Below are 128300 nucleotides of genomic sequence, written 5' to 3'. Positions count from 1 at the left end.
ATAGATTAAAAATATATTAATTAAGAATAAATAAATAAATAATATTTTGATTGAAGTAGCTCTGAATCTAGTAAAAAAAAAAAAAAAAAGAGTATCAGTCAACTCAAATTGTGATGTGAAGAAACGCATAAAGCTGTCGCTTTGAGTCCAGAGAAGAGGGCCGCACATCTGCGATGCTCACCTGTGTGAACTGGCCCCTCCTGACGCCACACTGTCACCTTCAGTAGCAGCAGAAGCCAATGAGAGAGAAGATCCAGAGGGAGCAGAACAGAGACTCACCGCTGGAGAGAGAAAGAGTGGCGTTACCGGCTCAGAATCAAATGCATTATGTATAGATGCATTAAAAGTACAGTTTCTTACGAGCCGAACAGGAAGATTCAGCTCGATGCAGTGATTTAGGGCGTGGCCTCCTGTTTCGTGGGCGTGGTTTGGTGACGCCCTGCTCCTCCAGAAGCTCTTCCTGCTTCCTGCGCAGGTACTCCTGTTTGATCAGCTCCCGACGAAGCTTTTCTTCCTCTTTACGCACGCGGTCTTCCTCAGCTTTTCGTCTGACACAAACAGACATAAACAACATCAAATAGAGAAAAGCTCTCCTATTTACTCTCTAGATCCAGCGTGACTGATACCTGGCTTCATCTCGTTTGAGCTCTGACTCCACCTCCAGCTGCTGCTTGCGTATCCGTGCCTCTTCGGCCTTACGCTGCTGTTTAAGAAGGAACGCCGCCCTCTTCTTAGCCAGCTCGTCCTCTGCTTTCTGATCATCCTACATACAGGAAGTGAAAGCAGAGGCAATGGTTTTCATACAAACAAACAAAAATACTAATCAGGCAACAGGAAACCAGTTTCATCTTTATCCTGCAATCTTTTTATTGATCCTTTTTGGTAACACTTTATTTTAAGGTGACAGTTACACATCATTACATGTACTTACTATAGTAATAACAGTAAATAATGCGTAATAATAAATAAACCTAAACCAAACCCTAACCTTAAAGGAGAACTCCGGTCAATTTTAACATTGAGCTCATTTTTTTGTACATTTGGAGTGCTGTCAATACAGAGAACAACGACACAAATCGGTGTTTCCTACACCGAGTTATTCTATTTTTTAAATTTGCACCCTGTTGACTTCAATGGGGCAAGTTTTAAACCTGCTTTTAGCCTCTTAACATCCTTGATGTGTCCAAAGTAGTCGATTGTCGAGTTCACGCGCATAGGTTTAGTTACCTATGATCACGTGCGTGAACTCGGCAATCGACTACTTTGGACTTCAACCGAAAACAGGATGTAAATACAGGTATGTGCGCTGGCTTAAATAACATCATTTTTATACATATCTTTCACATCTACTGCAGTCAGATTCACTTGTGTTCACTCTGAAGGAATCACTCACATTTTCTGTGCACTTGTAATGACACATCAAGGATGTTAAGAGGCTAAAAGCAGGTTTAAAACTTGCCCCATTGAAGTCAACAGGGTGCAAATTTTAAAAAGAGGATAACACGGTGTAGGCAACACCGATTTTTGTCGTTGTTCTCTGTACTGACAGCACTCCAAATGTACAAAAAAATTAGCTCAATGTTAAAATTGACCGGAGTTCTCCTTTAACTATATAGTAAGTACATGTAGTTAATTAATATTACTCAGTCCTTATTTGAGTACAATGTAACCATGTCACCTTAAAATACATTTTAACCTAACTTTTTTTTATTCTTGATCATTGGTGTCTTTTATCACGTTACTGTTGCTTTTTATAGTCTTACGGCTTATTGCTTTTATGATATGATTGCAATAGCAAGGAGGTAAAATACATCAATATTTAATAAATAAAAAATAAAAAAAAATTTTTATAGAAATTAATTTAAAAAAATAACTTATTAAATAACAATATGAATAAAAATAAATGACATTAAACCACTCTTCAGCCAACTATCTATTTTATAATGCAATAAAATTAAAATAAATTTTAATATGCAATTTAACAATTAGATAAATCATATTATAATAACATTTAAAAATATAAATAATAATAATAAAAATCATAATCATTAAAAATCCACAGTGTAGACAGAATCACTGATTATAATGGGTTCAACTGTCTTTTGTCGTGTCGCACTGCTAGTTTCCGGTGTAGACACAATGTATTATAATAATAATAATAATAATAATGATAACAATAATAATAATAAAACAGTTATGCAAATGCTCTGGTACCTTGAAGAAGAAGCCCAGCCCAGACTTCTGTTCACCATCAGGTTCTGCGCTACCTTCTGACGGGTTAGCCGGGTCATATAGGTCCACTTCAATCAGCTGTGCTTTCGTTCTGTTTTCCTCAGATGAAACTGGAACGTTCTCCTCTCCAGAGCCTCTGGACTCGCTCCGCTCCTGGGTTGGATCGTCAGGCGGCGGCTCTGCGGAGGGGGGTTCGGTTTGGGGAGGGTCAAGGATGTCTGAGTGTCTGTTTGCAGATTCCTGCAGTTTGAATGTAGTATTCCGAATAATTCCTTTCAAGCCACGCCCACTCTCTTTAACCCCACCCTCTTCCTCATTCTCAGCCCGGGGGGTCCTGCCACCCGGCATCGGAGTGCTTGCTTTTGCTGCTGGACGACTGTTGGTATCTTTGCTTAGTTTGGGGTCGCTGGGTTTCGTCCGAGGCGTACGACTCGAGCTGAGTCTGGGAGGACGCTTGGTCGCGGTGGAAAAAGATTCTGTGAACTGCACGGAAAGGCGCGACTTGGTCTCGTGCTGCTCCGGCGGCTGTTCGTTTAAGGTCGGGACTGTGATTGGTTTGGTTTGCGGTTGTTCCTGCGGGGACTGGACGGTCTGTTTCATGAGCAAGTCCTGCTGGAGAGACATTTGCAACATTTGCTGCTGTATCGCTCCGATCGCTTCGTTCAGGAGCTCGATTGAACGGCTACATTCGCTGAGATCTGGCTCTCCGCCCACATCGTCTGAAGCTCCGCCCCCTCCCATGACGCTCAAACGATTGTCCTTATCCTCTAATGGAGTTACTGACGTTTCTTTATGCTCAGGGCCCTTTCCTCGAGCTTTCAGAACCTCAACGCATGCATCGTCCTTCGCAAGCGGTTTCTCCTTAAACACAATTCCCGTTTTGAGTGGGTGTGGCAGTGTGTCGCTCCTCCCTTTTTTAACGACATGCAAGAATGCCGCCTTTCCCAGCTGTTGCCGTTGGCGTGCCGACAAGTTCTCCATCTTCCTTTTCTGCATCTCGATGGCACGACGTTTTTCCTCCAGTTGCATGCGAAGGTGTACAAGTTCGGAAGCGAAACCAGGGCGGCCACCTGGTGTTCCCGGACTCTTGTCCGAAGGGAAGTGCATGCTTTCGGATCCATCGGGAGTGGTTGTCTGCGAGCTTCCTGTGCTGGGACAACCATCCGGAAATCCGACTCTATGCCTGCGGCGTTCTGCGAAACTCGTCATGCGGCCGGTCGATGTGCTGCTGGCCTGCGACAACACGCTGGGGCAGGGACTTGCCCGACCGCTAGTACCTTCCTTATCGTCCCGTTCGTGCACACAAACGTCCTCACGCAATTTCACGGACTCCTCTTCCTCCCCGAAGCCCATGCATTTCCTCCCAGCTTGCATCAGAAGCGCTTTGGAAAGCTCTTGTTCTGGAACCTCTACATCTTCATCTTCCTCAAACTCAGAGTCTGAGACGATGTCCTCCCAGGCTCCGAGCGGACTGTCCCGCACACACTCCGCGTCGTCGTGCAGGAAGAAGCTTCCCGGGGATTGCGCTCGAGAGCTTTCTTGCTCTATGCTATTGATTGGAGTAAACGTCCGGTTGAGTATGCATTCTGTGGGCGTATGCGACCCCCGGCGTCCCTGACCCCGTCCTTCGCCACTCTCCTCCCGTTTACTAATCCCCATTTTCTCCTTATTTGGTCGTAGAACAGCAGGTTGCAACGGTTCCAAGAAGAAACTATCTCTGGATGCAGCAGCGCCCTCAGGACTAATGACAGCCAATAGCTCCTCCTCTTCCTCCTGGTTGTCATGGTTACGTGTCTGGAGCAGGGGCTGGCCATTGATGCGGTGTCGTGGAGTAATGGAGATGACGTTGGAGGCTAAACTGTCCTTGCTAATGGAACGAGCCAGGCTGATATTATCGCCACATATACGTTCCCAATCCGTCTCCATTTGAGAGATGGGTCTGAGAAAAGAGATACAGATGTGTTTATTTGAACGGGTCAGTCATTTATTCCAGGACTGGGCTCTATAAATTGTGCAATGGTAGAAATGTGTCAACCTGTAGAGATTCTGCAAGCTCCAATTTAAAAGGAAAACATTCAAATGAGATAAAGTAGCTGTCATTTGTAAAGTATTTAATTTACTGGATTAAAAAAAAAAAGACTAACACATTTTCATACATTTTCAGCAAAAATAACAGTGATATTTTATGACCATTACCATGTCACAAAATTACTCTTGCCAGGATATATTTTTGGTCAGATTGTCCATGCCTAAATAATTCTATCTAAATGCCATTTAATGTGACATCAGTGTTATTTATTTTTATGTGTAGAGTACATTTTAATTTTAGTAAATTTACTTTTATTTACATTGTAAAAAATTGTGTTAACTTCGTTAAAATTAAGTTTTAGTCATTTTATTACGTGCTTTTGCCATTTTATTTAATTTTTTTAATTTCTTTTCAGCTTTATTTTTATGTCAGTTTTAGCTTCAGTCATTTTAGTGACTACAAGGCAACATTTCATTATTTATTTATCATTATTTCAATTTTATTTTATTTCAATTTTATTTCAATTAAAGAAAACAATTTTAATAGTTTTAACTTCAGTAAACAAAGTTACTGTGTGACATTAGACTTAACCCTAACCTTTGTCTCCGTTCTGTCCAGGCAAGCTGTGATCCAAGCATAAGTCCATCCATACGGGACAAAGAGTTTGACCTGTTCCTGAGCTCTGCTCACAGAATGACAGAGAGAGAGAGAGAGAGAGAGAGAGAGAGAAATTGATCAATTAGAGAATTGAAAATCAATTTAATCAATCTAAATGCAATATTATGCTAAAAGTTTAATTCGAAGATGTAGTTACCTGAACTCTCCTCCCCCTGAGAGGTCTTCTGTTGTCTCTGTCGTAACGGGAGGAGCGGGTGGGAGGGGGACGGGCTTCTATTTCTTCTGAAACAAAATCAGCTCCATTACAAGAAGAGTCAAACGGCTAGTTGCAACAAGCCATATATGTGTGTGTGTGTGTGTGTGTGTATATATATATATGTCTGTCTAACTATCTATATATGCAATTTAATTGTGATAATAGAACAAAATTAGTTAAATATATGTAATTTTACACAATATTTACTCAAAATTCGATAAAGAAAAACTATATTTAAAACACAAAACATACATTAGCCATTGACAAACCAGTCTGTAGATTTTGGGAACTGACACTAGAGAGAGCTAGGGCTATGTTCACACTTTCAGTCCAAATCCGATTATTTGTGCATCCATTTGGAATCTGATCTAAAATTATTGACTGTCCTCATTGTGTATCGCAACTGTTCAGATCCGATTTGTGTGTCCCATGCCGCTCTTTCGTTTTATAGAATATCTTTAAAGATGAACGAGAAACAGCGAGTGCTCTTTGCCATCGCGGCTATTTACCTGCAGCAAAAGGGCAAATGCCGGTCTATCGGAGCTCACAAAACCATTCAGGCTCAGAGTCAGCACGGCGAGTACCACCGTATGTACACAGAGACATAATCATAACTGATAGGACAGTTGCTGACTGCCAAGATGAGCTTCTCCATCTTGCATCGGATCACATGCTACTTCAGACTTCACTTCTATTGGTTGTCTCTCCCAAAAGTCACTCTTCATTTGCATAAAGTTGAACATATAGTTTAATATTCCCTGTAATAGTCTGAGAATTAAGTTTTCCTTGGCATGAGAAAGTCACATAAACCACGATCAGAGCAGTCAGACTGAAACGGATTTTCAGAAATGAACAGGATTTCAAGTCGGATATGCACAAAAATCAGATTTGGACTGACAGTCTGAACAAGGCTTAACACTGTTAACTCATTGTTTTAATCACAACCCAATTGTGATATTGCATAGTTGTAATTTAATGCAATGAAGTGCAATGGTAAAATACGTACTGCAACGTGTAACAGATCATTAGGTACTTCAAATAGACTTACACAGACAAGGAGTCCTCAGGGTGCAAGTAATACCGCATACAACCGTCAGGATTGGCAGCTGTCGCCAACGAGTCGGCTGAAGGAGACGGAGTTAAAAAGCTACGCTTAGTGGCATTGGATATGGGCACATGGGGACGGGAACTCTTTGGCTGAAGAGATGCTCTCACTGTCAGATTGTCAATCACAACACAGCATAATAATAAAGAGTGAATGAGATGGACGTCTTCAGATAGAAACTAAGTGTGCATCTGAAAGCTTTTAAGACTCGGTTCTTACCATCTTTAACCTCTTGTAGGTCTCGGGGCTTTACGAAGTCCGGCTTCACTACTTCAAACCACCAAAAGAGCTCAGCAATGAAAACCATCACGTTGTGCTGGAGGAACAAGAGCAAGTCAAAGTCGCACAGGGAATCTGTTAGCTGTCAGTTAGCACACATAAAGCTCTGGTGGTCTATAATCTAGTGAGCCGTCTACTAAGTAAAGTAAATTAGTTCAAATGAAAAAAATTAATCATGTTAGTAAGTTTAATAGCATAAGTATTTGTATGCACTATATTCTGGGACTGTCTTACCTGTGAAGGATGCATATGATGCTGTCTTAATTTGGCCTTTCTTAAAGGGGTCATATAATGTCATTTTTGTACAAGCTAATATGATTCTTTAGGGTCTAAATTAAAAGTTTGTAATATACTTTAATTAAAAATTCTCATTTGTATTGTAAGAAAACACTCATTTTACCTGGTCAAAAACAGCTCTGTTTTCAGCATGCCGTTTCAGTGCATGTGTCTTTAAATGATAATGAGCTTTGCTCACCCCACCCCTCTGTTCTGTGCGTACACCGTTTAAAATAATAATACAAAAACCATAACGCGTTGTTCATTATAAACGTGGGATTATGAATTATAGAGAACGTTGTACATAGAAAACATGCCATAATGTACCCTGAGTGTAAAAATAGCCAAACATGACAGCATTGACGTTGATCGTGGGGAATATTCCCTTTGAAAACTAACTCAGCCACTGCTGTACGGATTTAGAAACATCATCAATATGACTGCTGTGTTCGTTATTACTCCCAAGAACAGAACACCACAATCGCTTAGACGCCATTCTGCTCAGCACTCCAATTATCAACAATGAATGTGCAACAATTATCAACAATGAATGAACGTGCTATGATTGACAGCTCGCTCACGAGGGCGCGAGGGCGGGTCTGTGTTTGAAACGCTGCTGTCAATCAGCCATCGTGGGAGGGGCGTCGATATTGTGACGTCACAATATCGAACAGCTTGATTTGAGACAGGAGGAAACATATAAGAAGATAAAAAAAAAAACACTGGATGGATTTTTATCATTTTATGATGATTGTGTCCAGGCACTACCAACACACATTTCAGTACAATCAACTTGTAAAAGTGCATGTACCATTATATGACCCCTTTAAAAGGAAACCCTTTACAATACTTTTATAGTGCAGAATGACATATTTGGGTACGGACCTTTAGCACCGGTGGGCCGTAGAGCAGGTCTTCAGTCTGCAGGTAAAAACACCTGTTCAGGTATTCGTTAGAAAACTCCCGCAGCAGATGGATGTTGTACACACTATCCGACAGAGACGTCACTTCCTTCAGACATATGTCTAATGGAGAAAAACAACGTTGAAATTGAAAGAGCTTTACAACTTCTTAAAAAAAAAAAAAAAAACACTGTATGCATAATTTCTAAATCATTCTTGCATTAATTGTCGAGTTCAATTTAACGCAGTTGGAGTTGCATATTACAAATAGTGTTGACTCTTTGACAAATTGCTTTGGTTTCCTTTTTTGTAAGTTGCTTTGGATAAAAGTCTGCTAAATGCATACATGTAAATTAATCTAACAATTTACGAAAGAATGAATTGAGAAAATGATTGCACATTTGTGTGTGTGTGTGTGTGTGTGTGTGTGTGTGTGTGTGTGTGTATGTATATATGAGAGAGAGAGAGAGAGAGAGAGAGAGAGAGAGATTCGGGGTTAGTATGAATATTACAAAAGATATCTATTTCAAAGAACTGCTGTTCTTTTGAACATTCAATCAATGAATCCTTAAAAAAGTAGAATTAAATACCAATTTTAACTTCAAAACTACTTTAAAAATCAGCATAAATAATTCATTGTTGCATACTTTTTTGAGTTGAACTGAAACAGTTGACTTAAGAATTTACAAAATGATTCTGCTCATTTGTGGCCCAGTGTGTGTGTGTGTGTGTGTGTACCATCTAGCCTCATGTATTCGGGGCAGTAGAAGTGTACGACCGCTAGCAGTGCTGCTCCGTCACAAACGTCCTTCATCAGGTCCTCCATCACAGACAGGTGAGGGAAAGAACGACCGGACAGGTGTTCTCTACGGTAACGTACCTGAGAGAGAGCAGGCAGGGACTTATAAAGCATCTAACACATATCAGACACATGAGTAGTATTAACATATACCATGTGTCACTTTTGGGTTTATATTTGATTGATTTATGACCCCTTGTCACTCATGATTGACAGGGAATCCATGTGTCGAAAACAGGGTCTCTGATTTACGGTGTCAAGCTTGGTGAGATTTGCTTCCTGGGTAACTGGCTCCTTCCAGTCTGTTGGGGGGGGGGGGGGTAAACTGTTGCTGATTGTATTTTCCTTTGATTGTTGGGGGTGAAATTCACCCAAGCAAGTATTACGCAATGTTGACACCCTGAGTGTCAAAATCTTTGCTGGTTGATCAATAGGGTAGCCTATATGTTAATTGAGTCAGAAATATTTGAGTCAAGTAATTCAGGAATACCATTACACCTACAAAACACTGGCTATATTCATTAAAATAATATGTCTTGAGATGTTTTAAGAACAACTGTGTGTGTGTGTGTGTGTGTGTGTGTGTGTGTGTGTGTGTGTGTGTGTGTGTGTGTGTGTGTGTGTGTGTGTGTGTGTGTGTGTGTGTGTGTGAGCACCTCAGTAGTACCTGAACTATAGGTTTATGTTAATGCCTAAGACAAAGAATCAGACACGTTCATCAAGCCAAAGAGTCCTATACCCACACACCCGTACTATATTCTTCTCAATAAGAAAAGGTGTAGTTGTTGATGTTTTTTTTCTAGAACATCTGTATCTGTTTCCTGATGCCAATAGGATCAGTGTTAAAAAATACAAAGAATCAAAACATTTATCTAACTCACAGTGAAGGTGTTTACAAGTGGAACTGGCGGGGGAAGAGTGCATCCTAAATGGGTTTGTTAATGGTTTTACGACAGTTGCTTAGGCTAGATGTTTAAAGAATGACACTTCATCAAAAGCTTTCTGGTGATTCTCTGGGCTCGCACACAAAAACATCTTTTTAGTGTATATAAATTTGTTTGGTACTTTTGTTATTTTAGTATTTTTTACAGAAAATGTTTTAGTTTTTAACCCAGCCCATAGTGTGTGTGTGTGTGTGTGTGTGTGTGTGTGTGTGTGTGCCCTTGTTTATATTACATTGTGGGGACCAAATGTCCCCATAAGAATAGTAAAACCTGAGATCACCTACATTGTGGGGATCACAATGCCAGCCAGCGGTCCCCACTTTTCAAAAGGCTTATAAATCACACAGGATGAGTTGTTTTGAGAAAGTAAAAATGCAGAATGTTTCCTGTGATGGGTAGGTTTAGGGGTAGGGTTAGTGTAAGGGGACAGAATATACAGTTTGTACGGTATAAAAACCATTACGTCTATGGAGAGTCCCCACAAAGATAGTGAACCAGACGTGTGTGTGTGTGTGTGTGTGTGTGTGTGTGTGTGTGTGTGTGTGTGTGTGTGTGTGTGTGTGTGTGTGTGTGTGTGTTGCAAAACAACAAATTACATATTTTTACTTAAATTCTGGGTAAAATAAAATGCATAGGGATTTTAAACATTCAAACATTTATATATATATATATATATATATATATATATATATATATATATATTTTTTATTTTTTTTTTTGCCACAAAAAGCAATGAAAGTTGCCCCTTTTCTTTAAATAAAACTTTTACTTTATTTAATTTTTTAAAACAGACTGATGACCAGCATCTTTTATTAGAACTGTAGCCAAACAGTTTCCTCACATGAGTAAAACACAATTTTCACTTAGAAAACTTTTTAAATGTACGACTGAACCTTTTCTCTTATGACAAACCTACATTTCAAATTATAGCTGAGGTGTGTAACAACCACAAGGGATACATGTTGATTCCATGTTTCAGTGCAAACATGCAATATTCAAGAAATCTAATCTTTCAGAACACAATACTTTGTGTTGAGTGATCCAGACAAAGCTTCATGATAGAAAATATCATGGAAGTCACTTGCACTTCACAACATCAAGCACAAAATTAAAGAGAAGAGCTTAAAAAAAAAAAAAAAAAATTGGTAATATCAAGGTTCTATGGTTCTATTAAAGCGACACAATATATAGTTATATATATTTATGTGTGTGTGTGTGTGTGTGTGTGTGTGTCTGTCTGTGTAAATAGTTGTGCTAAACTCTTTGTGTGTATTTTTACACGCCATCATATTTTGTCAGGGCAAAGTTTCACACTCGTGACTAACTTACAAACATAATCTTTATACAGGGTTACTATATGTGTGTCCGAAATACCTGTAAAATTCAAAAGACCAAATCAGTAAGAAAAGAGGGCTCAGCATACATTAAAAAGTAAAATTTATAATAAATACACAAAATCCATTCGTGAGCAATTGTGAAAGTTTGTACATTTTGTTTTGTAAGTGATGTTTTTATCACTCCACTAGTGTTAGTCACTTTATTCAGATAGCACTATTTTGTTTGTTGGACTCTTCTTTGAGAACTGTCAACATTCAGTGTTTATAGGAATAAATGCAAATTAAGAATTTAAGTGAAAGTCTTTCTGTTTGAGAGTGTTTGACTAAATTGATATTTCTTTTAGTGCAACTTTACAGCTACAGTATCTATGATTTCGGATTACACAAAGCATCAACACGAAAAGTAAGTTATGCTGTTTTACACTTAATCTGTACAACTGAATCACATCTGACTATTACACTGAGAACTGCACTTTCATTTAAGAATGAGGCTGGCAAACCCTGCAGATAAAAAAAAAAAATTACATGTGTAGAAATTCACCATGTAAATTCAAGACCCCAAATCACTAAGAAAATAAGTTACGCCATACAAAACATCATTTATGATGCATACAGCATGTAGAAAACTCAAATGATGACCAATTTGTTAGTTTGTTACACGTTTGTAAATATGGTTTTGCAAATGACTCTTTATTACTCCACTAGATTTAGTCATCTTGTTGAGATGACACTGTTCACATTTCTTTGTTTGTTGATCTGTGTTTTGTTTTAGGCGAAGACAAACCGATGTAAGTTCATGCTATTCCACACATGGGAAAACGTGTGTGATGAACGCAGGCCTTTCATTTAAGAGGCTTTTTAAATACATGACTGAACTTTCTCTTTTTGACAAACCAGTATTCCATATTATATTATTTTATACTTAATATTATATTAAGTTGTTTAACGTCCGCAGAATAGTTTGTTCCAACAACCCGCTTAACATTAAAGATTATAGTTTTTCAATTGTTATCAACCTTCTTCTTTGACTCAAATAAAGTTACTACATGCGCTAAAAATCTTTGTAATTTTTATTTTTTTGCTCTTCTGCCAGATTTGTTAGAGGAACTATGCCACACTGTTGTAATGCAAACACATTAAGAACTATAAAGTTACATGTCCTTGTAAAGACTATAGATAACATTCAAACATAGGCTAATCGTTATACAGGAATTATGTTTGCACAAAAGTAAATGCAAGGTCAATTTGTGTAAGGCATATAGGAAAAGAGACAATTAGCCATAAAGAATACAGAATTCCTCTCTCCTGGTCTATTGTGAAAGTTTATGTCGATACAGTATGTAAAATTATATTTTTCCACTAAACGATGTCACGCTTTACATTTAGTTTCTCTGTTTTTGTACAGTCTTTTGTACTACTCTCTGAGCGTGGTCAAATATGTTCATAGGAATAATGAAAACATGAACAAATGCAGCATTTTGAGAATTTAATGTCAGTCCTTCTACATGACACTGGTTGAGACTAAACAAATGACATTTCTTTTAGGACATCTTTCTGGTCTGTCTACTCTGTGGGATCGCAAGACACAACGATCCCAACATGAAAAGTGAGTTATGCCCTTTTTCTGTTACCCATTCAACCATTATACACTTCATACTTTTAGAACTATAAAACTCTGCATTTCACAGCACAGTTATAGATACACAGTTTCTTTTGTCTATGTCTCTAAACAACTGTTAAGTAAATTAATTACAGTTGATAAGTAGCAATTTTAAGTGAAAGGTGAGATGATTCATGCCTTTTTTTATTTTATTATTCTGTACACACCAATACTTTGACACCAGTGTTTTAGGCATCTGTCTTTTAGGTTTGATCCAGAAAACAGAACTTGTGTTTTATGTCTCAACATTTTGTTCTCCTTTTTAATGAAAACATGCAGTTTTAGTTCTCAACAGCAGAACACCAAAATGTTTTAGCATATTGTAAATTTCAATAGTTAGCTAGCAAATGCATGTGAACTGTTTATTACTGTGATAATTTATTATGTGAAACAAGCTCAGTCACATCAGAGTTGAATTGGAACAGTTATTGTCCTGCATGTTTAACAGTGTTAGTGTTCTCACAAGTCACAATGTTTTCATTGTAGTGTGTTTCATTGTTGCAAAGTTCCATTGTTTCAAAGTTTCATTGTAGCATGTAACAGTTTGGAGACATTTGGGGGGATTTTATTTTATTGTATTTTCATGCTACTTTGATTTTATTTATGTGGTTGCACAGTTGTGTGTGTGTGTGTGTGTGTGTGTGTGTGTGTGTGTGTGTGTTCCTTACACTTTGCAAAGCAACTTTGAAAAACAACTGTTTCCTCTAATCTGCTGTAATTTTAGTGAGCTCTAGGTGTTCTCGGCTTCTCCTTGTTCAAATAAGACAATGCTCCCATGAATTTTGGGGTGGTATGTGGATATAGAATGCAGCACAAGGAACTCTTATATATTTAATTTAATAAAACATCCATGTAATGTTTTTAAAATCACAGTAAAACAAAGGTATGAAGACATCTGTCTATCAGAGACCTTCACAAACTATGGTGTAAAACAAAATTCAGTGCATCAGTGAACACCGATTTACCAGCATATTACTTGTATCACTATTGTTTGAAGGAAAAAAAAACAAACAGGTTAATCTCCCTAAGTGTGGTGTTTTATGACTACTGAAGGTGTCACATCCTTAGAGCATTACATCCTTGGATGTTTGACACCTAGAGCCCAGCCTCCTGAATTTGGTATTTAAATAAGATTTAGGATAGTAATTAAATAAATAAAACAAACATTCTACAACTCTAGTGTTACAATGGCTACTCCAAAAAACTCATGAAACATCTAGAGAGATGTGTGTAACGCCGACAAGAACAGCAACAGCTGAACAGGACTGACCAGTTAACAAGCTTAAACAGTTGAAGACCTTCACTGTCTATGCCAGAAAATGAGTTTGACAGAGTTTCTCCATGAAGATGAAGATTTTGTGAAACAGGACTTTCTGATGTCTGATGATCGTGTAGGAAGATTTGTGTTTGAAAAGGGGTCACACACACACAGTCAAACTCTACGCTATGGAACCTTACAAAGATTATACATCGAATGTCCTTATCTGCTTTCGACTGCCATAGACTTGCCATTTTTCTACACCCCAAAAAATGGAGATTTTATTGGTATTGGTGGGGGTGGGGGGAATTGGTCCTTTTTTCAACTGGGATGGCACAACACCCGATGTGTGGTACGTGTCAAAGCAGCGATGAGTCTCACTCTGGAATAGGACAGTAACGGTCATGCTCATCAGAATGCTGCAAAATGAGTCTATATTTTCAGTGGCGCGACATACACACCATTTTCTCAACAATAGACAAAGCTGTTAAAGTTGAGTTGATTTTATTTTGAGCATTGCTAAAAGATCAATTAGTATTTAATTATGGTGATGGGTGTGAATATGTATTGAATAGGGCTGTGTTACAGCAAACCTGAAGATTTGTTCATTGTACTCTATTTGTACAATGATATTGTATTGTATTGTATTGAGTTGCATCTGTTTCCCATCTGTCCCCATCTCTGTGTTCCTTGCAATATGCTGAAGTGTTTTTGTTTAATAAAACTGTGATTGGATCCAATTTCCCTTGCTTCTAAGCACCTCTATGATACAGACATGATAATGTTTTATTCAGATTGTGGAATACTGTTTAAAAGTGTTTGTATATTTTTGAAAAACATTTAAAGTATTATCGATCTGTGCTGTTATATACAACATTGTCATATTAATTTGTCTTGAGTAAAAATAAAACTCAATGTCACCTAAAAGTCTTTAACTGAACCATCATAACATAACTTCATCTTAACATCATCATAGAAGTTGACAAAGTCTGCACAGAATGAAATTCCAACCTACTATCTCAATGCATGTTATGGATCTTTTTGTGGACAATTCACCAGAGCATATGGTTTTTTTTGTTTTTGTTTTTTGTTTTTTTTTACCTCCTAAAGAATCAGGGTCGCAAGTTGTGTAATAGTTACTTTTTTATATGAGCTCAGACATGGTCACAAAAGAATAACAAGTTAAGTGACTCAACCTTTTATTTCATGCACATACAATATTGAATATATATCCATACATTGAAGTAGTAAAGAAAATTATAAAAATGGCATTACATACAAACAATAAAATAATAATACTAGTGCCACGCATAGATCTGTTACAAACATACACATAAACAACATCTATCTCGTCACTACATCCACGCATCACATCCAGAACATTTCTGAGGATTACACAGGTTGTTTGCTGTAAAAACACATGCTTGTCACATCAGGCCATGAATTTGTCAGGCTTCTGACCGCATCCATTTCATTTTTGAGATTTGTTACACGTTTGGTTTCCTCCGCACAACCGTTATTCTAATCACATGCACCATCGATAATGTCGTGCATCAAGCCAACCATCTTGTTTCTAAAATAATCTTTAAACATACAGATCTATGCGTGGCACTAGTATTATTATTTTATTGTTTGTATGTAATGCCATTTTTATAATTTTCTTTACTACTTCAATGTATGGATATATATTCAATATTGTATGTGCATGAAATAAAAGGTTGAGTCACTTAACTTGTTATTCTTTTGTGACCATGTCTGAGCTCATATAAAAAAGTAACTATTACACAACTTGCGACCCTGATTCTTTAGGAGGTAAAAAAAAACAAAAAACAAAAACAAAAAAAACCATATGCTCTGGTGAATTGTCCACAAAAAGATCCATAACATGCATTGAGATAGTAGGTTGGAATTTCATTCTGTGCAGACTTTGTCAACTTCTATGATGATGTTAAGATGAAGTTATGTTATGATGGTTCAGTTAAAGACTTTTAGGTGACATTGAGTTTTATTTTTACTCAAGACAAATTAATATGACAATGTTGTATATAACAGCACAGATCGATAATACTTTAAATGTTTTTCAAAAATATACAAACACTTTTAAACAGTATTCCACAATCTGAATAAAACATTATCATGTCTGTATCATAGAGGTGCTTAGAAGCAAGGGAAATTGGATCCAATCACAGTTTTATTAAACAAAAACACTTCAGCATATTGCAAGGAACACAGAGATGGGGACAGATGGGAAACAGATGCAACTCAATACAATACAATACAATATCATTGTACAAATAGAGTACAATGAACAAATCTTCAGGTTTGCTGTAACACAGCCCTATTCAATACATATTCACACCCATCACCATAATTAAATACTAATTGATCTTTTAGCAATGCTCAAAATAAAATCAACTCAACTTTAACAGCTTTGTCTATTGTTGAGAAAATGGTGTGTATGTCGCGCCACTGAAAATATAGACTCATTTTGCAGCATTCTGATGAGCATGACCGTTACTGTCCTATTCCAGAGTGAGACTCATCGCTGCTTTGACACGTACCACACATCGGGTGTTGTGCCATCCCAGTTGAAAAAAGGACCAATTCCCCCCACCCCCACCAATACCAATAAAATCTCCATTTTTTGGGGTGTAGAAAAATGGCAAGTCTATGGCAGTCGAAAGCAGATAAGGACATTCGATGTATAATCTTTGTAAGGTTCCATAGCGTAGAGTTTGACTGTGTGTGTGTGACCCCTTTTCAAACACAAATCTTCCTACACGATCATCAGACATCAGAAAGTCCTGTTTCACAAAATCTTCATCTTCATGGAGAAACTCTGTCAAACTCATTTTCTGGCATAGACAGTGAAGGTCTTCAACTGTTTAAGCTTGTTAACTGGTCAGTCCTGTTCAGCTGTTGCTGTTCTTGTCGGCGTTACACACATCTCTCTAGATGTTTCATGAGTTTTTTGGAGTAGCCATTGTAACACTAGAGTTGTAGAATGTTTGTTTTATTTATTTAATTACTATCCTAAATCTTATTTAAATACCAAATTCAGGAGGCTGGGCTCTAGGTGTCAAACATCCAAGGATGTAATGCTCTAAGGATGTGACACCTTCAGTAGTCATAAAACACCACACTTAGGGAGATTAACCTGTTTGTTTTTTTTTCCTTCAAACAATAGTGATACAAGTAATATGCTGGTAAATCGGTGTTCACTGATGCACTGAATTTTGTTTTACACCATAGTTTGTGAAGGTCTCTGATAGACAGATGTCTTCATACCTTTGTTTTACTGTGATTTTAAAAACATTACATGGATGTTTTATTAAATTAAATATATAAGAGTTCCTTGTGCTGCATTCTATATCCACATACCACCCCAAAATTCATGGGAGCATTGTCTTATTTGAACAAGGAGAAGCCGAGAACACCTAGAGCTCACTAAAATTACAGCAGATTAGAGGAAACAGTTGTTTTTCAAAGTTGCTTTGCAAAGTGTAAGGAACACACACACACACACACACACACACACACACACACAACTGTGCAACCACATAAATAAAATCAAAGTAGCATGAAAATACAATAAAATAAAATCCCCCCAAATGTCTCCAAACTGTTACATGCTACAATGAAACTTTGAAACAATGGAACTTTGCAACAATGAAACACACTACAATGAAAACATTGTGACTTGTGAGAACACTAACACTGTTAAACATGCAGGACAATAACTGTTCCAATTCAACTCTGATGTGACTGAGCTTGTTTCACATAATAAATTATCACAGTAATAAACAGTTCACATGCATTTGCTAGCTAACTATTGAAATTTACAATATGCTAAAACATTTTGGTGTTCTGCTGTTGAGAACTAAAACTGCATGTTTTCATTAAAAAGGAGAACAAAATGTTGAGACATAAAACACAAGTTCTGTTTTCTGGATCAAACCTAAAAGACAGATGCCTAAAACACTGGTGTCAAAGTATTGGTGTGTACAGAATAATAAAATAAAAAAAGGCATGAATCATCTCACCTTTCACTTAAAATTGCTACTTATCAACTGTAATTAATTTACTTAACAGTTGTTTAGAGACATAGACAAAAGAAACTGTGTATCTATAACTGTGCTGTGAAATGCAGAGTTTTATAGTTCTAAAAGTATGAAGTGTATAATGGTTGAATGGGTAACAGAAAAAGGGCATAACTCACTTTTCATGTTGGGATCGTTGTGTCTTGCGATCCCACAGAGTAGACAGACCAGAAAGATGTCCTAAAAGAAATGTCATTTGTTTAGTCTCAACCAGTGTCATGTAGAAGGACTGACATTAAATTCTCAAAATGCTGCATTTGTTCATGTTTTCATTATTCCTATGAACATATTTGACCACGCTCAGAGAGTAGTACAAAAGACTGTACAAAAACAGAGAAACTAAATGTAAAGCGTGACATCGTTTAGTGGAAAAATATAATTTTACATACTGTATCGACATAAACTTTCACAATAGACCAGGAGAGAGGAATTCTGTATTCTTTATGGCTAATTGTCTCTTTTCCTATATGCCTTACACAAATTGACCTTGCATTTACTTTTGTGCAAACATAATTCCTGTATAACGATTAGCCTATGTTTGAATGTTATCTATAGTCTTTACAAGGACATGTAACTTTATAGTTCTTAATGTGTTTGCATTACAACAGTGTGGCATAGTTCCTCTAACAAATCTGGCAGAAGAGCAAAAAAATAAAAATTACAAAGATTTTTAGCGCATGTAGTAACTTTATTTGAGTCAAAGAAGAAGGTTGATAACAATTGAAAAACTATAATCTTTAATGTTAAGCGGGTTGTTGGAACAAACTATTCTGCGGACGTTAAACAACTTAATATAATATTAAGTATAAAATAATATAATATGGAATACTGGTTTGTCAAAAAGAGAAAGTTCAGTCATGTATTTAAAAAGCCTCTTAAATGAAAGGCCTGCGTTCATCACACACGTTTTCCCATGTGTGGAATAGCATGAACTTACATCGGTTTGTCTTCGCCTAAAACAAAACACAGATCAACAAACAAAGAAATGTGAACAGTGTCATCTCAACAAGATGACTAAATCTAGTGGAGTAATAAAGAGTCATTTGCAAAACCATATTTACAAACGTGTAACAAACTAACAAATTGGTCATCATTTGAGTTTTCTACATGCTGTATGCATCATAAATGATGTTTTGTATGGCGTAACTTATTTTCTTAGTGATTTGGGGTCTTGAATTTACATGGTGAATTTCTACACATGTAATTTTTTTTTTTTATCTGCAGGGTTTGCCAGCCTCATTCTTAAATGAAAGTGCAGTTCTCAGTGTAATAGTCAGATGTGATTCAGTTGTACAGATTAAGTGTAAAACAGCATAACTTACTTTTCGTGTTGATGCTTTGTGTAATCCGAAATCATAGATACTGTAGCTGTAAAGTTGCACTAAAAGAAATATCAATTTAGTCAAACACTCTCAAACAGAAAGACTTTCACTTAAATTCTTAATTTGCATTTATTCCTATAAACACTGAATGTTGACAGTTCTCAAAGAAGAGTCCAACAAACAAAATAGTGCTATCTGAATAAAGTGACTAACACTAGTGGAGTGATAAAAACATCACTTACAAAACAAAATGTACAAACTTTCACAATTGCTCACGAATGGATTTTGTGTATTTATTATAAATTTTACTTTTTAATGTATGCTGAGCCCTCTTTTCTTACTGATTTGGTCTTTTGAATTTTACAGGTATTTCGGACACACATATAGTAACCCTGTATAAAGATTATGTTTGTAAGTTAGTCACGAGTGTGAAACTTTGCCCTGACAAAATATGATGGCGTGTAAAAATACACACAAAGAGTTTAGCACAACTATTTACACAGACAGACACACACACACACACACACACACACACATAAATATATATAACTATATATTGTGTCGCTTTAATAGAACCATAGAACCTTGATATTACCAATTTTTTTTTTTTTTTTTTAAGCTCTTCTCTTTAATTTTGTGCTTGATGTTGTGAAGTGCAAGTGACTTCCATGATATTTTCTATCATGAAGCTTTGTCTGGATCACTCAACACAAAGTATTGTGTTCTGAAAGATTAGATTTCTTGAATATTGCATGTTTGCACTGAAACATGGAATCAACATGTATCCCTTGTGGTTGTTACACACCTCAGCTATAATTTGAAATGTAGGTTTGTCATAAGAGAAAAGGTTCAGTCGTACATTTAAAAAGTTTTCTAAGTGAAAATTGTGTTTTACTCATGTGAGGAAACTGTTTGGCTACAGTTCTAATAAAAGATGCTGGTCATCAGTCTGTTTTAAAAAATTAAATAAAGTAAAAGTTTTATTTAAAGAAAAGGGGCAACTTTCATTGCTTTTTGTGGCAAAAAAAAAAATAAAAAATATATATATATATATATATATATATATATATATATATATATATAAATGTTTGAATGTTTAAAATCCCTATGCATTTTATTTTACCCAGAATTTAAGTAAAAATATGTAATTTGTTGTTTTGCAACACACACACACACACACACACACACACACACACACACACACACACACACACACACACACACACACACACACACACGTCTGGTTCACTATCTTTGTGGGGACTCTCCATAGACGTAATGGTTTTTATACCGTACAAACTGTATATTCTGTCCCCTTACACTAACCCTACCCCTAAACCTACCCATCACAGGAAACATTCTGCATTTTTACTTTCTCAAAACAACTCATCCTGTGTGATTTATAAGCCTTTTGAAAAGTGGGGACCGCTGGCTGGCATTGTGATCCCCACAATGTAGGTGATCTCAGGTTTTACTATTCTTATGGGGACATTTGGTCCCCACAATGTAATATAAACAAGGGCACACACACACACACACACACACACACACACACACACACTATGGGCTGGGTTAAAAACTAAAACATTTTCTGTAAAAAATACTAAAATAACAAAAGTACCAAACAAATTTATATACACTAAAAAGATGTTTTTGTGTGCGAGCCCAGAGAATCACCAGAAAGCTTTTGATGAAGTGTCATTCTTTAAACATCTAGCCTAAGCAACTGTCGTAAAACCATTAACAAACCCATTTAGGATGCACTCTTCCCCCGCCAGTTCCACTTGTAAACACCTTCACTGTGAGTTAGATAAATGTTTTGATTCTTTGTATTTTTTAACACTGATCCTATTGGCATCAGGAAACAGATACAGATGTTCTAGAAAAAAAACATCAACAACTACACCTTTTCTTATTGAGAAGAATATAGTACGGGTGTGTGGGTATAGGACTCTTTGGCTTGATGAACGTGTCTGATTCTTTGTCTTAGGCATTAACATAAACCTATAGTTCAGGTACTACTGAGGTGCTCACACACACACACACACACACACACACACACACACACACACACACACACACACACACACACACACACACACACACACACACACACACACACACACACACACACAGTTGTTCTTAAAACATCTCAAGACATATTATTTTAATGAATATAGCCAGTGTTTTGTAGGTGTAATGGTATTCCTGAATTACTTGACTCAAATATTTCTGACTCAATTAACATATAGGCTACCCTATTGATCAACCAGCAAAGATTTTGACACTCAGGGTGTCAACATTGCGTAATACTTGCTTGGGTGAATTTCACCCCCAACAATCAAAGGAAAATACAATCAGCAACAGTTTACCCCCCCCCCCCCCAACAGACTGGAAGGAGCCAGTTACCCAGGAAGCAAATCTCACCAAGCTTGACACCGTAAATCAGAGACCCTGTTTTCGACACATGGATTCCCTGTCAATCATGAGTGACAAGGGGTCATAAATCAATCAAATATAAACCCAAAAGTGACACATGGTATATGTTAATACTACTCACATGCACAGTCTCTCACATACTAAATGACACGCTCACTTCAAACATGACAGTTCACTCGAAAATGAAAATCCTGTCATTTAACTGACTATAGAAATAAACACAAGTATCTTTTCCATAAAATAAATGTGGATAATAATTCTGTCTGCTGAGCTCCAAAAAGGACGCAACTCAAAAGTAGTCTGTACAAGTTAATAATAATAATTATATTACTTAAAAATAAAGCAATACGGTCAAAGTCTTTGGATTCCACGATAACTGTGTGAGGAACACGCTGAAATGTAATTTTTGTGATTATTTGTTGAAAATCTTGCCTTCTGTCTTAGCTCTGATTTTTTTTTTAATCCTTAGGATACACACGACAGCATTTTCATTATGAGTGGAACAAACCTTGAAAAAAATAAAAATAATTCATGCAATTTTGAAAAAGCCTTCCTAATGTGGAATGTGTTATGTGGCAAAGTGGCTTCTTCTGTGTCAAATAATTTAATATACAATATATATATATATATATAGACCTATTACAATCAATCTAAAAATCCCGAGTTGGCTTTTTTTTTTTTTTACTTAAAATAATGTATGAAAATACTTAATTTAAATAAAATACATAAGACATATATAGATATTTTTGGTGTTTTTTTTTTTTGCAAGATAGAGGGAGAGGATCAGATTGGACCTGGAGCCAGGATCATAAAAGTCGTTTCTCCAAATTCAGTTTAAAAGTAATTTTATTTTGCTTTTTCTTCTATGGTGAGAGTCTGAAGGTCTTTGCCTCTACATCACAGATCCAAACACTCTTCTGGACCTTTACTGTTGAGGTCAAACACCTTCAGCAAACACAAAATAATCCACTGAATGACATTTTGAATGATTGGATGTGTGGATGCATGAAAAGACAGATGGATGAATGAAAGAGTGAAGTATTGTGTGCGTGTTAAAGGTTTGTATATAAATGATTGTCCGAATGTTTGGGATCGGTAAGACTTTTTGATCTTTTTAAAAGAAGTCTCTTCTGCTCACCAAGACTGCATTTATTTGATCAAAAATACAGTGAAAACAGTAATATTGTGAAATGTTATTACAATTTAAAATAACTGTGAATATATTTTAAAAGTTGTATTTATTCCTGTGATCAAATATGTATTTTCAGCATCATTACTCCAGTCTTCAGTGTCACATGATCCTTCAGAAATCATTCTAATATGCTGATTTGCTGCTCAAGAAATATTTCTGATTATTATCAATGTTGAAAACAGTTGAGTGTGAGTACTGTACCACACGAGAGAATTCCACTGGCTCCAGCATGCAATGGGCCAAAGCGTTCATGAGATCAGGCTGAGATAGACAGAGACAAGACAACGAACAACAGAGAAAGAGAGAGAGGTGGACAGAGAGATGAATGCATGCATGAGATGCACAATGACACACACGTTCCCCCTGCCAAACATACACACACACACACACACACACACACACACACTATCTAGTCATTTGCCCGGAGCATGACGTGGCGGACACAGGGGGCGCTGTGGCACTTACAGGCACGAGCTTCCAGTACCATTTTGAGGGAGACTATCCGACAGGAAGGGGCGGGACAAGAGAGACAAACAGGAAGAGCATATAGGTTAAAGGTCGAGCAGAGAAAGAGGTGTAGGGAGAAGAGAACGATCAGATTTAAAAGCAATCGAATCTGATCACAGAACAGGGTTAAACCGTCTAGTAAAATGCACAGTGAGTGATTCAGCCAATCAACGAGGAGGCTTGCATGCTAACGGTCTATCATTGGATGGGTTACGAGACTCGTGATTGGTCAGACCTTCTGATGGCACGGCGAATCCATCAGCGGCTGTTTCATCTTGAGTTCCTTCTCCGAGAGCTCTCTCGTCTTCAAGATCACCTGCAACACAAACACAAACAGTTCAGCGTACTTGACTCCATTTCACACTGTAATAAAGAGTCTGATATACTATAAACACTATTAGAGACCTTAAAGGTACAGTATCAAAAATAGCCAGTTGAAGGGTGAGGGAACATGTTTTGGTTTAAGAAACCTTGACTAACCTTATGTGTGAACTTAAATGGCCAAGTTAAAGAAAAAACAAACTGACCTTGTTGATCCAGAACAGCATGGCGTCCTCCATGTCGAAGGGAAGCTCTTTAGAGGCGCAGAAGGAGGAGAAGCGCTTGACGCTTGCCACGACTCTCTCTACAGCCATCATCTCCACAGTGTACGCCATCATCAGAGCGTCTATCAGCGGAATATGAGAACTCTACACACACACACACACACACACACACACACACACAAATGTAACCGGACAGATGATAGTAGTGTTGTTATTGTTAACTAAAACTACATTGTTTTCAGTAACTGAAACGAAGCTGAAATAAACCTAGATGAAAAAAAAATGTAAAAGAAATGACTATGTTGTATACGATGAAGAACTAAATTTACTACAAATAAAATTAAAGATATTAAATATTTAAAAAACTAAACAAATAAAAATGACAAAAACATAAAAAAAATTTAAACTTAAAAATGAAACCATAAAAATATAAGTCAATTCAAATTATTAATAAATACTATAATAGTATACAAATAATACTAAAATAACACTGCTGGGAAGTTAAAAGTTTGAAAGTCATAACTGATTTGCATTTTTATCAGAGTAAATATACATAAAGGAGTAAATAAAGTTAATAAAAAAAAAAAATAATAAAAAAAAGAGTAATCATATAACAATGATGGCATATCAATACTGATTTATATATTTATAGTAATTGAATATAACAGATATAGTTTAATATATATATTATATTATAATATAATATTATATATATATATATATATATATATATATATATATATATATATTATTTATTTATTTTAACAAAGAAACAATATATTAAAATATTTAACAATATATAACAGATCATAAACTCACTATGTTGCATTTTACATCAGTGATTGGTGTCTGTTATCTCACAAAATAATATGGTTATTTTGCATTGAATCAAATTTTCTGTAAAATATTTTAACTTTTGTCAATCTGATCAAATTTGGAGTAAAAAAGGAGTCAATGTCTTAAATCGATCAATACTGTTATAAACAAACAAATAAATGATTAAAGCAACAAACAAAAAAAGCTATTACCAATATGGTGATGATTTACTGTGCATCCCTAGATTACATTGCACTGACAAATTGCATTATTTATAAATTGCATTGATAATGTTAAAGTGGTCTTAAAAATAGAATCACATTTCATGTGCACAGAAATCTGTGCACAGTATACATACAGCACACCGATGGAAAAATATTGAGAGTAGTATGAGTAGTATGCCATTCCAAACATACTGTAAGAAAGAGAGAGCCGTTTACATAATCTCTCAACAAGATGGAAGACTCAAGAGATTCAGCCGTATAAGGAGAACATCAGTCCTGCTGTACTCAATCTCTGTTTCACACACACACACACACACACCTGACAGAACACAGACTCACGGCGCAAGTGTTTGTCAGGGAACTGGCAGAAAGTCCACTGCCTCGGTTTAATGATGGGAAAAGAGTCGGAGTGTCATTCAGAAACACACTCTACACACACTAACCTCTGATCTGATTCCCTTCAATCGAATGCGTTATTACTCTGATAGCGTCTATAAACATGTTAACATGCTCAGCAAAATTCTCTTCAAACTGACCGTTCAAGAAGAAAGTCTGCAATTTGTTATACAAGCACTAAAAGAAAGAAAGAAATATGAAATTATTTGCTTAATTTATTTTTATCAAAACCACTGGAATGCAGGTCACATTATTTATGTATTATTTATATCCTATTATACTCTTCTAGCAATACTGAGAATGCACAAGTACTTGTAATCATGTTGTGACACCCTTCGGAAGCAATGGCACGTGAAATCAAGCATTCCTGGGAAGCAGTGTTGTTATTGTTAACTAAAACAAAAACAAAAAAATCGGTAATTGAAATGAGGCAATTCTTTTTTAAATAAACGCAAAACATCACCAAAATTGTAAATGTAGTTTCGGCAATGGACTGAAATAAATACATTTAAGTACTAAAATTACTAAAACTATAAAAAAAATATTAAAAAGAAAACATGAAATATTTCAAAATATGAAATAAAAAGTTAAAATTATATACATATATTTCAAAAAATGACAAATGCACATAACAAAATTACTAAGCTTAATCTATAGTTGAAATGAAAACTGAAAATATAAAATAAAAGCCAATTCAAAATATAAATAAATACTATAATAGTATATAAATAGTACATAAATAATGTGACCTGCATTCCAGTGGTTTTGATCAAAATAAATTAAGTAAATAATTTCATATTTCTTTCTTTCTTTTAGTGCTTGTATAACAAATCGAAAAGCAAATGATGTGCTGCCATGACTGTGGTGATGAATATAATCATTCTGAAAGTTAGTGATGGAAAATAAATGAAAGAGACTTTGTGTTTGGGTGCATGTTTGTCCATTAGAGAAACACTATGGATGTTTCCATTGACCTACAAACAAAACACACACACACACACACACACACACACACACACACACACACACGTCTGGCCACTCCATCACCCCAGCAGGTTGAGCAGATGGTCATACTGTGCCTCAGTTCTGTCCTCAAATACACCTCTCCAAATCACTCTCTCACACACACACACACACACACACACACACACGTTGGGTTTCCATGTTTTATGAGGACATTCCACAGACGTAATGATTTTTATACTGTACAAACTGTACAATCTGTCCGCTTACACTAACCCTATCCATCACAGAAAACGTTCTGCTATTTTAGATTTTCAAAAAAGATTATTCTGTATGATTTAGAAGATTGTTTCCTCATGGAGAGCAATAAAATGTCCCCACAAGGTCAACATTTACTGGTATTACTATACTTGTATAACGATGGGAATACCAAGACCACAGACACACACACATGCGCGTACACACACAATCCATAATAGAGCGCAGCAGTGACTGCTCACTTTTCAGCCTTGGATTAGGAAGCATTTTTCCCATCTATTTTCTCTATAGTCATTTCAAACTATTCTGCAATAAATAGTTCCAAGCCATGAACCAAACCAAGTCAGTCTGAGATGAATCACAGCATTAAACTGAACATTAAACTCTGATAAACTCATTTTAAATGAATCACTGCAAAGTAAGTAATCATATATACGGTTTTATAGTCATTGATCATAAAAGTATATAAATACTGTTAATGACTATAATTTTAAAAGATTACTTAATATAAAAATATTAATAAATACTATAAAAGTATATAAACAATGTATATACGTTGTGTATGTGATATGCGTTCCAGTGATTTTGACCAGAATAAATAAAATATACATACATACATACATACATACACACACACACATATATATATATATATATATTAAAAAGGTAATAATTCTATATTTTATTATAATATAATAACTAAACAAAAATTATATTTATATATATAAAAAAAATTGTTATTATAATAAAATATAGAATTATTAGATTTTTTATATAATTCTATATTTTATTATAATATAACTAAAAAAATTTATTTATATACTTTTTTTGTTGTTGTTATATTATAATAAAATATAGAATTATTAGATTTTTTTATATAATTCTATATTTTAGTATAATATAATAACAAAAAAATAGTTATTATATTATAATAAAATATATAATTATTAGATTTTTAATATAATAATTCTATATTTTATTATAATATAATAAAAAAAAAAAAAAAAAAATATATATATATATATATATATATATATATATATATATATATATATATATATATATATATATATATATATATATATATATATAAATAATATTTGTTTTAAAAAAAATTATACATTAAACATTTTTGATAAAAATCAGCTTTGCTATGGGTAAAACTAACGGGATTTGTGCCTCTTAGACACAGACTTTAACACAAGGCCCTAACACTTTTCTATCTTCAGGTAAGAAAAAGTCAAAGGTCAAAATCACACCATCTTAATCGGGGTGGACAAGAGGTCGTCGTGGGAAACGGGCGTGTCATCTGGTTCTCTGACATATATCCCCCGTCGTGCGAGCGTTTGGATGACGGCCTGATGGGAAGTGAGTGCAGACGCTTGCTCTCCTTTCAGGAGGAGTCCGCAAACCCGACAGTAGAGCTCCGAGGACAGCAGCAGCGATAACACCGGAGGCTTGATGTGCTCGACGCAGTACTGATCCGTGTAGAACGGGTCTCGCAGGTCCATCGGGATGTGCTCTGATAGACAAACACACACAGAGAGAAACAGCTCGTTTTATACACACAAACACAGAAGTATGACAACCTGTACACATGTAAACCAGTACAACACTAATGACCTGAAACAACTATATATTTTAATATAATGTTATAATTATAAAAACAACAATTAAACATTTTGGGCCCTATCTTGCACCCAGCGCAATTGACTTTGTATTTGTACACCGACGCATGTATCATTTCTATTCTGCACCCGCGCACAGCGGACTTTTCCCTCCACAGACGCACGTCGGTAAACTAGGAAATACACTTGCGCTCCCCGGGGCGGTTCAGCGCAAAGAGGAGGCGTGTTCCGGCGCAAACGTTCCCTCATGCTATTTTACAGGTTTAGAAAACAATTCCGCCACTGACCAGGAAAAACCTAGTCTAAAGTCAGTGGCACGTTGCACATGTTATTCATATGCTATTTTAAGGGCGCATGCTTGGCCATAATCAATGTAGCGTGTGCACAACGCGCATGCACTTTGATTCTCTCATCTACACAGAAGCAGCAGTTTTCATTTTTGCAAATCATACATTATTACAATAGATAGATAGATAGATAGATAGATAGATAGATAGATAGATAGATAGTTTATTATAAAAGCATACATCTAGCTTACACATTTACCCAAATGATCATACACCTGTTTAACCGAAGTTAATTTGGGTGGGTTTCTCCCATCACCAAACGTCACTTCTCTGTGTTTTACGGCCCTGACGAGAACGTCGGTCTCCTCGGCTGTGAACCGCTCCTGGCGTGCGCCTGGCAAATCCGCCGTTATGATAGCAATCCGCCATAGAACAAACGTGCCTGCTCTTAAAGGGAATGTGAGATGTCGCTCTGATTGGTTTATTTCATGTTACGTCCAAACCACACCTATGAATAATGAAGCTTCTTCAGACCAACCCATTTTAGATTTGCGTCGGGCGCAAGAGTCATTTATCCCGCCGGTATAATAGCAACAGCGCCCAAGACCCGACCACAAAGTTACTTGCGTTTCGCGCTTGATACTTGCGTTTCAGATCGTTAAAATAGGGCCCTCTAAGTACTTGAAATAAAATATTTTTTTATATAAATATAAATGTATTTATTTTTAAATATTTTTATTTTTTTATTTTAGGCAACATTTCTCATTTTCGTTTAAGTTGAAGTACTAAAATTAATTAATGAAAACTATATAGTTATAAAATAAAAACTAATAAAAATGACAAAAACACACAACAAAATTCCTAAAACTTTAAAATGTAAAAAGAAAACAGAAAATAATAAAAAATAAATAAAAATATTTATAAAAAATCGTGACGAGACGACTCGACGCCCGTGAAGAGACGACTCGACGCCCGTGAAGAGACGACTCGACGCCCGTGAAGAGACGACTCGACGCCCGTGAAGAGACGACTCGACGCCCGTGAAGAGACGACTCGACGCCCGTGACGAGACGACTCGACGCCCGTGACGAGACGACTCGACGCCCGTGACGAGACGACTCGACGCCCGTGAAGAGACGACTCGACGCCCGTGAAGAGACGACTCGACGCCCGTGAAGAGACGACTCGACGCCCGTGAAGAGACGACTCGACGCCCGTGAAGAGACGACTCGACGCCCGTGACGAGACGACTCGACGCCCGTGAAGAGACGACTCGACGCCCGTGAAGAGACGACTCGACGCCCGTGACGAGACGACTCGACGCCCGTGACGAGACGACTCGACGCCCGTGACGAGACGACTCGACGCCCGTGAAGAGACGACTCGACGCCCGTGAAGAGACGACTCGACGCCCGTGACGAGACGACTCGACGCCCGTGAAGAGACGACTCGACGCCCGTGACGAGACGACTCGACGCCCGTGAAGAGACGACTCGACGCCCGTGAAGAGACGACTCGACGCCCGTGAAGAGACGACTCGACGCCCGTGAAGAGACGACTCGACGCCCGTGAAGAGACGACTCGACGCCCGTGAAGAGACGACTCGACGCCCGTGAAGAGACGACTCGACGCTGGCGATATGTTTATGCCCTAAATCAATACATGATTAACTAACTGTATTTCTCTATGTACATTTCTGAAATGCACTTTCTGTAAAGCTGCTTTGAAACAATATGTATTGTGAAAAGCGCTATACAAATACATTTGAATTGAATTGAATTGAAAAAATACTAAATATTAACAAGAACTATAGCAGTACAATACTTAAATGAGTAGATAGATAGATAGATAGATAGATAGATAGATAGATAGATAGATAGATAGATAGATAGATAGATAGATAGATAGATAGATAGATAGATAGATAGATAGATAGATAGATAGATAGATAGATAGATAGATAGATAGATAGATAGATAGATAGATAGATAGATAGATAGATAGATAGATAGGAGAAGTGACAAATCATATTGTAAGAACTGTAGAAAGACTGCAAGAAAAAGATGTGAAGATGTCATGTCACACAGCCAGAAAACTAAAGTGTCTGACAGGAGATTTTGAGATTAGCCACTCCTAGCCGCACGTCAAGGCTATCATCTAGCTAGCCGAATCAGACAAGCAAATCACAAACACTTCCACAGAAAGAGACGACATCAGGTGTGTCTCAATGTGATTATACATTCACGGCTTCAGCGCTAGGCTAATTACAACTAACTGCTAGGTTAATGTGGCTAAGCAGCAACACAATGTTTATTTCATTTGTTCATGTGTTTGACCTTGTTTGCTTGCTTTAGCCGTGAGAAGAGCGCGCGGTCAAGATGATAAGCAGCTTTAGGTAATGACGACAATCCTGCAGGTGGAAACGCTCACCATTGATACCAGTCCAAAACGACACTTTTCCCTTTACATTTTCTGTTTCTCTCTAATAGACTTGTTTTTGTATATTTTTTCCCCTCCACCAAGGGTCATTCTGAGGTTTCCTTCAAGTAGGAGGTCAAAGGTCAACCAGTCAGATTAAAGCCTGAGGAAGACTAACAGAAGCGAACTGTCAAATAACCTCTGATGAGATGTGTGTGTGTGTGTGTGTGTGTACGTACGTATGCAAGCGTGCATTTTACAAATCCTACATAGAAACACTGAAGGCCCGTTCACAACAAGAAGGATAACTTTAATGATAACAATAAGATGTCGTTATAAAATCATTATAAATATAAAAGAATAGCAGAATCCACACCACAACGATAACGGCACAGATTGGTATATAAATTGGACGATATAAAATATCGATTGGACGATAAAAACACTGACAGCCAATCATAATCCATCCCGCTTTAAAGAGCTTGGGCATTTAAAGCGACATTGTGATTAGAATAAACAGATATAATCCTGTGGTGCGGACGCTAATATGGTTATCTTGGTGTGAATAGGCCTCAAGACCTCATCCTAATAATGCATTTGATGGATGGGAATGTGTGAGATCTGTTTTGAGGGTGTGAAAAGAGACAGAGGAAAAGATCCGTTAGAAATCAAGCTGGAAAATTGGACTTGCCACTTGAAATTTAAGTCCAGTCAGATTTATTTGCATAGTGCTTTTCACAATACGCATCCTTTCAAAGCAGCTTTCCAGAAAGTCAATAAAGCTTTGGTGTTTTACCATAGACAATAGACATAGAGCAAGTTTTTGGGCTGGGCGATATATAACCATATAGGCCTACTGTATAATAATATATAACCATATATACAAGTGATCCTCTGGGCTTTAGATTAGCTATATTGTATTTATTGTGTGTTGCGTAGCACATATATTAGTACAACACTGATTTAGGCACACGTCTGAGTGTTCAAAGGCAATTAAGAGATGTTTGAATATTGGTCATTTTTGTTCAAAGCAAGAGTAAGCGATTAATGTATTATATATAATATTTGTATATATTAATGTAAATAAGATTGGACACCACAGGAGAGAAGTCTAATGCTCGGGTGCATGCTGGGAGAAAGTAATTAAGAAATGTAGTTTTTTTGCAAGCAAGAGTAAAAACATTCTCAGAAAGCATTGATTGGTTTGGTTGTCTTTGGTTATCGGAGTCTGATGTGTTTAACATTTTCCAAATGTAATTAAAAGTAATTTAAAAGTCAAGCGACAGTGTTGAGAAATATAGGGCGTGGCCTTAAAGGGATAGTTCACCCTAAAATGAAAATTAAAGCAACACCAAATAACTTTTCCTCTTCGGTCCCCCTACAGGTTGGAAGCGGAATTGTCCATTACCGCTGTCGTAAATAATTTAGCCTACCGCAGCCTACTGTCACACACACACACACACACACACTCGCTGTTTATCCAGCACCGGCTTTGGAATGAATGATGTCCACAGACAAGGTAGAGTATGTTGCATGATTTTATGAAAGTATGATGTATTACGACATCAGAAACGAAGAAAAACGAAATAATGACTATTGTAACGCTTGCCGTAAAGCAAGTCAAATTTGTAGTTTCTTATGTCTCATTCGAACTACAGATCCGCTACCCAATCTGGCAAACTTGCATAGTGCGGTTATAGCCGATATAGGGCTGCAAAGCGAATGCAGAAGTGCCGTTCACCCTGTTACGAGTTGATGAACCACTGAAATGATTTTGGAAACATTATTTTAAGGTAAAAGATTATCTTTAGTGTTGCTTTAAGGCATCATTTACTCACCCAGGTGTTGTTCAAATGCCCTTCTTACTTTTTTTTAATAAAATGTCCCGCTAGCATACGTTCATATAAATGGCAGTGAATAGTGACCAGTGTCTTTTTTTTAAAAGAAACAAAAGTATCACAGAATGAGCTTATGCAAAACGTGCCATATATTCTGTTCTGAGGGTATACGAGAGGGTATACGAGAGGGTTTACGAGAGGGTTTGGCGAAAAGCAAATTTAACGCATTATTTAACGAAAATCCTGACCTTCTGTTGGTCTTCTGTGCACAGCTGTGTGTTCATGTGACTCTGTTCATTCCGCCTCGCCCAGAAAAAGCACACAGGTTGTGAGAAATCAAGATTGATAAAAACACAACATAAAAAGAAATCCCCCCCAAAAAAGTATCCATGTACTTTCTTCACCAAGTTGAATCTCCGGACAGGAACACTGTTTGTCTGATGACAGGATAACAGTAGACGGATGTAAACGCTATAACTTTTAGATACATAACAGATATATTCACCTCAGAGAAAAAGCACATGGATTGTATTTCATATCACATTTTTATTAATGCTGTTCGCTATTCGCTGCCGCAAGTGGGACGTTTTTTAAAAATTCTCCTTTTGTGGTCCATAGAAGAAGGGCATAGAGCATTAGAACAACACCAGGGTGAGTAAATGATGACTTGATTTTCATTTTAGGGTGAACTATCCCTTTAATTTAAGACAGAATTAATAGTATAACGTAATGGCATTCCTTACTGTAATTGAACATTTATTACATTGTGAAAAACATTTTGTCATATTGTTGTCGACACCGCAGTACATTAAAGCAAAAGTTAAAACATCAAGTTTGGCTGCATGACAAAGCGTCACTTTCTTTGTGACTTTCCCTGTGCATTTTTACACTTAGCAAAGCACCATTTCACTGCGGAATGAAGTGAATTCGGACTGTTTGCACAGAGTAAACTCTCCTAGATGTCTCACAAGACCTTTCAGATTACCATGGTACTACTTTCTATTAAGATACACACGTTCATCTCCTAAACTGGCTGTTTGCGATGTAGATAACCCTTGATATCCTAGAATATATTTTTTAAATGTATAATAAATACCATTCGAATTTTTATTTCAATAATAGTAATAATAATATATGTTAAATTTAAATAATCCATAATTTTAAAACATTTCTGTATTACAATCCATATATACTACATAAATGACCATACAAAGAAAATGTTTTTACTTTATAATATTAACATAATATTTAAAACAATTCTATAGACATCACAGACCCCTTCTCCCGTGTGTGTGTGTGTGTGTGTGTCAGTAAAGGCGTGTGCACTACTTCTCATTAATAAATAAAGGCTGACAGTCAGAAGTGGGTCACACACTCGGAGGGTTTCCCTCACGATGACATCTGACCGCACCTTCCACGCTGGACAAAGAGCTTACGAGCAAAACTTCACATGAATCCGCAAGATCACATCAAATTGTCTTTATCTCTGTTTTAGCTGAAGAGACAGGTTCAGGTCTCAGACCCCGAAAGTCTCTGAGAAAGGGACAATCAGTCAAATACTAGGATATAACTCCACATTATTCTGAAATAATATTAGAGTGCATGCAGTAACTGAACATTTAGATTCAGATTTGTTTATTAAAAATATATATCTGCATAATGTAAAAGCTTTTTTGTGACAGTATGCACGGGATATTAAAACACAGACAATAGAACTCATTAGGGAAATGAGGGTGCTTAATTTAGATCCGGTTCCTTCATTCATACGCATGAGGCCAAAGAAATCTTACAGATCAATATGGATCTATAAGAAATAATGACAAAGCTTGTTTCAAAAGGAAGTTATCAAGTAGATAATATCCATTTAATTTATATACAAAATCATTACAAAACCAAACATTACATATTTCCCCCCCCCAAAAAAAACTATATTATTAGATTAGATATTAGATTTTATAATAAGAATGTTTTTGTTCTGAAGAAATCAGCAGATTTACAAGACCTCCAGTTACTAGCAAGCAGAAATCCTTTAGCGTCACTCAGGGTTATCAACACACCGTACACACGTTCACACACCGGTGCTCTCCCACAATCACAGCTATTTCAGTCTGTAAGCTTTGTGATGTAACACTGACAGCGTTATTTCTGTCCCCCGATTAAACTCAAGACACTCTGCTAGAAGAAAACACACACCATCATCATCACCACCTTCCTCCCTGCCTATCAAATCCAGTGTGTTTCATACGCACAAATGTTCATTTTCCAAAACGTGGAAAACTTGGAAAAAACAAATGGAATTTGCATTATAACGTGAAATGTCATGGAATTTTGCTGAAGAAAACAAAAGTAGGACTGTACAATTAATCAAAATGGCCACGTGGACTAGTGTCTGTGAATATTAAAGCACAAACAAATTGCGGTTAAAAACTGAAGTCTGCATGTTCAGCGTGTCTGTGTGTGAATGAGCGCCGCAGTGTTTGATCTACTACACACACATACGCATCAAGCACGCGTGACGCTCGTGGTGTTTTCAGCGGCTACCGTCTCACGCACTATATGAGGACATGAACAACTTCATCTAGCTGATCCAGTCAGACTGGAAGCAGAAGGTCTGGACTCCATCGCAGCTTTCATTGGCCAAGGACCGCCCAAGAGGACATTTGATGCAACCAATCACAGTTTGTTTTGTTCCGCATCATGTTTAGTGTGAAAATGTTGATGTCGATGCATCTAATGAAGTATCATTCAAGAACGTTGTGCAGGTTTATTGCAACAATGACACCGTGTACGTCACATACTCTCATTGTCACAGTTGCATAACATGATGGCTTTCTTTTTCCATAAGGGGGTTTGGCATCACGACAGCGCGCAGGTAAAGGTGCATTGTGTAATATTTAGGAGGATCTGTTGACAGAAATGCAATATCATATACATAACTATGTTTTCAGTGGAGTATAAAGATCTTACTTAATGAATCGTTATGTTTTTATTCCCTTAGAATGAGCCATTTCTATCTAGACACACATTGAAATGCGCCGCCATGTTTCTACAGGAGCCCTAAACGGACAAACGCGTTTCGTCACTGTGTTGTTCTTCGTGCAAAGAAGCTATAGCTAAAGTCAGCGAATAAAACACTGACACAATGATGAACAAGTAACAATAATATTCGCAATAAACACATCGTTTTACTGAATAATTAAGTAAACCTAATTTCTTCATTTATCTTTGTAAAGAAACCTCATTGCTTAACTGGCTACTCTCTGCTGTCTCAGACGACGACGACATCACTTCCTGTCGGCCACCGTAACTTCTGTTGGTTGCAATTCGCAACCTCACCACCAGATGCCGCTAAAAATTACACAGTGCACCTTTAAGGAGCACGACACAAACGTCTCCCAGAAATCCTGTAGATTTCAACCAATCAGATGGTAACTTCAAAACTCCTAAAGTGTTTCCCATTTCGTGTGCCAATTGCATCAGACATTCAGTCAACTTTATGAGCATATCAAAATTTAATTCGATAAAAACGATCATCATATCATATAGACACAGAAACTCAAAGGTCGTCATGACAACCCATCAATATAAAAGTTTGAAGAAACTGTGACAGAAATCTATTACTACTTCTCAAAGTAATATAATAATTTTTTTTTTTTTTTTATGTTTTAAGTAATATGATTGTTCTTCCATTTTAACAGTAAATCATAAATACAGAAAAATTAAAACAGACAGAAAAAAATCTAGCAGGGCACTATTACTGTAAAAATAAATAAATAAAAACATGAAAATAAAATAAAACAAAAAATACAAAAAATAAAAGATTTCATGTCCCTAAAAATTACATTTTTGTGAGACCGTCCGGTCCTTTCCCAACCTCTCTTCTGGTCACTGTGGACTCTGAGAAATGCTGACTAAGAATCCACACACACACACACACACACACACACCTTCTGCCACATCAGAACTATTTTCGCCATGCCAGTCACTATATATCTCTGTCAGCATCCAAAGCAAGCAGTTCAATAGAAGTCACAGGCCAAACAAGAGTGTGTTGTTCCCAGAATACAGTTGTCCAGCACAAAGATCTGTATTTCTATAGCTTTGGGAACCTATAAATATCACAATACCGTCACCTTTTTGTAAGGAGAATTGCAGAAGAGAGATGCACCTACCTTCACCGTACGCTTTGGCGAACAACCAGCGGAGGTTAGCTTCTATCTTTGCTCGGGCCGAGTCGTACATTTCCAGCGGCACGATTTCAAGTCCTCCCTCCATCGAACCCGCTCTTCTCGGGCCGCCGTCCACACCTGCGAGCGCACCTACATCCATCCTAAACACACAAGAGGCACTGAAAACATCGTAAAACTAACAGTTCGTAACATTAAAAAAATAATTAAAAAAGACAATTCATTCAAAGGAGTTATCCGGCACAATGTCCATGCTGCTCTTTTACGAAGCATGCGCAAAACGTTCTATTCCTCAAAGTAATCAGCAGGTTTATTAGGCTGCTGTCACTTTAAGAGCTGCACAGATCCAATATACTGTTATACACATGCATCTTATTTCTCAACTGTGTATGTTTACTTAAGATATAACAGACTACACACACAGAGAAAAAAAAGCTGTAAATATTTTACCTTTAGGGGTACAACAGCTTGTCACAGGGTCTGTACCCTTAAAATTACATCTTTGTACCTTTTTTACTCCAAAAAGGTGGATATTAGTTCCTTAGAGTACAAATATGTAAAACAGAGCTCAATTCAGCATTCACACGCCATCTGAGACCTATCTTTCTGCACGTGCTATAATATAAATATATATATACACACACATATACACACACACACCGGTAAGTACATCATTCTTTTATTTATTTAAGAGTAAATAATATTTCAATAGCTAGCTTGAACAAAACATTTTGTTGTCAACAAGTACTGCTGCACATTTGATATTAAATTTTGACTGTGATGTACCATGGTAAATGCCATCACTTTACTACAGTTATACCACCGTACTAAGCCCAGCCTTTATTGAATGTAGACAGTTTGCAGTCATTGGAAAACCAGTACACAGTGTAACGTTAATTCTGTGAGTGTTTAAACACCAAAACAGCAGAGGCCCAGACAGACAACCCAGCATCCTGATCCTGATCCTGATCCAGACTGTGTTTCAGACCAAACAATGAAGGAGTTACAGAGGAACAATCACCTTCCAATAACACCACATGAGACAGCAGCACTGAGGCATGACTACTCACAAGTGATAATGCATGTTTGTGAAACAATGCGATTAATTATGATGTGTTCCTAAATACCATCCTCAATGCATGCTCAGCAAACGCGAGATTATGAATGAATGGAGCTGCTTTACTATCACTCTCACAGAAATATTATCTGACTGCACCTGTCCGCTAGCGGCCACAACCAGTGCCATCAAAGACGCTCGAGCGACCCGACATTTACCTCGATCCCCGTGCAGAATCCACAATCCAGCTTTGAAGATGCGCGAATATTTCCCGACGCTTTTCCCGAAGGCTCTTCTTCTTCCAGGCGTCTGATCGTTCCCCTCCCCGCCCAGCAGCGCGAGCGAGCGAGCGCGGCCTCCGCTACATGGCGCGCCGCGAGATATTCAGCAAGTATGACGTAAACGGACGGAACAACACGTTTTCAAAAATGTCCCAATTCAAAAATACATATTTGCTCGTGTCTCTTCCGCCACCCGGGCGCTCGCTCATTGTCTGGCTGCCGTTGTCATGGGAGACGCCGCGGCCCTGGGCTGTTATTGTCACTATGCACATATATATGCACGCTCATGGAGGGACAGTGCGCATGCGCGCGTGCGTACAGGCGCGTCCTCAAATGCACGTCCTGATTTTGCCAAATGGGACCAATATCTTTATGATGACCCTGGGACAACATCTCTCTTTTTTTTTTTTTTTTTTACAAAGAAGAAACAGCACTGCATTGAATACATTAACAAAAAACAAAACAACAAAAAATCAATAACTGACTCCTCAACAAGTAAGAAAAAACCGTACACAGTTCTTAAGAAACTTGTTCTTACTGTTATCAATGAGTTTAAGAGATTTTACAATAAGGGAAATCTCAGCAATAAAGACATCAAATCTAGGTAAAGTCTTGAGAAATTAGAAAAATTCTAATTTTATTGGGTCTATATATTTCTCTACATTTTTTATCAATAAGGCTAACACGTTTAGGCATAATTGTTTTTCTCTCATTAAAGAAAAGGTGTGTTTTAAATAAATGCACATAACTTGGAGACAAAGCTTTGATGACAGAATTGAAAGTTCAAGCAGGCAGAGGAAAATTATACAAAGTCATAAATTCTTCATATTCCAGTATACTGCCATCATTTTGAAATAAATCCAAAACACAAACAATACCTCTATCATACCACTTATCCATAAAAAAAGTATTTGTTTCAGATTCCCTGGGACAACATCTGCCTCAGCCAATCAACCTTTATGATGTCATCACCGTGTCCAATAAAACCAATAAAAGATGAAAATACTGTTTAGATATTTATATTTTTTATAGTGTTTTATTTATATTTTTTTATACTGAAAAAACAACAACAAAAAACCCTAAACCCTGGCCTCTTGCGAGCTCATTTTCTGCCGGTGCAGTTTGTTAGCGCTCGCACTGGTGCCACAGAAAAGTTTCCTAAAATCTCTTTAAAATCTCTCTAATAACAATATATTTCCAATGGCATAAATGGACCATAATTATTGCATAAATATTAATTAGTACCATAAAATTCTCTCAAAATACAAAAGAAAAAAACATTATTATTATTATTAATAAATTATTAATATTATTGAACAAAAATATGGGGTCACTTTTGATCACGAAGAACACAAGTGTGAGTCTTGAATAAAGGAGCACACTTTCTGTACCTGTTACTGTAAAAATAAGTTTACTCAATTCATGTGTAAAATTCAGAAATCATAATATTGATGAAAATGAACTCTATAACATATTAAAAATGTGACTATAACACATGCAACAACAAACAGGCTAACCAAAAAACTGGAACATTTAAAATGTTAACCATTTGTTTTCTGTTTTCTCTAAACACTTTAAATGTATTTTAATTGTGTCCATATTTTAAAGATTTATGCTCTGCATCTAAATTGTGTTCCTCTTATTTCTTTCTTCACTCCACAGATTCAACTTCATGCCTCACCTTCCTTTCTTCATTTACACATGTAAACTATCAAATAGCCAGTGAATGTCAGTTTATTTAATGAATTTGTGGTATAGTTACTGAAGACTGAAGGTCATCCACTTTCTCACGATTAGCCAAAGTGGGTCAGCAATATTTAAACACATTACAAGGCAACTAACTCATTTTTTCCCCTATTAACTGTAGTTTCACGAGTTCACACTTACATATAATTTTGAGGGAGTAAGATTTAATGCGTATTTGGCGTGCTGTCCGGAGGGAGGGCTCCGAGCTCGGAATTCAGCCCGAACCCAGAGTACTCCCCCCGCATGTAAGTGTTTAGAACTAGAAGTGTGGAGAAGGGGTGGTGGGGGGATGCTGCAAAACTGTCAATGGATCGAGGTAAGACTGCTCTATATTTACCCTCTTATCATTGATTGCTGAGTGCTATCCACTCGTGTTAATTATCTGAACGTGCTCCTCCCGAACTTAGTTAATAAAACTTCATAACAAACCAAACCGGAACTGTCACAATAATGTTTACATTTAGTGAGCACCCTTATAAATTAGATGGGTTTTCTATCTGTCACCATGAGGGAGTCCTCCTTTGAGATCTGGCCACACCCAACAGTGTCATTACATCAGCCAAAACTATTTTATCATTTAAAGAAATAGTCTCTTTAATTAAAGACCAGTGTTGTGCTTGGAAAATGTACACCCATTGAGCACAGTTCAATAAAGCGTAAACAGCCCACTTTAACTAAGTTCCAAAGTGCAGATATATTAAAGTTCAACTCTGGGGAATGAGGTTAAACTCTTGAGCAACACTTTGAACTTATTTAGACATAAAAGCCCTTAAGCTGTTTCACTTCTGTATAATTTATTTAAGTTTTTTTTTTATTATTGTTTTTTTTTTAGGTTTTATTTATCTATAGTTATTTTGTTTTATTGTTTAATGTTTTTTTTTTGTTGTTGTTCTATATAATCGTTATGCACAATCAGATGCGTAGGATTTAAAGGAACACTCCACCGTTTTTTGAAATAGGGCTTATTCACCTTCTTTCCTACATTTAGATAGGTGGGCAAATGCATTTTTGTCTCAGTGCATGCATTGTTTTAGTTTGACAGGGTCGGCGCTAGCTTAGCTTAGCATAATGAATGGAATCCTTTGTTGCCAGCTAGCATGTCCTGAGTAAAAGTGATATAAACCCCCCCCCCCCCCCCCCCACCTAATTACTTCTTGTGGCCTGCATATTCACAACAAGTACAAATAGCGATGCAGATTAACACTAGGTGATTTCCTATGCAGAAATTGACTTGGGACTATATTAGGGGGAAGCACAGGCAAAGCACTGCTACTTGGGCGCAGAGATATCACACCCAAGTAGCAGTGCTTCGCCTGTGCTTCCCCCTAATATAGTCCTTAATATATAAGTCAATATCTGCCTAGGAAATCGCCTAGTGTTAATCTGCATCGATATTTGTACTTGTTGTGAATACGCAGGCCACAAGAAGTAATTAGGTGTTTTTTTTGTTTTTTTTATATCACTTTTACTCAGGACATGCTAGCTGGCAACAAAGGATTCCATTCATTATGCTAAGCTAAGCTAGCGCCGACCCTGTCAAACTAAAACAATGCATGCACTGAGACAAAAAAGCATTTGCCCACCTATCTAAATGTAGGAAAGAAAGTGAATAAGCCCTATTTCAAAAAACGGTGGAGTGTTCCTTTAACTACTACTCTAGTTTGTACAAATCAAACTCTTGTTTTTTTTACAGTCTATGGTACAAACACATATCCATGTTAGAAAGGGAACAGCTGGTGGCGTTATGTGCCTAAGCTGAGGAAAACGCCAAACCAGCCCCGAAAGAAGAAGACATTTATGAAGCCTTTTTTATTTATTTTTTATTGAAAATATCAAGATTTACAAACAAACATGGCTGCATAAAATCTGTTTCTTGAGAATAGGATACAGAGAAGATATAGCCAGAGGGAGCAGCTCTTAATACAAACAGGAAATATATGTGTAGTCTTAGTAACACAAACAAGGATGATTTATAAAAGGAAAAAGAAACATTCAAATAAGCAAATTCAAATAAATAAACAGTAAGAAATTATAACATAACATAAGGGGAGAATTCAGTCATTGTTCAGCTATTAACCTCAGTTGGGGAAGTGTTTTAGGGTATCATATATTTTTTGGTGCTTTAGGACCTTTCAGAGTTTTTAAGGATTTTATATACAGTTTAAATTAATAAAAAAATCAAATAATAATAATAATTTGGGAGGTGATTTCACAAACCTACATTTGTGAATGAAGAATTTAGCTAGACATACAATTGTATTAGTACAGAGCTCATCACCCTTGCTTTGCAATATCAATCCAAATGTATGTCGTCACTGGAGATAGAGGTTGGGAATGAAGACAACCCATTTATGTATATCACACCAAAATATCTGTATCACTTTACATGAGAAAAACACACGGTCCGTAGTTTCGACATCATTTTCACAGAATGTACATGTATTATCATCTATACCAAAGCGAAGTCTCAGTAATTCTTTAGAGGGGTAAATGTTGTTCATTACTTTGAAGTGTGTTTCTTTCACTTTAGGAGGTATAGGGAGTGTTAGATACATTGTTCTTAGTTTAGTAATTTAATCTTTATAAAATTTTTGTAGGATGTTATTTTTATTTTGCCTTTTAGGGTACAGATATTCAGTAAAACAATTTCTAATAAAGTGGTTAGTGCATTTTTTTTATCCAGAACAAAGATCCCTTGAATTGATAGTGGGGCCAATTGTGGTTGTATCGGATAATATGCCAAAATGTTTCTTGTTAGAAGGACAAATTCTTGGGGTAATGCTCTATGTAATTTAGAAAAGTCTGATTTTACGGGTTTGAAATTAAGTTTGATGCAAAATTGTTCATAATTTAAAGGGATACTCCACTTTTCTTGGAAATAGGCTCATTTTACAACTCCCCCCAGAGTTAAACAGTTGAGTTTTACCGTTTTCGAATCCATTCAGCCGATCTCCGGGTCTGGCGGTACCACTTTTAGCATAGCTTAGCATAGATCATTGAATCGGACAGGACCATTAGCATCTCTCTCAATAAAATGACCAAAGGGTTTCGATATTTTTCCTATTTAAAACTTGACTCTTCTGTAGTTACATCGTGTACTAAGACCGACGGAAAATGTAAAGTTGCGATTTTCTAGGCTGATATGGCTAGGAACTATACTCTCATTCCTGCGTAATAATCAAGAAACTTTGCTGCCAAATGAGTGCAGCAGGCGTAATGATATGACTCAGCGCCTGAAAATAGGTCTAATAGGTTAGACAAACTTAGTCCCGGTCACGTTGGAAGTTACTGAGCTGGGGACTATTTTCAGGCGCTGCGTCATATCATTACGCCTGCTGGAGTATCCCTTAACTCTGGGGGAGTTGTAAAATGAGCCTATTTCCAAAAAAAGTGGAGTATCCCTGTCGGCGCCGATGGCCTCGTGGTTAGTGCGCCGACATGTAGCACCGTTGCGCTTGGGCGGCCTGAGTTCGAGTCCCGGCTCGTGGACCTTTCCCGATCCCGTCTCTCTCCCTTCTCGCTTCCTGTCAACTCTACACTGTCCTGTCACAATAAAAGGCAAAAATAACCCCAAAAAACAATATATAAAAAAAATATGTGGAAGTATCCCTTTAAAAAGTATCCGTTAAGTCGGCTATGGACCTTCTCCCATACCAATCTTCAAAGAACAGAGATCTGTTGCAGTGCAAAACATATCTGTTATTCCAGAGTACAGATGTGTGTGGTGAGAAGTTATGTACGCGTAACATTTTCCAATACAAGAATATTTGTCTGTGAAACTCTGACAATGATATAGGTAATTTGCTAACACTAAAGTCCACTCTAAGAAGAAATTCTAATCCTCCAATTTTCTTGAATAAGGTCTTTGGAATACAATACCAAAAGGAGTTGCTGTGTTTGATCCAAGATTTTAACCAATTTATTTTTAAGGTTCCATTAAGGCAGTCAAAATCAATAACTTTTAGTCCTCCATCCTTTGTGTCTTTAACCATACTGCTTTTCTTCATATAATGTGGTCTGTTTCTCCAAATGAAGTTTAGGTCGATTTGGTTGATAGATTTAATCAATTTGTTTGTAATGGCATTGGAGTAGGCTGGGTAAATACATCTTGATAAACATTCCATCTTAGTTAGGTAAATTCGACCTATGTATCGACCTCTGTAGCCATATGTTTAGTCTTGATTTGCATTCTTTCATTTTATTTTCTACATTCAAAAGTTGGCTTTGTTTTTGGTCCTTGGAAAGGTAAATCCCAAGGTATTTAATTTCTGATTTAATAGGGATATTACAGATGTTTTCTCAGTGAAGTGTCGTGTACAGCCAGCAATTCACACTTTTTTAAGTTTAATGTTAGGCCTGAGGCTTTTGAGAATTTTCCAATTTTTGGCAATAGTTGTTGAAATTTGGTATCTATCTTTCAAGAATATTGTTACATTTATGAAGCAGAGCTATAGAAATGTATACGTAGGTACCACATTTGACCGCTCCAGGCACGTCGGCGCACCCGCCATCTTGGAACGGTCAGCGTGTCGTCATTCACAGTAAGGAAGACTTTAAGGGACTTTAAAGACTAAGAGACATTTGGTTGTGAAACCGCCAATATTTAAATTCCCGAATAAATGGGATAACCTTTCACAGGTGAGAATATTGGTTTGTGTTTTTATATTAATGCTGCATTCCAGGCAGGTTTTTGAGCACGTAAATCACGACTTCAAACCACGACTCACGACTTTGTAGCGTTCCAGGCCAGTCACGCCAAACTACCTGAGCGCAAGGAATTGTGGTAGCTAGATATAAACAAACCAGCATGGCGGACCTTACGGGGCTTATGCGCATTTGTAATAATTTCTGTCGCCAAAGGTGCTTACTCCTTGTTTATTTATTATTATTATATTATTATTAATTTGACTGCAACGTTATATTGTCCTAAAGTGTATTCTCACTGTGTACCGCCTGCAGAAACACTGCATCCGTAGTGGCTGCCATTGTTGTTTTGTATGGTTTCGCGGGCTATCTGACGTCAGAGCTCGTAACTGGGAGTACATCGATCTAGTACGAGTTCAAGGGTGGGAATTCACGGGTTTGACTGCCGTTCCAGTGCACTTTCACGGGTATAAGGTTGGAAAAACACGGGTTACAGGTTGCCTGGAACGCACCATAAATGTAAGCTTAGCGTTAAGTTCTGCCAGGAAGACTCAATCAGCGCGTCATGAATTAACTCACTTCTAACCAATCATGTGTTAACACTCTCAGTATAAAAGAATGGTACTTACATCCATCTGAGTTCGCAGATACTGACGGCGCCAATTACCTCCATCCTCCCCAACCACCTCCAAGATGGTCCTTTCCCTCCATCCTCCCCACCACCACCAGGATGGTCCCTTCCTTTACCTCCAGGGGGTCGGCTGCGCCCCTGCCTTCATCTTCAGGTGGGATTTGCAGATTCCGTTACCCTCGCATTGCTTGCTAAGGACGGGGCCTACGCCAAGACTATGCTTGCTGAGCTATTAATAAATTTACTCTTGTTATATCATTTCACTTCCCGAGTCTTTCTGGTAGAACTCAGTATTACAATTTTACTATGGTACTTTTTTAAAACTTTTTAATGTCGTGTTAGTCTTGCAAAAAAGTTGCTGAAGTTTATTGCAGATATACATATTCGTCTAACTGCGGTTGCAGGTTGCAGATGCACAGCGGTTGCAGATGCACAGTCAACTTGCTCTCAGTGTTCACAGACATGCTTTGACCGTTCCAATATGGCGGACGGCGGCGGCCCATTAATCGTGTCCCTAACATAGACAGTAAAAGAAATGGACACAGCGACCCCATAGACTTCAACGGAGAAAAGTAAAGCAAATTAGAAGCACTCACTTCCTGATGGCTGAGCGTACTGCGCAGACTCAAACTGAGCATGGCGACGTGGATGTGACGTGAGCAGCCTGTCTGACAGTTGTAAGTCTTCTAGTAGCTGTGCCAAGAGAAATCTGAATCATTCCCTTCCGAATCTTGCAGCGACGGAGAGCGTGAGTAGGAGGTGTCCATGAGCTAGGAGCAGGAGCAACTTTATGACTCTCTATATGGGCTTCTCCCTTGACTTTATCGGACTTTATGCCTCCACGTCCCCCTGACTGACTGCGAGCTTCTCCTCCTGTCTACACGGTAATTTCCAGAGAGTCGCGTGGTTATGACGCAATCGTTAGCCTATTTTTACAAAAACTGCTTCTACGGGGCCATAACGTAAGATACAAGGTAAAGGAGCCTTTTATACATTGTCGTGTTTCTTTAGAAATAAACAGTGGACAAATAGAGTCTTTAGATGTAAAGTTATTCGCTGTCAAAGTGAATGGGAGTCAATGGAATGCTAACAGCAGGTGATGGCTTGTTAGCCAATGGCGGCCCCCGGGGGTGGTACGCTTTTTGGGCGCTGGATTACCCGTTTTTTCCGCCTGACTGCCACAGCTGGCTCCATAGCTCAGTGGTTAGAGCACTGGTCTTGTAAACCAGGGGTCGCGAGCTCGCTGGGGCCTGGAAAGGCGATGCTTTTTCTTACGACACGTTCATAATACATGATTGTTGTACTTCAAGAACAAGTGTTACAGTTTCACATAATACAAATAAGAAACACTGTTCTTCAAAAGAAAAAGGACCCCACGTAAATCAGCTTTTATATTTTCTATTCACTGTGTTTAATCTGTTTGGCAAAGTGGTAGGAAAATATATTATGTAAAGAGACCTTTTTAAAATCTGATAAACTAAATGTTTTAAGATTTTGCTGATAATATAATTTTTAATGAAAAAAGTATTAAATGAGCAAAACAAGCATTTTCACTAGTGGTTTCATTAGTTCCTATTGTGTTTATAAAATGTTCATATTTATATAATCAGTGTTAGGTTGATTATTTACAAATTGTAGTCTGTTACAAATTACATGACAAAAATGTATTACATCTAAAAAATATATAGCATTACACATTTTAGGTAATGTAATCAAACTACTTTTTGAAACTTTTAGATTACTTTTGACCCAACTCATTTATCACATTGATTTGAATATGATAATCCTGTACCATATTGATATAAAAATACAAACAGAAAGTTTGTTATTAACAAAATGAAGTGAATTAAACATTACATTACATCAGGGTTTCCCAAAATTAGGTTTCTGAAGGAAAAATTAAAGCATTCAAAATAAAACACTAAAAAGACTGAAATACCGCATTTACCTGCAAGTCATGTGACCATAATTAAATTTTATCAGAGAACCGAGAACATGCAAATCTGTTGTTAATCTAATATAAAAATATATATTTCATTAAAATTTAAAATATATAATTTAAAATATATAATTTAAAAATAAATTGTGAATAATTTACTGCCATTGTGTTACTAATATGTAATCATGAATCATAAAATCAATAGAAAAGTAACTAGTCTGATTATGAGTATTTTAAAAAGTAAAATAATCCAATTACAAGTAGCCTACTTCATTTTGGAATCTGATTACATAATCCAGATTGCATGTAATCAGTTGCTACCCAGCACTGTATATAATCCATATAATGTATTACGAGATGATATAAAACCAAATCAATTAAAAGTGCAGATAAAGTATCATAGATGAATAGCCTGTTACAAATTCTGTGCTTAGGTTAATGTTTGAATGATACAAGACCATGCTTGCCAAGTAGACACAAGTACACAAGAGTTGGCACAAAACAAGTGCCATAAACATGTCCTATGAGCATGGTTTAATATTGCAGATCACTCCACTCATGGGCCGTAGAGTTCCAGTGTCTTTAATGCTGAAAGACTGTCCAGGAACCAGACTGAACTCAAATCTCTGAAGCAGTTTGGCAAGCACAACTTTAGCCTCCATCTGAATGTAGAAATACGCTAAGTTGTTATGATCACAGCAAATTTGGCACTTGGAAAACAAATTGCGCAAATGTGTGTTTGTTACCTGTGAGAAGACCTGCCCTAGACAGGTTCGTGGACCAAGTGCAAATGGGAAGTAGCAGTAATAAGGCCTTTCAGACAAGAACACAATTTGATATCAGCAGATTTCATGCTATAATGTTTATAACATCCTCATAAAACTCATTTACAGCTTGTCCTCATAATGACTTACTTGGGGGCATTCACATCAAATCTCTCAGGATCAAACTTCAACGGATCTTTGAAAAACTTTTCCAGTCTTTGAGAGACATAAGAACTGAACTGTATGGAAAAAGGTCAAAATGGTTAAAAATAGTCATGTATTCAAATACAATTAAACAAGTAAAATTGATGATGCCATTGTTCGAATTTATTGGAATTATTAAAATAGAATTAAGTCATTATTTACTCACCCTGGTGTTGTTCTAATGCAGTATGCTGTTCTTTCTTTTTCAGACCACAAAAGGAGAAATTTAAGAAAAAAAGTCCTGCTCTGCATCATCCACATAATGGCAGTGAAAAGCAACCAGCATCAAGTTTTTTTTTAAAAGACGCGAAAATATTACAGAATGATCCCATGCGACGTGTCGTATATCCCACGTGTTCTGAAGGGTTTATGATAGGGTTTGGTAAAAATCCAACCAAAATTTAATGTATTATTTAAAGAAAATCCTGACCTCTGTGCACGACTGCATGTTCATGAGACTCTATTAACGCCACAGTTCACTCTGACTCGCCCAGAAAAAGCACACAAGTTGTGAGAAATCAAGATGGCAATTTTTGCAAACCATACATAAATACACGGAAAAATATGAGGGAAATCACTGTGGTGTCCATGAAGATGTGAAAAAATAAGCATAAATCTAGCTTACACATTTACCAAAATTATTATATGCCCATTTAACCTAAGCTAATTTGAGTGGGTTTCTCCCATCCCCATACAATGTCACTTCTCTGTCTTTTACGGCCCTGACGAGAACGTCGGTCTCCTCGGCTATTAATCGCTCCTGGCGTGCGTCTGGCAAATCCGCCATTATAATAGCAAACCGCCATGGAACAAGCGCGTCAAAACACCGTGGTGTAGACAGTTTGATGTCGGGATATTCCTACATTCAGCCAGGTTTATTAAAGCAAACCAACCCCGTGACGTCACATGTTAGAATACTGCACAATGGTGGCGCCCTGGCCGCGAAATATATAACAGTTTTTCTTTTTTCTTTTATATGTTTACATTTGTCATGTTTCTTATATAATTGTTGATTATAGTGGAAATCCATCTTGTAAATCATGTAAACTTGATTGACTGCTTCATTTCCCCTTTAAAGGGAATGTGAGATGATGCTCTGATTGGTTTATTTCATGTTACACCCAAACCACACCTGTGAGTAATGTAGCTACTTCAGACCAACCCATTTTAGATTTGCGTCGGGCGCAAGAGTTATTTTATACCGCCAGTATAATAGCAACAGCTATATCCGGCCACAGCCGAGATCCGCCCACAAAGTTACTTGCATTTCGCGTTTGATACTTGCGTTTCAGATCATTAAAATAGGGCCCCTTGTGTGCTGTTTCTGGGCAAGTTGGGGTAAACGCGCACATCGTGCAGCCGTGCACAGAAGACCAATGGCAGGATTTTTGGAGAATAATACATACAATTTCTGTTTTTTTTGCCAAACCCTATTGTATACTGTATGCCCAGAACACTTGGAATTTACGACACATGCCGCATGGAATCATTCTGTGATACTTCTGCGTCTTTTAAAAAAAAATTAATGCTAGTCGCTATTCAATGCCATTATATGGATGAACGTGAGCGGGACTTTTTTACAAATTCTCCTTTTATGGTCCAAAAGAGAAAGAAGGGCATATGGCATTAGAACAACAAACATGTGAGTAAATGAGGGTGAACTAACCCTTTTAAGACCCCCTGTGGTGCATGGCGCAGCTGGGGCCCCACCCAGGAGCTAAGCCCGGGGTTTGGTGCTTGAATGTCGGAGTTCACCCCGGTTGAACGAGAGAGTCGCTTCCCTGCGCCTTCGGGGATAGGTCTCTCACTGTCGTGTGTGCCTACAGGCCGAACGGCAGTGCACAGTAACCGGCCCTCTTGGAGTCTCTGGGAGGGGTGCTCGAAAGTGCTCCGACTGGGGACTCCGTTGTTCTACTGGGGGACTTCAATGCCCACGTGGGCAGCGACAGTGACACCTGGAGGGGTGTGATTGGGAGGAACGGCCCCTCTGATCTGAACCCGAGCGGTGTTCTGTTATTGGACTTCTGTGCTAGTTACAGCTTGTCCATAACGAACACCATGTTCAAGCATAAGGGGGTGTCCATCAGTGCACGTGGCACCAGGACACCCTAGGCCGGAGGTCGATGATCGACTTTGTGGTCGTTTCATCCGACCTCTGGCTGTATGTCTTGGACACTCGTGTAAAGAGAGGGGCGGAGCTGTCAACTGATCACTACCTGGTGGTGTGTTGGATCCGATGGCGGGGGAGGAAGCTGGACAGCCTCGGCAGAACCAAATGTACTGCGAGGGTCTGTTGGGAACGTTTGGCCGAGTCCCCTGTCAGACAGATCTTCAACTTTCACCTCCGGCGAAGCTTCGACCGGATCCCGAGGGAGTCTGGAGATATTGAGTCAGAGTGGACCATGTTCTCCACCTCCATTATCGACATGGCCGCTCGGAGCTGTGGCCGTAAGGTCTCCGGTGCCTGTCGAAGCAGCAATCCCCGAACCCGGTGGTGGACACCGGAAGTAAGAGATGCCGTCAAGCTGAAGAAGGAGTCCTGTTAGGCCTGGCTGGCTTGTGGGACTCCTGAGGCAGCTGACGGGTACCGGAAGGCCAAGCAGACTGCACCCCGGGTAGTTGTGGAGGCAAAAAATCGGGCCTGGGATGAGTTCAGTGAGGCCATGGATAAGGACTACCGGTTGGCCTCGAAGAGATTCTGGCAAACCATCCGGCGCATCAGGAGTGGGAAGCAGTGCCCTACCAACACTGTTTACAGTGGAGGTGGGGAGCTGTTGACCTCAACTAGGGATGTCGTCGGACGGTGGAAGGAATACTTTGAGGATCTCCTCAATCCCACCGATACGTCTTCCATTGAGGAAGCAGAGGCTGAGGGCTCGGAGGTGGACACGTCCATCACCCAAGCTGAAGTCACCAAGGTAGTCAAGAAGCTCCTCGGTGGCAAGGCACCGGGGGTGGATGAGATCTGCCCTGAGTACCTCAAGTCTCTGGATGTTGTGGGGCTGTCTTGGCTGACACGCCTCTGCAACATCGCGTGGCGGTTGGGGACAGTACCTTTGGGCTGGCAGACCGGGGTGGTGGTCCCTCTTTTTAAGAAGGGGGGCCGGAGGGTGTGTTCCAACTACAGGGGGATCACACTTCTCAGCCTCCCCGGGAAAGTCTATGCCAGGGTACTGGAAAGGAGAATACGACCGACAGTAGAACCTCGGATTCAGGAGGAGCAGTGCGGTTTTCGTCACGGTTGTGAAACACTGGACCAGCTCTATACCCTCTCCACAGGGTGCTGGAGGGTTCATGGGAGTTTGCCCAACCAATCCACATGTACTTTGTGGATTTAAAGAAGGCATTCGACTGTGTCCCTAGTGCTATCCTGTGGAGGGTGCTCTGGGAGTATGGAGTCTGGGGCCCTTTGCTAAGGGCTGTCCGTTCCCTGTACGACCGAAGCAGGAGCTTGGTTCGCATTGCCGGCAGCAAGCCAGAATTGTTCCTGGTGCATGTTGGACTCCGGCAGGGCTGCCCTTTGTCACCGGTTCTGTTCATAATTTTTATGGACAGAACTTCTAGGCGCAGCCAGGGGTCGGAGGGTGTCAGGTTTGGGGACCACGCGATTTCGTCTCTGCTTTTTGCGGATGATGTTGTCGTGTTGGCCTCATCAAACCAGGACCTTCAACATGCACTGGGACGGTTTGAAGCCGAGTGTGAAGCAGCTGGGATAAGAATCAGCACCTCCAAATCCGAGGCCATGGTTCTCAGTCGGAAAAGGGTGGCTTGCCCACTTCAGGTTGGTGGAGAGCTCCTGCCTCAAGTGGAGGAGTTCAAGTGTGGGAAGGATGGAACGGGAGATTGACAGACGGATCGGTGCAGCCTCTGCAGTAATGCAGTCGATGTACCGGTCTGTCGTGGTGAAGAAAGAGCTGAGCTGCAAGGCGAAGCTCTCGATTTACTGGTCAATCTACGTTCCTACTCTCACCTATGGTCATGAGCGGTGGGTCTTGACCGAAAGGACAAGATCCCGGATACAGACGGCCGAAATAAGCTTTCTCCGCAGGGTGGCTGGGCGATCCCTTAGAGATAGGGTGAGGAGCTCGGAAAAGCTCTGGCCTGGGAACGCCTCGGTGTCCCCCCGGAAGAGCTGGAGGAAGTGTCTGGGGAGAGGGAAGTCTGGGCATCTCTGCTTAGACTGCTGCCCCCACGACCCGGCCCCGGACAAGCGGAAGAAGATGATGATGATAGAACCGCGTATACTAAATGAGTCAAGGGTGTAGAGTTACATTCAAGCTATTATAAGGCATGAAGACATTTTTTCAAGAAAAAACATTTACATTTGTAATTTTGGTGATCAAAGATGAGTTTTAAGGGATACAATTATTGACTACAGGGGGACTTTAACTAAAATATAATATTTCCAAACAATGTTGAAGATTTCTTTCTATCTCCATTAGTCAATAACAGTGGGAAGATTATAGGTAAAGAAGTTTGACAGCTCTGTTTAACAGAAATGTCTTGAGTCGAGCCCATTCTGTGCTTTTAGAAAGTGAACACTTCTTATATCCAGAGTTCTCTATGTTGCCCTCAGGCCGTCGCTACAGACTACCAAAGATTAAAAATAATCGATACAAATACTCTTTTGTTCCGAGTGCAATCAGACTATTAAATAAGTCTTAAAGGTATTTATTAAGGTCCTTAATATTTTCTATATTTTAGGTACTCTTTGTATTTTTTGTAATTTGTAATATGTGTTGCTATTTATTACCATGATGTACTGTATGTGTCAGTTTGTTGTCTGTTTGCATGTGCTGCAACCAAATTGCCCAAAGGGGATCTTAATAAAGCTTGACCTTGAATCTGGCAATACTCACAGCAATAGAGCAGCCGCCTGGGACTTTCAGCCCATTTATAACCATGTCCTCATGCAACCAGCGATTGGTTCCTGGAGCAGTGGGGTACAGTCGCAGTGTTTCCTTCAAGACCTAATACATTGAGTCAACAATACAAAGACCATTCAGAGAAATGGATACAGAACCATTTGTGTTTGTAGCATAAAATATCATCTCTGAAGACCAGGGGTGTCCAATTCTGGTCTTGGAGATCTACCTACCAGCAGAGTTCATTATCCAACCGTGATCCAGCACACCTGTCTGTAATTAACAAGTGCTCCTGAAGATCTCAATTAGCCGGTTCTGTTGTGTTGGATCAGGGTAAGAACTTTGCAGGAAGACAGATCTCCAGGAACGATCTGGGTTACTTGACTGTAACCCTGTTCCCTGAAAAACCAAAACGAGATGCTGCGCTGCTTAGCGCATTGGGAACGTCTTTAATCTTGACCAGCAGTGAATATTGTGTGAAACACGTCAATAGAATTGACCCGGAGGAAATATAGCTTCGGTCGATGACGTCATTGGCGCGCACCCGCGACACGAGGCTGTAAATAGATGTGCCACATATTTTGTCTGAAGAGCAGTCTTGAAGAGCATCTTCAGCACGGCAATGCAGCGCAGCATCTCATTCCACTTTTTCAGGGAACAGGGTTACAGTCAAGTAACCTGGACTGTCCCTTTCAAAAGCTACAATCGATGCTGCGCTGCTTAGTGCATTGGGAACGAGAATACCCACGCCACCGTGCTTGAAGGTGTCTAGACCCCTTACGGTTGGTGGTGGGGCATGTGCCTGTTGATAATTTTTCCTGCAGGAAGTCCAGAACTGAAGCAATCTGGCAGTTGACCAGAACTGCATTATGATCTGCACCCCATTTGCTGGCATAACTCTTTCTAGTAGAGGAAGCCCTAGCACTTAGAATGGTCTCAATAACGTCAGGCGAAAGCCCAGTGTCTCTCAATTGGTACCCATCAGGGGTCAAACATGAAGGTTCCACAGGTCGGGCCTGGGATGTAATATCGCGCCCTCCACCTGAGACAGAAGGTCCCTCCTCTCCGGAATCGCCCATGGCGAGCCGTCGAGGAGAGATATTATCTCCGAGAACCATAATCTGTTAGGCCAACACAGTGCTATCAGTAAGAGTCAAGTCCCTTGTTGGCGAACTCTGGCTAGAATTCCTGGGAGCAGAGAAACAGGAGGAAACGCATACAGGCGCATTTTGGGCCAGACCAGGGCTGGGTGACTCAGAGAGAAATAGAGGGGACATTGTGCTGTCTGATGGGAGGCGAAGAGATCCACCTCTGCTTCGTAAACTCTGGTCCAAATCTGTTTCACTACTTCTGGGTGGAGTTTCCATTCCCCCATCGGTAGTTTCTGTCCGGACAGTAAATCTGCTCCCACATTCAGATGTCCTGGAATGTACACTGACAGGAACTTGTCCAGGGCCCAGAGAAAAATCTGCCTCGCTATTCTGTTCAGATCGCGTGAGCGCAGACCTCCCTGATGATTTATGTAAGAGACTGCCGGTGTGTTGTCCACCCGCACTAAGACATGACAGCCCCTCAACTGAGGGAGAAAGTATTTCAGGGCCAGAAATACAGCCATCAGCTCGAGCCAGTTGATGTGCCAATCAAAAAATGTGCCAGTTGATGACGACAAGGTGTCCCTAGACTGGGACCCAAGGCGAGGAACTGGGGTCTGAGCCACAGAGATAGTGTACGAAGCCCGCGGCGCGTCACTTTTAATTGCCTTTGAGGTTTGGCCCTTGGATGAAATCCCCTGGCTTTTAGCCACAACTAAAATGGTCTCATGTGCAACAGCCCCAGAGGAATCACCCTGGATGCTGAAGCCATGAAACCTAGCATTTTTTGGTTTAGCATTCTGGGCAGGAGAAAGATAGCTTTTCTTGGCGTTGAGTCTCAACACTAGAGAAACTAGATGAGCTAACACGATGTCTCTGTGTTGAAGTGCCATCTCTTGCGATTGTGCTAGTATTAACCAATAGTCGATGTAATTCAAAATGCGAATGCCCTGGAGTCGTAATGGAGCCAGTACTGCATGGAATAACCCGAAATTGGTACGCTTTGCCCCCAAAAGCGAACCTCAGGAACTTCCTGAGTTGTGGCAATATTTCTATGTGAAAATATACATCCTTCAGATCGACCGTGACGAACCAATCGTGATGTTGAATTTGCGACACGACTGTCTTGACAGTAATCTGCTGTAATAGCCCAACTCTCTCTCTGGAAGAGGAACATGTTCTATGGCCTCTTTGCTCAGAAGAATTTGTAGCTCTTGTAGTTTTTGTACGCGCCCCGTCCCGTCTACCCCCATCAGACTGGGCGCCAGACCATCAGGACTTCCTCTTTCTAATAATAATAGCCCTGAGGTCTGGCTTGGGAGGTTGCTGAGCACGACAAACATGTCCCCAATCCTTTTGAGGGGGAGCACGGCTCGCCACACTCTGCTTTTTCACCTCCCTGGCTTTTGAAGGACCGGGGAGAGGTTCAGTGGCCGATGGCCCCTCCCCTTGAGTGCGGCGAGGAAGGAACTGAACGAATGGTTCTTCATGCTTCTTAACCTCTCTGAACCTGGTGACGACAGTATTGATGGAGTCGCCAAACAGGCCAGAGGGTGAAACAGGGGAATCTAACAGAAACACACAATCTTTCTCTTTAATTCCTGTCAGATTAAGCCACAGGTGCCTCTCCGTGTTGACCAAAGCCGACATTGAACGGCCGATGGCACGGGCCGTTTGATTGGTCACACGGAGAGACAGATCTGTGGCTCGACGAAGCTCAAAGAATGCCTTCTCGTCGATCGTACTGCCCGCACTCAAGTCCTTCAACAGGTCAGCCTGGTACACCTGTAACACTGCCATAGTGTGCAGCGCAGCACCAGCCTGACCTGCAGCTTGGTATGCTTTACCCACAAGAGCCGAAGTTGTTCTGCACGGCTTTGTGGGGAGGGTAGGTCTCTTTATCGAAGATGCTGACCCAGGCGAGAGATAGCTCGCAAGCTTCTCTTCAACCTGTGTCATCTCCGTATACCCCCGCGACTTAAGACAGCTCATCATGGAGGTCCTCGAAGAAGGGGAGAGACTGATGTTGTGGTCCCTCCCCCCTGCCACCGGACAGAAACCTATCCTCTAGCTTACTATATTTGGGGGTCTCTTGTTCGCGTGGCCAGTCAAGCTGTAACCTGGCCACCGCATGAGTAACCAACTCAAGCAATTCCTCGACAGATTTACTTTCGCGAGAGGAACGCTCTCCAGAGGTAGGCTGCTCGAAGTCCGCAGACGCAAGAGATATATTGTCATCCCCCTCGTGAACCGAAGAAGCACCGGAACGCGCTTTGGGATCACGAGAGGGGACGTCTGGATCTGGTGATAAAGCAAACGATAGGGAAGGATCCGTCTCTTGCTCATCATTCAGATCCATGCGGGAGCCCCACGATGGTAATGTGGGTGCGGTTTGGAAATAATTCAGCTCGCACTTGCCATTCTCCAAAACCAAAGCCGCATGCTCCTCCCCCAAACAAACAAAACAGTAATTGTGTGTATCCAAGTCTGATATATAATGAGAACATGGAAGGACACAACGCTTACTCTTTTGTTGACTAATTTTTTACTTGTATAAACTCTTTTATAGACGTTCAGAGAAAATGAGAATTTCTGCACACTGCCAGTGGGAAACTAACTCCTCACAAAGATCTGTAGTCAGATATAAAGAGAGAGAGAGAGAGTTTGACGCACACATGCACAGAATGGCCTCTGAAGACAAAAAACCTGACGATGCACCTGTGGCTCATCTATTTATAGCATCGTGTCGCGGGTGCGTGCCGATGACGTCATCGACCGAGGCTATATTACCTCCGGGTCAATTCTATTGATGTGTTACACACAATATTCACAGCTGGTCACGATTAAAGACGTTCCCAATGCGCTAAGCAGCGCAGCATCGATTGTAGCTTTTGAAAGGGAACAGGATTGGGCATCCCAGCTGTAGACCAACCTGAGACAAGTAAGTGAATTTTCCAAGGTCTTCATATGAAATGTCTCTCTTTGTCCCAAGAACTTCATCCACTTCTGCTTTAGCCCTGGGAATGAAAAGAAATTCAAACTAGAGCATTGTAATAAAAGTCAATGTGGAACAGGTCCATATTTCCAAGAACTGTTTTATTGTTTACCGTTTATATATCTCAGGATATCTCCCTAATTCCATGATTGCAAACGAGAGCTGATTTGCTGTTGTCTCTTGCCCTGCAAAAGAATCAAGCACTGTTTATATTGGCAGGGGTTTTTATGAGCAAAAATCAAACAAAGCTGTAACTCACCAGCAATGAAGAAAGTCACGAAATTGTCCAACATCAGCTCATCATCTTCAGCGTTAGTAACATTTTCCTCCTCTGCAGCAAAAATGGAAAGTGTTAAATAGTTAAGTAACTCTACCAGTGTTGTGTTGAATATGTTATTATTAGGGCTATTAACTGATTCAAATTTGGAATGAAATTAATTACATGATATGCTGATTAACCACTTTAATTCCCTGATATACTTCAGGCAAAATCGAAGAACAAACAGGTGTGTATACTGCTCCCACATTCAGATGTCCTGGAATGTACACTGACAGGAACTTGTCCAGGGCCCAGAGAAAAATATATATTTTAATTTATTTGACTTTTGAATTAGTATGTGCAGAATTTTATTTTAGTTTTAGTTTGATAATAGAATGTTTGAAAGTTTAGTATGCTAATTGTTATTTATCTGTATATTTTTGTTGAAACAAAAATCCCGCACTGAAAATGGCCCCCACTGTTGATCTATGTAAACATTTTAGATGGACAAGGACATCTTTAGTCGTTAAGTTGCATCTTGCACCATGAAAGCTACGTTTTTAAGACAACGTGTCAAGTTAAAGTACATGCAGTTTAACTTATTTTTTTCATTTTAAATGTGTTTTTTTCTGTGATCTTTGGCTAACTTGTATTTGAACTTGAACTGCTCCAATGGTAAATTATTTACCAATTTTTACAGATTTAGTAGGTTTAAAATTTACAAATACAGTTTAACTTTTTAAAATGTGTCTGGTTCCTGTATTCTGTTCCTTTTGGTTGCATTTTTCACTTTTTGTCGTTGTATTTGAACTTTTTTTTTATTGTTCAAATGTTAAATTACTTATCAAATTTTCACACTTGTTAAGTTTAACCGTGGTATGGTAATTAAATAATTAATTACAATTAATAAATATGCAGCCCATTTAAAAGTTACCTGTACAACAAATGGTAGAAGGAAAATACACTTGAGACCCACATACCTGCCGTTTTGAGGATTTGTGTGAGAATGTCTTGGGGTACATCTTCTCCATTTTCTACTGCTGTCTTCCTGTTTTGTATCCATTTTTGTCCTGTTGTACGCAGGAGTTCAGCTGCATCTTTAATTTGCTGTATAATCTTCCAATTCTTGGGAAAAAGCTGAGGTCCCACATTTAAAAAATAAAAACAGATTATATTACATTAACCGTACAACTTTATTGTGACATAAGAAATTTGGTTAGATTCTTACTCTAAAAAATGGGTCTCTGAGATCCAACACCATGCCTTTTAAACACAGCTCTACTGCATTCTGGAAGGGGCTGTCAGTTTGCCTCAAGAAATTCAAATCAACACCGAAAGCCACCTGTGGATGAAAACATGACTACTAAGTATTGATCAACAGCTGATTTGACTTTCCTTGTATTAGGCTTTCCCTCGGATTAGGAGAAAGGGAAGTGAAACCTTGCAAATGACATCGAGTGTGACACAGTTGACCAGGTCGTGCATGACGGCAGGTGTTTTTGTCTCAGCCATTTCCTCCAGCTTTTCCATTAGGCGCTCCGACATCTCGTTAAAAGTGCCCATCGAGCCTCGTAAGTATCTGACGAATGAGACCGCATCAGCTGAGGTGCATCTGTATCACATTTCAGTATACAAGAGATTGTCTGTATATGACTCACAAGCTGCTAAAGGCAGGATCCATGATGCGACGCTGCCTGTACCAGGTGTCATGGTCCGTAGCCGTAATTAGCCCGTTCCCCAGGAACCTGAGAAGATTGAGTCATGTGACTTATTCAAATGTAAAGTCACCACTGGCAAAGCAAATCCCATAAAATATTCAAATTCGAATATCACATTATCGTAGGAAGTGTCGTGACGTAGAACGAACGTAGAGTTTTGTTTTGCTCTGCTCTCTGGCTGCGCTGTCACGTTCGTTCTACGTCACGACGCTTCCTACGCTACGTCCTACGCCAGCATCCATCTCCGTGAACGCGCGTCGACCGCTACCGGAAGCCATTTATTTTCGTTTATAAAGTTTTAAATATGTATATTTTTACGACAAAACCACACGGATTACCCTCAGAAGGCCTTCGTTTATCCCCCTGGAGCCGGATGGATTACTTTTGTGAAGGATGCATGCACATTTGGGGACTTGAACGAGGTGGACCCCATAGCTTCACATTATAACCACTGAAAGATCTTATTTTATTCTAAAATAACTGAAAATGTGTTCGTCTGAAAATAGATTGACATATGCATCTCGAACGGCTTGAGGGTGAGTAAATCATGATCCATCCATCCATCTTCTTCCGCTTATCCGGGGCCGGGTCGCGGGGGCAGCAGTCTAAGCAGAGATCCCCAGACTTCCCTCTCCCTAGACACTTCCTCCAGCTCTTCCGGGGGGACACCGAGGCGTTCCCAGGCCAGCCGGGAGACATAGTCTCTCCAGCGTGTCCTAGGTCTTCCCCGGGGTCACCTCCCAGTGGGACGCGCCTGGAACACCTTCCCGGGAAGGCGTCCAGGAGGCATCCGGAACAGATGCCCGAGCCACCTCAGCTGACCCCTCTCGATGTGGAGGAGCAGCGGCTCTACTCTGAGCTCCTCCCGAGTGACCGAGCTTCTCACCCTATCTCTAAGGGATCGCCCAGCCACCCTGCGTAGAAAGCTCATTTCGGCCGCCTGTATCCGGGATCTTGTCCTTTCGGTCATGACCCAAAACTCATGACCATAGGTGAGAGTAGGAACGTAGATTGACCGGTAAAATTTCTTTACCACGACAGACCGGTACATCGACCGCATTACTGCAGAAGCTGCACCGATCCGTCTGTCAATCTCCTGTTCCATCCTTCCCTCACTCGTGAACAAAACCCGAAGATACTTAAACTCCTCCACTTGAGGCAGGAACTCTCCACCAACCTGAAGTGGGCAAGCCACCCTTTTCCGACTGAGGACCATGGCCTCGGATTTGGAGGTGCTGATTCTCATACCAGCCGTTTCACACTCGGCTGCAAACCGTCCCAGTGCATGCTGAAGGTCCTGGTTTGATGAGGCCAACACGACAACATCATCTGCAAAGAGCAGAGACGAAATCGTGTTGTCACCAAACCTGACACCCTCCGGCCCCTGGCTGCGCCTAGAAATTCTGTCCATAAAAATTATGAACAGAACCGGCGACAAAGGGCAGCCCTGCCGGAGTCCAACACGCACCAGGAACAAGTCTGACTTACTGCCGGCAATGCGAACCAAGCTCCTGCTTCGGTCGTACAGGGACCGGACAGCCCTTAGTAAATGACCCCGGACCCCATACTCCCGGAGCACCTTCCACAGGCTGCCGCGAGGGACACAGTCGAATGCCTTCTCCAAATCCACAAAGCACATGTGGATTGGTTGGGCAAACTCCCATGAACCCTCCAGCACCCTGTAGAGGGTATAGAGCTGGTCCAGTGTTCCACGGCCTGGACGAAAACCACACTGTTCCTCCTGAATCCGAGGTTCTACTATCGGCCGTATTCTCCTCTCCAGTACCCTGGCATAGACTTTCCCAGGGAGGCTGAGAAGTGTGATCCCCCTGTAGTTGGAACACACCCCGACCGCCACGCGATGCTGCAGAGGCGTGTCAGCCAAGACAGCCCCACAACATCCAGAGACTTGAGGTACTCAGGGCGGATCTCATCCACCCCCGGTGCCTTGCCACCGAGGAGTTTATTGACTACCTCGGTGACTTCAGCCCGGGTGATGGACGAGTCTACCTCTGAGCCCTCAGCCTCTGCTTCCTCAATGGAAGACGTGACGGCGGGATTGAGGAGATCCTCGAAGTATTCCTTCCACCGTCCAACGACATCCCCAGCTGAGGTCAACAGCTCCCCACCTCTACTGTAGACAGCGTTGGTAGGGCACTGCTTCCCTCTCCTGAGGCGCCGGACGGTTTGCCAGAATCTCTTCGAGGCCAGCCGATAGTCCTTCTCCATGGCCTCACCGAACTCCTCCCAGGCCCGAGTTTTTGCCTCCACAACATATGTTGAATGTATGTTGTTGTTTTTTTTGTTTTTTTAAATGTATTGAATACATTTTGCATTCTCAAAGTCTAGTGTGACTGCGGCTTAAAGGGATAGTTCGCCCAAAAATTATATTTAGTAAATCATGAGTTAAATATAATTTTTGGGCGAACTATCCCTTTAAGCCGCAGTCACACTAGACTTTGAGAATGCAAAATGTATTCAATACATATTTTTTAAAACATACATTCAACATATAACAAATAATAATAAATACAAAATGTAAAAATAGTCTACTCCACCTCCCCTCAAAACTGCAAACCTGCAACTTTAAAATTGTGAGTTCTTTGAATACCTTTGGAATAAGCCAAAGGTATTACTGAGCATATACTTTTTCCTCAAATATAATACACTTATGGTATATTGCTTGTATGTTTCGAAGACACTCGTAATGAATTTGTAACTGTAACACATATAAAGCACACTTTAATATCACTAATCATGCATGTAATTAGTCCCTACACAGGCATATACTTAAAGTATACTAAGAATACTTGTTCCAATTTAGCACACAAAAGTACACTAAAAAGTTATGCTTTACTACAATTTAATTACAACTAAAATATACTTAATACAAAATGAGTTACATTCAGAATGAAATAGCACATTCAAGTTAATTAATCATTAACACACTTGAAATATACTGAATTAGTCTGGCTGCACGTATACTTCGCTTTTTCTTTTTTCACCAGGGAAAGCATACACAGTGTTAGCCAAAAGTGATGTTCGGCCGAGGAAAATTCTTCACCCTTTGTTCAAAAATTACTACAAATTGTTACAGATTTTGTAAACATACTGCGGAGTGGTGCAATGAAACATGCCAAATTGTGCAGCCATAATATTGTCCAAGCTGTCATACAAAGAAATGATGAACACATGCAATAACAAGAAAACCAACAATATATGAATAACTGAATATAGCATTTTGTTCATATTTAGATGGTTTTATCAAACTTGTATTGTCATTAAAGGTGCATTGCGCAAGTCTCTGAGTTTTTGCAGAACTATGCCCCCTTCTGGCGACACGCGAAACTGCAACCAGAGTTGTGCACGCGGTTACATGGAGTTTGCGTTGGGGTTTGGGATGAACTAGAAGCCGGTCTCTTTGAATCCATCTTCTACTTTTGCAAAAGTCGCTGGAGTTGTCTTCGCTGATGCGGATAATGGCGGCGAATACACAAACCTGCCAGACATAACCAGGTGAGCGTGAACGCGCATGACGTCACGCCCAGTCGATTCCGTCCCGAATCCCTCTTATTTATTTTACTGTACAGGATTATAGAGGCAATCGCAGTGATCATAGAAGGGCTCATTCAGCCCATCAGGCAATTGTTTAAGCATGTATGGGTTAGAAAAACGGTTATTTTTAACATGAAAAGTTGCTTAATGCACCTTTAAAAACAAACATCCCCTCCGGACATCACTTTTTGCCACTACTGTAGATGATTTTAAAGCTATCGGACTAAATGCAGCATAGCTCAGATTTTTCATTGGGCCTCTACCATAAAAACTTCTGGATGATAGTAATGTGCCTTAGTGTAGCACACTGCTATCAATGTAGAGATATTGACACTAGACTTCACCTAGCAATGCTATGACATATCCAGAAAAAAATTAAACATACCTTTTTCCAAACAAGTTAAAGAGTTGTTTGTAGACAAAAGGATCTTTGAGATACTTAGGTGACATCAGGATTGTCTATAACAGGGCAGAGGTTTTTTTTATTATTAGATTTTGTGGCTTCTGATAAAAAAATAAAAAAATAAAATTCTTTTTTAATAAAGAAATAAAATATATAATATTTACCTTTGTAGCCTCAGGACAATAAACCATGACCATGACATAATGAAAACTGTACATCTTGTAGACAGGGCCATATTTCTCTGCCCTTAAAAACAAGAACATGCTCACATTGGCGAGAACGCTTTACCAAATTTCCCCTAGAGGATTAATAAACACTATATCCATATATCTATTTATTTAGCTGAAGTGAGGAAATTACTGCTATTCAGTGAAACAACTGTGTTTTTATTATAGTTTAGTAAATGTATATGATGAAGTGGAAAGCATAAAAGTGTAGGCTATTATTTTCCAGCAGTTTCTCAGAAGCTTACATGCTAGAAGATGGCTTAATATTTCTCTATATTTCAATAACGTTCAGAAGTGTTCTTCTGAAAAATATATATTAAATTACATTAAATCATTTGACTTTTTTTAGAGTACAAATATTAAACAAATCACACACACACACACACACACACACACACACACACACACAGAGAGAGAGATATGCAATGTCACTACCTGTATTACGTAACAATTGACACGTTCTGTAGATGCAAGGTCAAAACTACTCTGGCAAAAATTTGCAACTAATCTGTGTTTATACAAGAGTTTTGTTCTTACCACTGAAGAAAAAAGTCGTGCACAAGACTTTTCGATTTCATTGCTCTTCTGAAAGATGGTATATGCCCCAGCAGAAAACTGTCAGAACATCAGTTTTCATGTTAATTTATCTCAGCTTTGATCATATACTGACAAATACTGACTTACTGCAATACCGTTATATAGTTGTATCAAACACATTTATATAGAGAACACATTCATAAAGTTTCTTACTTATCTCTTGGAGGTCCAGGTATATGATCATATTTCTGATGAACATGTCTTACATACAGACAATATGCAATAAATGCACTGAAAACAGCAGCGAGCAGGTAAAACATCATAAAGGAGACCCATTCTGAGATCATGATGGTTCAGTACAGTAGCTCAGTGTATAATGTGCGTCTCCCTTTCTTATAGCCTACTGTCTATGGCGTCTGCCTTACCTACAAATTATTTAATTTCCGGGTCTCTAGAACTTGTTCTGAACGGTTGTGGACCATAGAGGGCAGTACTAGCTTTCTTCCCATAGGGTCCCTAACCATTAATGAGGTTTCTGACCCCTTTTCAGTTGGTAAACATGGTGACGTTTTTTGTGGGCGGAGCTTAGGTGGTGGCAGAACGATCCTCTGGCCGCTTCACTAACGTTAGTTTGCAAGTTTTGTTAGCTTGTTTTTTAACAATGACTGGGGAAAATCCGATTTGATCTTAATGTGCAAGGTCACTCACTGTCCAGGACCGCGATTGTTATTTGCAAAAGTTAATTTTAACGGACATCCCAGATTGGCTGACCCAGCATACACGCTCATTAAATGGATGGACGATCTATAAGTGTAATCTAAATGGTCACAAGACTTGTGTGGTAGCCTACGATGCTTAAGGCCAGACAGAAGACGACAATGTAAAGAGTGACATTACGGTGCAATTTTAATGATGTGAATATTTTCAAGAAATAAAAATTCCAGATACAGCATATTCATTTTTTTACTTTGTATTTGATTACACTTTCTTACCAGGTTCTTCAAAAAGTATAGTCACAATCAATCAAAACAATGTATACAATCATAGATGATTCACAAATAATCACAATAATTTAGAAAACATTATGCGATAAAATTTCAAATTGGAGCCTGTACTCCGTCGATTCTTGCACCCAACAACACAACAAGATGACATTTAATAACAATAATAATATTTTAAGCTCCTTATTATGCAGCCGAATCTGTGCTGGTTTGTATTGTCCGCCTCCAGTTTTCCCTTTGTTTTGCCAGCAGCAAACGCCGTGACGTAACTGTGACGTCGGCTCGAAATTGGTCTTCTCATGTTGCTAGGAAACCGTTGCTTAGTATCGCTGTTGTCGCACTCGCGCTGTATCCATCATTTTCATAGAGTTCGCAATGAGTTCAAAACGGCAAAAAAACTCTTCACTCCTTTTTCCCGTCAAGTCAAGCACTGTAAGTTGTCATGTGGTATCCGAATTGTGTTGCACAATGATGAATAACACGGCCTATTTCTCGAGTGGAATAATTAACAAGTTTTGTTGGAAATTGAAAATATTCACTACTCGCACAAACGTGCGCTTTTATGTCTTTTATTTTCACAGGTATGTAATCAAAGCACTTCAAATTAGAATAAAGAGGGTGACTGTTAATGCTGAATTTGGATTTTCATGCATTAACAGCCACTATATCTGCTTGAATCATGCAGCGTTGTAACGTGTAAAGTTAGCCTACATGTTGTTTACCATATATAATTCGGTAACTAAATTTTGTAGACAAACTTTAAGTTGTCTTGAAAAAGCCTAACCAGAAAGTTTAAAGTAGTTTTAAAAGCTTGAAGTTTGACGTAGCCTACAAAAAAAAAAAAAAAAAAAAATTTGAAATATGTAAACAATAAAGTACAATATCTACAATACTATGGCTGTGTGCAGTATCTAAAGTACGAACATCTTTCTTTCTTTCTTTCTGTCTGTCTGTCTGTCTTTCTTTCTTTCTGTTTTATTACTTTAAACAAATAGCATATTAAGCCAATTAAGCAAAAACCTGTCAACAAAGGTCTGCAAAAAAAAAAAAAAAAAACTGGTATAACGCTTGGCATTCTGTCTTTTGAAATGATGGCTAACTTACGCCCCTGGGTGCATTTCCACAAATTAAAATGTATTCCCTGCAATATATTGATTTTGAGACGTCAACCCATTAATAGTATATCTATAAATTACAGAAACGTCTGTCTGTTTGTATGTCTGTGTGTATGTGTGTTTGTCTGTTATTCGCAAATCTCTCGAACCGTTAGTCCGATTGATTTCAAACTCGACAGGTGTCTCGCTATGGGCACGAGTAAGTGCAGTGCCAAGTTTGACGTTGTTTGGATGAGAAATGCAAAATATATCGTTAAATATATCATTTTTAGAAGGTTGTGCTTTAAAAATAAACATTCTGACATAAACACTCAGTCAGCTACACTGTTTACTTCTGAATATTATAGTATGGTTCCAGAACGTGATAAATCCATTTTGATTAATTTGAGTAAAAATGTGTTTTCTTTACCAAGAAAGTGGCAAGATGAAAACCACTATTTCTGTTTCAAACTTTCACATAGCATCTTTAGGTTATAATAACATAAAAAATTAAAATCCAGATTTAGATTTTCAAAGATTTATTATAAAAACGGATTATTTTTTCCCAAAAATGCAATAAATTCATGACACTTTTTTTTTTTCAAAATGCAGTTAATCCATTGAATCAATATAAAAGCTATTTTTTATCATATTGAAACTGTTAGAATCAGCCATCGCTAAGAAATATCTCCTGAACTTTTTTGACGGCGATCAGCTCACAAAAACTGATTTTGCACGGGCACTTTGCACTGCTCCCTGAATCGACGTGCTTATTCATTTGTGGATGTTAACTGAATCTGTAAGTCAGCTATGCTGTTTTACTTCTGAATATTATATTTCATTCAGGTGCGCTTAACGTTATCGCTGCTGTGTAATAGTAGCCTATGCTATTCACCAAACATATCCTATTCAATGCGTTCACAGTCTCTTTCACGGGCATCATTTGTAGCCTATTCACAAACTGTTTGCTCAAGCATAGCGTTTTCTCGGAGTTCACTGTGTGCTTTCTACCATGCACAAATAAAAATGTCACTGAACTTTTGCTGTGTAATTGTAACAATGAGCACTCAAACACACCAAACCAACAATTACTAAATACACACTCAAACACGGATTTTGCATATCTCTCGAACCGTTAGTCCGATGGATTTCAAACTCGACAGGTGTCTTGCTACGGGCATGAGTAAGTGCAGTGCCAAGTTTGACGTTGTTTGGATGAGAAATGCAAAAGATATCGTTAAAAATATCAGTAAAAGAAGCACTTAGAAGGTTGTGTTTTAAAAATAAACACTCTGACATTAGAGGGTTGTATCGGTCAAAGAAGCCCCAAGAAGGTTGTGGTTTAAAAATAAACATTCTGACATAAACACTCAGTCAGCTACACTGTTTACTTCTGAATATTATAGTTTGGTTCCAGAACGTGATAAATCCATTTTGATTAATTTGAGTAAAAATGTGTTTTCTGAAACTTTTCTAAGAAAGTGGCAAGATGAAAACCACTATTTTCTGTTTCAAACTTTCACATAGCATCTTTAGGTTATAATAACATAAAAAATTCAAATCTTTTTTTTCCCAAAAATGCAATAATTTCCCCCCAAAAATGCAATAAATTCATGACACTTTTTTTCAAAATGCAATTAATCCATTGAATCAATATAAAAGCTATTTTTTATCATATTGAAACTGTTGAAATCAGCCATCGCTAAGAAATATCTCCTGAACTTTTTTGACGGTGATCAGCTCACAAAAACTGATTTTGCATGGACACTTTGCACTGCTCCCTGAATCGACGAGCTTATTCGTTTGTGGATGTTAACTGAATCTGTAAGTCAGCTATGCTGTTTTACTTCTGAATATTATATTTCATTCTGGTGCGCTTAACGTTATCGCTGCTGTGTAATAGTAGCCTAAACATTCTGATATAAGCATCTGGTATATGGTTCATTTGCATACTGGTTGGTGGGCTTGAGATGCCCTCTGACCAATCAGACAAGTTGGAATGTGGAGACGAGCTTGACCATTGGTCAGGAGACCCAGGAGAGGGCGTGAGGAACGGGTGGTCAGGAACCTGCGGCTGGTGACTGGGCGTGTTGTCCATGGGGTTGGAATAACTATGTTGAGAAGGCGGAGTCAGAAACTGCGTTCTAGAAATGGGAGGAGCCATGCGCTGGCTCTCCTGTGGTAGGATGGTCTGGATGGGGGCATGTCCTGAGCCAGACTGAAGATCCAGCCCACTCCGGTCACCTAGGAAGTGATGAGAGAGGATGTGGCCAGAGGAGGCATTGTTTTGATGCTGCATGGGCGCCATATTCTGGTGGGCGTGGTTGGGAATCATGTGCGACGCTGCGCCGAGGTGGCTAGTTTGCATCGTTGGATAGTCCATATGTGACATAGTGGAGGCAGGGAGCATTGTGGGTATCAGCTGTGTGAAGCCTGCTGTTGTTGCTGTTGCACCCTTTGCAGCCAATCGCACGCCCCTGTTTGAGCTCCATTGTTAGCCACTGGCAGATGGGATAAGCGTGGAGGGGCGGAGTCAAACGGCTTGCCTAAACTCTGAAGAGCTCCGCCCATGTGAGAATCAGCCAATCCTTGGAGTTGATTCAAAGTGATGGGTGGGGACTGTTGAAAGGGTGACGTCATCATAGGTGGGGAGGAGACGTCCGACAGGTAACCGTGGGGCGACTCCAGCGAATCGACAGGCAAAAAAAAATAAAAAGAAATTACACCTAAATATAATTTTTTTTTTTTTAAAGCAAAAAACGAATAAAATGCACATAAACATATTTAAAAATAATTCCAAAAATAATTCTAATTCCAAATATTAATAACTATAATGGTATACAAATATATACATGTAATTAAATGATAAATATAAATAACACTGCTGCAAAAACACACACAAGTCACTTCTAATCTGGAATAAACATTTTAATTTTGACTTCTATAATAAACTCATCGACTTCAAAAACCCACCTTGTTATTCTGTAGGTCTTTATTCGCTCCATTCTTCAAAAGAACGACAGCAGCGTCCACGTTATTAACCGCAGCCGCCCAGTGAAGAGCCGACTTACCTACAGAAGAAACAAACAAAAAAGGGAGTTATTGGGGACCTCCATGCATCTTCAAAATATTTTTTTTTTTTTTAAAGAGAGATTTAGTTGAGATTATTATGTTTGTTTGTGATCATACCGGAATCATCAACAGCATTCGGATCAGCATGGCAGTTAATGAGCTCTTCCACCATTCCCTCGACAGCCAATCGGGTGGCCAGGATCGTTAGCCTATTTTTACAAAAACTGCTTCTACGGGGCCATAACGTAAGATACAAGGTAAAGGAGCCTTTTATACATTGTCGTGTTTTTTTAGAAATAAACAATGGACAAAAAGTCTTTAAACGCCTCAGATGTAAAGTTTTTCGCTGTCAAAGTGAATGGGAATCAATGGAATGCTAACAGCAGGTGATGGCTTGTTAGCGAATGGCGGCCCCCGGGGGTGGTACGCTTTTTGAGCGCTGGATTACCCCCCTGGTTTTTTCCTCCTGACTGCCACAGCTGGCTCCATAGCTCAGTGGTTAGAGCACTCGCAAGTTCGATCCTCGCTGGGGCCTGGAAAGGCGATGCTTTTTCTTACAACACATTCATAATACATGATTGTCGTACTTTAAGAACAAGTGTTACAGTTTCACATAATACAAATAAGAAATACTGTTCTTCAAAAGAAAAAGGACCCCACGTAAATCAGCTTTTATATTTTCTATTCACTGTGTTTAATCTGTTTGGCAAAGTGGTAGGAAAATATATTATGTAAAGAGACCTTTTTAAAATCTGATAAATTAAATGTTTTAAGATTTTGCTGATAATATAATGTTTAATGAAAAAAGTATTAAATGAGCAAAACAAGCATTTTCACCAGTGGTTTCATTAGTTCCTATTGTGTTTATGAAATGTTCATATTTATATAATCAGTGCTGGGTTGATTATTTACAAATTGTAGTCTGTTACAAATTACATGACAAAAATGTATTACATCTAAAAAAATATATAGCATTACACATTTTAGGTAATGTAATCAAACTACTTTTTGAAACTTTTAGATTACTTTTGACCCAACTCATTTATCACATTGATTTGAATTTATCATATTTCAATTGAATTGAATATGATAAACTTTTAGATTACTTTTGACCCAACTCATTTATCACATTGATTTGAATATGATAATCTTGTTTTATTCATATTGATATAAAAATACAAACAGAAAGTTTGTTATTAACAAAATGAAGTGCATTAAACATTACATTACATCAGGGTTTCCCAAAATTAGGTTTCTGAAGGAAAAATTAAAGCATTCAAAATAAAACACTAAAAAGACTGAAATTCCACATTTACCTGCAAGTCATGTGACCATAATTAAATTTGATCAGAGAACCGAGAACATGCAAATCTGCTGTTAATCTAATATAAAAATATATATTTCATTAAAATTTAAAAGATAAAAATAATTATCAAGAATCAATAAATTGTGAATAAATAATTACTGCCATTGTGTTACTAATATGTAATCATGAATCATAAAATCAATAGAAAAGTAACTAGTCTGATTATGAGTATTTTAAAAAGTAAAATAATCCAATTACAAGTAGCCTACTTCATTTTGGAATCTGATTACATAATCCAGATTGCATGTAATCAGTTGCTACCCAGCACTATATATAATCCACATAATGTATTACGAGATGATATAAAACCAAATCAATTAAAAGTGCAAATAAAGTATCATAGATGAATAGCCTGTTACAACTTTTGTGCTTAGGTTAATGTTTGAATGATACAAAACCATGTTTGCCAAGTAGACACAAGTACACAAGAGTTGACACAAAACAAGTGCCATAAACATGTCCTATGAGCATGGTTTAATGTTGCAGATCACTCCACTAATGGGCCGTAGAGTTCCAGTGTCTTTAATGCTGAAAGACTGTCCAGGAACCAGACTGAACTCAAATCTCTGAAGCAGTTTGGCAAGCACAACTTTAGCCTCCATCTGAATGTAGAAATACGCTAAGTTGTTATGATCACAGCAAATTTGGCACTTGGAAAACAAATTGCGCAAATGTGTGTTTGTTACCTGTGAGAAGACCTGCCCTAGACAGGTTCGTGGACCAAGTGCAAATGGGTAGTAGCAGTAATAAGGCCTTTCAGACAAGAACACAATTTGATATCAGCAGATTTCATGCTATAATGTTTATAACATCCTCATAAAACTCATTTACAGCTTGTCCTCATAATGACTTACTTGGGGGCATTCACATCAAATCTCTCAGGATCAAACATCAACGGATCTTTGAAAAACTTTTCCAGTCTTTGAGAGACATAAGAACTGAACTGTATGGAAAAAGGTCAAAATGGTTAAAAATAGTCATGTATTCAAATACAATTAAACAAGTAAAATTGATGATGCCATTGTTCGAATTTATTGGAATTATTAAAATAGAATTAAGTCATTATTTACTCACCCTGGTGTTGTTCTAATGCAGTATGCTGTTCTTTCTTTTTCAGACCACAAAAGGAGAAATTTAAGAAAAAAAGTCCTGCTCTGCATCATCCACATAATGGCAGTGAAAAGCGACCAGCATCAAGTTTTTTAAAAAAAGACGCGAAAATATTACAGAATGATCCCATGCGACGTGTCGTATATCCCACGTGTTCTGAAGGGTTTATGATAGGGTTTGGTAAAAATCCAACCAAAATTTAATGTATTATTTAAAGAAAATTCTGACCTCTGTGCATGACTGCATGTTCATGAGACTCTATTAACACCACAGTTCACTCTGACTCGCCCAGAAAAAGCACACAAGTTGTGAGAAATCAAGATGGATAAAAATGCAGTATGAAATACAACGCCTAGAAATCTCAATAAAAGTATCAGTGCACTTTCTACACTGAGTGATGACAGTCAGAAGGACAGTTGACAGATGTGAACGTGATAACTTCTTGTTGCGACGAACATAACGGAAATATTCACCACAGAGAAGAAGGTACATGGATTGTATTTCATTTCGCATTTTTCCTATAGTCTTGATTTCTCACAACTTGGGCCCTATCTTGCACCCAGCGCAATTGACTTTGTACAACGACGCATGTATCATTCCTATTTTGCACCCGACGCACAGCGGACTTTTCCCTCGACAGACGCACACCGGTAAATTAGGGAATGAACTTGCGCTCCCGGAGGCGGTTCAGCGAAAAGAGGAGGCGTGTTCCAGCGCAAACATTCCCTGGTGCTATTTTGCAGTTCCAGAAAACAATTCCGCCACAGACCTAAAGTCAGTGGCGCGTTTTCAGTGGCGCATTCAGATGCTATTTTAAGGGCGCATGCTTGGCCATAATATAGCGTGTGCACAACGCGCATACACTTTGCTTCTCTCATCTACACATAGACGCAGCAGTTGCAATTTTTGCAAACCATACATAATTCACGAGTTCACACTTACATATAATTTGAAGGGGTAAAGTTTAATGCGTATTTGGTGTGCTGTCCGGAGGGAGGGCTCCGAGCTCGGAGTTCGGCCCGAACCCAGAGTACTCCCCCCGTATGTAAGTGTTTAGGACTAGAAGCGTGGAGAAGGGGTGGTGGAGGGATGCTGCAAAAACTGTCAATGAAATGAGGTGAGACTGCTGAGTATATATACACCTCTTACCATTGAGTGCTCTCCACCTGTGTTAATTATCTGAACGTGCTCCTCCCGAACCTTGTTAATAAAACATCATTTACAAGGAAAAATATTCCACATGAGGGAAATCATTGTGGGTGTCCATGAAGATGTGAAAAAATAAGCATAAATCTAGCTTACACATTTACCAAAATTATTATATGCCTCGTTTAACCTAAGCTTATTTGGGTGGGTTTCTCCCATCCCCACACAATGTCACTTCTCTGTCTTTTACGGCCCTGACGAGAACGTCGGTCTCCTCGGCTATTAACCGCTCCTGGCGTGCGCCTGGCAAATCCGCCGTTATAATAGCAATCCGCCATGGAACAAGCGCGCCTGCTCTTAAAGGGAATGTGAGATGATGCTCTGATTGGTTTATTTCATGTTACGCCCAAACCACACCGATGAGTAATGTAGCTACTTCAGACCAACCCATTTTAGATGTGCGTCGGGCACAAGAGTTATTTTATCCCGCCAGTATAATAGCAACAGCGCCCGAGATCCGCCCACAAAGTTACTTGCGTTTCGCGTTTGATACTTGCGTTTCAGGTCATTAAAATAGGGACCCTTGTGTGCTGTTTCTGGGCAAGTTGGGGTAAACGCGCACATAGTGCAGCCATGCACAGAAGACCAATGACAGGATTTTTGGAGAATAATACATACAATTTCGATTTTTTTTTGCCAAACCCTATTGTATACTGTATGCCCAGAACACTTGGAATTTACGACACATGCCGCATGGGATCATTCTGTGATACTTCTGCATCTTTTAAAAGAACCTTGATGCTAGTCGCTATTCAATGCCATTATATGGATGAACGTGAGTGGGACTTTTTTACAAATTCTCCTTTTGTGGTCCGAAAGAGAAAGAAGGGCATATGGCATTAGAACAACAAATGTGTGAGTAAATGAGGGTGAACTAACCCTTTTAAGACCCCTTGTGGTCAAAATCAAACATTTAATGTTTTTTATATGTCTATGTGGTGTTTTTAATATGATTTAAGACAAACAATGTGTAAATTCATAAGTCAGCACTATTGCTGAGTATTTTCTCCTTAAAACTTCAGTGAACCAAAGACAGTCTCAAAAGCACGGTTTGAAATCGCTGGTGTTTCTGAAATCACAAACTACCTTGTAACCAATCAGATCAACGTGTGATCGTCAACAAGTGGATCTCTGAGCTGGTGTGAGTGAGTGGAGGTGGGGCTAATTTGCATATTCAAAGAACCACCTATTCACAGAATCCCCTCCTTGAACTGCCACCTTACCGTGGTGGAGCGTTTTGAGTACCCGAATGATCCTAGGAGCTATGTCAGGGTGGCCGCGGGTCCTTAAAAAGTCTTAAAATGTCTTAAATAAAGTTTTCCTAATTAAAGGCCTTAAAAAGTATTAAAATGTCTTAAATTCAGATTCGATAGGTCTTAAATATTTCTGGTCACGTTACCGCTAAAATTTCTCCAGTCTGACGCACCTAATGTCCGTCAAATAACCAAGCATTGAATCGCGAGAATGATTCAGATTTTATTACATAAACAGCTATTGATAATGATAATGTAGGCTTTTTCTGGTAACGCTGTTTCGTTATTTCAAATGTAGGCGCGTTGCGCGTGGCAAGCGCGCTCATAATGTAAGAGACGCCGGCGCGACCACAACATTGCCCAACATCAAATTGCAAACGTAATGCAAGCGGAACGAAACTGCTCGTTATTGTGTGGTTGAAGGACCGTTTATCAGTTTGGACCAGTGCAGCGCGAGCCGATCGTGATCATGCGACACTGTTACTACACAGCGCTAATAAGAGATGCGGTAAAGAAAGCATTTTAATTCGCCACAGAACTGACAGAAGTAATATCATCGCTGCGAGATCTAGTGAGACGCATTCATATTTCTCCGTTATTAACGGATCAAACAGCGCTGACGTGGAAACCTGGAAGAAACATTGTGCCACCATGGATGAACTATCAGTGTCCACAGATCAGCAACATTTACCATGGATTTACTGTAGAAACTGTATCCATGGACGTTTGGCAGGAATAGTAGGCTATAATGCCTTCAAGTAACACGCCGGTTTTATTTTGACATTATGAATACAATTGCTGCCCTCAAATGTTAATCGGAACTAAAATAAATCGTTTATAACTACTACAATATGACATTTCATTTTTTCCAAGGAGCTGTTTTGTTTTATATGCTCCTAAGAAGAGTCAGTTATAGCTCTAGAATTGCTCAAAGTAAAATTTTTTTTTTTTTTTATACTTTATGATGTTAGTTTTAATATAAAAAAGAATAACAAATTTAAATCAAGGAAATTTCTCTGGCATTTATTTCTTTATGCTGTATCAAAAACGTACCGAACCGAACCGTGACAAGTGTATCGTATCGAACTGAACCGTGAATTTTGTGAACCGTTACACCCCTAATATACGCATGTAATATAATGTGTATATCCATCACAGGTTTGGTCTTAAATTTCATTCAAAGTGGCATTAAAAAGGTCTTAAAAAGTCTTAAATTTAACTTGTTCATATCTGTAGACACCCTGTATGTTGTCTGTGGCTATATTCCCCTGGTAGGGTCAGGTTCTAGGTGACAGGTCAGACTAAGAACGGTTTATAAACCCTTTATGATAGTATTAAAAACGAGGACTGTGCCCGGCATGGTGCAGCCTCCCCCATGGGGCCCGGCCGGGCTCAGCCCGAAGGAGCGACATGGGGCCACCCTCCCGTGGGTTCACCACCTGCAGGAGGGACCTTAAGGGGGCGGTGCAAAGTGGATCAGGCGGCAGTCGAAGGCGGGGGCCTCGACAACCCAATCCCTGGACACGGAAACTAGCTCTAGGGACGTGGAACGTCACCTCGCTGGAGGGGAAGGAGCCTGAGATTGTGCGTGAGGTTGAGAGGTACTGACTAGAGATAGTCAGGATCACCTCCACGCACGGCTTGGGCTCTGGAACCAGAGAGGATGGACTCTTTACCACTCTGGAGTTGCCCGTGGTGAGAGGCGGCGGGCTGGTGTGGGTTTGCTTATAGCCCCCCAGCTCAATCGCCATGTGTTGGAGTTCACCCCGGTGAACGAGAGGGTCGCTTCCCTGCGCCTTCGGGTCGGGGATAGGTCTCTCACTGTCGTGTGCGCCTACGGGCCGAACGGCAGTGCAGAGTACCCGGCCCTCTTGGAGTGTCTGGGAGGGGTGCTGGAAAGTGCTCCGACTGGGGACTCCGTCTGGGGGACTTCAACGCCCACGTGGGCAGCGACAGTGATACCTGGAGGGGTGTGATTGGGAGGAACAGCCACCCTGATCTGAACCCGAGCAGTGTTCTGTTATTGGACTTCTGTGCTAGTTACAGCTTGTCCATAACAAACACCATGTTCAAGCATAAGGGTGTTCATCAGTGCACATGGCACCAGGACACCCTAGGCCGGAGGTCGATGATCGACTTTGTGGTCGTTTCATCCGACCTCTGGCCGTATGTCTTGGACACTCGGGTGAAGAGAGGGGCGGAGCTGTCAACTGATCACTACCTGGTGGTGAGTTGGATCCGATGGTGGGGGAGGAAGCTGGACAGACTCGGCAGAACCAAATGTACTGTGAGGGTCTGTTGGGAACGTTTGGCCGAGTCCCCTGTCAGAGAGATCTTCAACTTCCACCTCTGGCGAAGCTTCGATCGGATCCCGAGGGAGTCTGGAGATATTGAGTCCGAGTGGACCATGTTCTCCACCTCCATTGTCGACATGGCCGCTCGGAGCTGTGGCCGTAAGGTCTCCGGTGCATGTCGAGGCGGCAATCCCCGAACCCGGTGGTGGACACCGGAAGTAAGGGATGTCGTCAAGCTAAAGAAGGAGTCCTATCAGTCCTGGCTGGCTTGTGGGACACCTGAGGCAGCTGACGGGTACCGGAAGGCCAAGCAGACTGCACACCGGGTGGTTGTGGAGGCAAAAAATCGGGCCTGGGATGAGTTCGGTGAGGCCATGGATAAGGACTACCGGTTGGCCTCGAAGAGATTCTGGCAAAACGTCCGGCGCCTCAGGAGTGGGAAGCAGTGCCCTACCAACACTGTTTACAGTGGAGGTGGGCAGCTGTTGACCTCAACTAGGGATGTTGTCGGACAGTGGAAGGAATACTTCGAGGATCTCCTCAATCCCACCGACACGTCTTCCATTGAGGAAGCAGAGGCTGAGGTGGACACGTCCATCACCCAAGCTGAAGTCACCAAGGTAGTCAAGAAGCTCCTCGGTGGCAAGGCACCGGGGGTGGATGAGATCCGCCCTGAGTACCTCAAGTCTCTGGATGTTGTGGGGCTGTCTTGGCTGACACGCCTCTGCAACATCGCGTGGCGGTCGGGGACAGTACCTTTGGGCTGGCAGACCGGGGTTGTGGTCCCTCTTTTTAAGAAGGGGGGCCGGAGGGTGTGTTCCAACTACAGGGGGATCACACTTCTCAGCCTCCCCGGGAAAGTCTATATCAGGGTACTGGAGAGGAGAATATGGCCGACAGTAGAACCTCGGATTCAGGAGGAGCAGTGTGGTTTTCGTCACGGTCGTGGAACACTGGACCAGCTCTATACCCTCTACAGGGTGCTGGAGGGTTCATGGGAGTTTGCCCAACCAATCCACATGTGCTTTGTGGATTTAGAGGAGGCATTCGACTGTGTCCTTTGCGGCATCCTGTGGAGGGTGCTCTGGGAGTATGGAGTCCGGGGCCCTTTGCTAAGGGCTGTCCGGTCCCTGCACGACCGGAGCAGGAGCTTGGTTCGCATTGCCGGCAGCAAGCCAGAATTGTTCCTGGTGCATGTTGGACTCCGGCAGGGCTGCCCTTTGTCACCGGTTCTGTTCATAATTTTTATGGACAGAACTTCTAGGCGCAGCCAGGGGTCGGAGGGTGTCAGGTTTGAGGACCACGCGATTTCGTCTCTGCTTTTTGCGGATGATGTTGTCGTGTTGGCCTCATCAAACCAGGACCTTCAACATGCACTGGGATGGTTTGAAGCCGAGTGTGAAGCAGCTGGGATAAGAATCAGCACCTCCAAATCCGAGGCCATGGTTCTCAGTCGGAAAAGGGTGGCTTGCCCACTTCAGGTTGGTGGAGAGCTCCTGCCTCAAGTGGAGGAGTTCAAGTGTGGGAAGGATGGAACGGGAGATTGACAGACGGATCGGTGCAGCTTCTGCAGTAATGCAGTCGATGTACCGGTCTGTCGTGGTGAAGAAAGAGCTGAGCTGCAAGGCGACGCTCTCGATTTACTGGTCAATCTACGTTCCTACTCTCACCTATGGTCATGAACTGTGGGTCTTGACCGAAAGGACAAGATCCCAGATACAGGCGGCCGAAATGAGCTTTCTCCGCAGGGTGGCTGGGCGATCCCTTAGAGATAGGGTGAGGAGCTCGGAAGAGCTCTGGCCTGGGAACGCCTCGGTGTCCCCCCGGAAGAGCTGGAGGAAGTGTCTGGGGAGAGGGAAGTCTGGGCATCTCTGCTTAGACTGCTGCCCCCATGACCCGGCCCCGGATAAGCAGAAGAAGATGATGATGATAGAACCACGTATACTAAATGAGTCAAGGGTGTAGAGTTACATTCAAGCTATTATAAGGCATGAAGACATTTTTTCAAGGAAAAAACATTTACATTTGTAATTTTGGTGATCAAAGATGAGTTTTAAGGGATACAATTATTGACTACAGGGGGACTTTAACTAAAATATAATATTTCCAAACAATGTTGAAGATTTCTTTCTATCTCCATTCAAGTAGACAGGAGCTGTACTTGTGTAGCTAGAAATAGCTTCCCCAGCCAGGTACCACACTGGCCACAGAGTGAACAGACCACCATTACTGGGAATCTGGCAATACTCACAGCAATAGAGCTGCCGCCTGGGACTTTCAGCCCATTTATAACCATGTCCTCATGCAACCAGCGATTGGTTCCTGGAGCAGTGGGGTACAGTCGCAGTGTTTCCTTCAAGACCTAATACATTGAGTCAACAATACAAAGACCATTCAGAGAAATGGATACAGAACCATTTGTGTTTGTAACATAAAATACCATCTCTGAAGACCAGGGGTGTCCAATCCTGTTCTTGGAGATCTACCTACCAGCAGAGTTCATTATCCAACCGTGATCCAGCACACCTGTCTGTAATTAACAAAGTGCTCCTGAAGATCTCAATTAGCTGGTTCTGTTGTGTTGGATCAGGGTTAGAGCTTTGCAGGAACTTTGCAGGAAGACAGATCTCCAGGAACGATCCGGGTTACTTGACTGTAACCCTGTTCCCTGAAAAACGCATTGGGAACGTCTTTAATCGTGACCAGCAGTGAATATTGTGTGAAACACGTCAATAGAATTGACCCGGAGGAAATATAGCTTCGGTCGATGACGTCATTGGCGCGCACCCGCGACACGGGGCTATAAATAGATGTGCCACATATTTTGTCTGAAGAGCAGTCCCGGGACATCTTCAGCACGGCAATGCAGCGCAGCATCTCATTCCACTTTTTCAGGGAACAGGGTTACAGTCAAGGATCGTTCCCTTTCAAAAGCTACAATCGATGCTGCGCTGCTTAGTGCATTGGGAACGAGAATACCCATGCCACCGTGCTTGAAGGTGTCTAGACACCTTACGGTTGTGTAGGTAAACCCTGAGAGTGGTGGGGCATGTGCCTGTTGATAATTATTTCTGCAGGAAGTCGAGAATTGAAGCAATCTGGCAGTTGACCAGATCTGCATTATGTACAACACACCACCTTTCAAATACACCCCATTTGCTGGCATAACTCTTTCTAGTGGAGGAAGCACTTAGAATGGTCTCAATAACGTCAGGCAAAACCCAGTGTCTCTCAATTGGTACCCATCAAGGGCCAAACATGAAGGTTCACAGGTCCTCGCGCCCTCCACCTGAGACAGAAGGTCCCTCCTCTCCGGAATCTAAACGCATACAGGCGCATTTTGGGCCAGACCAAGGGGGGGTGGGTGACTCAGAGAGAAGTAGAGGGGACATTGTGCTGTCTGATGGGAGGCGAAGAGATCCACCTCCGCTTCGTAAAATCTGGTCCAAATCTGTTTCACTACTTCTGGGTGGAGTTTCCGCGCGCTTTGGGATCACGAGAGGGGACGTCTGGATCTGGTGATGCAGCAAGCGATAGGGAAGGATCCGTCTCTTGCTCATCATTCAGATCCATGCGGGAGCCCCACGATGGTAATGTGGGTGTGGTTTGGAAATAATTTAGGCGAGCATGCAGCATCTTAACAGTAAATAGTTCACAATGCTCGCACTCGCCATTCTCCAAAACCAAAGCCGCATACTCCTCCCCCAAACAAACAAAACAGTAATTGTGTGTATCCAAGTCTGATATAGGATGAGAACATGGAGGGACACAACGCTTACTCTTTTGTTGACTAATTTTTTACTTGTATAAACTCTTTTATAGACGTTCAGAGAAAATTAGAATTTCTGCACACTGCCAGTTGGAAACTAACTCCTCACAAAGATCTGTAGTCAGATATAAAGAGAGAGAGAGAGTTTGACACACACATGCACAGAATGGCCTCTGAAGACAAAAGACCTGATGATGCACCTGTGGCTCATCTATTTATAGCCTCGTGTCACGGGTGCGTGCCGATGACGTCATCGACCGAGGCTATATTACCTCCTGGTCAATTCTATTGATGTGTTACACACAATATTCACAGCTGGTCACGATTAAAGACGTTCCCAATACGCTAAGCAGCGCAGCATCGATTGTAGCTTTTGAAAGGGAACAGGATTGGGCATCCCAGCTGTAGACCAACCTGAGACAAGTAAGTGAATTTTCCAAGGTCTTCATATGAAATGTCTCTCTTTGTCCCAAGAACTTCATCCACTTCTGCTTTAGCCCTGGGAATGAAAAGAAATTCAAACTAAAGCATTGTAATAAAAGTCAATGTGGAACAGGTCCATATTTCCAAGAACTGTTTTATTGTTTACCGTTTATATATCTCAGGATGTCTCCCTAATTCCATGATTGCAAACGAGAGCTGATTTGCTGTTGTCTCTTGCCCTGCAAAAGAATCAAGCACTGTTCATATTGGCAGGGGTTTTTAAACAAAGAGCAAAAATCAAACAAAGCTGTAACTCACCAGCAATGAAGAAAGTCATGAAATTGTCCAACATCAGCTCATCATCTTTAGCGTTAGTAACATTTTCCTCCTCTACAGCAAAAATGGAAAGTGTTAAATAGTTAAGTAACTCTACCAGTGTTGTGTTGAATATGTTATTATTAGGGCTATTAACTGATTCAAATTTGGAATGAAATGAATTACATGATATGCTGATTAACCACTTTAATTCCCTGATATACTTCAGGCAAAATCGAAGAACAAACAGGTGTGTATACTGCTGTATATTCATTTTAATTTATTTGACTTTTTAATTTGTATGTGCAGAATTTTTGTATGTGCAGTATTTTATTTTATTTTTAGTTTGATAGTAGAATGTTTGAAAGTTTAGTATGCTAATTGTCATTTATCTGTATATTTTGTTGAAACAAAAAACCCACACTGAAAATGGCCCACACTCCGGCCCGTGTTGATCTATGTAAACATTTTAGATGGACATGGACATCTTTAGTCGTTAAGTTGCATCTTGCACCATGAAAGCTACGTTTTTAAGACAACGTGTCAAGTTAAAGTACATGCAGTTAAACTTTTTTTTTCTTTTTAAATGTGTCCTTTCTGTGATCTTTGGCTAACTTGTATTTGAACTTGAACTGCTCCAATGGTAAATTATTTACCAATTTTTACAGATTTATTAGGTTTAAAATTGACAAATACAGTTTAACTTTTTTAAATGTGTCTGGTTCCTGTATTCTGTTCCTTTTGGTTGCATTTTTCACTTTTTGTCGTTGTATTTGAACTTTTTTTTTATTGTTCAAATGTTAAATTACTTATCAAATTTTCACACTTGTTAAGTTTAACCGTGGTATGGTAATTAAATAATTAATTACAATTAATAAATATGCAGCCCATTTAAAAGTTACCTGTACAACAAATGGTAGAAGGAAAATACACTTGAGACCCACATACCTGCCGTTCTGAGGATTTGTGTGAGAATGTCTTGGGGTACATCTTCTCCATTTTCTACTGCTGTCTTCCTGTTTTGTATCCATTTTTGTCCTGTTGTACGCAGGAGTTCAGTTGCATCTTTAATTTGCTGTATAATCTTCCAATTCTTGGGAAAAAGCTGAGGTCCCACATTTAAAAAATAAAAACAGATTATATTACATTAACCATACAACTTTATTGTGACATAAGAAATTTGGTTAGATTCTTACTCTAAAAAATGGGTCTCTGAAATTCAACACCATGCCTTTTAAACACAGCTCTACTGCATTCTGGAAGGGGCTGTCAGTTTGCCTCAAGAAATTCAAATCAACACCGAAAGCCACCTGTGGATGAAAACATGACTACTAAGTATTGATCAACAGCTGATTTGACTTTCCTTGTATTAGGCTTTCCCTCGGATTAGGAGAAAGGGAAGTGAAACCTTGCAAATGACATCGAGTGTGACACAGTTGACCAGGTCGTGCATGACGGCAGGTGTTTTTGTCTCAGCCATTTCCTCCAGCTTTTCCATTAGGCGCTCCGACATCTCGTTAAAAGTGCCCATCGAGCCTCGTAAGTATCTGACGAATGAGACCGCATCAGCTGAGGTGCATCTGTATCACATTTCAGTATACAAGAGATTGTCTGTATTTGACTCACAAGCTGCTAAAGGCAGGATCCATGATGCGACGCTGCCTGTACCAGGTGTCATGGTCCGTAGCCGTAACTAGCCCGTTCCCCAGGAACCTGAGAAGATTGAGTCATGTGACTTATTCAACTGTAAAGTCACCACTGGCAAAGCAAATCCCCAAATATTCAAATTCGAATATGAATTAAGCCGCAGTCACACTAGACTTTGAGAATGCAAAATGTATTCAATACATATTTTTTAAAACATACATTCAACATATAACAAATAATAATAAATACAAAATGTAAAAATAGTCTACTCCACCTCCCCTCAAAACTGCAAACCTGCAACTTTAAAATTGTGAGTTCTTTGAATACCTTTGGAATAAGCCAAAGGTATTACTGAGCATATACTTTTTCCTCAAATATAATACACTTATGGTATATTACTTGTATGTTTCGAAGACACTCGTAATGAATTTGTAACTGTAACACATATAAAGCACACTTTAATATCACTAATCATGCATGTAATTAGTCCCTACACAGGCATATACTTAAAGTATACTAAGAATACTTGTTCCAATTTAGCACACAAAAGTACACTAAAAAGTTATGCTTTACTACAATTTAATTACAACTAAAATATACTTAATACAAAATGAGTTGTTCCGAAATAGCACATTCAAGTTAATTAATCATTAACACACTTGAAATATACTGAATTAGTCTGGCTGCACGTATACTTCGCTTTTTTTTTTTTTAACCAGGGAAAGCATACACAGTGTTAGCCAAAAGTGATGTTCGGCCGAGTCAAATTCTTCACCCTTTGTTCAAAAATTACTACAAATTGTTACAGATTTTGTAAACATACTGCGGAGTGGTGCAATGAAACATGCCAAATTGTGCAGCCATAATATTGTCCAAGCTGTCATACAAAGAAATGATGAACACATGCAATAACAAGAAAACCAACAATATATGAATAACTGAATATAGCATTTTGTTCTTCCCTCATATTTAAATCCCCTCATATTTAGATGGTTTTATCAAACTTGTATTGTCATTAAAAACAAACATCCCCTCCGGACATCACTTTTTGCCACTACTGTAGATGATATTAAAGCTATCGGACTAAAGATTTTGATTTCATGGGGCCTCTACCATAAAAACTTCTGGATGATAGTAGTAATGTGCCTTCAATGCTATCAATGTAGAGATATTGACACTAGACTTCACCTAGCAATGCTATGACATATCCAGAAAAGATTAAACATACCTTTTTCCAAACAAGTTAAAGAGTTGTTTGTAGACAAAAGGATCTTTGAGATACTTAGGTGACATCAGGATTGTCTATAACAGGGCAGAGGTTTTTTTTATTATTAGATTTTGTGGCTTCCGATACAATTTTTTCTTTTCTTTTTAATAAAGAAATAAAATATATAATATTTACCTTTGTAGCCTCAGGACAATAAACCACGATCATGACATAATGAAAACTGTACATCTTGTAGACAGGGCCATATTTCTCTGCCCTTAAAAACAAGAACATGCTCACATTGGCGAGAACGCTTTACCAAATTTCCCCTAGAGGATTAATAAACACTATATCCATATATCTATTTATTTAGCTGAAGTGAGGAAATTACTGCTATTCAGTGAAACAACTGTGTTTTTATTATAGTTTAGTAAATGTATATGATGAAGTGGAAAGCATAAAAGTGTAGGCTATTATTTTCCAGCAGTTTCTCAGAAGCTTACATGCTAGAAGATGGCTTAATATTTATCTATATTTCAATAACGTTCAGAAGTGTTCTTCTGAAAAATATATATTAAATTACATTAAATCATTTGACTTTTTAGAGTACAAATATTAAACAAATCACACACACACACACACAGAGAGAGAGAGAGAGATATGCAATGTCACTACCTATATTACGTAACAATTGACACGTTCTGTATGCAAGGTCAAAACAACAAGATATTACTCTGGCAAAAAATTTGCAACTAATCTGTGTTTATACAAGAGTTTTGTTCTTACCACTGAAGAAAAAGGTCGTGCACAAGACCTTTCGATTTCATTGCTCTTCTGAAAGATGGTATATGCCCCAGCAGAAAACTGTCAGAACATCAGTTTTCATGTTAATTTATCTCAGCTTTGATCATATACTGACAAATACTGACTTACTGCAGTACCGTTATATAGTTGTATCAAACACATTAACACATTCATAAAGTTTCTTACTTATCTCTTGGAGGTCCAGGTATATGATCATATTTCTGATGAACATGTCTTACATACAGACAATATGCAATAAATACACTGAAAACAGCAGCGAGCAGGTAAAACATCATAAAGGAGGCCCATTCTGAGATCATGATGGTTCAGTACGCTGCCTTACCTACAAAAGATTTAATTTCCGGATCTCTGGAACTTGTTCTGAACGGTTGTGGACCAGATAGAGGGCAGTACTTATGGCAAGCCGTTTTAACATTTAATCTTTAAAACCTACTAGTCTCTATTTTCATGCTACTAGTACTTATTTTTTAGACACTAGTATCTATTCCATTAAGTAGCCTACTAGTGCTTATTCATTAGCTACTAGTGCTTATTCTTTAGGTACTAGTGCCTATTTGTTAAAACGTTAATGTTAAACGGCTTGCCATACTGTACTTGCCTTCTTCCCATAGTTTCTGACCCCTTTTCAGTTGGTAAACATGGTGACGTTATTTTGTGGGCGGAGCTTAGGTGGTGGCAGAACGATCCTCTGGCCGCTTCGCTAACGTTAGTTTGCAAGTTTTGTTAGCTTGTTTTTTTAACAATGACTGAAGAAAATCCGATTTTATCTTAATGTGCAAGGTCACTCACTGTCCAGGACCGCGATTGTTATTTGCAAAAGTTAATTTTAACGGACATCCCAGATTGGCTGACCCAGCATACACGCTCATTAAATGGATGGACGACCTATAACTGTACTAAATGGTCACAAGACTTGTGTGGTAGCCTACGATGCTTAAGGCCAGACAGAAGACGACAATGTAAAGAGTGACATTACGGTGCAATTTTAATGATGTAATTATTTTCTAGAAATAAAAATTCCAGATACAGCATATTCATTTTTTAACTTTGTATTTGATTACACTTTCTTACCAGGTTCTTCAAAAAGTCTAGTCACAATCAATCAAAACAATGTATACAATCATAGATGATTCACAAATAATCACAATAATTTAAAAAACATTATGCGATAAAATTTCAAATTGGAGCCTGTACTCCGTCGATTCTTGCACCCAACAACACAACAAGATGACATTTAATAACAACAATAATAATTTAAGCTCCTTATTATGTAGCCGAATCTGTGCTGGTTTATATAAAGTAGAACATCTGCATTTCTTTCTTTCTTTCTTTCTTTCTTTCTTTCTTTCTTTCTTTCTTTCTTTCTTTCTTTCTTTCTTTCTTTCTTTCTTTCTTTCTTTCTTTCTTTCTGTTTTATTGCTTTAAACATAAATAGCATATTAAGCCAATTAAGCAAAAACCTGTCAACAAAGGTCTGCCAAAAAAAAAAAAAAAACCTGGTATAAAGCTTGGCATTCTGTCCCCCTCACTTTTGAAATGATGGCTACACCCCTGGGTGAGACGCCAGCTCATCAGCTAATACAGAAGCCAAAGTCTGATCATGTGTTTAGTGCCAATTGCATTTCCGCAAATTAAAATGTATCCCCTGCAATATATTGATTTTGAGACGTCAACCCATTAATTAATAGTATCTATCTATCTATCTATCTATCTATCTATCTATCTATCTATCTATCTATCTATCTATCTATCTATAAATTACAGAAACGTCTGTCTGCTTCAAAGAAGCCCCAATGGTTGTGGTTTAAAAAGAAACATTCTGACATAAACACTCAGTCAGCTACACTGTTTACTTCTGAATATTATAGTATGGTTCCAGAACGTGATAAATCCATTTTGATTAATTTGAGTAAAAATGTGTTTTCTTTACCAAGAAAGTGGCAAGATGAAAACCACTATTTTCTGTTTCAAACTTTCACATAGCATCTTTAGGTTATAATAACATAAAAAATTCAGTGACTCTGTCCCTGTGTGACTTGTTTAATCGATTAAACTTTAATGGATTAAGCAAGTCACACAGGGACAGAGTCACTATCGGTAACAGAACAAATCAAAAGTTATTTTAATGAATGAGCCATTCTCACTAATATGTGCAGAGCAGCCTGGGAAACCAAATAACCATGCACATGAATCTGTTATTATTTCATAGTGCAGGTTTAATTTTAGATCCATCATGTTTTAGTGCACTTTCCCAGGCTGTAAATGGAGAGTTGCAGGTGAATCAGGTGCCTCGTTCAGCCTTTAAATAGCGGACAGAGGTGAAGTAGTGAAACATTAATTCAGTGAATGTCACTGGTTCCACTTGAATCTGGGAAAAGCATTTACACTCATCCATCCAGAGATGCTTCGGGGTCATCTTTTTTTGAAAATAACCACATTAAATACAGCCAGTGAGTGAGAACGTCAAACCTACTACAACTATCTGAAATATTAATATTATATTTACATAAAAATGCTTTATTGTTGGGGTGAATTCTTTTTTTAATTTGGAAAATTGTTTATTCAAAAAAAAAAAAAAAATCAGCTTTTCCATCACAAGAATAAATTACATTTTTAAATATTTAAAATACATTATAATAGAAAAAAGATATTTAAAATTGTTAGAATAATTCACAATATTACTTATTTTTACTGTGTTTTTGATCAAATTCAGCCTTGGTGAGCAGAAGAGACTTTTCAAAAACATTAAAGAAAATCTTTTGAACAGTAGTGTATAAGAAATAGTAATAGTAGTCTACTTTTCACATGAATATTTTGAAGGCAAATCAAGACTGATGAGAGAGACATAGTAAAAGTAATGTCACCAAACGGTGTCCTTTATTGTGTCAAGAAAAGGTACTTTACAAAAAACACTGAACAAAATACTTTTTTTCTCCACAAACTACAAGTCTCTCTTTTTCATGTTATCATTAGAACATTTGATCTGCATTTATAAAACATAAAAAGTCTGGAAAGCAACAATCACACCTCATGAGCAGCAATGATGTCATCACACTGCGACACACACACACACACACACACACACACACACACACACACACACACACACACACACACACACACACACACACACACACACACACACACACACACACCTGTCTCTTTCTCTCGCTCGCTCTCACTCACACACACCTACATATGTTAGAATATGTCCTACATGTCTACAGCAGGCAATAAATAACAGTGATTGCTACACTACATATGAAAAAGCTCCCCAAAAACACCTGAAGCAAGGTACCATGGGAAAAACATTTCAGTTCTCAATGAACTCAGAACAGTGTCTACAGACAATACTCGGTAAAATAGAATAAATCAGTCATAAACCACTCTCTTTTATGTAAAAACACAAACGTGTGTAGAGTGCGCATGTGTCCATTTGAAAACATCCAAGATACAATAAAGTCACCATTTTAAGACTCTTTCTCTACTTTTTTTTGTTCACAGAAAACTAATTGTTTGATAAAAGGACCATAAAAAATCTAATTAATACTGAAATTAATTAAAAACAAAATAACCAAAAATAAAATACAGTATAAATTAAAAAAAGATCTTTTATATCTGTAGTCCAAAACGCATATAAATAAATACAAAAAAATAATAAAAATGGTTCTTAGCATACAAAATCAGTAAAAACAATTCTCATCATTAATATAAAATCATTTAAAGAGTATATTCCGTAACTCAGTCTAGCTTCTTGATGCTAAAGCCCCGCCTACTTGAAGGCATCTGGTATATGGTTCATTTGCATACTGGTGGGTGGGCTTGAGATGCCCTCTGACCAATCAGACAAGTTGGAATGTGGAGACGAGCTTGACCATTGGTCAGGAGAGCCAGGAGAGGGCGTGAGGAACGGGTGGTCAGGAACCTGCGGCTGGTGACTGGGCGTGTTGTCCATGGGGTTGGAATAACTATGTTGAGAAGGCGGAGTCAGAAACTGCGTGCTAGAAATGGGAGGAGCCATGCGCTGGCTCTCCTGTGGTAGGATGGTCTGGATGGGGGCGTGTCCTGAGCCAGACTGAAGATCCAGCCCACTCAGGTCACCTAGGAAGTGATGAGAGAGGATGTGGCCAGAGGAGGCGTTGTTTTGATGCTGCATGGGCGCCATATTCTGGTGGGCGTGGTTGGGAATCATGTGCGACGCTGCGCTGAGGTGGCTAGTTTGCATTGTTGGATAGCCCATATGTGACATAGTGGAGGCAGAGAGCATTGTGGGTATCAGCTGTGTGAAGCCTGCCTGCTGTTGTTGCTGTTGCACCCTTTGCAGCCAATCGCACGCCCCTGTTTGAGCTCCATTGTTAGCCACTGGCAGATGGGATAAGCGTGGAGGGGCGGAGTCAAACGGCTTGCCTAAACTCTGAAGAGCTCCGCCCATGTGAGAATCAGCCAATCCTTGGAGTTGATTCAAAGTGATGGGTGGGGACTGTTGAAAGGGTGACGTCATCATAGGTGGGGAGGAGACGTCCGACAGGTAACCGTGGGGCGACTCCAGCGAATCGACAGGCGAGAGGACGCCCACTTCCATAATCCCTCCATTTTTGCCCTCTCCGTTCTTTTTCTTTTTCATTCTCATGTCTTTTCCGCTGTCCTTCCCTCCTCCCACGCCTTTACCTGCCGGTTTCCTCGCCTTCTTGGCCATGTTGTTGTTGCCCGGGCTGGGTTTGATGCCCAGGTAAGTGTTGGGTGAGCAGAGAGGGGGTGATAAGGGCAGCGGCGGACTCCGGACCAGGTTGTATTCTTCTAATAGACGGACAATGTCGTGGTGCATGCGCTCCTGCGCGATGTCTCGTGGAAGCTGGTCTAGGTGATCCGCAATGTCACGGTTGGCCAAGTGATCAAGCAGGACTTTAGCGGTCTCGTAACTGCCCTCACGAGCGGCCAGGAAAAGTGGCGTCTCCTCCTACAAAACAAGGTTATCATCATTAACTTTTTTTGTTCAAATAAATAAAGCTAAAATAAAACAAATATTTGAGGAAAAACTTGAAGTAATAACCCTTGAAGTAAAATTAAAATTACTAACAAAAAAAAAAAAACTAAAAATGGAAAAAAAATTTAATAATAAAATTACACCTAAATATTAATATATATATATATATAAAAAAAAAAAGCAAAAAACTAATAAAATGAAAATAAAAGCTAATTCCAAATATTAATAACTATAATGGTATACAAATATATACATGTAATTACGTGATAAATATAAATAACACAGCTGCAAAAACACACACAAGTCACTTCTAATCTGGAATAAATATTTTAATTTTGACTTCTATAATAAACTCATCGACTTCAAAAACCCACCTTGTTATTCTGTAGGTCTTTATTCGCTCCATTCTTCAAAAGAACAACAGCAGCGTCCACGTTATTAACCGCAGCCGCCCAGTGAAGAGCCGACTTACCTACAGAAGAAACAAACAAAAAAGGGAGTTATTGGGGACCTCCATGCATCTTCAAAATAAGTTGTTTTTTTTTAAAGAGAGATTTAGTTGAGATTATTATGTTTGTTTGTGATCATACCGGAATCATCAACAGCATTCGGATCAGCATGGCAGTTAATGAGCTCTTCCACCATTCCCTCGACAGCCAATCGGGTGGCCAGGATCAGCGGAGTCGTTCCGTCATGCATGCGGGCGTCCAGATCCGTCGCTCGGTTCCGAATGAGAATCTATTTCCAAACACAAAGCCATGTTTTAACATTATTCAGCAACCAAGAGCATCTAGAGAGCACAACCTATACAAACGAAATGTGCACAAAACTAAATAGTATACGTTGCATATTATATAGTTATTTTATACATTAAATATACATTTAATATATTAAATAAATTGTATTATAAATGTTACCTACGAAAAGACATTCTTTAGCAGAAAACTACTATATATATATAATATAATCTACTATATATATAAAATAATTATATTTATATAGTAGATATTTATATTTTGAATTGGCTTTTATTCATTTTAATTTCAGTACTTTTGTTATTGTGCTTTAATGTTTTTATTAGTTTTTGTATTTTTTTCTTAAATATTTTAGCTTTAACTTGTATTTCAATTTTAGTTTGAATAATTTTAGGACTTTGACAAACATATTTCAGTGAGTTGCAAAGGCAACATTTTTATTTATTTATATCAGTTTAAAGTTTTCCATCTTATATTAATATTTTACTTTATTTCAGTTTTATTTCAATTACCAAAAATATTTATAATATTATAAGTAAATATGATATTATTAAAATTTCAATTAAAACAAAATAACCAAACCATGTTTTTTAAATACATTTATTATTATTATTATTATTATTATTAGAATATTGAATTACTATGTTAACATTCATGTCTTTAATCATATAGCTGTTGTTTCTTTCACACAAATTAATTTAGTTTAAACCCTCCTGAATCATAATAAGCTGAATATCATGGGTACATTTGTTCTTTACCTGGAAGACACCCTGTGCATCAGCAGCAACGGCTGCATGGAGAGGCGTGCGGCCCATGTTATCCTGGACATTAGCATCAGCGCAGGACTCCAGCAGGCGTTTGGCCGCGTCCGAGCGGGCGTAGCGGGCCGCCAGGTGCAGCGCGGTCTCGCCGGTCCGGTCCGTCTGATTGTGCAGGTTGGCACCGTGGTAGATGAAGTCCGTGATGACGTCAGTGGACGGATCGTCTTCTCCCTCGCCGTTTTCATTCTCAACTCCGCCGCCACTGCACGACGCAATCATCAGTGGAGTGAAACCGTCTACGAGAGAGACCAAAGAGTTTACATCAGTAAATGTGTAACCGCCCGAATTTGTATGAAAAAACAACATTTTATTTCATTGTGTGATAAATAAATAAATATCCCTGGAGGGATGAATACCATCTCTTTTCAACAGGTCAGGTCTGCCCCAAAAACTTTTCCAATTGTCTATGAATTCTATATTCTATATTATTTTGCGGACACCAACTCGACAGCCAGCCATTGAGTGAATAAAATCTACTAACTATTTCTAACTATCTCATCACTCCGACGAACAGGAAGGGGGTCAGAGCAAATTACAATGTCTGACATCGTACTTGCGAGTTCACACACCTCTTTAATGTTCATTTTTGTGATCTCCGACTGGCGGAGTCTAACATCATTAGTGCCGACGTGAATAATAATCTTAGAGAATTTACGATTAGCATCAGCCAGCACTTTTAAATTTGCTTTGATGTCAGGCACTCTGGCTCCCGGCAAACATGTGACTATGGTGGCTGGTGGCTCTATTTTCACGTTCCGTGTACTAGAATCGCCAATAACTAGGGCACAATCAACAGGATTCTCAGTGGGTGTTTCACTGAGAAGGGAGAATCTGTTTGATGTTGTAATCGGAACGGAAGAGCGGTGTTTTGTCCCGCGACTATAGCGTCTCACGGTCACCCAGTTGCCCTGCTGCACGGGCTCTACTTCAGCCAGAACCGAACAATGTACAGAGTTCACTAAGCTAGTCGCATCCAAAGCAGTATCTAAAGCCCTTGCACTCTTACAATTAACCTCGATTTAAGTTTGGATGCGTGTCTCTAGTTCTGAAATCTTCTCCGCCAGCCTGACTATCTCCCTGCATTTATCACATGTAAAACCTGTGCTGGCTTGTTTATATTTATTTACCAAATTTATGTGCACTCTTGTCATTTCAGCTCACTCTAGGAATGCACCGATACAAACAACCGCCTACTGCGCGCCGCGTCTATGACAACACCACGTATCTGTAACTAGGGCTGTCACTTTTGTGAACAAATCCTGTTTGATTTGTGAGGCATAAGTGTTCATTGAATCGATTGTAAAATCGATTTTCCATGTCTAAAGAAGTTTCCATTTTAAACGCCAAATATAGGCAAATCCACGGACAACTAACAGGCATTAGGACGAACGTAAAGAGGGTGTGCCGTGCTTGAGACGCGCACAAGTCAGCAATATTCCTGATGATTTATTGGCGTGAAGTTTCGTGCACAATGACAAACAGGAGTGCAACATTCTCGAAAAACAATAAGCAGAGTGGACAGCCATAACATCAATGAAAAACATCACTGCAGGCTTCAACATGGCTGTGTTTACCATTAGAAATGTCAAACAAATTTCACCTACGTATGCGATTGTAGACCGTAGCCCGGATCTGTATCTGTATGCATGAGACTGTCTGAATATCGGCAGAATTCACAGTTTTGTAGTAAAAAGAGACACATTATGCAGAAGTATAATTTGCTGTTATGTATGTTTGTCAGAGCCTGCAGTTGCGCTGTGTGACGCGCGTTCGCTGCGGGCGTATCGTGACGAGCTGGATGCGCTCCCAGAGAAAAGACCGTTAAAATCGATTCCCTATTTTCGTTTTCGAAACTTGTGTTGGTTGGTCCGATCGATTTTCGAACGTAAAGTGACAGCCCTATCTTTAACACGCCCGCTCCGCGACACTAGTAGTTCTGGGGGTGTCAGATTGAACACTAATCATGGTAAAGGTCTAAGCGCTCACCAGGCCCGCGGACATTGACGTCCATGCAGTCGTTCTCGATCTCGCCCTGCGGTGGCGTCGGAGCCATCGAGTTCAGACGCAGGTCAGCGGCGTCCAGGTGCTGCTGCGTCCACTGACGGTGATCCAGCTGACCAGTCATGTCCAGAATCGACTGCTCCTCAAACTACACACAAACACACACAGTTACACATTGGACATAACTTTACACAGAGAGCAGACAGTCTTTGAACGGCGAGCACACTCACCCGGAATCGTTTAGCGGTGTCGTCTTCTGCCCAGTCGCTCAGTTGTTCATCCATCAGAGAGCTGTCAGAGTTTTTCAGAGGCCTGATGGGAAACAAAGTTGTATGTTATCAATAAAGGTGGAAAACGTTACATTTTTGTGGACTTTGGGGGCAAAAAAATTTATTTTACAAAAATATATATGACACTGTCCCTTTAATTGTTATATATATTATATTATGAAACATTTATATATTATTAAATTGCAATATTAAAATGTTTTAATATTAAAACGAAAACTATGATACAAAATATTCGTCGACAACCTTTTTTCCATTGCTAAGACTAGACGATGAGATAATGTCATTAATAACTATATAATCAATAACTGACTATATTAACAATATACAATATCAATGATGGAAAAAAGATAAGATTAAAATGTAGTTAAAAAACACCAAATTTACCAAAATCTTTACTTAAAATATAATTATGAGCAAAATCATCGTGATTAGCAACTTTTAAAAAAGTTTTCATTGACCAAAATTAGTTTTAGTCGACTAAAACTTGGCTAAACAAAAACCGGAAAAGGTTGACTAAACAGTAATAGTCCCACAGGACTAAATGTAAAAATAGCTGACGAAATTATTTTATTTTTATTTTATTAATTTTGTTATGCGCTTTTGTAATTTTGCAATTTTTTTTTATTATTTCCAAATTAGCTTTATTTTTATTTGAGCAATTTTAGTACTTCAACTTAAACCTATTTCAGTTAGTGGCCAAGGCAACATTTTAAATTTTCATTTAAGTTTTTGCATCTAATATTTAAATATGACACTGTCGCTTTAATCAAAGTGCCGCACACTCACTTGAGTCCGACAGAATCTTCTCCGACCGGTTCCCTTCGTTTCTTTTTGGGTTCAGAGACTTTAAATCCCTCTGGGAACCAAAGCTGTCCGTGTTCCCTCTTCCTCTTCCTGGAGACCACGACGGCCACCGCCGCCAGGGCCAACACCGCCAGAGCAAGAAGCACCAGGAACATGGGGTACATCTCCCCAGTCTTTGAAGGCACGTCCTCACCTGCGCACAGACACAGTTAATGATGTAATGGGTGTTTGAGTTGCACACAATGTTTAAATGTTGTTACCTAAAAATCTTAATAAAGCTGGAAAAATAATAAGTTGCCAAGCAACATCTCTAACTTTCGTTTAAGGTGAAGTCCTTTAATTAGGAAAACAAAACCTGATATAAAATTAAACATAAATAGTAATATAAAAAACTAATAAAAATGACAAATTCACATAAAGATTAAAATTCAAAATGTAACTAAAAATAAAATAAAAAGCTAAAATAAAATATTGGATGAAAAACTTGAAATGAAAATTAAAAATGTTGCCTTGGCAAATACATAAATGGAATAAAAATATATTTTTTAAAAAGTAAATGAAAATGACAAAAGCACATAAAATTACTAAAACTAAAAACTGAGGTAGTAAAAAGGTAATTAATTTTGATAAATACTATAATAGTATACAAATAACAGTAAAATAGCAGTGTTTTTGGCCTTAAACGTGGCACTCACTTGTGACGGCCTCAATGATGTAAGGAACATTGAGATTCCCGCTAGAGGCCAGCGCTCCGAGGAATGCCGCCACATCTGTCGCGCTCTGGAAACACTCGTCAGACTGCTGATAACACTGACGGTTGTCAATTTCCAGATAGACAATAGACCTACAACACACAAACATATAAACATTTTAAAAGCACATTAAAAATGGTGCACACATAACATAATATAACATAACATATAAATTGTTAGTTATTTTGATTTCATAAACTCAATACACTCACCCTTTGATCTCCATTTGATCCAGTTCTCGTCGTAGGCGGGGCTTCATGAATGACGTCAGGCTCCTCCTGGCTCGCTGCAGCAGCTGGGCCGGGTCGGTCCAATCAGAGCGTTTGTGTTTGCTCAGCTCGTGCTCGTTGCCGTAGTACGGGAAAATGAGCGGCTCTCCGTTAGCATCCCGGCGGAACACCACGTTCGTATGCAGCAGTCCGCTCAGCTCTCGGAGGAAAGACGAGGAACGGTTGCGAAGGTCATCGGGTGGGATGTGGACCACTAGTACCAGGCTTCCCACGGCGAGTTTCTGAGGAACGTCATCGGCACAGTCGAGACCGTCCCATTCGCACTCCGCGTTATTGCAGCCCTGGTCGCAGTGACCATCCAGATAGTGATCCCTACAGTACTGATCGTACAGTGGACTGGAGGGAGAGAGATTGAAGAGGAGGTTGAGGGAGAAGTTACAAATTAATGTCAATTTTCCACTGATCTCCTCTGTATGCAGGTTTTACTTTATCTTTTTTTTTTATTATTATTATCATTACATTTATTAGGATGCACAGTTTTCCACAGTTAATATAAGATTATACAATTTATACTAAAATTGGTCCTTAACGATAAAGCAATAAAAAATAAAAACAGGCTAAATAAAATAACATTTCTAAATAAAATGAATAATTATAAAATAAATAAAAATACAATTTTGCTTGATATGCTTTGTATGCATTTTTTACTTTTTTTAAAAATATATATTATTATTTTCATTACATTTATTAGGATTCTTCCATTAGAATGCACAGTTTTCCACAGGTAATAAAAGATTGTACAATTTATATAAAAATGGGTCCTTAACGATAAAGAATAAATAAATAAATAAATAAATAAATAAATAAATAAATAAATAAATAAATAAATAAATAAATATTTCATATATATATATAAATAAATCAATATTTCATATATATATCCAAAATAAAATAAAGATATCAGAATTAAACGATAACAGTGAAAAATAAAACTAAAAGATAATTAATATAATTAATACAATTAATTTCACTTACTTGCATTGCCCCTCCAGGCTTTGGCAGTCGAATCCATCATATAGGCAGCCAGCATTGGCGCACTGCTTGTCGCATTTTCCATCATTGAAGTACCTCCAACACTGCAAGGCGGCGCTACAGTTCTGCCACGGGTCGTCGAAATTCAGAGAGCAGTCGCCGCCGTCCCATCCACACGCGTGGTTGTTACACTGCGTATCGCAGATGGCATTTCCACCCCTGCCTTCACACTGAGCGACTTCACATCTAATCATCCATCCATCCTCCGGGGGCGGGGCGATGTCCCGGCCCTGCCCTCCATTGAAGGAGTAGTCGAGGATGTGGCAAAGGAGTCCGTTGAAGTTGGCGGGGCAGGAACAGCGGTAGAACGGAGCGTCGTTGATCGGTTGGCAAGTGCCCCCGTTGTAGCAGGGGTTGGTGAGGCACGGCGAGTCCATCCGTGTTTGGCACTCGTGCCCACTGAAGCCCGGCGGACAGAGACAGCGAGGACTCAGGTGACCGGAGACGCAGGTGGCACCGTTACGGCAGCGCAGGGAGCCGCAGGAATGAGCGTCATATTCGCAGGAGGAGCCAGAGTAACCCTGAGAGAGAACCACTGGTTAGCACGTGTGTTAAAGTGCATGTTACATTCATCTCTCTAATCAGCTCTCAAGCACTAATGGTGTTTATGCAGTGTTAAGAAAGTTTGAATAACAGCATTAGCCTTCAAGATGCGGGTTTGTACTCACCGGCTGACACTTGCAGATGTATCCGTGTTTGGTGTTGCTGGCTACAGCGCACGTTCCTCCATTTTTGCATGGCGTGTCCTTGCAACCGTTGAACACGGTTTCACAGCGCTTGCCTGTGAATTAAAAAAACTAAACATTAAAACAAAGTTCACAAAATTCTCTGGGTCATACTTCACCTTCAAAATGCAATAAACAAATATTTTTTAATTATAACTCATATTTGTGAAGTACAAATTGTGTCTGTAGTATAATTATAAGTATACTCAGTATAAATATATAAATGTGTCTGGACTGGGCTTTCTTCTTTCCATTACTGTTTTACAATGATTGCATTATGGTAATATACATTTGAGAGAGAAATAAGCTTAATTGTCATTAAGACAAAACAGTATAATAATTTCTGTCGTGTTTGAGATAGACCAACACTAAATTATCTAATGTTTACTGTATTCATATTGGTCATTTTCAATGATATATGTGTTTTTCACTGCAAATGTGATCATTTGTGGACATTCATGCCCTGGTGTGTGTCAGATGTCTGTTCGTACCGGTGTATCCTGTACGGCACTCGCAGCGGAAGTCATTGGTGAGTTGTACGCAGTTGTAGGATCCGTTGGGGTCACAGGGGTCAGACAGGCACTCATTGACGTCTCCTTCGCAGCGCTCGCCTACAAAACCGGCCGGACACACGCAGCCGTAACCGCCTATGCGATCCACGCACCGGCCACCGTTAAAACACCGCGACTCGCCGGTTAGCGGATCCACGGCTGGGGAACAGTCATCGACGTCAATCTCACAGTGAACACCTGCAAACACGGGCAGAGAAAACAAATCGAAACAATTCACCAAATGAAATATTAAGCGATGGATCCAGCGTCTGTGAGCGTGTGAATGTGCGCGTACCTTGCGTTCCCCGTGGGCAGGAACATTTGTATGTGTTTATGAGGTCGATGCAGGTTCCTCCGTTCTGGCAGGGTTGAGACAGACACTCGTTTATCTCCTTGCTGCAGTTGACCCCGTGATATCCAGGAACGCACTGAAAGAGAGAAACAGACGTTAGACTCATGTAAATGATGAGCATGTCGTTGCACATGTGTGTGTGTTTGTTTACCTCACATACACTCCAGAGAAAAAGACAGTTAGTTTAATGTGCACATTATACAACATATTTGAATTTCTGTCAATAAATTATCTATCTATCTATCTATCTATCTATCTATCTATCTATCTATCTATCTATCTATCTATCTATCTATCTATCTATCTATCTGTCTGTCTGTCTGTCTGTCTATCTATCTATCTGTCTGTCTGTCTGTCTGTCTATCTATCTATCTATCTGTTTGTCTATCTGTCTGTCTGTCTGTCTATCTATCTATCTATCTATCTATCTATCTATCTATCTATCTATCTATCTATCTATCTATCTATCTATCTATCTATCTATCTATCTATCTATCTATCTATCTATCTGTCTGTCTGTCTGTCTGTCTGTCTGTCTATCTATCTATCTGTTTGTCTATCTATCTGTCTGTCTGTCTGTCTGTCTGTCTGTCTGTCTGTCTGTCTGTCTGTCTGTCTATCTATCTATCTATCTATCTATCTATCTATCTATCTATCTATCTATCTATCTATCTATCTATCTATCTGTCTGTCTATCCACCAACCTATCCATCCATCTATTTATGTGTCTGTCTAGCCACCTACCCATCCATCCATCCATCCATCTGTCTGTCTGTCTGTCTATATCTGTCTGTCTGTCTATATCTGTCTGTCCGTCTATCCATCCACCAACCTATCCATCCATCTATTTATGTGTCTGTCTAGCCACCTACCCATCCATCTATCTATCCATCCATCTGTCTGTCTATACACCTACCTATCCATCTCATATAAATGATGTGCATGTCAGTGTACATGTGCATGTTTTCGTACCTCACAGCTGTATCCGCCCAGGTAGTCGGTGCAGGTTGCCCCGTTCTGGCAGGGGTTCGGCTTGCACTCATCCACCTGCTCCTGACAGTAGCTGCCCATGTATCCGGCCTGACATCTGCACAGGTGTGTGTTACCGACGTCAACACACTGACCCGCATTACGACACAGAACGACCACAGACACTCCTGAGAAAGAGAGAGACAGCTAGTTTATTATGTGCAACTTTAATGTGGTAAACAAGGGTTTTTTGGCTGCTTGTTTAAATTGCTTTTAAAAACTCCTAAAATATTTACTTGAAGTGCCCCTGAAGTTTATATTTCAACAATTGCAATAATTTAACAACACATTTGCATGTTCATGGTTCTCTGATATTGGTGAATAGTCACATGACATGCAGAGAAACTATTTCAAAAATTTTTTTCATTCTTTCATTCAGGGTCAGAAATGACAAATTTTGCAAAAGTTATCAAAATGTAACACGCAATCTAAAATGTTATATATTTCTTACACATAAAATATATTTTATTTTGAGCCTATTAAGTTTTAAGTGTTTAGTAGAGTAGTAGTAGTCTATTTAGCCGTGATTGTTACCTTGCTGCTTGGCAGCAACCTCACAGCTGACACTGGGGACGTCGCAGTAGATGCCCGTCCAGCCACTGGCACACTGGCAGGTAAAAGACGCCCCCTGCTGCCAACATGAGCCACCGTTCTTACAGGGAGAGGAGTCACACCAGCGCACCAGACTCTAAAACACACATCAGTAGATAAAACGTGTGAAATATATCTATATCATGAAAATATACCTATATATATATATATTGTGTGTGTGTGCGTGCGTGTAAGTATGCGTGTGTGCATTTATGCATGTGTGTATGCATGTGTGTATGCACATATACATTTACATTAGTGTGTTTGTGTACCTGGCAGTTGAGTCCGGTGTATCCGTGTGGGCAGGTGCATTTGTATGTGCCGTATCCGTCCTGACAGGTGCCTCCGTTTTGGCACGGCCGCGAATCGCACTCATTAACGTCATGCTGGCAGTAATTCCCGGTGAATCCCGGCAAACACACGCATGAGAACGAGTTTATGCCATCCACACATGTTCCACCATTAAAACACGAGCTGTAGAGAAGAAACAACACATATTTCGTATGCAAACAAAAAATCACAATAATGCATTTTAATGAAAAAAATTAAATGAATTTAAAATGCATTTAAATTCAGCAAGTGACGTCCACTCTGAATCATCTCTTATCGACTTTGTGATTTTTATGTAAAAAGGTCTCAACTTTTGGCAGTATGGTGGAATAAGGAGTGTCTACCTCTCAGTGCAGTCCGGTGTGTTGATCTCACAGTTGATGCCGCTGAATCCTACAGGGCAGCTGCAGGTGTAGCTGTTGACACAGTCGGTGCAGTTCCCTCCATTACGGCAGGGGGCGCTCACACACTCGTCTATGTCCTCTGCACAGCGCTCCCCACGGAAACCAGCCAAACACACACACATAAAGCCGTTCACACGGTCCTGACACACACCGCCGTTACTGCACGGATCTGAGAGAGAGAGAGAGAGAGAGTAAATTACAATTACTGCCATATTCAGGCTTATCTTAACTTTTAATAACTCTTGTTTATCAAGTAGTTACCACAAATTATTCAAAATGTATGTAAATAAAACATCATGAAGACTTTCCTTTAAAACTATTAATGTTTTAAAGCCCAGCAAGCTGCATATGTGGCATAGACAGCATTATAGGGCATCACAAGCACCGTCTAATGTTCTATGATGCCCCTAAATATAATTTTGCTTTATTTGCACTGCTTTAGTAATACATATTGTTCAGTTTTTGTCATGCACATTAAACTGAGATGCAATGACATTAAATAGAGCATAAAACATAATAAAGTGTCAAAACCACATATAGTTTTGAATGTCATTGTAGTGTGGTTAAAGTTTCAAACAATGGCCATTTTAAAACCTAGCAAGTTGTTTTTATAGGCAGGATTAAAGGGCACCACAAACTATGATGCCCAACAATGCTGTCTGGGTTTGTCCATGTCTTACTTGGTGCGCAGTCGTCAATGTCGTTCTCGCACAGATCTCCGGTGAATCCGGGGTTGCAGCGGCACTGGTATCCACCACTCAGGTTCTCACACACCCCTCCGTTAGTGCAAGGATTCCTCACACACTCGTTAAAGTCCACCTCACAAGTCTGACCTGTGTAGCGAGAGTGTAGTGATGATGATGATCATTTAGAGAGCATGAAACTCAAACAAATTCGCACTCACTCTTACCTTGCCATCCAGCAGGACAAGCACAGGAGAAACTAAGAAAATCCTCCGATTCGCGACACATGCCTCCGTTCTTACAAGGACGCTGCGCACAGGGAGCCAAAATGTTCTCACACACCTCGCCTGAAACACACATAGAGAAAGTGTCAAAATGGATGCAAAAGATGTATAGGTCAGGGTTATCATCGTTAAATAAAATGTTAACTAATTAATTTCAGTTGCCAAGGCAAATCAATTTAGTTTAAACTGAAGTATTGAAATGAAATAAAATTAATAAAAACTACATAGACATTTTTTTTTTTTATAAAAAACGAACAAATAAAAACTTACAAATATTAGTAAAAACTATAATAGTATCAATAATACTAAAATATGGGAACAATACAGTAAAAAAGGCACATTGTACACTCCTTGAATGTTCAATTATTAAATATTTGAGCTAATTTGAATATGTGTCTTGCTACCAATAAGTGTAGTAAACATTTGACCATGTTTAAACTAATCTTGCAGGGTTTCCCCTCAGAAATAAGTGCAGAAAATAAGGAAAAAAGCCTGTAGATTCAGCACAGAAGTTAATCTTTCTTTGTTTTTTCAGTCTCGCTCTTCTATTGCCATTTTTCCATTTTTCCAGCTCAGTTCCTGCAGGCACTTCCTTATCAGTTTCCACTGTGACCAGCCATAGCAGGAAGTCACTTGGAGTTTCCTTCTATTGTCAATTCTTTGCCTCAACAGGAAACAGGAAGAGGCCAAACAGGAAATAGACCTATTTGAGTAGCCACCCTCGACACAGTGGTGTTATTTCACATCCCCAGATAGTTTTATGCACACCTCTGCAAAGTTTGCCGTTTCATAATAAAAAAAAACAAACAGCTGCACAATGGGTGTTGGGTGGCAAATAGTTCAGCAGAGCACAAGTTTGTGTGTGTGTGTGTGTGTGTTTGTACCTGTGTACGGCAACATGCAGTTGCACTTGAATCCGGCCACATCGTCGATACAGGAGCCCTGGTTCAGGCAGGGGTTGGATGCACACTCGTTAATGTTAGTCTGGCAGTTGGGACCTAAACGCAAGAAAACACCCCGTTAAATCATTACACACTCAAAGTGCAGAAATAAAAGTACAAAAGTCTGAAAACATATGCTTTTGAGTGTGTAGTGTTACAATGTTATTTCTTTTTAAATTCTAAGTTATACAATTGTGTAATATAATTAGCTTAAATTCCTTTTAAATTCCTATTAAAATACTTTTAATAACTGCTTTTTCGGATTTTGCATTTAATGTAGTAAAACTGTGCATTTTTTGTAGAAAAATGATCTCTCTTACATAGCAGAAAAGATTGTAGACAGACTGAACGACTGACAGACAGACAGACAGACAGACAGATAGACAGACAGACAGACAGATAGAAGAAAAAGTACAAGTGTGCAAATGCATACTTTTGAGTGTATTAAAACTTATTTTAGTTTAATAATGTATTGAAAAATATAATAAAATATAACTTTATTTTTAAATGATTAATTTTTATTTATTTATTCATTTTATTTATTTAAATTAAGCCTGAAAAGCATGCATGCGTCAAAAAATCCACTGAAAATCCAGGCCAAACTGGCATACGATTTGTCATCAAACACTGTATACCTGTATGCAAAACAGCAGCAAATGTATAAAAGTAGGCAAATGCATACTTTTGAGTGAATTTAGACTTTTATTTTATTTAAATTCTATTTAAATAATGTATTGAAAATCATATAAAATAATATTACTTTTATTTTTAATTGTATTATTTTGGACATTTCAGACTACAAAGATTTACTGAGATTCATTAAATTAAATTTTATTTTGACATGGCAGCAAAATCTAAGCATACAATATTATAAAACTTGCGTAAAATTGCACAAACCCTCTGTTGGCGATTACACGCAAGCATTAGCTTAGCTAGCTAAGATTTCTTACTAAACTTTTAGGTTCAAACATCTAAAAACTGCTGTTTTGACGTTGCATTCAATACCATTGTTAGTAGAAAAAGCTGAACGGTCACGTCTCTTACTCTTACTTAATGCAGGGCAGTGTGTGCAATATCAGCCCAAAAAAGCATGCACACTTTGATATTATGCCAGAGTAGGTCTAATGCATTTGTATACTATTTAGGAAGAATAGCATGTGAATCGGTACACCGCGTCTTACCGCTGAAGCCGGCTCTGCAAGTGCACACGTAGCCGCTGGTCATGTCCTTACAGGTGCCTCCATTCACACACGGGTTGGACAAACACTCGTTGATGTTGATGTCGCAGTTGCGTCCCGTCCAGCCGGCCTCGCACATGCATCTGTAGCTGTTGATCTGGTCCAGGCAGTTGCCGTGAATACAGGGGTTGCTGGAGCACTCGTTGTGCTGAGAGAGGCAGGTGGCGTCTCGAAAACCCTCCGGACAGAGGCAGGTGAAGGTGCTGACCCCGTCGATGCAGGTGCCACCGTTATGACAGGGGTTTATCGCGCAGTCGTCAATGTTGATGTTACACATTGAGCCTGTGAGGAAAAACAATATGTATTAAAATAGTGTGTAAGACAACAGAAAAATGCAACTTGCTTTTAATAGCAAAACTGAACTTTCAGTGTGAAATAATACAGAATGGGCTTGATTTGGTCGTAAAAAGTGGGCAAAACTGTTTATATCACGACTAAACCATCACAACTAACCATCATGGGAAAATCTCAAAGCACTTTGAATTGCCATAGTGTGTAATTTTAATTCCTTTCTATGTAAAGCACTTTGAACTGCCATAGTGTATGAAATGTGCTATATAAATAAACTTGCCTTGCCTATTGTAAAATGTTTAAATATAATTTATTCCTGTGATCAAAGCTGAATTTTCAGCAGCATTACTCCAGTCTTCAGTGTCACATGATCCTTCAGAAATCATTCTAATATGATGATATTTCTCATTATTATTATGATCAATTTTGAAAATATTAAATAATAATTGAAAATATATATATTTTTTTTATCTTTTGTAACACTCTAAATGTTTTACTGTCATTGCTTCCCAAAATATAGCAAAATACACAAGTGGCCCTAGTTACATCAGCAGAACTGAAACTGAGAAATTGAGGAAACTTGAAAAACAACCAAGTTTGACCTAATTTGAGACTGTAAAGGAGGTTAAATTGATATCAAGTAGTTTCTAAGGTGAATATCACATTATCTTCATGATAATAAACAACTTAAATGCCATTCATATTGCATTCATATGTGTGGAGAAAAGCCTGTCAATCATTTTCCTAATTGACCATCTTATATATCAGATGATGCCCTCCAAAGAGTCTTACAGTGATCCATCCAAAAGTTTGAACCTTAAAACTATCAATAAGTTAAAACGCATGTAAAAACAAAACTCAGTAGTAAAGGAATTTTCCTCGGGACTCATATGTGTGTTGACCTCTTGTTTTTTGTCTGCCATTGTGTGTGTGTGTGTGTGTGTGGGCCCCATCCCAAATCTCCAGCCCTGCTCCAAATGCACAAAGGATTTCCTCCACCCTCTTGTGCTCTTTCATTCCTCCTTTCTTTCCGTCTTTCAGACCCGCTCACACACCCCTCACACACTCGCTGGGGGGAGGGCAGGTCCTACAGAGGGCTGTTCGCAGATACAAAAGGACAGACCCTATTTCACACACGGCCGAACAACAATTACCCCGTCAACACACACACACACACACACACACACACACACACACACACACACAACCCTCCTCTGTAGGGTAATGGGTAACTGTTTGATTCTCTAACAACAATGGGACTTTATTGCAGTTTCTCTCTCACAAACACACTATACTGAGTGTAATACTTGCTATAATACATATAGCACTGCTCAAATTGTTCAGTGATGCTAAAGGACACCTGTTCACCTAGCTACTGCGCAACACACATATACTGCTAACCATTAACCTTGGTTTACATTTCAGGGATTGTTTTAATTCATTTTTATGATGTAGCAAACAATAAGGCCTTTGAGGCCATGCTTTATAATCCATATACACAAAAAGCAGCACTTAAGCTTTTTTAGCTTAGCATTCAGAGTTATTTTAGTAGGAAAAAGTAGTAAAATTGAGGTTGAAAAGTGAACTGTCCTCTCCTTATATGGAACAAAGGATTGTAGGCAATATCAGCCCTTAATAAAATAAAGTTGCAATGACAATTTGTGTCCTTAATGTTCTTATTATGTTTGACAGTATTGGGACATACTACAACATTAAAAAAATGTGTTTTTGTTTCCTCCGTATGCTTTTGCATGTAAGTATTAGCATCTAGCTAAATTAATTACTTTAAAAGTCTTTTTTAACTTTTAGATTCATGCATATAAAAACTGTTACAGCTTTGCACTCAATGCTGTTTTATAGAAGAAAAAGTTGTTAAATTGAGGTTGGAAAACTTTTTACAAGGGAAAAAAAGAAGATTGTGGGCAACATCAGCCCTAAATAAAATAAATGACCGTTTTTTGAAGGTTGGCAATGTCTTATTTCCTATCCGAAGAAGTTATCCAATCATAATACAGGAAATTTACATATTGAATTCTTAAGATACAAACAGGTGTTTAATTCTAAGGGTCAGAAATAAGGTGGAATATATTTTACTTAAAAAAATGTGATTGTGTCCTTAATGTTTGTATGTTGGCCGCCCTTTAGCCGTGACTATATTCACGGTTTAGCAAAGCCTATTGTACCTTTCTCCTTAAATACAACATAAAAAGGGGTCACTCTTGTGATCAGTCAGGCCGAAGCATTAATGTAAAGCACACCTGTGTGTGTCCCAGTTGGGAAAGGCAGTCTCTGTCCTAAGTCATATCTGTTATCTGATACACAAGCTCTGCACTTCGCTGGCCACCTGTTCTCACACACATACACAGATGCTGCACTGACTCACCTGTGTATCCGGGTTCACACACACACTCGTAGCCGTTGATCTTGTCGATGCACTTTCCATAGTCACATGGTTTACTCTTGCAGTCGTCGATGTTTATCTCGCAATTCACACCTGCGGTCACAATCACGACATGATAACTGTGTCATCATGTACTCACCGTCATACTTCGCAAGGGTTTTTATGTGTGTGCATGCGTTACCTGTGGTTCCTTTAGGGCAGGTACAGGTGTACGAGTTCTCTCGATCCTGACAGGTGCCTCCGTTTCGGCACGGTTGGCTTAAGCACTCGTTTATGTTGGTCTCACACAGGCGGCCGGTGAATCCAGGGCGACAATCACAGGTGAAAGAGGCCACGCCATCCCTACACACGCCGTAATGACAAGGGCTCGACAAACACTCGTCGATGTCCAACTCACAGTGAGCGCCAGCAAAACCTGCAGAAAACCCACATTCTGTATTTAGAATGTTGCCAGTGACACTCATTTCCTATTCTAAGAGGACAGCCAATCATAACACAGGAAATTTGCATATGGAATTTTTTTTAATACGTTGCGTCCGAAATCGTATATTATATTGTAGGTATTACATTTGGTTTGAAACTTCGTGACCGTTAAAAAAAAGTATGTTCTATATAGTATGCATGTGTAGTATGAATGAAATTTGGATGCACTACATCCGCCATTATGTCACAGTCATGTGACCTACGGATTCAGTTGCGTCGCTTCACTGCTATTCACAACTCCTCTCCCGAGGCCTCATGGGATAGTAAAGTGTCTATCAAATGCATCTTTAAGAATCTCAGCAGAAGCCGTAGATCATCCCGCTACTTTTTACCTACTGTTTTTCAAATGCAATGTATTCGGACATACTGTTGGCGGACAGTTTTTCGCAAACTATATAGTAGGGAAATATTCGATTTCTGACGCAGCAACAGTTACAAAAAAAGACTGTCTAATTCTAAGGGTCAGAAAGATGTTGCAAGAAAACATCACAACCATCGTTACATATTTAGAATGTTGGCAGTGACTCATTTCCTATTCGAAGAGGTTAGCCAATCATAATACAGGTAATTTACATACAGTATGTAACAATTGCAAAAAAAATGACTTTAATTCTAAAGGGTCAGAAAAAGGTGAAATATTTTAATGAAAACAAATGTGAAAGGTTTTTGGTGAAAATATCACATCTCACATTACAAATGGGAGAAACACTTGCTACAATATACAGAATAAGACTGTACCTGGAGTGCATTCGCAGGTGTATTTGTTTGGTCCGTCTGTGCACTTAGCGCCGTTTTTACACGGTGTGCTGGCGCACTCATCCACATCCACCTGACATAAATTCCCAGAGAACCCTGGAGAGAAATCAATACATGCCTTGTTTATTTTGATTGCTCAACTACAATGCACATTTATAAAAAGACATAACCGTGGCTAATTCTTATGATCAGATCTCCAAAAAATTGTGAAGTTACCTTTGGGGCAGTCGCAGTGGAACGAGTTGATCTTGTCGATGCATTTTCCGTTATTGAGGCAAGGCTGTGATGCACAATCGTCGGTGTTTATTTGACAAAACACACCCTCGTAACCTATACATCAAAACAATCAGTCAGACAACAGCGGTGATGTGCTTTTGACGCAGGTAAATGGTAAAAGACCCGTACCTGGCATGCAGATACAGTGGAATCCACCGATTTGGTCGAGGCAGGTGGCGTCGTTCTGGCAGGGGTTTGACTTGCACTCATTAACGTCCATTTCACAGCGCGGGCCTTCATAGCCTTGGAGACACTTGCACTGGAAGGAGCCTTTAGTGTTGAGACAGCGTCCGCCATGCTCGCATGGGTTTGCACCTAAAATGCCATCAATCAAACATTATTGTAATGCAAAAATCGTACAGCATTTCAAATTCTTTCTAACCAATCATATGTGATTCTCACCGAGCGAGCACTCGTCAATGTCTTGGTTGCAGGCTGATCCCGTGTAGCCGGGCGGACACGTGCAGATGGCTTTTCCACTCACCGGGTTGGTGTCGCAGTTTGACCCCTTCTGACATGGGTTACTGATGCAGGCATCATCAAGGTGACACAGAAGACCTGAGGGTAACAGTGCTGCTATTGTTAGCTAAAACTATTAAAGATCATTTTTGGTCACTGAAATAAAATAAAATAAAATATAAATAGAAAACTTAAATCTGAAACCTTAATATAATAAATACTAGAATAATGAAATAAATACTGTAACAGTATATAAATAGTCAAATGAAAACAAATAAAAGCTAATTTAACATACATATATACTATAATCAGAGCTGCACGATTCTAGATAAATTGAGAATTAATTTTTTGTTGTTGTTTCAAATAGAGCTCACGATTCAACTAAATAAAATAACATGTACATTACTAGAGGTTCTTACATATTAACTGCTGCAGTCTATTTAAAAAATGTTTAATTAATTTGAATGAATATTGGAAAAAAATTGGTTTGGATGAATGATTCAATGACTCACTCAAAGACTTCACTTGTTTCATTACTGGATGAATCAGTTTTTTTTTTACGAATCTCTTGAATTAATGATTCAATGACTCACTCCTAAATACTTTACTTGTTTCATAACTAAATGAATCAGTGTTTTTTTAACAAATCTCTTGAATAAATGATTCACTGACTCACTCCTAAATACTTCAGTTGTTTCATTATTGAATGAATCAGTGTTTTTGAATGAATCTCTTTAAATTGAATGATTCACTGACTCACTCCAAAATACTTCAGTTGTTTCATTACTGAATGAATCAGCATTTTTAAACAAATCTCTTGATTGAATGATTCAATGACTCACTTCAAAATACTTCAGTTGTTTCATTACTGGATGAATCAGTGTTTTTTAACAAATCTCTTTGAATCTGAATGAATGATTCAATAACATATACATTTTTCACAGGTCACATAAAGTAATCAACACAATTGTTATTTGAAGCGTCATGTTCAATTCAAATGGTGATTTGCTCTATTTTGATGGCTACCGTAAACATCGGTGTAAAACATCATCAAGCTCTAACTATAAAAGAATATAAATAATACTAAAATAACACTGTTGGGTAAAATTAAGATGGCGATAAAAAAAAAGGAAGTTTGTACAAACGTACCTGTCCGTCCATGTGGACACTCGCAGAAGAAAGATGCGACTCGATCGTGGCATGTGGCGCCTTGGGAACACGCTGCGCTGGCGCAGTCGTCGATGTTCTCGCTGCAGTCGTCGCCCGTCCAGCCGTTCACACACACACAGTGGAACCCGCCGATGGTGTTGTGACACGTTCCTCCGTTCTGACAAGCGTTAGGCGAGAGTTCACACTCGTCTACGTCATCCGTACAGTACTGACCTGAAGAAAGAAGGGGTCAGAGGTCAAATGCGAGGTGAGGCGAAATATTTCTTTCATTGCATTATTATTGTTATTGTAAAGTATAACAAAGCAGTACCGGTCCAGTGTTTGTCGCAATGGCAGTTGTACGTATTGACGCCGTCTATACACCTGCCTCCATTCTCACAGGCATGCTGGGTGCAGTCGTCAACGTTATGCTCGCACGTTTGACCCGTGAACCCTGCGAGAGACAAATGATTCACATTAAATACACATCAAAGAGTCTGAGAGCGTATACGGATTGTGTTTATGTGCTTGAGTGAGTATCTGAGTCATCTTGGTCACTTATTGGGATTAAATATAAACTACAACAAAAAAGCACCGCATTCCATGCAAGACTGACATGCTGGTAATGAGTAACTGAGCACATGCAGGGTTATCAGCTTCTGCTAACACAAAAGCTAATTGTTTTCAAAACTATTATTATTGTTTATATTGTTTTATTGTATTTATATATGGTTTTACAACTATTAAACTTTTGTAGGCTGAAATGAAAAGCAACTGAGTAGAAATAATGTCTACAAAATTCAACTTAAATGTAAAGAAATATTGTTTCATTTATACTTATTCATATTTTAAATTTTATATTTATTTAAAAATATATTTTTGCATTTATTCACACATATACATATATATAAATGTATTAAACATATTTAAATATATATTTAAATACACATACACAACTTTTTTGGGGGGGATTGGGATACATACACACACATACACACACACACACACACACACACACACACACACACACACACACACACACACACACACACACACACACACACACACACACACACACACACACACTTTTTTTGTGTCTTTTTTTTTTTGTTAACCCAACCCCCCCCCCCCCCCCCAAAAAAAGATGGCAAACTTGACACACAAATAAGCACACTTACCTGACAGACAAGTGCAGGCATAGGAGGTGTCGCTGGTCTGTAAGCAGGTCCCTCCATTCCTGCAGGGCGAGGGGTGGCACGGGTGGTACAGGCGCTCGCAGTGTGTGCCAGCGTACTCCGGTGGGCACCGGCAGAGGAACGAGCCCACCTCGTTTATACAGGTGCCTCCGTTACGACAGGGGGAGGAAGAGAGAGCGCACTCGTTCACGTCTTGCCGGCACGTCTGGCCGTGGAAGTTAGGAGTGCAGTTGCAGATGTAGTGCGAGTCGAACGCCAAACATTTACCACCGTTGGCACAGGGGTTCGACGCACACGGGTCGGCCTGTTGGCACGTTTTACCTATGCACATGAAAGAAAAAGCAGAGGTTAACTTATGTTCCAACTCGCAAGGAAGAGCATCCAGTCTGGGTGATGTAAGTGTGTGATGGTCATACCTGACCATCCAGGTGGGCAGCGGCAGGTAAAGGTGTCGAGCGTGAGCAGAGAACAGGTGCCTCCGTTACGGCACGGGGAGCTCATACAGGCATGATTGACAGGTGTCAGGCAGAGCGGATCGCTGTATCCTAAGACGCAGTCGCAGGTCACCTCCACGTCATTCCCCTGCGTCCGTGCGCGGCAAACGCCTCCGTTACGGCACGGCGACGGGCTGCACGGGTTTGGGAACTGACATTTGGGGCCGACGAAGTCTGCAGGACACCTAAAGAAACACAATGCACACAAGTTTATATTATTATTACTTAATACTTTGAGAATTACAGAGCTAAATATGACAAAGCCTCCAAGTGAACAGTTATTATTTATAAATACTTTATTTTTTGAATTCTAGAAATGCAAAAGTGTTGTTAGGATTATGGTTAGGTTTACTTAGATGCATAATTTATTTTAATATCTATTTATTTATATTAATATTTATTTATTAATGCATTTATATTTCTATATGCATTTTATATTAATTTATTTATTCAGATTTATATGCATTCTTTCAATTTATTTATATTTATTTATTAATGCATTTATATTTATGCATTTATATATTTATTCATATTTATATTCATTTATTTTATTTGTATTTATTTATTTATTTATTTATTTATTTATTTATTTATACAAACAAATGTTTTCTTTTAGGCTTCAGGTCAGGGTTATTTATACAAAAACAGCAGAAATCTATGATATGTTCTTATTTAGTTGGTTGAGTAAACGTATGTGTGTGTGTGTATAAACAGTGTGTGAAAGAAAGACACTGTTCTAACTCATCTGAATTCCTCAGGGCGATCAGGAACAACAAGAACACACACACACACCATGTCACATGCTCTCCCTCTAATATGGACACATACAAATGACACATTTGAACACTTTCTTCAACAGCCACTAAAGTAAATTTCAAAATGTGAACTCAAAAGTAAAAGATTTAGTAAATACAGTGCGTTTTATTCATGCAAGTGTGTGTGTGTGTGTGCTGCAGCAGGTGTGTGCATAAATAAGGGCAGCTGTGCTGCAGGCCCCTCCCACTGTACTCTGCCCCTCCCCCAAAGCCTGTTGCCATGGCGAGTGGCATAAGGTCACTAAGGCAGCTCCCAAGAGAAGAGAAAACTCCGCCTCTCCCAAACTATTGGAAATCTCACTTTTATCTGCACAGAATCTCGATTGACATTTGTTCTCATCCATATTTATCACTTTCATTCATTCGTTTTGTCTTTATTAAACACATCACTGCAGATACTGACACTGAAATTTGGCCAATAATAGCCTATATTAAATTTTTTTTGAAAATGTAGCGCATTGCATTTTAATGAATTTATTGCTCTTTAAAATAAAAAAAAATTAAATGGAAACCAAAATTTAATAAATGTATATATTGTTATATACCTACATAAATGTAGTAACAATATATTACATAACTTTTTAAAGATATTAATATTGTATGTAGTGCACTGCAGTGTAATGTAATCAAAAAAATTAAATGAATAGAAATAAATGTATTAGTGCGGTCTAATCGATTAATCACATCTAACATAAAAGTTTGTGAATATAATCAATTTGACAGCACTCAAATTTTAAATATATATATATATATATATATATATATATATATGAATCTAAAATATAGTAATATTTTAAAAAATAAAATACATTTCTCAACAAATCTGGTGAATATGTTAATCGGTAGCCATAATCACAATGCAACTGCAAATCACATGCAGTAGTTTAATAATAGAGACATCCCAACGCAAACACTTGCAGGCGCAGATGAGTGTGTGAGTTTACTTGAGGCATTAACGCAGTCTCTCTCTTTGTCCCCCGAGGCAGCAGCAGAAGTCATCTGCAGCCCGTCGAGGCAACAGGTCCGAGAGCAGGAGTGTGTGTGAGACTCGACTCTGAACAGATGCTGCGGTGACCTGTGACCCCTGAGCACATTTGTGACTGCAGGCAACAGACCCCCCCATTCCAGTGGGCTGGTCTACCATCTGCTGCTGCCACGGCCTTCTGTGCAAGTGTGTGTGTGTGTGTGTGTGTGTGTGTGTTTTCACACCACAGACTTCCTGCCCCTCAGTGTGAATCAAAACAACAAACTTTCGTTTTCTCCGTCTGGCCCTCAGAGCGGTGTTCTTACGGTTCACACCTTTGCAAACATTTCAATTAAACGTGTTGCACGAGTGTTGTGTTTTGGTGGCCACAAGCAGTGAACTTATCAGATATTATATATATCATTAACACTTTACAATAAAGTTTAACTTGCTAACATTAGTAAACATGAATGAACAATGAAAAAATAGAGCAGTTGCTAATCTTAAATGCTCATTTCCACATTTACTAATACATTTTTAAAATCAAAAGATGTGTCTGTTAACACTAGGTAATGCACTGTTAACTATTATGAGCAAACAATGAAGAGTTGTATTTTGATTGACTAACATTAACAAAGATGAATCAATGCTGTCAAAGATATTTCGCGTATTGCTAGTTCATGTGAGCTTATAATGTGTTAACTAACTAGATTTAAGTCGCTCACTTCACTTACATCAACAAAACCGTTCCATCGCGTTTTTCTCAGAGCTTTAGTGAGTTGATTTTGAACTCTTGTTACGGGTTTAAACTCAGTTCAGAGAAGAGGATCGCAGGAAAGCACGTCGCTAAACCATAAACCGTGCATGCAAACCCACGCATTAGAAACAAACCAGACACATGACATGGAAGTGAGAGTTTAAGTGAAATATTATAATGCAGAAGTTACTCAACAAAAGGTAAAAAAGCTAAAGTCATGCGTCCAGACACAAGCTGTTTCACACGGTTTTGGTGCGAGGCCACATTTAGAACCGCATGTTCATCACATTGATCTGTCTCCTGCTCACACACACACACAGTGTTTCATTCTACAAATAACTCTGGTAATGCACAACATCGCACACACACGTCTCGTCTAGAGATGATGCATTTAAAACACACCACACACTGTAGATTCGCCATCATTAAAATGCTCAGCCAAAAGCTGTCACCAATCCAACCACAACCAGAGATACAAGGTCACACAGCATTCCAGGATTCAAATGACAACTCTGGAATTCTGATTCCACGCTTCCAATTATCTTCCCACCCTCCAGCATTCCGACAGTTCCAGAAGTGATGTCAGGTGTTGTGGAATGTTCAGGAGTCAAAGAACTTTTTATGATGTTCAAATACTGAAAAAAAACCCTAACAAAACACACAGGGACCTTGTTGCATCATGAATTGCGTTATGACACGCGTTTTGCAATACACATCACTAAAGCACTGAGCTCTAGGAAAACCAAGCCCAAAAATGTGGAAAAGCATGGAATGGGGTTGGACCTGTTGACATTCCCTAATCATCAGGATACAATCAGGAACATCTGACTTCTAGAAAGACAGAGTGCACTAATGATTTGTGAAATCCTGCCTTTAGAAGAATTAACACAAGACAAAATAATAGTTAAAAATACTATTTAATTCAATAAAATGTTTACGTTAATCAGTACATCTGAATGACCATCAAAGACATGGTGAATGGATGTTTTATTAGTATTATTATTATAGTATGCATTCATATTTTGAATTAGCTATCGGTTTTATATTTTAATTTTAGTTTTTAGTCATTTTGTCATCTGCTTTTGTCATGTTTTAAAGTTTTGTTTTTATATATTTCTATTTGACTATTTTTTTTTTCAGTTTTAGTTATTTTAGCACTCAAACTTAAACCTATTTTATTTCAGTTAGTTGTAAAGGCAACATTTTTTTTATTTTTGTTAAAGTTTTTCAAACTGAATTCCAATATTCGTTTCATTTCAATTAACAAAAGTGATTTTTAATTGGTTTAGATAATAACGACACAGCTGCGCATACATAACAAGCCTTCGCTAATACATAACACCTCCATAACTCTGACCACACCTACAAATACTTGAAATAAGTGGTTTTAATATGGCATCACCCAAATAGGTCAAGTTTCCCAGTATAGAAAGAGTATGTAATCTAGTATGACTATAGACTGTCAGAGTTTCACAAGTTCGCATGAAGATTAGGCTATTTGCTCTATAAATGAGCCTGTGTCATCAAAGATCATTACAGGAAAACCCTTAACTAGGACATCCTCTCACTAAATGTTAGAAGTTCATGTGAACTTTAACAAGTTCAAGCAGCGCCGACCTCAATTCAGATGCAACAAGCCAGAGAAATCCCCACACGCTTACGCACTCACAAACACTGGCGATTTACAAACAATTTCCAAGGCTGAGATTCGGACCACACAGGAAAGGCGTCAAAGTTCAGATGAGATATTTCTGGGATAAAAAAATATCTCTGCTCTTCCTGTTTATTGACGGGATCATCACAACAGGATGTTCAGGGTTTGACCCCCACTGAATGTGTGTGCGCAAGCAACACAACAGATAAAATCTCTCTTTTCCTTTCTTCTTTGCTAAACTGATTCATGGATTAATTAGAGCAACTTGCTAAGGCAATTATCACTGTTATTATTACTCATACTCCGGGTCATAAACTTGAAAGTAAAAAAACAAAAAAAAAAAAAAAACATAGATTTGCACTGAACATCTGAGCTATATGAACCATCAGACCAGTAAGCAACCTCACATTCTTAAAAATAAAGGTTAAAAGGGGTTTTTCACAGTGATGCCACAGAAGAACCATTGTTGAACCGTTTTCTTAGTGTGAAGAACATTTTAAAAAAAACTAAAGAATACATTAAGAACCTTTTGTGGAATGGAAAGATTCCATGGGGTTCTTCATGGAACCATAGGGTTCTTCAAGGGTTCTTCATGGAACCATAGATGCCAATAAAGAACCTTTATTTTTAAATTCAACATAATGGAGGCAACTTATGCACAGACAAAAACGCATGTTTTCATCAAAAAAGGCAGAAAATCATATCAATCATCTATAATAAACTAGGAACCACCAAGCAAACATCCCTCGCAATCAAAATTCAATTTTATTTTGAACTTGAAAGTGTAAAAGTGACAAAGGATATGGCAATCTTTTCCTAGATTACATTTTCGCAAGATTAAACGGAGAAAGAGAAATGCGACTAACAGTCTCACACACTTGTTTGCATTTGAATTTCCCCACTTTAAAGCGTCTCACACACACACAGAGGCCATTCTCATGAGCTCCTGCAATCTTATTACCCCCTCCGCCATCTGCCCTCCAAAAAAAGACACCATTCACACACACATACAGAGAGCCTCCCGAGAGTGTAAGAAAACAGATAAAAGCAAAAAAAAGACTAAAATAAACAACAAAATCTGATTTTGGCGGAAAAATCATAGGAAATCTTAGTGTATGCATCCTATAAGAACAGATGCAAGTTTTATTCCATGCTTGCTAAGTGTGTGTGTGAGACAATAGGAGGTGAGGGCCAGCTGTTGGGCTGAATGGCATGAATAGACATTGACAGAAGCAGCGTCCCACTGCAGCAGGGCACCAACGGACTACTGGGGGGTTGGTAGGGGGGTCTTTTATCTAAGTTTGAAACCAAATGACTATGGCCGCGTGCATGTTCGCACATGCGCACACACTCACACACTCGAAAGATGCTGAGAGCTTTGTCTGGTTGCTAAGAAGGGTTTGGTCCTACAGATGGAATCTCAACATGGTTGATCACCGCTCACAAACAAATACACAGGTATACACACACTTTTCTTTAAACACATGGTCTTTTACTACCATTTTACTAGGCAAACTGAAAAAATTATTATAAACTAACAGCAAGTAACACATTGAATAAAATGGGAAATTTACGTAGAAAATAGAGAATTTTCCTGTAAAACAATTTTTTAAAACAATGTTACACTCTTTAAAATAAAGGTTCTTCAATGTTCAACAAAGAACTGGTGCATATAGAGTTGCTATATGGTTCTTTGGAGATTCATAAAGTTTTTCAGATCCGCATTTTTGGATTCTAGCACCAAAGAAAAAATGGTTTTCCACAGAACTAGAGAATAAAAACTTCCTAAACTCTTAAAAATAATGGTTCCAAAAGGGGGTTTTCCCATAGAAGAACCATTTTGGGTTCTCCAAAGGACCTTGAACAGTTAGGAGTACAGATTTAATGTTTTTGTAAACGTACCTGCATGATGCTTCCCCGCTCGGCTTGAGCTCGCATATTCCTCCATTCTGACAGTATTCTGAGCATCTTTGCCCTAAACAAACACAAAGATCTGTTAGTGCATCCCAGTAGTCAACTAAACCACACAAATCACCTGTAGGTCATACCTGCACCCACCCACCCACCTGTACAACACATAGCACACCTGTCAATGCAAACACACATGCTAACTTCCTTACAAAAGAACCTTGCCACCTACAGACATCAATAAAGGGCCCGGAGCCCTTTGTTTTGTGGCCCCGATGGAGAGCCACTGGCCTTTTGTTGAATTGTGAATAACTGACTTTGATGGGGGACTGGAAGGGAGGGGGGTTCTTGATGAATGGTTCTTGACTATTCATCTAAAGGGATCCTGAAAAATCCAGTTATCTAACACTGAGCCTGGAAATAGCTCCACATTCTCTACAATTCCCTCTCCATGTGGCAGTCAGCCTTTAACAAGGGTTTAAACTCAGAATACAGTCCTTCCTGTTTCAGTATTAATATATCAGCTTCACACTGGTTTAAGTTTAGCTGACAGTGTTGGGATGTGCACATTTGACTTTGAGTGAGCATTCAATATGGTTTAATAAGCCAAATGTGTCCAATGATGGAGGGAAAAGTATTTTTTTTTTTAGCAGGAGCGTGCAACGTCACACTTTAGGGATTAACAGCGTATCGAAGCCAGTCACCATAAACCGCAGTTGTGCACTTGTTGAATGAAACCAGCTGCCTGCAGGCCGTCTTTAATTGGTAACGACTGTCTAGAGACAAAGCTCTTAGTCAAAACCCTCAGATTGGTCCTTGTTATAGATTACACCACTGGTACTAATTCTCCTTTTTTTTCTTTATCTTTTGTTTCTGATTCAGATGTTGCACAACTTTAAACTTCTATGCACAGACTAGGCCGCAAAAATGGATATCAAATATTTTAAAACTTACTAAGCTAATTTTTGGCTGAATAAGTGACTTTTTGCGGTCATTCCTAGTTATGGGAAAGAGGTTCAGAAAGTCATTTTATCGAGATTGCCAAATGAATATTTTAAAGTTAAGCATTTTTTCTACGCTTTTCCCAGGAGTTATTAAATATTAAATAATAGTATTTAATCAAATTGAATAATAAAACGAAATGGAAGTTAAAGGGATAGTTCACCCAAAATTTTTAATTCTGTCATCATTTACTCACCCTCAAGTTGTTCCGAACACTTGAACACAAAAGAAGATATTTTCAAGAATGTCAGTAACCAACCAAAAGTTTATGGACCCCGTTGACTTCCATAATGTGGAGAAAATAAAATACTATGGAATTCAATGGGGTCCATCAACTGGTTCAGAAGAAGAAAGAAAATGATACAGGTTTAAAACAACTTGAGGGAGAGTAGATGATGACAGAATTTTTGGGTGAACTGTCCCTTTAAGTAATAAAAAAATAATCAATTATAAGCTACTTTTCCAGAAATTCCTTACATTTTCAATGGCCATGGGTCATCTTTGAAGTATCATGTTAATAACATGATACATATAGGCTACACCAAAAGTACCATGGAATTGCCATATTGGTCCAATATTGGTCCAATAAATACCATTATTGTACCGTGGTACCCCCACAGAACTTCTTGTTAGCATAATTTCTCTTCTTCACTGGTTTACCTCAGGCTTGAAATGTGAAGAATTTAACATGAATAAGCGTCTGTTTCGTTTCCTATCCCTTCTGCCTAGTTGTGTCATTTCCCTGTCTGTCTTCTCTCGGTTCCTCTACGGGAGCGTGGCACTGGCCTGGTGGAGCGTCGCGCGCGTGTGAGGAGGAGGAGGAGGAGGAGGAAGAGAGAGAGAGAGGGAGAGGGGAGAGAGAGAGGAGAGAGAGAGAGAGAGAGAGAGAGAGAGAGAGAGAGAGAGAGAGAGAGAGAGAGGAGAGAGGAGGGGGGATCTAGGGGCGCGCGCGACAGCTGCAGAGCCCACGCCGCGCGGACAAAAGGAATCAGAGTCCAGCACGAGCCTATAAAACACTGTCTCGAGCCATTGTTTACCAGCGCACGAGAACAACAGCACAACCCCCCTCCTTCTCACCCTCCCTTCATTCATTCACTCACAGATCGCTTTCCTCCAGACTCCACACACAATGCAACTCAATCAACATCAGGGACACCAGACAAAAAAATCCTGAACACTAAAAAAACCCACCACAATAACTTCAGAAATCAAGCACTTACACTGTCATAAAGTTCTTAAGTTACTCAGCCTTAACGTGAAGATATGCATCTGTGATCTTTACATCAATAACAAGAACAGAAACTATTCGCCAAAGTTACATTAGTCAATGAACAAGTTCAAAAGAGAGATTTTAGACACATTGGAAACACTTCTTGAGGCGGCTGTCAAAAAGTGGTCCAATTTACCCCAAATACACTAAATTAATCTTCCTCTGAATTACACTTTGAATTCAACAGAATCACTAAAGAATATCAATTTATTATACACCCCCGTATTAGAAAGAAAAAGCGAGCGTGTTGTAATAGGCTATATATTAATAACTTACTGAAAGTCTATGTTATTGTTTTCTATGTTAGTTTTTAACAATTGATACCTTGATGATATTTGTAGTTTGTGTCTTTTTCATTGATGCTTTGGTACTATAGTTTCATGCAAAAAAAAAAAAAAAAGAGCCAATAAAGTAGGCCTAGGCAACTTAAAAAAATAATGGAAATGAAAGAAAGAGTTGTGAAAGACAATAACTTTTAAGTGTTTATCCCAATATCAGACTATTCTGTGCAACAAGTGACGTTCAAAGCTCAAGTTCTGCAGAAATATCTCCGAGCAAAACAAAACAAGAACAGTTTGGAAATATCAAATGAATCAAAACAGAGTCATATGACTAAATGCATATCATTTAACAAAAGTTATTAGAGTTGCATACCTTGTGCCACCGTCGCGAGCGATGCTGCCGTCAGTAGCGTTAATTTCACCAAGAAACGGTTCATAACTCCGCCTCGGCGTTACAACTTCTTTAAAATCCTTTCTGAAGTTCTCATAGATGCCCTGAAGTCTTCTTTAAATCTCCCAAAAAGTGCAAAAGAGTTTGAATAAATATCCGTGTTAATTAATAAATAAATCCCAGTCTCTCTCGAGAGCGTCTCTCGTCGCTGCTGCTCGTGGGAACTCTGCTTGATTCTCAGCTCGTAGCGCGCGTGAGCGTGCGCGTGCGCTGATGTCACTGTCGCGTGGGACTCTGAACGTCGCGAGCTCTTCTGAGCTGAACGACTTCTCACGCTAGAGACGGAAAGCGCCCGCCCCTGTTATCCATCCGCGCAGGTACTGAGAAAGAGAGAGAGAGAGAGAGAGAGAGAGATTTCCTTCAAATTAATGTGCATTTGAAAAAAAAAGTAGAGTGAACACAACACTCCCTGCACAGTTTAGTTTCACCGCAAGGGAAGAAAAAAAAAAAAACTTTCTCACACTTTCTTCCCAGGATAAATGTGGGATATGCAGGTTTATTCCTGTCCCATCTAGAGGATTGAGGAGGGACTAGGGCGGATGACTGCTTTCTGTTGGCGCCAGTTCAGACCCATAGAAAAGGGGGGGGAGGCCTCATTAACAAATCAAGACCCAATGCTGAAAGTGTGTGTCCTTTGTCGGCCGTTTCTAAAGGAGGGAAATGTTTTTGCATCACCAGCTAAGAGTGTTTTTGGACATGGTACCATTGTAATGCCATGGATGTGTGCATGTGCAATAGTAATATGTTTTCCTTACATGGTACCATGGTAACACTAGCTTTTTGGATATACCATGTTTGTTGTGAATGTTTAACAACATATTTTCTTTTGTATGTTTTTGAACACATTAAAAGTACTTTGGAGTATCTAATATAAATGTATGTGCACATTTTAAAGTGAAATCAAAAGTTTTTTTGGCTTTTAGTATAAATATGTTAGCCTGTTATCACTACCTATGACACTACTGTTATCTATAAGCTAGTGTGCACCAAAACTATGACAAAATGCGCATTTAGTAGATAAAAGCATTCAAAAACTCACAGTCTCTCACTTTAGCATCTCATCAGATTTTCTGTCCAATCAAATGCTCTCTAGAACTGAAGCTCCGCCCCCTTCATTATAAATCAACACTGAAGCTGCGTCTTAAATCGGTCACTTGTTCACACATTTACTGTTTTCTACATGGTGAATAATGCACTATATAGGGGATAGGGAACAATTCAGACAGTGTAAAATATGCTTTCCATTGGGGCGAATGAAGTCAAGTGTCACGCGAACCGCCACAGCTCCAGTGATCGAGTCGCAGACCACAAAACATATCGGACCCATTTAAATGTTTCGATTTTGAAGCGATATGGGGGAGATTAGGAGGAGAAACGGTTAGAGATTATGAGGAAACTGCAGCTTTACCGAGCTCAACGGCTCTGGCCGAGCTGTGATATAAACTAAATGCTATTGGCTATTTTTAAAAGGGGGAGGGGCTTTTCGATATGTCCCGCCCTGACTTCCTGTTACAGTGAAAATTACGTCAACACATCGAATAATGCTGTGCGTTTTAAGGCACTTCAGTGGGCCTTTAATAATTTAGTAAGACCGTAGACCTACTTCAAACAAGTAGTAGGCTTGATTGCATGTTCACACACACACACACACACACACACATATATCATACGCACATACTGTATTATACAAATATCATTGTTTTTCCATTTCTCAGATACAGTCACTTTACCATGGTACCACCTCAGTACTTTTTTGTAAATGTGAGCACACTGTTGCTTAGTCATAATCTATTTTTCTCTCACTCTTAGGCATTTCAATAGTCATCATCTCTAGTCATGATCAATAAGGGGTAAAGAACAATATGTCAGGAGAAATTCCCCTTTGTATGACCTTTAGTTGACCTACACTGTACTTACAATCTTATAAGCGTTGAGTGCTATCATTTCTCTTTTAATGTTTCTATTTACAGTCCATATAAATGCACTAATGCAATTTATATCATATTGTTTTTGTTCATGTACAAGGTTGTTTGCCTTTTTTTCCCCCTATTTTTTTTTTTTTTGGCATGAAACTGCATGTGTAGTTTCATTGCCTAAGGAATCATAGTAATGACACATCATGTTTGACAGCACCCACGATATGTGTGCATGTCTGTGTGTGTCGGCCCGTGGGAACCGTTGTATTGTGGAATCTGCAACCGCAGGGCATTAAAAAAAAAAGTTGAATGAGAGGGCGAAAGAAAGAGAGCGTGCCAAAACTGTAACTGACGAATGTTAGATAACTGTTGACGAGCTTATAGGAGACAAATAACCTCTCGTCGTGCCACTGAAGTTTCATTTTGATTCCTCAATGCAAATCTCAAAATGTTCGAGGAAAGTTTAAGAAAAAGTCACCTAAATGCACTTAGCCTACTTTGATTTGAGAACAGCGGTACTTCCTTTTTCCTCTGTTCCTAAAACTCCCTTCCTTCCCATTTGAACACACTCATTTCACAGGGACAGAGGGTTTGAGGTTTGCATGGGTGATGCTGAAAATCGTGCTTATTGTGCTGCAAAAAATGCTGTTCTTACTTAGTATTTTTGTGTTGTTTCCAGTCCAAAAATCTAAAAATTCTTAAATCAAGAAGCATTTACTAGAGAAGTAAAACTACATAAGAAATTCTATTTTGTTTTCAGATAAACAGAAAGTATCTTAAGTGATTTTTGCTTAAAACAAGCTAAATTATCTGCCAGTGCAGTAAGGAAAATAATCTTGTTTTAAGATTATGTTTTTATTAAGTTTTTTTGAATTAAGTTTTTTTTTCTTACTGCACTGGCAGATAATTTAGCTTGTTTTAAGCAAAAATTACTTAAGTTACTTACTGTTTATCTGAAAACAAAAAAGAATTTCTTATGTAGTTTTACTTCTCTAGTAAATACTTCTTGATTTAAGAATTTTTAGATTTTTGGACTGGAAACAACACAAAAATACTAAGTAAGAACAGCATTTTTTGCAGTGTGCTGTTTACCAGTAAAAATGTGTAAACAACCTTAAAACTAAATCAATTTACTTTAAAGTTTTTTTTTATTTTTTTTATCTTTTTCTTGTTTTAAGCAAAAAAAAACATTTAATGTAAACCCTAATTAATTGGTTTGAGTAGGGTAAACTTAAATTGAACACATTAGTTCAGTCAAATGAACATTTATGAGTATTTATAACTTTCTTTTTCTTTTGAGTTCACAACTGACACAATATGAGTAATCTGAATTGTTTAATAGTTTTGAGTTGTATGAACTTGATTCTTTTAATTTAGACAAACTTAAATATAACTGAAACTGCCGGGATTTCTATTTCCCAGCATGCTTTGCCATGACACTCGAAAGGGAGTAAATTCTAATATTGTTATATAATGTTTTTTAGTTTTTTTTTATGCAAGATTGAATGTTAAATTGGAGATTTGATGTTTTGCTATGCTAGAAGAGTTTCTGTTATTTGCTGTTTTTTGGGGTTGACAAGTGGAGCATGAGCTTCGTTTGAGAATATATATATATATATGTTAAATGTTCTAGACTGTCATACTCATTCAGAAAATGCTATGCTATGGCTATCAAGGCATTGTGTTACCAATTAGCAAGTAAGCATTTACTGAATAAGGTAGTTAAAGCCGGTGTGGTGAACAAATGTGTCCTACTGAAGAGATGAGTCCGAGCTTAGGACCCAAGCAATCCGATTGGTTCAAAGCACGTTTTATGGGTAATTGCTTTAGTGCCTGGTTACAAATCATACAAAATCACTTTATTATAGAAGACGTTTGTTAGCTTAAATAGTAGCATAGCATACAGCTAACGTTATCCGATGATCGTGCTAGCTGAGCTTTACCTGAGCTTATACTGCCCTGATACTGCCTTACCGTATTCACAGTAATTCGTAATGCAATTATAATTATGTCATTATATTTTATCGTAATAATCAGCACAATATGTTACAAGTACACTATTTTTTAAAATGAAAAGAACCATAAAATAATGTTTATTTGTGTATATTGCTATTTTTCTTATTAACAGTTTAGACAGCTCACGTTAGCTACAAGTTATCGCAAGAACAGATTTAGATCAGGCATATGGGGTCCTAAGCTCGGACTCATCTCTTCAATAGGACTCATTTGTTCACCACACCGGCCAAGTTTCCACTACTAAAAAGTTGAGATTACATAATTTAAAATTAAATGTATGAATAAGCTCACACAAATACTTTTAAGTTAAGAGTAATTAAAATGTATGAGTACAAAATAAAAAATCTGCCAGTTCTGCTAACTAAAACTTAGAATTTTAAAATGTTTTATGTAGGCTAACTGATGTATTGCATTGCAGTTTAAAGTGAACTTGTTATATACGGAGATTGTGAGTTAACCAGATTAAATTATTTGAACAAAACAACATGGACCAGAATAACTGTGGTCAGGTTAACCAGCACAGGGTCCAGTCATGATCAAAGAGCAGCGGACAGTGAGTGTGACTGCGTTTAAACACCGTCTGTCACCTACTAGATCCTGAACGAGTGAAGTACTGTAATCACCTGACGAATTTCACACTACACACTGTGAACGAGTCCTCGCATGCCGTCCTGATGCATCTGTGCCATCCCTCCCCCTCCGAGAGTTTGAATGATAAAGCTTTATTTGCATTTCTAAAGCTGATGAGAGACACAACCCCCATTGGAGAAATCTCAAATCTGAGCTGAGCATGCCTGTACTCTTTACCCTACAGCATGCATGTGTGTGTGTGTAAACATTTACATTTATGCATTTGGCAGACGCCGCGACTTGCATTGCATTTCAGGGTACACATTTACATTCTTATCAGTTCTTGCTTTCCCTGGGAATTAAACCCATGACATTGGCGTTGCAAGCGCCAACGCTCTACTGTTTGAGATACTAAACACATATGTGGACAGTATATCAGGATTTAAGAGAGATCTGGCTGCAGCCACACACACACACACACACACACACACACACACACACACACACACACACACACACACACACACACACACACACACACACACACACACACACACACACACACACACACACACACACACACACACACACACACACACACACACACCATACACACACGGTGTGAAAGACACTTCACGCTTCATGGCAGGAAACAGGCCCAATTCACACAGAACCGGGATCTGAACCCACAAATGAGTGACTGTAAAATCTGCTGCTGACTTCCTGAATATATTTATAGTCTCTTGCTGTGATCATGACGCATAATGACTTCAATCATCATTTTAACTTTCTTTTAACACTTTAAAAAGAACTCGACTGCTTTGGAGGCCACATTTAGGTCACATTTAAGTAAAGACAAACCTGAAAAAACATAGACACTAAGTTGCTATTTTAAATGCATGCACTCATGTTTATCAAAGCTGAAATCATCTGATAATCTTCTCAGACTGTGTATTCACGTGTATGTGTGTTTGTTTGTGAGTGTGTGTATATATAAAGATCTCATATTTCAGTAGCTTCAGTGCCACCAACAACATCTCAACATCTCACAGATCCGTTTCTCATTTCAGTGTTAAAAGATTCACATCTTTTCGAGTCTGGTCTGGTCTGGTCTTGTCTCTGGATGAACTTTTATATGTAGAGTTTCAAGAAACACAACATTTAGTTTGTTGAATTGTGTTTTGAGGGCAGCAAAGTTGGCAATCTGGAAAATGCAGATACTGCAGATGGATTGCATATACATTCAGAATAGCATTGATAACTTTTAGAAAAAAGTATTGCCAAATTAGGGTTAACAGAATTATTTATTATGTTTTGTTTGGTAAAGAATGGTGTGTTTTAAATGTTTATTATATATGTGTGTGTGTGTGTGTGTGTGTGTGTGTGTGTACACACAACCGTTCAAAAGTTTGGGGATGGTAAGATTTAAAAAATGTTTTTGAAAGAAGTCTCTTTTGCTCACCAAGACTGCAAAAAATACAGTAAAAACAGTAATATTGTAAAATATTATTACAATTAAAAATAGCCGTTTTAAATGTGAATGTATTGTAAAATGTAATTGATTCCTGTGTTCAAAGCTAAATCTTCAGTGTCAGAAATCAGTCTAATGCTGATTATTTGCTGTTCAAGAAACATTTCTGATTATTATTTATTACAGTTTTTCTCGATTGTTTACACACATTTTCTGAAAGCATGCCTCATATTCTCAGAACTCTACACACAAATCCAAAAACACACACACAATGGACAAAACCTCTCAATTCTCCTGCAAAATTAAACTTTACATTCAAAACAATGTTATTTCTTCTTAAAATGGTATTTTGTTTTCAAATGACACACACAAACCATCATATGAATAGACATTTATAAGAACCAGTTGAACACTGATGTGCTCAATGGAAAACACTGATGAATGGAAAACACTTCTTCTCCATTCATCATAATGATTTAGGCCTTTTTTTGTTCAGTGTTACACTTACTACAGACAGTACATACATAAGTGTGTTGTAAAATATTTGAGAATATTGTTTTTATACTCAGAACACACAAATACACGGTAACAAATATATTTTATTTTTCCCACAAAAACAATATACACAGTGTACATCCCAACCAACACAAAGTTGTACACATACAGTGGTCTACATACAAAACAACAGAAGAATTTACTGTATACAGTTACAGTAAAAAAAAAAAAAAAAAAAAATCCAATGTTGGCATCCATTGCTCCATTGAAGAGCTCACCTGTTGCTCTTTTATGCTAAAGCTCTGATTGCTAATTGTAAAACTGTGTGGCGGGTGTTTGCCCATGTGATGAGTCAGTGTGCATATCTGAATGGCAGTGTGTTCCTTGTGAAAACAAGAGATTTTCTGCATGAAAATTGTGCCAAAAGCAGAGAATTGTGTGTAGTGTTTTGAAAAAAGTGTGTTTTAGAACTGCAATTTGAGTGTAAAGCAGGAATTGTGCTTGTAGTTTAGCAGAATTGGCTCAGGGGGTTGGTGAATGAGTTATATGTTGTGGTCATTGTGTCTCAAGTACCAGAAAATGTGTGTAAACAATCGAGAAAAACTGTAAGTGTTGAACACAGTTTTGCTGCTTCATATTTTTGTGGAAACTGTGATACTGTTTTTCTTTCTTTCTCAGGATTATTTGACGAATAAAAAGAACAGCATTTCTTGTGTGTACTGTATATCTTCTCGCTTTATCCCATCTTATTCCCTTCTTATTGTCTCGCCTTTTCTGTCTTTCTTTTCTCATCTCTCATCTTGTCTTCTTTTCTATTCTCATTGCATCTCTTCTCATATATTTTGTATTTAAATAGAGTAATTCTTATTTTGATTTTTGTGTGTATCTCTTCTCTTCTCATTTGGTATGTTTGTCTCTTGCTGATTGTGTGTGTGTGTGTGTGTGTGTGTGTGTGAGTGAGGGTTTTGTTTCTCAGCTGTTCGCTGTATCATTTTCTCTAAGTCTCCGACAACTGGTGTCCAGACCTCGCCCTGGGGTTGGTCCTCTCGCTTTCCAAAAACAGACTCCTTAAACACTCCCGGGGCTTTGGTTGACTTATCGAGCGCGTGTTCTGTGTTCCTGCCAGCGTCTTGTGGAGGTTGTACAGCATTTGGCATGAGCCGTCTCTGTCTGTGCTCTTGTTGAAGGTTTTAAGCTGCTCACCATTTAGAAAGTGTCCTTGAGACAAACTCAACTCCTGCGCTCTCAGAAAAAAAAGGTACAAAAGCTGTCACTGGGACAGTACCCTTCAAAAGGGTTCTAATATGTATCATTTAGGAACTAATATGTACACTTTTGGAACTAATATGTACACTTTTGGAACTAATATGTACACTTTTGGTACCTTTGAGGGACTAAAATGCAGTCTTTAGGTACAAAGGTGTACTTTTTGAAAAGGTACGGCCACAGTGACAGCTTTTGTACCTTTTTTTCTGAGCGCTCAGCATCCTCCAAAACATCTCACAGCATTCTGCTCATAGCACTCGCTCCGTCTCCTTGACCTCGCTCTCACTCCGTCCTCTGCCATCTCGCTTTACTCTCTCTTTCTCACGCTCAGAGCGGATGCGTGTCTCTGCCAGGAGTGTGTCGATCATATAACATTTCACTTTGAGCCCATCAGTGAGAAGAAGATTTTACTCTCACTCACTCAGATGCACAGCAGGGGTTGTGTGTTCATGCATCATTTTCTAAGTAGATGCATCAGGCAAGTGTGTGTGTGTATTCATGCGTGTTGATCTGTCTGGTCAAATGTATATAATATTCAAATATTATATAGACTGTACAGTTCAAAAGTTTGCACTCAGTAAGTTTCAGTGCTAGCTTTTATTTTAGTTTTATTAATATTTTGAATTAGTTTTTCATGTTAATTTTAGTTATTTTTTTTGTAATTTCATTATGTTTTGTCATATATTAGTTTTTTTTTTGGTAGGCTAAGTTTTATTTTTTATGTATTTCTAGTTAATAATTTTAGTATTTAAGTTTACTGTCAAGGCAATATTTCAAATTTTTTGTTTA

The 128300-nt window shown here is 39.0% G+C and overlaps 5 protein-coding genes across 7 annotated transcripts in view; all 5 read right to left on the bottom strand.

Moving 5' to 3' along the window:
• The window catches only part of camsap1a (calmodulin regulated spectrin-associated protein 1a), a 41949-nt gene extending 3487 nt beyond the window's left edge, over window positions 1-38462 (bottom strand). Inside the window, exons 1-16 of one of the 3 annotated variants that reach the window (XM_084387030.1) lie at window positions 38091-38462; window positions 36801-36958; window positions 27717-27979; window positions 23783-23944; window positions 23491-23571; window positions 23214-23246; window positions 8436-8577; window positions 7681-7820; window positions 6460-6556; window positions 6184-6349; window positions 5076-5161; window positions 4859-4943; window positions 2215-4171; window positions 627-763; window positions 361-548; window positions 182-281 (exon numbers count right to left, since the gene is read on the bottom strand). In XM_084387030.1, coding sequence (XP_084243156.1) covers window positions 182-281; window positions 361-548; window positions 627-763; window positions 2215-4171; window positions 4859-4943; window positions 5076-5161; window positions 6184-6349; window positions 6460-6556; window positions 7681-7820; window positions 8436-8577; window positions 23214-23246; window positions 23491-23571; window positions 23783-23944; window positions 27717-27979; window positions 36801-36957 — 3794 coding nt within the window. In that variant the 5' untranslated portion in view covers window position 36958; window positions 38091-38462. The remainder of the gene's footprint in view (window positions 1-181; window positions 282-360; window positions 549-626; window positions 764-2214; window positions 4172-4858; window positions 4944-5075; window positions 5162-6183; window positions 6350-6459; window positions 6557-7680; window positions 7821-8435; window positions 8578-23213; window positions 23247-23490; window positions 23572-23782; window positions 23945-27716; window positions 27980-36800; window positions 36959-38090) is intronic. The other 2 variants (XM_084387031.1, XM_084387032.1) reach the window with 2 other exon arrangements.
• An 8504-nt stretch (window positions 38463-46966) lies between these two features.
• LOC311276742 (cholesterol 24-hydroxylase-like) lies at window positions 46967-64156 on the bottom strand. Its single transcript, XM_084386613.1, has 15 exons — window positions 63945-64156; window positions 63732-63809; window positions 63132-63213; window positions 62950-63023; window positions 58950-59036; window positions 58732-58870; window positions 58520-58633; window positions 58272-58428; window positions 57292-57363; window positions 57145-57217; window positions 56970-57054; window positions 52941-53051; window positions 48028-48116; window positions 47860-47926; window positions 46967-47775 (listed from the first exon to the last, which is right to left on the bottom strand). The coding sequence occupies exons 1-15, from the start codon at window positions 64076-64078 to the stop codon at window positions 47635-47637; spliced, it is 1503 nt and encodes a 500-aa protein (XP_084242739.1). The 5' UTR covers window positions 64079-64156; the 3' UTR covers window positions 46967-47634.
• A 3945-nt stretch (window positions 64157-68101) lies between these two features.
• LOC311276743 (neurogenic locus notch homolog protein 1-like) lies at window positions 68102-69194 on the bottom strand. The gene is made up of 3 exons (XM_084386614.1): window positions 69016-69194; window positions 68800-68897; window positions 68102-68508 (listed from the first exon to the last, which is right to left on the bottom strand). The coding sequence occupies exons 1-3, from the start codon at window positions 69068-69070 to the stop codon at window positions 68245-68247; spliced, it is 417 nt and encodes a 138-aa protein (XP_084242740.1). The 5' UTR covers window positions 69071-69194; the 3' UTR covers window positions 68102-68244.
• An 844-nt stretch (window positions 69195-70038) lies between these two features.
• LOC311276741 (cholesterol 24-hydroxylase-like) lies at window positions 70039-84688 on the bottom strand. The gene is made up of 15 exons (XM_084386612.1): window positions 84479-84688; window positions 84275-84352; window positions 83684-83765; window positions 83510-83583; window positions 82261-82347; window positions 82043-82181; window positions 81831-81944; window positions 81583-81739; window positions 80638-80709; window positions 80486-80558; window positions 80311-80395; window positions 78379-78489; window positions 71119-71207; window positions 70951-71017; window positions 70039-70866 (listed from the first exon to the last, which is right to left on the bottom strand). Exons 1-15 carry the CDS (start codon window positions 84610-84612, stop codon window positions 70726-70728), a joined length of 1503 nt encoding a protein of 500 aa, XP_084242738.1. The 5' UTR covers window positions 84613-84688; the 3' UTR covers window positions 70039-70725.
• Window positions 84689-87162: 2474 nt separating this feature from the next.
• notch1a (notch receptor 1a) lies at window positions 87163-120172 on the bottom strand. The gene is made up of 33 exons (XM_084386611.1): window positions 119700-120172; window positions 116768-116840; window positions 110598-110860; window positions 110164-110502; window positions 109317-109439; window positions 108986-109219; window positions 107780-107935; window positions 107507-107692; window positions 107318-107431; window positions 107084-107197; window positions 106044-106277; window positions 105845-105955; window positions 103114-103452; window positions 101876-101989; window positions 100935-101054; window positions 100705-100857; window positions 99965-100193; window positions 99563-99764; window positions 99234-99387; window positions 98643-98827; window positions 97614-97746; window positions 97259-97516; window positions 96711-96823; window positions 95986-96563; window positions 94933-95346; window positions 94664-94812; window positions 93951-94161; window positions 93105-93186; window positions 92860-93022; window positions 90811-91109; window positions 89888-90035; window positions 89672-89769; window positions 87163-89270 (listed from the first exon to the last, which is right to left on the bottom strand). Exons 1-33 carry the CDS (start codon window positions 119761-119763, stop codon window positions 88086-88088), a joined length of 7338 nt encoding a protein of 2445 aa, XP_084242737.1. The 5' UTR covers window positions 119764-120172; the 3' UTR covers window positions 87163-88085.
• Window positions 120173-128300: the final 8128 nt, after the last annotated feature.

This window comes from Rutilus rutilus (genome assembly GCF_951802725.1).
Source record: "Rutilus rutilus genome assembly, chromosome: 18".
Lineage (NCBI taxonomy): Eukaryota > Metazoa > Chordata > Actinopteri > Cypriniformes > Leuciscidae > Rutilus > Rutilus rutilus.
Note: the sequence above shows the minus strand (reverse complement) of the source record. Positions and strands in the feature narration are given on the sequence as shown.

Bases quoted from the DNA above. Each gene is read 5' to 3' on its own strand.
- notch1a (XM_084386611.1), bottom strand. From the start codon at position 119,763: ATGAACCGTTTCTTGGTGAAATTAACGCTACTGACGGCAGCATCGCTC. The intron at 100,858-100,934 runs GTAAGAGTGAGT...CTCGCTACACAG, and splicing joins TTGTCCTGCTGGATGGCAAG to GTCAGACTTGTGAGGTGGAC. The intron at 96,564-96,710 runs GTGAGTACAAAC...GTTCTCTCTCAG, and splicing joins ACATCTGCAAGTGTCAGCCG to GGTTACTCTGGCTCCTCCTG.
- LOC311276742 (XM_084386613.1), bottom strand. From the start codon at position 64,078: ATGATCTCAGAATGGGTCTCCTTTATGATGTTTTACCTGCTCGCTGCT. The intron at 58,429-58,519 runs GTAAGAATCTAA...GTGGGACCTCAG, and splicing joins TCAGAGACCCATTTTTTAGA to CTTTTTCCCAAGAATTGGAA. The intron at 57,218-57,291 runs GTGAGTTACAGC...ATTCTTTTGCAG, and splicing joins CGTGACTTTCTTCATTGCTG to GGCAAGAGACAACAGCAAAT.
- LOC311276741 (XM_084386612.1), bottom strand. From the start codon at position 84,612: ATGATCTCAGAATGGGCCTCCTTTATGATGTTTTACCTGCTCGCTGCT. The intron at 80,559-80,637 runs GTGAGTTACAGC...ATTCTTTTGCAG, and splicing joins CATGACTTTCTTCATTGCTG to GGCAAGAGACAACAGCAAAT. The intron at 78,490-80,310 runs GTTGGTCTACAG...TCAATGTATTAG, and splicing joins AATTCACTTACTTGTCTCAG to GTCTTGAAGGAAACACTGCG.
- LOC311276743 (XM_084386614.1), bottom strand. From the start codon at position 69,070: ATGGTGGAAGAGCTCATTAACTGCCATGCTGATCCGAATGCTGTTGAT. The intron at 68,898-69,015 runs GTATGATCACAA...TTTCTTCTGTAG, and splicing joins GAATGCTGTTGATGATTCCG to GTAAGTCGGCTCTTCACTGG. The intron at 68,509-68,799 runs GTGGGTTTTTGA...GATTCGCTGGAG, and splicing joins AAGACCTACAGAATAACAAG to TCGCCCCACGGTTACCTGTC.